Genomic DNA, 116724 nt, shown 5'->3' on the forward strand with positions numbered 1-116724 from the left:
CAGTGGCAGTGCGACTGCAGCATGGCCATCAAGCGCCATCCAATCGCCATCGTCATCCAATAAATTGCTGCCCCCGGAGTGTGTCCGATGGCAACCAACTCAAGTTGAAATTGGTCAAAAGTTTAACATATTTGCGTGTGTGTGTCCGAGTGGCGTATTGGCTGCCGCGGGTCGGGACCGGAGTTGGTCTTTCCGGTCGTTTTTGGCGCATTTTCGGGGAATAAACGACCCCACTCAGCTTTTGCGTTCGTCGAGTGCCACCCTCCACAATTTTCGGTTTTAAGTATGCAACCGTGGAGCTCAACCGTTTAATCGTTTAATAAAAGTAAACAAAAATGTAACGCTTGCTTAAAACAAATTAAAAACTTCATTGGGTTTGTAAATTATAAAAATAATCAACTTCACTAAACGTAATTCAAACAGTAACTCTTACGAAAACTAAATAAGAATTAAATAATAAAGCTAACAATAAATTTTAAATGTATTTCAACAATTAATAAAGCTCTCCCGCCAGATTCATATGGTATATTTACTGCTAGTTTAGATTACACATTCAAAGTAATTCATATTTCGATTTCAATTTAATATTTGACTAATCTTTAACTAACAGCTTTAGTTTAACTACAGACTAAGCTTGTGCTTCATAGTAGAGGTACAGAATTGTTGCTCGAGTATGTATTCAATAATCTCATAAGGAACGTATTACGACTAAGGCCTCGAGGCAAAAGGCAGCGGCTATGAACTACCGCAGCATTGCAGGGTAAGTCACGGTTAAATCGTTATTTCGGTATCCGAAAGCGCACTAGATAACAATCTAATCGGGGTACTACCAAGACGTCACACAACCGTAGGAAAGCTTTGACTAGCACTTGAGATTCGAGTAAATGACTAAACAGATTCCACTGTGGGTGGCCAATAGGAAGCCTTCTAATCCTAGCTTTGGTTAGCATCTCAGTAGTTTACTGTAGCACACATACGGCCGAAGCCCCGGTATATTGGTTATTCAAACGCCGACGCATTCCCTCCAGGTAAATGTCGCGGCTAAAGAGGCCAGCAGCCAGGGGAATTCTGAAAAATAATTATGTTTAATACAAATTCAATAAAGGCAAAGCTTCGCAATCACTTACGCATCGGTTCCTGCTCGGATGAGTGTTCGAAAGAGCGCCCACACAGGCTTGTGGTCCGAGGTGGTTATCGACGGCACCGAGTCGTAGAGCAGGCACTGAACGTAGGGCTGCGTGGGCGTGGACACGCCAGGCACAAGAGTCTGCCGACGGATGACCAGGCCCTGCATTTGGCGGTACTTGTAGAGGATCCGATCAGTATAAGCGGGCGCCCGCTGCTTCGACGAGGTGTCAAAGTTCTGGCTTCCCGGATCGTACTTGTACGTGGGTGGAAATGTGATGTTTGCCTCCATAAATCCTCGAAAAGCGGCACCATCCGCCAGAACGGAAGTCAACTGGTCCGTGTGCATATATCCGTGTGGTAAGTGCGATGGCAGTGGGAACTTGGTGTTCTGAATCCACTCCAGCAACTTCTCGCGTGGCTCGCCCAGCCGAAAGTTCAGATCGCCGCACCAGAACACATTGTCAAAGTTCTGCGTTACATCCTTGTTCTTATGCCTTAGATTTGGCAAATTCCGGGGCAAATCCAGGGCATTGATAATCCGCTTCACGTCCGACACCCGCTCTTTTACCTTTTGCTGGTGCGCCGTTAAATGCGAGGTCACGAACAGCATGGAAGTGCCAAACAGGCAAAAGGATATGGCCACGGCTCCCTTGGTGCGAAAGGCAGATCCTGTGCGTACTGACATGGAGGCATCCTCGGGAACTGAGCAGTACCAGATCAGATCCCGTCGCATGTAAACCGCCAGGTGGAGAGTGCCCAGTGTCGTGGCGTGGAAGAGCACGTGGGAAGGTCCTAGAGTCTCCTGTATGGTGACTTCCCACTCAAAGCGGTCGGGTGTGGACTCCTGAGTGCCCATTACCACAATATCGGGAACGTGCTCTACATTGGCCGGCAGCACAAAGTCGTTTAGTTGTCTGCAATTTAAAAAGATTATAATTTTAAATTCATATTTTGGAATTTATTTACAAGATCTTATCACAAAGTCTTTTGAAATTGTTCCTATTCTTATGTATATGATTACTTACTTAGGTGGACTGTGGCCATTCATGTTCCATGTGCCCACGAAAATGGTGACCTCCTTTTGCGGCAGCACGCGGCCAAGCTCACTAGGTCCCAACAGCGAAGACGATCCCAATCTGCCATCTAGATAGCTTCGTTCCCTCGCCTTGTCCGCCGGGATGAGGTTTAATGCATGTGCCGCCATCAGAGTCTGGCGGGCCAGATTGGAGCCCGAACCTTGTCGTTGGAGGGTCATGTTTTCGTGAGACATAAACCTCACGCCGGGCTGCTCTTGCAAAGGTTCTATTTCATCTGGCTGGGTGGCAATATTGGGCGAGGACATGTGCTGTGGCGTAGTGGCTCTTTTAATGTCCCCGGGCTCTTCGGCGGACTGCAGAGGCGGCAACTCCTGTCCAGGTGGATATAGCTTCAAGCGTAGTCGGGAACGACAGGCAGATACTGCGATGGGTCTGATGGGCGATCGATTCTGTAGACTCTCGCTTCTGACCACCGAAGCTTGGGCCGCCGCCGGACTGCATTGGGCAAAGAACGTTTTACTGGCTACCGGGGACTCTGGAGCACTGGCACACTCGCTGGACGGACGCGGTCGGTGCGAGGATCCTTCACTAGAGTGCAGCGACACCGAGTTGTTGTCTACCATGCTCCAGCTGAGCGAGAGGTTGTCGCGCCGCAGCACATTGTTGCTATCTGGTATGGAGTTATATCGCACGGTGACAGGTGGTGTCAGTGGTTTCTTCTCCGCCTTGCAGCACAGACTGAACTGGTGGCTAAATCGGTTGTGATTTGGAGATCGGTGTTTGGGCGACTTGCGCCGCATCACCACATCGGCTCCTCCATCACTCTGGGATCCTGCATCCGTGCTGTGGCGGTGCAAGTGATTCTTGCTCTTTGAAGGCTTGGCGCGCCTGTGGAAGCTGATCAGCCCGCTGTGCGACTTCTCCAGCGGCAGGGTTTGGCTCTTGTGGTTGCTGCCATTGTTGTTCACATGGTTTCCTGCGGTATCAGCACTGCACTTGGCGAAACTCACATCGTACTGTCCACAGGCGGACAGCGGTCTTTGTTGGACTCTTGGGGATTCGGGGGTCACAGGATGTGGTTCTACTTTACTGGGTCGCTTGCTCAGCAAACCAAATAGAGAGCCAGCGGTCTTGTGGCCGGATCTCGGGCTGCTGGTGGAACTGGTAATCCGCTCCTCGCTTCCCGCGCTGCTGTGCTGCATGGTGGCTCCTCTGGTCCGAACGAAATAAATCTATCATCTAGGGTGCTAAGTGGTCATCACGCCCGTGCCTTTTGTCAAGTTAATTAGCACAATCTGGCAGATCTCTCGAACCCAACTCATTGTGCTATGGCCTCTGGCTTGCTGACCATATAAATAGTAAGGCCAGACGTCATCGAGCACAATGCAAATGCGACTTTGGTCCGGCGTTTTTCGCTGGCTGGCGGCGCAATGCAAATTATTTTGGGCACGGCGATGACGTACACTAAATCAGGCTAATTGGGTTGACTGGTGGGGATTGCGTGTGTGACGGGTTGGGCCTGTAAGATTTTAATGGTTAGTTTGTAATGCCAGGGGTATAAAACACTTACTCACCTGCAGGTAAATATGGGATTCGGTGCCAGAGAGCTGAAAGGATTCAGAAAATCAATATGCTGGGTAATAACTGTGGCGACACCACCGCGAAATAAAACGAAAGTGGAGGATTGTGGGTGAACTAAGGGGGTGGTTGGTCGAAAAAGGGGGGTGGTCTCTGCTGCTGTTGTCGACGACGACGTAACAACATTGGCATGCTGCGGCGCCCACACATCTATGAGCACTGTGAACATCTGAACACGAGCACAATGCCCGTGATTCTCGATTCTCTGGGATCGAGAGATTTATAATTAGCAGACCATTGTTGCCGCCAGCAGCCTTGTTTTTGTTGTTGTTTGCTTGGCCTACGTCTAGCATAAAAGCAGCAACAACACACGCGACATTCAAGTTCAGGTTCAGGTGCGCAAGGAATCCGTTTCTGGTATGTTTTATTATGGCGCGCACTGTACCTTCTTTTCCCTTATGCCGCACTCATCAATGTGATTTATGTAATTTTTCCTGATTTGCCGCTTTTTTTAAAGTTGTTTACGAAAACTAGGAGCAAGGCCCGTACCGTGGGAACTGCGATTTAGGGGTGGCCAAAGTGGATAGCCAACTACCGATATGTGGTATTAGTCGATAATAAGCGATATTAAAAATACAGATACTACCGATTTTACTTATATTTTCAAATAATTGTTTTTATTTCTAATTCGGTGCGTCTACGCTGTAATTTTGAAATGAAAATCCGCAAAGTGCGCATTAAGGGTGCCAGTGGAAGAATATTTTTAATTTATTTATTTTGTAATTTATATATTTTAACAAATTAGAAAAATTTTTTTCATTAAACATTTTTATTATATCCATGATTAAATTGCATATTGCGTGGGGTAAATAGTACGTTGTAACTGGAGTTTAAACTAACAGAGTGCGCGCAGAAAATGGAGTAGAAAATAACAGAATCGTTAACAGTGCACAAGAACTGTAAAGAGATTTTCGATTCTCGTCAGAGAACATCGATTGTGCCCGGCCAAACATCGATATGGCCGATATTTTGAAAACATCGATGTCACCGTTGCGGGCATTGATGTTTGCTCACCTCAAAAGTCGGTACGCGGTTCTACTCTACGGTTTTGTTTGACGGCAATATTCGACACCATGGCGGCGCAGACTATATTGTTTGATTTTACGCTCGACAAGGACAAAACCGCCGACGAGGAGTCGCGAGTGAAGGTGGCGAAGATCCTGCGGAACGAGCTGGAGCAGGTCTTCCCCCAACTGGAGCTGGCCTACTCGATGGAGTCTCCGGAGAACGGATACTTTGCGGTCCTGCACGAGAACAAGGACACGGTGATCACCTGCCGGATCTTCCAGCACGGCCTGCTGACCCTCAACGTGGAGTACTTTCTGCCCGACGGCAAGGAGCCGAGCATATCCTTCGAAGTACGTAGGAAGTCCTAAGTGTAGATATCTTGATTCAACCTGAAAATTCAACTAAACACCCAAATAACAAAAACACCACCCACATTTTCGCCCCCAAAAACCGCCCGTTTCCCGTCTTGCGTCTGATTAGATTGGGAAAGGGTTTTCCACCCACCAAGCAAAATTGATTTTCCGCGCACTTGCACTCGAGTATTGCTGGTATAGTAAATTATATGTGTGCGTGGGTGTGTATAAAAACGGGCGCTGTTGTGTGTGCTCTTGACCATTTTCCGTGCTCAAAACCCCGGCACTTGGTCAGGGTCAGTCGGCCCGTCCTTGGCCTCAAGTGGCCCTCCGGCCATCCCATCCCCAGTTCTATTATCTAACACCTCTGTAGCACATCGCATTTTCAGCTGGGCTTTGCTAGGTTAACTCGCAGCCCCAGTCCCGTTTTTCTTTCTCTTTTGGGGCCGTGCACGTGGGTCCGATTGGAGATCTATTGATTGGCGTGTCTAGGGGCATGGTTCTTATACAACAACTACGATAAAATGCCGCCCATATAGGCCTTTAAATTATTGTTATTTTACTCTCCCTTTTTAGTGGAAAATAATATCTTAATATGCCTCACCTATTTTTTCACAAGACCCAGTCTATTTTACATCTTCTATGCCTATAATCTCATACACAATCATTTTAAAGTGCGATAAAAAACTCATTCGAGAACAAATGTAAAACCATTTACTCTTTTAGTAAACAAAAAGAGAAGTTTATTTCAAAATTTCTAATTTCGTTTGTCACTTATTTAAGAACATTTAAAATAGGCAAAAAAGACTATGCCAGACACTTAAGGGTATTCAATTAGCTTTAATCAATCCAAATTTAAATTCTTGCGAAAATAATAACTTTTTACTGTGTTTCACTGTCAATATTTTATTCAGTTTTTTTTAGAGACTAAAAATTTAAAAATAATAAATTCTTTCTATAAAGTTCTAAAAAAAAATATTTCACCAAACTTTATAAAAATATTATTTGTTTTGCAAACCAAAATAACAAAGTCAAATTTGATTGAATTTATAAATGGCAAATGAAAGTTTGTTTCCGACCAGATATATTATTTTTCAATCTGCAACCATTCCTATATTTCACAATAGATGAAAACAAACGTTTTATTGGCATATAGAATAAAAACTATATAAATTCCTACAAGAAAATAACATATTGAAGACCCATTAATTTCACCCGAAATAGCTTAAAATACCAATAGCAATATTTTGTTGGGCGCAACTGTTGTGGAACTTTCCTAATCTAGCCGGCATCGTGTTCTGTTTACGACAGCTTGCTGTTAGTTCTCGGATTTCGCAATCCGCGTGTGGGCAAAGCCTTCTATTGTAATATTTGCAATTTTGCAATATGCCTGCACAAGCAATCACCACATGCATATTTGCATGGCTCGCTATATATTCCCTTTTTCGTTCTGTTCACTTTCCTTTTTCATAAGTATCAAGTATTTGGACTAAAAATAGTTTTTGTTGGGCCGGGCTGCCTGTGTCGTCTGGTGTGAGTGGTGGTGGGCCGTTCGAAGAGTTCCTCGCTCGGCGGTTGAAGGTCACCTTCCATTATTTTAATTTAGTCATCGTGACCCCCCAGCTGCCCATTCACATCCGCCTTTGAAGGACTTAAATAAAGGAAATTACCATTGCAGACCATGCGCACAGTGGAACTGATTTTGCGCCAGAAATTTGATTCCGATCGGTCCAAGTACTTGCCCCCGATTAAGCGCGGTGGATATATCGACATATACATGACTAGCTCAGGTTGGTCGAACTCAATGCAATTTACAATCAATCAACCAAATCCAGTTTAGTTCCTGCTAGTTCCATTTGCAATAAATATTTACTCGAACTCACTTTACATACAACCTACAATATATGCCGAAATTCTCTTTCAAAATTCCACTGCAGAATCTAGAACACCCGTGCAGTTTTTCCACTAGTATTTCCGATTGCCGCCACCGCAAACAAAAAAAAGAAATTAAAAAACCCTCATGACTATCACCTGAATTGAACACTTGCCTGGGTCACCAAATCTCAGCCGTTGTAAATTCACGAAGTCATCATTTCCCCCAATGAAAATTCGAACCGCCTCGTAATCTTTGCACATTTCCACACCCACAGATCATGTTAGCATAGTGTTACCTCCTAGAGGGGTTGACTTCTCTAGGCAGTTCCTGCATGCTAGTTTGTCCTATTTTCAGTCGGTCCTTGAATCTTTTATCACAGTGATGCCAATCTACCCTTATTAAGGGTCTAATTTTTGGATTTATGTTTTACTACATTTGTGTTTTGAATGAATTTTGAACTAGTCGTTAAATCATAAATTAATTAGTTACCCAAATTAATTATATTTGGAATAAATACACATAATATACATAGTTTAATCTATTTAATTACAACCTAATTTGCAATGAGAAAACAAATAGTTAAACTTGTGTTTTAAATCCCATGAATAATAAAATATACAGTTTTCAGAAAAAAGGATCTTTGGAGAATACAAACAGAGATTTTCTTAAAAAAGAAAAGGTTTCGTTTTTTCTTCAGTTATACCATTTAACTATTAATAGCCATTGGCATCACTGTTGTTTAGCTAACCCATTTTTTGAGATTATTTTTAATTTGAATTACTTTCTATTTTCATATGTATTATCGACACTCGACCGATCATTGATCATCATGAATCATGATCATCATCTCTTGGACCAAAAATTACACCAAAATTGCCTCGAACTGTGAATAAATGTGTAAAATATTGAACTATACTTACGCCCCAACGCACATGTGTCACCTGCCCCGCCTCGATATCGATATCGTACTCGTACCGCTCCTCGACGTACGCTCGCTCATATATTGGTTCCTGAACTATCAACTACCAACTATCAACAACACCAAAACCACCACAACAACATCACGCTCTATAAAAAATATAAATAAAACAAACACCGACGAACATGCGCAGAGCGCTAAGAGCCTGGAGAAAGTCCTGGCGGTCAAATTGAAGGCCATCAAGGCCCAGAAGCTGCCGACGCTGAAGCGCGGCGATGTCTCCAGGTATTTCCCGTCATCAGGTAAGGCAACCCCAATCCGTTTGGTTACCCATATTGCAAATATAGAGCAACCACTACTCGTACTACCGCTACTGTATGTCATCCGAAATGTGTGAACGTATGACCGTTGAACGTATGCAGCACCACCGAGCTGAAGTTACCAGAGTTCTTCTAGTGGCACCCAGCATGATAGATCATTTCAGCCATTTTACGTTCAGTCTTCTGATTTTTCGCATTTTTTTGTTTTTCCGTAAGAGTGCATTTGTTTGTCGAACTCCTCGTTTCTCTGCATGCGCTGCTAAACAATTGAGCCGAAATCAGTACTAGTAATCAATAACTAATTTAATTTGGCCACTGAGGCATCACTAATCTGATGCACTCTTTCGCAGATGAGCGCATCATCGAGTACGACATCGACAAGGTGGTTTATGAGGCGCGTTCGCCCTTCCAGAAGATTCAAATCATGCACTCGAAGACGCTGGGAAACATGCTGCTGCTGGACGAGCTGCAAAGTAAGTCAAGACTCAAGAATAGTTTAAGTACCATACATTTTCGGTGTCAGGGTCACCAATCGATTGGCGGAGGTACCACTGTAAAGGTCACAAAACAAGACCAAGTTCACAGGACGCAAATATAAAGAAAATCATTATCTATATATAAGTATATAAATATATATTATCAAATTGGTAGGCACTGCTAATGTTACTGCTATAAGCTATACAAATTTTCTTATGTTTACTTAATATTGCAAAATTTCATGTTTCTTAAAGGGACGAATAAGACTTTTGGTTCACCAAGATTTCATATTAATTTCAATGATTTTATTGGTTCTTCAAATTTAATCATAAAACTCCTACTAAGTGACAAATGTTTCGGAAATCATCAGTAAACCATTGTAAACAAGTAATAAATAATCAATACCAAGGTCGGATGTCTCTTAGCAAATGCAAACAAAATATTCAATATCACGGCCGGTTCGTAGTAAATGCAAGCAAGCAACCGAACGTGATACTGAATATGCATTAAAAATATTTATGCTTGAAAGTGCTTTTCAAGCGAATATATTTAATTTTTATTGTAAAAAAGTTGAGTTGCTGTAAAAATTAAATCAAATATTAAATTCTCATTATTTTTAAGCTAATAAATTTAATGGTATTGAATGATTATTCCTCTGCAGACATTGCCGAATCCGATTTGATCTACACGGAGACCCTTATGTGTCGTGGCGTGGAGAACTACGAGGGCAAGGAGATCTGCATCCTGGGCGGCGGCGATGGCGCTTTGCTGTACGAGTTGCTCAAGGAGAACCCAAAGCACGTGGTGATGCTGGAGATCGATGAGCTTGTGATGCAGACATGCAACAAGTACCTCAATGTGATCTGTGGCGATGTGTTGGAGAAACGCAAGACCGACCAGTATGAGATAATCGTGGGCGATTGTGTGGAGTACTTGAAGAAGTTCGTTGCCGAGGGGCGCAAGTTCGACTACGTGTTTGGGGATCTCACAGATATTCCCATAACCGATGCTCCGGAGGGCGAGACGTGGGACTTTATCCGTACGATCTTCGAACACTCGTTCAATGTGCTCAAGGCCGATGGCAAGTATTTGACTCACGGCAATGGTACCACCTGCAAGGTGCAGATCCGCCTGTTCGAGGAGGAATTGGGTCTGCTGCGTCCCAAGGTGAAGTTTACCACCTCCAAGGCGTTTGTGCCGTCGTTCATGGAAGAGTGGCTCTTCTACCAAGTGTCCTTCGCCTGACAAGCTCAGGGGGATCCCTCAGCAGCAGCAGCAATAGCTACCTTTAGCGCACCAACAACCGCCAATCACACACCAGCATCACACAGAATAAGTAAGGAGTCACGAACCGTCGGGGCGATGCTCCAGTTGCACTCCTACACAGTCACTCTCCATGGAGCAGCAGCAGGAGTTCGGGAGCAGGAGGAGGATAAGAGAAATGTGGGGCAATTGAAACCGCGACCAAGGCGCCGAAAGAAGCGGGTGCACTAGTCAGCACATGTCAAATCGAAAGCACAAGCTGATCGAAAGCATCACCATCGAAATCATCGCAACAAGAAGACCCAAACAAATGAAAACACGCACTTCCAATGGCTGTTACTTACAATTGAAAACCAAACCAAATACTGAACCCAATTCGTTTACGCTTAAGTTAGGCTTTAGTTTCGTTTCTCGACCACTGATTTCAATGTTAAAATTAAGTCAAAAGTACAACCTTTAAGCATGTGCAGGCTAAATAACTTATGTAATCGTGTTTATTTGAATTACGCCTAAGCATAGCATGTTGGACAACTATTTGTAGTATTTCGTATAACGTGTAAATCTATAATTGTAGAGCATATGTTTAGTTATCCATTAACGGGCAAATTGTAGCGGGGAAGAATGCCCGATCGAGAATGTGTGCATGTGGGTGTGAGAAAGCGTAGCAGAAAACACCAACTTTTATTGCTGTAATAACTATTAATACCAAACATTTTAAACGATACAAATTACAAAGTAAATAAATAAACATATGCGGAAAATGAAAACTTAGTTTTTTTGGCTGGTATTTTAATTAAACAACCTTAATTAAAAATTGTGTCAGATTTGAATAACAAGAAAAAATATAAAAAGGATTACAAAAAAAAGAAGGACTTCGTGTCCTAAAAAGTTACAAAATATCTTTTAACGAGAATTCCTCTAATTGAAATGGTTTCTATAAATAAAACATAATTTAAAATCAGATTTTAAATATTACTTATACGCAATGTTGTCATCTTATTACTATGTAAGCTGAGCATAGTTTATTATGTCAAACATTTCGTATACGTTATATTATTATGATTTAGTTAAATGTACTTTTTGTTTACTAAATGTTTGTTTAATAACAAAATAAAATCAATTATTATATAGTATACAGAGTATATAGAGAATCACCCTACCATCCTCACATAAAAGTGTTGTAAAATAGTGCGATACAGGAGGTACTAAATATGACCTTGCGGCGAGCACTTGAACGTTAGGTTTCACTTGTGTTACGTTGGTTTCACTTTTCACCTGGAACAAACCGGACACCATGGAGCGGAAACTGCACAGTGGGATGCACCACGCCACCCTGCGCCTGCTGCAGGAATCGGGATGCGAGATAGCGCCGCACAATCTGATGTATCCGGTGTTCATCGTGGGCAACGACGACGATGTTCAGCCGATTGCCAGCATGCCGGGAATCTCGAGGTTCGGCCTTAATCGCCTGCGGGAGCACCTGCAGCCCCTGGTGGCCAAGGGGTTGTCCTCGGTGCTGCTCTTTGGCGTCGTGGAACCGGAACTGAAGGACGAACAGGCCTCCAATGCGGATTCCTCCAAGAATCCAGTGGTTTTGGCTCTACCAAAGCTCCGGGAATGGTTCCCGGATCTCCTCATCGCCTGTGATGTGTGCATCTGCCCGTACTCCTCGCACGGCCACTGTGGCCTCCTGGGCGAAACGGGTCTGGAGAACGGTCCCAGCATCAAGAGGATAGCTGAGATTGCCGTGGCCTATGCCAAAGCTGGTGCTCACATTGTGGCTCCCTCGGACATGATGGACAACCGGGTGAAGGCCATCAAACAGGCCCTAATCGATGCCGAAATGAACAGTGTCTCGCTGCTGGCCTACTCCGCCAAGTTCACGTCCAATTTCTACGGACCCTTCCGGGAAGCAGCTCAATCCGCACCGAAATTCGGTGACCGCAGGTGCTATCAGCTGCCCAGTGGTTCCAGGAGCTTGGCCATGAGGGCCATCCAGAGGGACGTCGCCGAGGGGGCAGACATGCTGATGGTCAAGCCGGGCATGCCCTATCTTGACATCCTGCGATCCACCAAGGATTCCTACCCATACCACACGCTGTACGTCTACCAGGTGTCCGGGGAGTACGCCATGCTGTATCATGCGGCCAAGGCGGGAGCCTTCGATCTCCAGGAGGCCTTGCTGGAGGCCATGAAGGGATTCCGACGAGCTGGAGCCGATTGCATCATCACCTACTTCACGCCCTTCCTGCTGGACATTATCGGAAAGGTCAAATAAGTTGACAGTTAAAATGCATAACCTTCGATGTCTCAACACCATTTTCAAGTAGATTAGAGTGGACTTCTTTAAGCTATAGTTTCACTTTTTTTACAGATAGTGCAATATTTTAAATGTAATTTATAGTAGATTTTAATTATTTAAAGTAGTACAAAAAAGCTCTTCTATTTGCATTTAGGGACCAACACATTTAAAGGCTATTACTTACATATGAGCATTAAACCATTTAGTTGTCTTTTAGTCTTTAATTTAATATTACCTCCAGTTTTACACGCTACAGAGGTCCACTCTAATCTTCAATCACCATTACTTGTGCTTTTAGTAACAGTGCCTCGCTCCATTCTGCGAAAATACACACACAAACTAGAATGTATATTTTAATGGTCTTATCAATCGTCCGGATTTGGAATTCTAATGGGCCAGGGTACACTCCGAATTTCAATTGCATTGCGAAATTCGAGCAGTCGAACCGGTCGATCCAGTACCACAGAGTCGAAAGTCTTAATCGAAAGCTGTTCGTTTTGTGATGGCAATTAACACTTTAATGTGGACTCTTCGATTGCATTTACAAATGGGGGCTACTGTGAGCACTGAACACTGCCTGGAGCTTACTTGCTAAATTGGTACGAGTTCAAGTCTTACAAAAGGATAAAAATCACAAAATCAAATGCATTAAGTACATAAAACCATTATGTCTGTTTTTGTTTCAGTTTAAAATTCGGCGGAAAAGAATTTGCGAATATTAGCTATTAATAAGACATTATCTAAAGAAGGAAATGTGATAGTTATTCCTCTTAATTTGATAGTAATTTTCCGATCTGCAATTCCCATCTTTTGAGAACATTTCACTCTAAGGAAATCTTACTTTTAAATATTTTCAATTAGCGCAACTAAATACTTTAGTTTTCATCGTAAACATAAACTTAGCCAACTTGGATTCTTCGAAAATTGATAGGAATGGTAAAGAAAACCAAGCCGTGTAGGATTTCTTCAACTCAAGTTCCGCCAAAAAGGAATTAAAATTTAAAATAGAAATCAAAACTAACTAAGGTTAAAACGTAAATTAAAAACAAATTAAGGAAACTATAGCTACACATAATGGAGAGAAAATACTGAGTGCATTAAGGATAAATAGATTGGAATAAAGTGGACCGCCAGCTTTAGGGGCTCTCGCTGCTGTGGATGCGGCTGTGCTCCAGGATGTCGGTGTTCTGCATGGGCTCCAGATCCGTTTCTGAGATGATCTCCGCCAGCCACTGTTCGATCTGGACGGGATGGAATGAATCCTCATCGCCGCTGTTCGCCTCCAGGATGATCTTCAGGTTCTCGAAGTTCTTGAGGATTAGCCGCTTGCCCGGTTGCAGTTGTGGTCCCGATTCGCTTTGTGTAAGCGATGTGGTGGTGGTTGAAACTGGTTCCTTTGTGGGAGCCGACTGCCTGGGATTGGAATTGGCATCGCAGCTGGAATCGGCGGCAGCAGCTTGAACCGGCTCCGTCATTTGGTGGTAAGTCCTGCGCGGCTTCTCCACCATGCTCTTCTTGATCTCGTTGAGCAGGCGATTGTAGAAATCGCAGGTGACATCGTGGATCTCGGTCTCCTCGTAGCGTTGGCCTTGTGCCGGTGTGGGCGTGGATTCAGAGCTGGGTTCCCGATCAATCCTCTCCTGCTTTTTGGTAGCCTTTTGCTTTTTGGACTGCGAACGGGAGCTGGCATTACTGGAGTAATTCGAACTGGAGGCGGTGGTTGTGGGAGTGGAATTCGAAGGTTCGGTGGTGCTGGAATCAGCGGATTTGGCCAGGGGAATCTCTGCACTGACCGCCTCCTCGCTGGCGCAATTGATGGTCAAGCTGGCAATGTTGCGCAGGTTGATGGTGCCATTGCAATTGTTGATGGTGATCTTTGGCTTGAATCGCTGCTTGCGGCTCTTGGTTTTCGGTGGTTCTTGAACGCTGCTCTTGGATTTGGCCGAGGTTTCGCGACCCAAACTGGAGACAGCTTCGGCTATCGAAGATTCCAGCTCATCATCCAGTTCTTCCAAGTTCAAGGGTGGCACATAGGTTTCCCTTTTGATCTTGGCTTTCTTGATCAGATCTTTTGCTTCCTGCAGAGTGATGTTGATGATCGATCGCTTGGCATTGTCTTCCACCAGAGATCTGTTGCGTGAGAAGTCCACCACAATGGCCTCCGGTGGGGCACCATCCTCGTCCAGGTCGAGATACGAGACGTTCCCGTCCTGCAGGCACTTGTACATGGTCTCGTGGTCGTCCAGCGGTTCTATGTAGTCCTCGTTCCTCAGGCCCGTGGTGCGATAGTCCTGCAGCGCCAGCTGCATGTCACTGTTGTCCAGCAGGAAGTGACCATAGCTCCGGATGACGGTCAGCAGCTTCTCCTCCGCATCTTCGCCTTCGCCTGGTACAAATCGCACCCCGCTTTGTTCCTTCTTGGAATCGGAGTCATCCACTTCGGCGGTGGACTTCTTCAGCAACTGCTGCTGCTGCCGCGTATTCGCTATGACCTCCAGTTGCCGCAGGAGCAACTTCTCGCGCATATGCAAAGCCGCACGGATTTCATTGAACTTCTTTTGCACGGTGCCTTTGACCTGAAAAAAAAACAAGGCGTGTATCATGAAAGGCACAGAGTAATCCCATAACTGGGTCATCAAAGGGATTAAGTCTTAATCACGTCGGCTAATCACCTCATCCAGATTCTTGTCCATTTCGTGCGAGCTAATAAACACTTTCTCTTTCTAAGTTTATAGCATTTTTTCCTTAATTCCTGTGTATCAAGTTTTTTGTTTGATCGATCAGCTGGAATTGAAGAGTACCCGCCGCTTTTATCTTTAAAATACCTAACCGCTTTTTAAAGTGCGCACCTTGGAATGGTCATACTTCAAATTTGGCGGGAAAGTATTTTGGCATTTTAAAAATAAGTTGTCTATAATGTTAAAACTAAATTTATTGATTTCTTACCGAAAAATGCTCGAAATGACTTTTAACCTAAGGGTTTTAGAACAAATTAAAATAATAAAGATTTTTTTAGTAATTATGCATTGTTTTGGTTCAAAAAGTTCCAAGCAATTTTACCTTACTTTGACTCTTGTTTTTATAAAAATATTTTGACTTAAGTTGTTGACTGTCGAAAGTTTTTTTCTTTTTTATATTTTTTATTATCAAAAGTTGTTTTTTAACCGTTACGCGACTAACAGAGACTATTGCATTATTTTTGCTTAGCTAAGTTACCCACCACTCCAAGCTGCCACCTTTTTTAACCGGTTAACAGTGAGCAAAGATCGTATTTAGCGGGTATAAGAGAGTGTGCCCGTACGTAAGTCTATATGTTACAGAGCTGTAATAGACGGTTACGCGAATATGACAAAACATTAAAGTTCTCATTTATTTGGTTTATTTATTTCAGACTTTAAGTCAATATAAACTAATCCTAAAGAAGATTAAATTTCATTTGCTGATTTTAAACAGATTTATTTATTCACTTCGTTCAGTTCACCCGATGCTAGGATTACAATTTATAAAATTAATTTATTTAGATTGTGGAACTAAATCAATTTCAATTCATGTGTGTACAGCAGTTATTGACCAGTTATTAATCATTTTTCCACAATAAGATAGGCAATATAAAATGTTACTTTGTGTAATAGTCCGTTTGGTATCATAGCAGCATAATCGTTTACCCTTAACAGAGCTATGTTAAGACGCTTAGAAATGACGATTACGATATTCGTTTTCGAGGTATTTTCACACATTCAGCATTTGGTCTCACCATCGCCAGTTTGTTTTCGTTTCAATTTTGCGTCGGCGGTTCATTTCATTTTTTGCATCGGAGGCGCGCATTTCAATTAAAATCGGAAGAGCGCTATTGCGCACGCTATTCCGTTTTCCGTTCAAAAATATAAAGACGAAAAACATTGGTAAATTCTACTCGGTTTTCATTACAAAAAATCCAAAGAAATGTGACAAAAAAAAATCGGTAAATCCGATATATCGCCGGGAAAAATAAGACTAGATATTGATATTTAGTTTGTGTAAAAACAACTATTGATATTAATGTATTTCAAATATATTTGAGTGTTCCTATTTCTGATAAAATAAGGATTCTAAAAACAATAAATAAAAGTGAACTGTGTAAAACCAAAAGCAAAAACAAAACAAATCGAAAATCACCGCTTCCACGTACTCATCAGCTGTCTTTGTCTTTTATGCCGTCTCCTTTCCACGCGTCGCGGCGCCCTCAAGTGTTTTGGTTTTGTAATTGCCTTTACTTCGCGAAACTGTGCTGATTTAAATGTTTTAAATGTTTTTGTTAAAGCTTATTCTTTAAACTGCATTCGAAACATAACAATTGTCGCGTGGCTTTTGGAAGGAAAAGAAAAAAGCAGCCAGTGTTTAAATAACAATAGTCATCGCTTATTGTTGTTGCCTCAACTAATTTGAGTGTGGGCTTGTGTGTGTGTGTGTGTATGTGTGTGAGGCGTTTGTGTTTCCCTTTATTGTTGTTGTTCTTTGCTCTCACAGACAATAAAAAAAGAAATATTCAGAGAATTTTGAGTTTGTTTCCCATTCGTAAAAGAGAGACACGGAAAAAAGAAGCAACAAACAACACACACAAAAAAATGAAATAAAAAAGGGAAACACACATGCAAAGCAACAAAAGAAAAGGCAAATAAAAGAGAGCGAGAGAGCGCGAACTGTGTCAGTGACGCCAAAAAAATTTTAAAATATCAATAATTGCCTACTAGTGTTTTATTTTCGGTTTGCCGACGCTATAAATTTAATTTGTGCAACTATATTTAATTGGTTCTGCAGCATTGATTGTATTTTATTTGCCTTTCCTGCTTTGCGTTTGCGATTGCGAGACTGTCTTTGCAAATTGTCTTTGCGTCGGCGGGTCGTGACTGGATTCCATTGAATATTTTACAAACATATGTTTGTACGTTTGTAAATCCCATGTGCTTGGGTTGATTTCTTTAAATATGCTTTATTAGAATGCAGTTATACGTTGCTTTTCGCTTTCTTGACTAGCTTTTTGTTTTTACTTCTAGCTTTCCGGTTTTTCTCTCTTTTCTTTCCTCCTATTTTTTGGTTCCATCTTGTTATCATCCGAAAACCAGTTTTGTTTTGTTATTATACCCTTGCAGAGGGTATTATAATTTTGGTCAAAAGTGTGCAACGCAGTGAAGGAGACGTCTCCGACCCTATAAAGTATATATATTCTTGATCAGGATCACCTCCTGAGTTGATATAGCCATGTCCGTCTGTCCGTCTGTCCGTCTGTCCGTCTGTCCGTCTGTCCGTCTGTCTGTCCGTCTGTCCGTCTGTCTGTTTCTACGCAAACTAGTCTCTCAGTTTTAAAGCTATCGAATTGAAACTTTGCACACACCCTTCTTTCCTTTGCACGCAGTATATAAGTCGGAACGGCCGGGATCGGCCGACTATATCCTATAGCTGCCATATAACTGATTGATCGGAAATGCCATAACTTTCGTGTTTGTAAAGTTAGGAAGTTGAGATTTTCTATGGGTTTTATATTTGGCCAATCAATCCGACTCACCAAATTTCATAAGGATCGGCCGACTATATCCTATAGCTGCCATATAACTGATTGATCGGAAATGCCATAACTTTCGTGTTTGTAAAGTTAGGAAGTTGAGATTTTCTATGGGTTTTATATTTGGCCAATCAATCCGACCTACCGAATTTCAAAAGGATCGGCCGACTATATCCTATAGCTGCCATATAACTGATTGATCGGAAATGCCATAACTTTCGTGTTTGTAAAGTTAGGAAGTTGGGATTTTTTATGAGTATTAAGAATGCATTATATGAATAATTTTGGAGAATATAATTTACAGAGTATTCTGCAAGGGTATATCAACTTCGGCTCCGCCCGAAGTTAGCTTTCCTTTCTTTTTTTTTTTTACCTGAGCTCTGACTTTTAAATTCGGAATTACCTCATTTTACACCTCAAGCTCTCAGTGCTTTTCATTTAGTCGCTGCGTCTAAACCATTCAATTAAATCAGTTTTATTCCGCCTGTATTTGTAGGTCGTTGAAAGGCTATTACACTTCGGGGAGTTCACACGTTTCGGTTGTTACCCCAAAAATATATTAAGTTCGGAATTCAGATCGAGAAGAATCGCTCGTAAATATTTATCGAAAAGGGAAAAATAAGGCAAATATCCGGATAGCTTAAACACCTTTGAAATAAACACATACAACATGTAAAAAAATATTAAGAATTACAGTGGTAAACATTTCATTGCTGCACCTATAAAAGATTCTTAAAAAACATGTAAAACCAAACCACTCAAACTGGGAATTACTTTATAAAAATTTAAAATCGGTTATCCAAACATTTGTATCTGCCTACAACTACAAAATGAAACACGCTAAAATAAACTACAAGAGTTTCTCTAGTATTTAATCAAATTTCAATTTACATTTTTCGTACTCCTCTGAAAAAGACTTTATTGAACTTTACAATTTAATCAAACATTTTATTTTAAACCAATTTAAACAGCACAGTTGAAATCGTACTATAGCTATTAAATAAACACCACCATCAAGTGAAAGCAAACCAATGTTCAATGAAATGCTATTTTAAAAACTATGTAAATCTATCGTTCTTTTAATCGAAAATCTATTAAACTATATTTTCCGTGAAATTAACGCGTGTAATCGAAAAACGTACGAGTATTTAATCAACATCGAAGGCGAATGTCGAAAAGTGTTCCGAGGCCAATGTTTCTGCTGCTGGCAACTCATCGTTTAAATTAAATACACAATCTGCAGCGAGGTGAGTTTTATTCGGTTATATTTGCTATTGTCGTGTAACATTCCCCTGACCCTGGCCCCACTATTTGGAGTATGTATTTCAAAGTGCCACCCACTTGTATTTGCCCCATTGAGAGTTTTTCGTAGGCAAGTTATTAACTCCCTATCTCTTTCTGGCACTGAATCGTGTGAATTTATTTACCCGCGATATTGTCGATAATGTGTGATGAGTAATTTCAGTCCAAGTAGGCTAAGTACATAAATATTAACTTGAATGGAGGTGCTAAACATTTTTCAGACATCAATCAGTCTATAGCAAATACATTATATTTGATTACAATATATTATATAATAACAATTATTATATAACTTACATCTAAGTCTTTATACCTAGATTCAACCTACAATTTCTTAATTATATTGCGTAAAGTTGGATATCATGATTCCCACAAAATATGCAACTTGTCATTGCTGAGTTGATAAATGTTCTGATTACTAATCGTTCGAATCATGTTATTGCAAGTATATTCGACCTTTATTTCACCATTTTGTTGGGCAATTTAAATTTATGCTTTACTTCTTATCAAATCAACTTTCAAATGTGAGATAGCTGGTATATAGTAAAAATCAAATTTTATTGACTCGAACTCAGCAAACTTCTCTTAACCTCAAAATTATTTTTATCAGCAAGGAAAAATGCAAAAAAAGCGTTTTTATAATAAATATTTTTTATTTTATTTTTATACTTAAGCCAATAATAAATTCGATTTCACAATCACAATTCCATTTCGGAATCTTTATATCCCAATTGTGCTACAAATAATTGTAATTTCAACTGATTTACGCTTATTTTGTGTCATTGTTGCTTTCAGTTAATTAATGCACATTAACTGCACTTAACACGACGTGGAAGAGAGTATAGGTAATCCTTTTGTTCGGTGATTTTAATAAGTTAATTTATATTGAGTTCCCATCGATGACGCCTTGTCGAGCACTGACAATTGCTGAATTGAATTGAGTGGCAATTATTAAATTTACTGTAATTGCAAATTACAATGCAATTAATCAAAGCCTCGAATCGGGTGAAATCGAAACCGCTTTAACAACTGGAAATGCGATTGTCTGTCTATCTATCTATCTGTGAGCTTGGATGCTGCTGGATCGGAGGAAGAGCGTCAAACCAATCCAAACCAAACCGCATTCAACAATTGCAGAGTTCTCCGTTCGTTGGGTATAAATTCATTACTCGGCTTTAATTAGTTTCAATTTGCACACGCCATCGAGATATCGACGGGGTCAGAGTAGTAGAATTTCGACCAATTGTTTGCCGTTTCAGTTTTCTATGTTTTTGCGAAATTATTTTTCAGTTTTGTGCAATCAAAACGAATGAACAATGTGCAATATTTTGATTCACACGATTTTAGCAATTCTGGATGGCAGGCAAAAATAAATTAGAAATATGCATGGCCAGTTTAATTGTAAATAACTACTACGACACAAGTAAAACAGAACTAAAATGCTCGTATTTATATGCATTTAATTGAAAGCTAGATGTTGTGTGCGTAGAAATATTTTGCAATAACTTTGGTCATTGTGCACTCTGATATTTAATCCGTATTGCAAAGTGGCTTTCGAAATGTTTGCCAATTGCAGACTTTTGACTTGTGAATTTTTATTACTGCCCGTCGACCCCTTGACACTCCAATTTTCCCCAGAGAGTTGAAATTTGCATAACAAAGCCGCTTAGCCCCGAACCTCTGCTGGCGGCATATTTTTGTATTCATGATTGATGGCTGCGGCTTCCCATATATGTATAGATACGTTTAAATAGGGCATTTCAATCCCGGAAAGGCCACAAGTGCAGTACTTTTTATCTCACTTGCAATTAAACTTAATCACTTGTTCACAATTAACATGGCAGCTGCGATAATTTCGTGTTCGTGTTCGTGTGTTTATGGCCATTAGCCGGACATAAAAATCCTGTTACCCCCGAAATGATACGGCCGGAATGGAGCCCATTTCAATGCCGGCTGCCCGCAAGCACCAGAACATAAAAATCAAATCAAATTACATTACTAATGCGCCGCGTTGTCCGCGACTAGGCCACATTCATGCTTAACCCACAGGCATTTGCATTTATTTTGCCAATTTATTCTAGCGGCTGCAACCCCCGAAAGCCCAGATTCATACATATATCTCTCGATTCGGACCCGGCCTAAGCTGGTTTTACTTTTTATTTTTTGTATTTTCTGCTGGCTTTCTAGCGCTACCTTCGCGTGCGTGTGTGAAGCGCTTGCTCCCCCCAAAAAGCAAGCTGGTGACTCATGGAAATGTTCGCCGCGTTGTCCTTTTCCCGAGGACGACGGCTGTCCTGGTCGTTTTGGGTTTTTACGGCTTGAATCATGCATTTTTTACCATTCCTGGCTTTTTATTGGCTACCATTTTTTTCGAAGCGAATGCGTTTGGCTCGGCGTGGATTTGCTTTTATTAGCGGGTCTCGAGTGGGCGGTTTGTAAACAGCTTGAGCACAGATCATAATGTCATTCAAACGGTTTTACTGCACCAAGGGGACACTTATTTGCCACGCATATTATTTGCAAGGTTCAGTAGTCAGTTTATTTGCTTTTAGCGTAATTGTTTAATTGAGGTCCTTGATTTTTTACTTTCAAGCATCTTTTTAAGGTCTAAATATATGAACATTCCTTAAAAATCCACAAAATGGCAAGCAACTTTTATTGAACCCTAATAACTTTAATGTAAGGGTCTTTTTAATGTTGTATCGCATGTATTATTTTAAATTCATAGTAAATCAAGTTGAGTATGATGGATTGGTTGTTGACTTGCTTAAATTGTAATAATAAAGTTGGCAATTTATTCATTTGTCGCAATTTTGTTTTTTAAACGTTCGGAAGAGACATGATGGATGTGCTCTACAGCCTTATTTATTTCCTTTTCTTGCTATTTTGGTTGGGAAATGGGATGTTTAATTTGATTCTAATTCATCTGCGACCATCATTCGTAATCCGTATCGGGTTTCGCAATATGTGACCCAACAAAAGCCCGAATCGACTGGCTACTCGATTGATGCTTGCCAATTTACCGAAATATCCCTGCTAAAAAAAATAGGGGGAAGTGCATTTTTTGTGCAGCCAATACTAATGCGCCATGATTTATTAAAAAATCGGCCACTCTACCGCACACATGACCGAATACCCAAGCGGACTGATTGGGAGGATGGACACGAGAACCAGACCCACTCGATGGCAGGAGCACTCGACTATTCATCTAGAGCAGACGGTCCGACAAGTAATCTCCTTAAAATGCAATTTGTTTTGTTGCAATCAACGATTTTTGATGATGACGACGCCGACGAGGACTGGTCAGGAGCAAAGGAGGAGCAGGAGCAGCGGGTCAGGACCTGGCGATGACGATGATGATGGTGATCGAATGCGAGTTGGGTAACAATTTGCAGCGTGGCCAAATAAATTGGTTGTTACTCGGCCCGAACTCAGCTATCCCGCTCTTCCGACCTTCCGCCCTTCTGCCCCTCCTAAAAAAAAATGATGGAGATGAAAACAAAATTCGTAGGATGCTTCTGGTTTTTTACGAGCCCCACACTTGGCCCAAAACGCTTGGCTGCCATCCTGATGCATGGCCCTGGCAATGCGGTCCGAGCGTTGCGACAGCCCCAAACTGCCCCACTGACGGATGGATGGATGGTTGGAGTACCTGAATGACCGGCCAATGAAATGAATGAATCACAAGCAAGAGTCCAGTCCCTCAACCCCCCGCCCCTTTGCAAAAATGCAACGCACACAGGCGGGCTCAAAAAATACGAAAGCAAACAGTCTACTCGTTTTTGTTCACCTATCACATTGGCATAGAAGCTTATTTGGCGTGAGTGGTCATTAATTTTTAATCTTAACACGTCATAGAAGTGGCGATTATAAAATATACATTATTTTGAGGGGCTTATTACTAAAGGTTTCCACGTGATAACACAAATTGGAAAGACGTCATATTTATTTTTTAATTGGTAAGTTTCCAGTCAGTTGGTTTAGACTCTTTACTATAGATGCTTCTTTACACGTCGTTACAATATAATAAAGGCTTATTAGTAAATACTTCCTATTTCCACATCAAACATTCTTCTAATATTTATTTTATTTAAAAAGTTACTTTTCCCAAAGTAAAAGCAGGTGTCCCTAATGTTTTTAAATATTGTGTATTTTGTTTGCATTTTATTGTTCACAAAAGTAATTTAAAAAGTGCTTAAGAACGTAGTAAAATGTGAAATGTTCTAATAAAGTCAGTGTTTTTATTACGAGAAATACGAATTTCACAACCTTTATATACAAATCGGAATGAAGTTAAAACTAACTTTATGATGAATGACGTTTGCAGCGTTTAAAGCAAAGATTTCCGAAAGCAGATTGTGTTTATCAAATTAATTAAGATAGCAGTAGAATCAAAGTAAAAATATCTTTAAAGTATCAATGTGCGAATTTAATTGAAATGTTTACAGAGTCGAGCAACGATTGCACACCTTTGTTTGTCAGTCAGTCTTTTGAGCAGCGTTACACCAGAGTTACGCGTTTACGAGGGTCACTCGACCAGTTGTTGGCCTACCTTTGCTTTCCCCTTTTCGGCCCTCGGTTGCATAGTTTATTGCGTGTTTTCCAGTAACAGATTTGTTTGCGTTCCCTTTGTTTGTTTGCCCAATCCCCGTATTCTCTGCAGTTTTTTTTCCTGAGCTCCCCTGTCCGACGTGAACTATTTTATTTGCCTGCACGTATCAGAAGCGTGTTTCAATTTGCACAAAAATTCACATGTCGATTGCTGCTCCATCCATCCGTCTATCTGAGATTGATTTCTAGCACGGGTATTTGTCTGTTCTCTGCCTCTCGGTCTATCTTTCTATCTAACCATCGGTGTGTGCCTCCTGACTGTTTTTCCATCTGCTTGGTTGAGCTGGCAACAACGCGTATACGCAATGTGAACTTCCCTCCTGCATATTTCTGCATACGCCATGTGTGCATTACATTTTATACAGTCCAACTTCTGTAACTCGAATTTCCCTTTGTCACTTAAAATATTACCCTTAGTTCCTCTGTTGTTTTATGAAATAAATAAAATAAATATTATAATACCTGTAGGTAAATCCATTTTAATTCCACAAAATATATCGTGGCACGATCAAATCTTTTAGACAAGATACTTTATTTATTTTATTCACATAACTTATTTCTTCTAATATGTTGTGAACACTTCCAAAGCACATGCAAATACATTTTTTGCCAGAACCTAAAGTTTTATAGCAGCTTAAGAGGAATTTCGGTTATAGATTTCAAGTACAAAAGTTGAAGTTATGTAAAAGCCATTTGATAAAGTTGGCCGTTAAGAGCAATTGAATTGTTTGGATAGTTTCATGTAGAGAAGTTCGCCTGTAGTTCGAATTTGTAAGCATTGCTGAGCAAACATTTTGTTGCCAGCTGTCTCCTGGGTAAAGTGACTCCTGTCGCCCAATGGGATGTGCATTTATTTGAAGTCCTCGACAAATGGCAATTGATTAACTCGTTTTCCGCTCTCGACACGGGGCCATCGTCATCTGTCAACCGATGGCCACCGCGCCCAGGTACGTGCTCCATTCACCGTCAGATGGTCTGATGTTGCGAGTGTATCAACACGCTTATCGGCAGTGCTTATAATCACACCCACGACCCGCGATATATTCCGTGCCCGCCGAGGAACCGTAGACCGTATCAGACATTGCCTGAGATGACCCTCCGCCTCGTCGCCACCCAGTATACCACCGGTATACCGTTCTCTGTAATCGGCGACTGTGTTTTTTTTCGCTGTTATTTCAACAATTTGCTGATTAGATTTTCATTTTGTGCGCCCCTCTTTCCATTCAGAGAAAGTTGATTTTGTGCGCCGAGAGTTTCTTAATTGAAATAATTTAGTGCAATTTCCAGAGCTATTTTTTTTCTTCTCTTTCTTCTTTTTTTCGCTTAAAGCTTGCCTATTTTACCTACGGCCTTTGTCTGTTTTTGTTTTTTTTTTGCTTTTCCACCACATTCTTTGGTCGTTTATCTTGTTTACCTTACCGCACCCACAAAGGAAAAGAAACTGGGCGAAAAATACACGCTGTGACGTAGATGTAAGGAAAGCTGCCGCAGTCATCGGTAACTAATCAGTGCCAGAATTAAGTTGACAAAATGCCATGACCAGGCACAAAGCAGAGCTACGATAAACCGCTTTTATGTGCCAGTTAGTCAGTAACCCCCGTCGACTGAGGATGTCATTTCCAAGACCTATTTGCAATATTCAACACTCGGAAAATGTGTATCGATTTGCTGGCAGCAAGAATATTTTGATAAATGAGATTGTATTTAAAAATTCCCGAGGAAATGCATTGGTTAATAAAGTTAATGGCTTTCAAATTTATTATATTCTTAATTTTTTTAAATGACATTCAAATTTGTTTAATTTACTGAATATATGTACACAATTTAATTAGTGTGCCTGTTTATTTACGCTAATTTGTTCAAGATTACACACAGAGTGTTCATAAATAATTCACTCACTTTTTAATTGACCACAGATAATAAAATGCCAATTTGTACTGGCTTATGCAAATGGTCTGCAAATACTGACGGAAATTAATAAATTACAAATATTTTCATAAATCTAAATAGATAATTGTTCAGGCAAATGCGTTCAGCTTGTGAGTATTTCACAGCTTATCATGTGAGGACTATGCTAATGTCCAGGGACATTGCATCCTTGTGCTCCGATAAATCTAATCTAATCTCGGACCACTCACTTGACGCACAGCACTCACGTCGTGGCATATGATTAAATATCTATTAGCTGCCATAAATGGAACGTATGTTTTGTGCAAATTATGCAGCAATTGCCAGACAAGCTGATCCTGAGCTTCAGCATTAAGCCAATGAAATTGGCCGGCTCCTCTCCTGGAATCTAATCATTCATGTGCCAAACGACATGAGCGATTACGTCGACACATGGGCGGGAGAATGGGTTTTGAGCGGAGCTGGTACCATGATAAGCAAGACAAATGTGCTGGTTGAAATCTATAAAAGCTATGTATTCCATAAAGCTGTGTGTTTTGGTTCACCAGTCTCGACATGCACATCATAAAGCATACGTTCCGAACGAGATATGCTGCTAAGTCAGCACACCACACAGCCTGTCCTGCGTATACGCAATATTTTGCCGGCTTATGGATGGAGTCTGCATGCAGCATGCCAAGATATTCCATATTGGGCACACAAGGAAAAATGATAGCAGTGGGATTTCTCAAAGATGGTCATTTGATTTCCATTGTATTTAAGCAAAAATATCCTGCACATTATCTTCATAATTACCTTAGTCACAATGCGCCTTATAAACTAAGCAACTCTTGGAAATATAATCAGATAGATTTCGTATAAATCTTTAACTTGAGTTCTTTAAGTTGTTGATTTGCATAATAGCTTTGACTTTTCGAAATTGGTAAGAATAATAATAATTATTGATGACAAATATCGATGATATTTTTCCCTGTGCAATAGAAAAAGCAAAGCTGAAACTCACGCTGAAACTGAGAGCCGAAGCCAAAGATTGGCTGTCGCTGCCATGGTTTATTAAATTTATGTTATGACATTTTCTAATGCATATTTTGCCGGCGCTGTGTGCGTGCTTGAAATATTTTGTGCCCCGTATCGAGCGGGATTTCCCCTGGCTCCGAGCATTCCCCATTCCGCTTCCATAATGTCCTGACATACTTGTGTCAGAGCCGGGCAAAAGTTGGGGGCAAGGAAAGGAAAGGAAAGGAAAGGACGAGGCCGGAACATCACCTGAACTCTGATGTTACTTGAAAGTTGGCCCAACTATTTTTCTAGTGTTGTGATTTTCCCTTGTCACAGCAAGAGAAGGTGCCACTAGCTGAGCAACTTTTGCGCTATGCCAACCATTTGCAGTGTTTTTTCCCCTTCCTCCTATTTTTTTCTTTACTTTTTTTTTTTAAGCTCTACAACTACAACTTGGCCTGACAAACATTTTCATTCCAGGCGAGAGCAGCTGGAATGCATTTGGCCTGCAGCCCTCGTCGTTGGCCTCTGGTGTACTGCCATCATTTTATTTCGATGCCACCTTTAAGTTCGCCTTCAAGGCTCGGCAAATATTTGCGCCCTGCGATTGAGTCATCGAAAGTCAAACATCTAGCTCTGGCTTCGTTTAGCTGCGATTCAGTTCGATTCGTTTCGATTTCAATTTGCCAGGGCGCAAATTGTCCATGGCCAGTTGACAGTTGAGTGAGGCGTTCGTCAATCTCCACGCCTTCTCACTTCCCATTTTCCCTCCGCAGATTTTCCCTGCCTTTCGGAAAACGCACATTCATAACCACACGCACACTGGCGTGGCATTGTGTGTCCGCTGGCCATTATGTGTGCATTTTCACTAGTCCGCCTTTGTTTGCCTGATCCGTCTTTATGCTTTTATACCCCATATTACTATGGAATTAGGGGCATGTTAGACAATCACAACTATTAGCTTATTTTAGAGGATTCTTAAATATTTAAATGATTTTTTTGAACCGGAATATCAACAAAGTTATAACAAACAGCTAGACGTTGTAGTCAATATCAATATCAAGAAGAAAGATAAATTTATACACTTTTTTATTAAATATATTTCACTTTCAACTGGAAATTGATTTTGATTGAATGACTTTCAATTAAAGTTGCTATCTAGTAAATGGTTTTGCCATTTGCGTGTTGTATCAATTTATTTGTGAAATATAAAGTCGAATAAGAATGATTCTCTAGCTTAAATTATTTGTCTCTTTCTTAAATAAATATTTGAAAGCAACTTAAAACTTATGTAATTGTTTTCTATGTCTTTATAATAAAAATTAAAAGTAGTTTATATATTTCTAGATTACTTATTCTAAAAGTTAAGGCATGTTAAAGTCGTTACTCCATTCTCTGTGTTACCTCTTCTCATTTCCTATTGTTCGCCATCGTTGACCACATTTAGTCGTTGTGTGCCTGTGGCTGAGGATCACATCCTGCCGCCGCTGCTGAGAGTTCATAAGGTACTAGCCCCTGGCCCTCATCCCCCATCCCCCATCACCCGTCCCCCGTCCCCCGTCCTCCGGCCCTTCAACCTCTGTGGCCCCCGCCCACCAATCTTTTTTCCGTCGCCAGTTCCTTCTTCATCTCATCCGCAGGCTGCGGGCCATTGTTCACTAATTTTGTCACGTTTGCAGCTTTTGTTAGCAGTACTTTGCCATCTTTCACTTACTTTTCTATACGTCTTTCCGCCTGCCATTGGCTTGATGAAGAGGAGAAAGGGGAGCAGTTGACCTTCCCCCACCGCCTTACCCCACCCCATTCCTCCCACTCCTTCCACCGAAAACTATGCCTTTGGGCTTGTTTGTTTGATTGAATCTTTCTGGGCGATTTCCTTTTGCTGCACTTGCTCTAGGCTGTTTTTCTGCTTTGGCCAGTTTTATTTGATTTTTTTCTCCACTACAGAGAAAAAAAAAATTTAGCGAGACTTTGAAACCCCAAAATGTAACATTTTTTCAGTGCTGTTAACCACAAAAATAAAATATTTAATAACATTTTGACCTGAATAACGTATGCATTTTGATAACTTGAATATGAATCCTTTCATTTGGTTTACAAAATATGCATTTTGCTGCTTAATTGTAAACCAAAATCTGTTTACTGTTTGGAAGTAAATGAAAAACTCCTGTTGACTGATTTGCTTTTCCTTTGGTCCATCAACTGTAATTTGCTTGCCTTAACTGCGGTGAACGTTGCTGGAAAGTCCTGCCCACAAATGATATGCAAACATCCTGGTGAGCCACATGCCACCTGGTTGCTTTTGTGCAAAAAAAGTTTATCCTTTCGAGGAGGTCAGCACGTGACTCGCCTGCCCCGCTAAGCATGCTGCACATTTTTGTCGGAGGCCTTCTCTTCAGGTTTTCTATTCCTTTTTTTTTTCCAGAATTTCCTCATTTTTTTTTTGCTGATGCCATGTGCTGGAAAATACATACTTTTAAGCGCATGTTTTGAATATCCGTGGCATATTTTGCTAGAGGTCGGGGGATTCCAGTTCCTGGGTAAATCTACGCAGCTTATCTACATGCTCCCCAACGGTGGCCTGCCATCATCATAGCTATAAGTATTTTTGCACAATTTTCCGCTGCCACACCGCCACTTTCCTCCTTTTTTTTCTCAGCTTTTTGGCGCTGTCGCGGGGACTTTACATCTTTTTAATGTTGAAAAGCTTTGCTCACTTCCGTTGCCAGCGGAGCCAGGAAACGGAAGTTTAACTTTTGTTAAAATTTTTAGTGATTCGTGGGGTGCAGACATTTGCCAAGCGACTGGCGACTGCCATCGGTTTTGCCTTTTTATTATTATTATTCACTGTCATCACTCTTATCTGTGGCAAGTTTGAGAAAAGTAGTCCCAAGTAGTTAAGTTTAAGTGTGCCGCGTGGTTCGATGAGAAATGTGCCAAATAATCAGCATCTTTCATCGAATCTAAACTTGTTTTTTAAATTTATAGCCTGACTGGATTTCTCGGTTTTTTAATATACTAAAGTTCATTGTTACTCAGCAAAGGCCTTTGTTTTTTGGTTGTTTAAAAAAATTGTTAAGCCATTTTTTCTGGAATAATTGAGTTTAAGTGATGATTTATTTAAAAATATTGTTAGGGCAATAAAGTCATTTTATCTTTATATACTTTTATTTGTAACTGTTTAAATATGTTTAACAAATGCTTTTGAATGCCTGTCAGTAAACAAAATAAAGATTATGAATAAAATCTATTGTATTGGAAATTTATGTAAAAACGTTATAGTGTATGTTAATAGTTGAAAAACATTATTATTTGCATGTCTTATTTGTTAAGGACCTAAAATAACTTTGATTTAAATACCTCTTTGCTTTTAATAAATATGATGTGTCGTCCTTTGTAAGAGTTTTATCACAACTTGGACAGTAAAACAATATAGTTTCTGTGTTAAAAGCTCTTTATCAAACTTTATTTAACAGGGAATCCATAAAGTATGTATGTTATTGTGTGGCGAGTTCGAGCTGCTGGTAGATGTTTCCTGCCCCGTTTCCTCTGTTTGACCCGCCCATCTAAAGCCATTCTCTGTTTGCCCCCGTCCCGTAGTTTTTAAGCCCCGGACTTAAGTAGTTTTCAGCACATTTTGAAATCATCTCTCCTTTGCTAGCTGCCACTGATTTGGCCGGCACTGACCTGCTTATAACTTTGCAACGTGGCAACGAGGCAACGCCCGATTCCCCATTGCATTTTCACACGGCAAACGGCAAACGGCGAACGGCAAAGTTCCTGTTCCCGGCAAAAGTTGCAAAAGTCGGCAAACAGCCAAACTAACAAACCGGCGAAGGCAGAGGGCTCGTTATTATTATTATATCTGCCTTGTTCGATGCGTGTGCAATCCTCTTCCGAACCGCTGACCCCTTCGGAAAACGTGGTAACGGCGGAACCTTTTAACTCTTAAACAAAAGTAGCTGCAGATTTGGCGTGAACTCCTGATGATTGCGTGCAGCACGGTCATGGCTTTTAGCGTTGCATGTTGCAGCAGGAGTCACGCCCTCACACAGATACAGACATGTCCGCCCCCTCACACACACACACACCCACACATACACACACATGGCTATCGGAAATGCATTTTCAGTGGCCGTCAAGAAAGCAAGAGAAAGCCATTTCACTTTATTTTACGAGCTTTTATTGCGCGCCCACGACGTTACCGTTTTATTCCCTCTAGCCGTTTCAATTTTCGCGGAGTTAAGTGTAATCACAGCGGATGTGGGTTTGCAGGCTCTACCAGGGATAGTTCTGTTCCAGCCGAATTTCCACCAATCTTAAATCTCCCTGCCAAGGAAATCTCCTTCGGCCTGTTGGAAGTCAATGGATTTTGTAATGGGATTTGAATTTATGTCTGTATTATTAGACATTTCAATCTAATCGAATTCTATCGGCAAAATGATATTTAAGTCTTTTTAATTCACTTGATTGGCTAATAAAAATACAAAATTGTTTATTTGAAGTCATGCCTAAAGTAGCGTTTGTGGAAGGATAATAAAATATTTATTTAGATTTGATTTTTCCTAATTAGGGCCTATTTCTCAATGTCGTGTTAAGAATTAAGTTTATAAAGTTTTCTCTGACAGTTAACAGCAACTTGAACGACAAATTCTTACACGGTCTATTGTCACGAATCGTTAAAAAATTCGGACTGCCAAGCCTGAAAAAGAGACGAAGGCGAACTTTTCTTCCCCAATTTTCCTTTTTGCCGACCGACAAACTTGAACTGAAATTTGTTGCTGGTTAAGAGTTTTCAGTAAGATAAACTCTAACCAAAACAGCAAATTAACTCCATTTCAGAACTTACATGACATCGAGTTATCGACCATTTGAACTTTAAACTGTAGCACTTGGCCTTAATTGTTTATTAAGTTTTATAAAATTCTTTAGAAAAAATTGTAAAATTATCATAAGAATTGAACAAAATAAAACTTTAATTTAAAATGTTTCAACTCAATGACTTCCAAAATCATCAATGCCTCAAGTGTTTGAATTCCTTTATCATTCACATAGCATAATTCCGCCTATTAATATTAATGTTTTTGGCTGACCTACAGCCACTTAAAATCACTTGACTTTATGCTCACTTTCGAATGTTTTTTGAGCAAAAAGCAACGAAACAGCTTTAGCCATCGCAATCTTATGCCCCTGGCGATGACATCACGACATCGCTACGCAGTAAAAGCATTATGGCAAATTGTTTTAAGCTGTGCGAAAATGCCATCAAAATCAGTTGACTATGCAAAGCAGAAGGGAGGGGATGTAGGGCGGAAAAAGGAGCGAGGGTGGGGGGCAGGAAATCAAGGGAAGGAGCAGGACATTTGTTGCCATGGCTGAGGCCATTGCATTTTATGGCATGTGCTGCATGTCAGCCATTGTTGTGGTCGTTCGGAAAAGGCAAGCGATTTCTTCTGCTTCAGCTCTTCCTTTGGCTGTAACTTAGCCGAGTCTCGAAGGAGCCACAGCCAGTGGTCAGCATGGTGGTCCTCCGATTTGGTCTCTGGTCACCCACAAAAGCAACAGCTTAGGGACGCCAGATGCTGCCACCTATTTCCCTTGTCCGTCTCACTGAATGCTCACTGTTTGGCTCCCTGGGATTTGTAAACATATGCGGGGGTGCCCAAGGAAGCCGTTTGGATGTGCAACAAAACTAATTTGATTGTCATGCAGCTGGACATAAAAGGAAAGGATAAGGCATAACTGGGCAGTGCTGAGCATGACAAATGGCGCATTTTTATGCTTTATGTACTCTGGACGGGGTGTTATAACTCAGACAATGTGTGCTCGCAGAGGGATTAATCAATAAATTGAATTTATTTCCTAATAATAAACAAATACACAAATGGTTAGACCCGATTGCCAAATCGTATTTGGAAATAATTCATTTTTGATTGTTTTGTTGCAAAATCCTAAGAGTCTTTTTAATGTCAACAGAGCGAACATATTTTAAACTTTAATTTATAGTACTAGTTAGTATAGTAGTATAAAACATTAAAATCTAATTTCATAATCTTGCCAAGATTATACATTTTTAAAATAATTTTATGCTGAGTAGAGCGGGTACGTTTCAAATATTTATTCAGTTTCGTGAGCCATCTCTGTCACTGCGCGCTGTACAGCAAAAGCGGAAATTATAACCTCATTTGTTATTAAAATTTCGCTTTCCTCAAATGCCTTATATCTAATTTCCGTTATCAGCCCGCTCGACCCGTCTCTTTTACTCCTTCACTCACCTGTCGTCATGAATAAGTGAGGCTGGCTGAGTTTCAATTTAAATTGCACAAATTCTGCGCCTCAACTCGAGAGCCGTTGGCTGAGGCCCCTCGAGATCCCGCCTTTGGGGATTGTGGACCCGCACTTGTTCACGCGATCTGCTTTTTATTTTCGTATTGTTTGTGGGCCTCGCTGCCACCACCCCTCCCCCATTGAATTTCCCACGCCTCACCACCGCCCACCATCCTGCGTGTGAAATCGCGCGGCTGCTGACACTTTTCTTTTCCCTTTGCACCCTTTACCTTCGTTTACCTTCGCCGTATGCATAATTTAATGCAAATAATGCACTTGTTTCGTTTCGTTTCATTTCACTTCACATGTTGCCTTAAACGCTCTCTCTCTGGAGATGAAGATGTGGAAAAAAGAAGGCGTGGCAGGGGGGGATATATATAATATATACATATATATTCCACTGACGGACTGACAACGAGAGCCAAGTGCACAACTTCATTTTACATTAATGCAGTCGCTTTAAATGAATTTGTTGAAATCGCAGAGACAGCCTGTCTGTAAATTTATGCAAAAGAAAACATTTTGAACTGTGGAACCAAACCAGCAAATAAACAAATATTGCACGGGCAAACACCTTAAACAAATAGCAGATTTTACCCTAAAGGCGATTTAATACATGTTTTTATGCTTCCTTTTTCTTGCCACATTTTTGATTTAATTGAAGCACAAGCTTTCACCAATATTTGCTATTTAATTGAAGTGGAATTAAATGAAGACAATTTTTGAATTTTATTGAGCATGCAGTCATTCCTCGATGTTTGTTAATTAGTTATGTATCAACAACAATTGATAATTGATACAAATATTTCTAGCTATTATTTCTTAGTTCTTGGGTGGAAATTGTTTTTGTGTTCTTTTATCAAAGTCATAAATTCCTCGACAACCTTTTATTGAATGCGAACAGAATTTACTAAAAATGTTACTCATAATTTAAGTAATTTATCACAATAGAAATAAACATATTTAAAAATGGTAAACTTTGCCTATCGAGATAAATAACTTTTGCTAAAAATAAAGAAAATTTGAATTACTTTATGACTAACCGGATCTTTTTTCATGTTAATCATAAGTCTAAGACTATAAACCAGCTTAATATTCTTTATGAACCCTACTCGTAAAAGCCAATCCTTTTTACTTTTTTTTTTTTTTAGAACCAAGTGAAATTACAACCGGGGAACTTAAAGTTTGGCTCACTGCGAATATGGTTTGGGGACTCCGGTTGCTGTTTTCATATAATTTTATGCATGCACTTGCGTTTATTTAGCATATTTCTCGGTGGCCTTGCATTTCAGTTGGGTGGTGAAGGAAAGGCGACGCCGTAAACTTAATTTCCGCCTGCCGTCGCCATTTGGCTGCTCCGTTTTTAATTCCTCTCGGTTGCCTCGGCGCTTTTCCGCTTTTCCCGGTGTTGCTGTTCGGTTTTGTTGTACTGTTTGCTGCTTTTGCTGTTGCTGTTGCCACTGCCATAGTCTTAACAACTTGTAGCATTTTCCGCACGCGGCAACGCGTCTCATTTCAATTTAATTTCCCTCTCGAAACGCGCTCACGTAGCTGGCGTCTCTGGCATTTGCTGCCATTTGTGGTTACACTTTCAACTGCGGCGCCGCCCAGCGTAGCAATTTTCATCATCATCTGTCGCTCCTGTTGTTGTATTGCGCTTTTTGACTGTAAGTGGTGGTTGGGGTGGCCTTAAATGAGGGAAATTACTTTTCCTAGCCGGGCTAATTGTTAGAATTCAACTCTTCAAGGCTCTCGCTCGCTCTCCTGTGCCGGAAATTAGGTTGCGAATTTCCCAAGTGCCCCTCATTCAAATACGGACTGAGTGTCTTGTTGTTGTTTACTCCTGGCTTGAGTATTTTGTTGTGCATAATTATTAATGGGCGGCGTCCATTGTCTGGCTGGCACACGCGGCGTATGCGTAATGTGCACAGTTTATCAGAGCATTCTTATAATTGACTTTGGCATTCAGCGCCACCATCAACATCAACATCATCATCATCATCATCACTCATACGCCAGGTGGGCCGGCAATTAAAATCGTTTGAACAAAGTGAATCAGGCCGCAGTGGTTCAGGTAAAAGGACAAAGACGAGTTAATTAAACCGCAATATTTGCATATTTCTTTCATTACTCCTCCGGCAAGGCATGAACGCAGCTGGCGATGAGTAGCTCCCCCGAAAAACCAACCACCCACAGTTACACCCAAATAGCAAACAGTCACGCTTGTTTAACTCACATGTGGGTGAGAGAGTGCGCGCAAAGTTTATTGCTCAATTTCCCAAAAACTTTTGCCAACCTGCTTTTCGGTTTGCTTTTCGGAAGGAGGCTGCAGCAGCGGAAGGCATTACCACTAACCCACGCACATCGAGTTAACATGCAAATTTCAGATACTTTCGCCAACTTGATTTTGCCAGCCTAGAATGGCGCTGCGAATCCGGCGGAGATAGCCCAAGGCGCTGTAAACGCAGATAAGCCGCGACAATGTTTGAACAGTTGCGTTGTGTCAATGACTTTTACGTGCTAGCCAGATTTTTATTAGAGCAACTTTGTTCCCCATAAGCAAGTTACTTAGACTTTGGGGGTCTGTCAATAACTGCAGGGAAAGAATTTACTTTAAAATTGTTTAGCAAGTATGTAATTTTCATAACCAAAAGGTTGCTATTCTGAAAAATATATGATTTTATTTCCTTTTAACTATTTAAATATTTTATAAATACCAAAAATATACAAATTCAACGGTATGATCATTCACTTTTTTATTTAAAAGTGTTTTTATATATTTTAATTTTTTAATTCGTACATATTTAATGTTTGTTAATATTTTATTAGCTGAATGTTATTAATAATTGAATATGGGTCTCTTTGTTGTTTCTATATGATCGAATTTAGTTAAACTTGCACTGAGAAAATTCAATTACAACAGAGAGATAGTAAACTGATATTATTATTATTATTATTTATCTAACCTCTAAGAAGTCAAGCAGGCATGGCGATAATAATTTATATCTTTAACCTTGGCCAGGAAATTGATGTTGCAGCTTTTCGAGTTTCCTTTGGCCACCTTACGGACCCTCGCCAATTTCTGGCGCTGCAGTGTCCACTGTGATTTACAGCCATGCCTGCCTGCAATGACCTGCCCGCCTCATTGTGGCCACGCCCCTTTGCCAGTCGCCCCTGTTCGTCCTTTGCCCATAAACTTCCGGGGCAAACGTGCGCAAAAAGTTTCCGATTCTGACCGCCGACCGCAACAAGGACATTTATGTTTTGCTGCAGGCCAATGTTATTCTTCCTGTTCGTGTTTTTGTTTTCGTTTGGGGCTAGCAGCCTACAATTACACAAGCACATAATGCGCCGCTCTGTTCCAAGAATTCTATTCACCTTGAGCGAAATAAGCCGATGTGGTCGAAGGACCTCTGGGATGTGGAGGGTCCTGCGTTGTTGCCTGTTCGCAAATATTTCATTATTTAATTTTGTGTGGGTAATCCCATGTTTCAGGCGTAGACATTGTCGAAAATGTTGCAGCCCCAGTCGGGATTTCCTTAGTCGATGCTAAGAATGTGTTGACGATGTACTATCCCATATTGTAGGGGATTAATTAAGTTAAAGAATGTTTGGGAGATACATTTTATTACATGAGCATTGAAAAAATGTTGGAAGGTTAATTAACTTTCTACAGATTTTATATGGCAGGAAAAAATGCTTTAATTAAAATCTTCTTTTAATTTTATGCAGCAATATATTTTTTTCATCACCAAAAAAAATTAAAGGATACATTTTAAAGGTATAACAGTCACATATTCGTACAATAAAGATTTCTATTAATCAATTTAATATATAAGATATGCTTGAAATACCTGCTTAGGATTTTATCGGAACATTTTATTTCCCAGCAGATAAAAGGCCATTGAATTTTAAGGCAAATAAAACATTTTCTAATATATCCTCAAGGGAAGCTTCCAATTTAGACTATCGAATTGGGGTTCGATGCCATTGCCATTTTTATTTATGGACACCTTATTTATGGACCTGGGCCATTCGCAGCGACCTGTTCCGGGCCAAAAGGTTTGTGCGTGCCAGAAGCTGTTAATGAGCCAAGTGCTCAGCCAACACACTTGGCCTTAATCCACTCAATGCCAGACATCCTTCGCCATCGATTCCCATCGCCTGTCGAGGATTGGGTATTGAGTTTCCACAGCCATTTGATTAGCCATCGACGAGTAATTCCAATTTCAATAGTTGGCTTGTGGGGTGAAGCGGGGAGACATTTCCCCATCCTGAACCAATTTGCTGGGCGTCTGGCAAATATATATACAGACCATTGAAAGTAACCACAAAATGCTTGCCAGTTTGTTCATTTGTGGTCCCAAATTCTGCTTCCAATTTCAAGTTCCAAGTTTCGGTTTATTTGTATTTGCAGCTGTAGGAATTTATAGAACAAAATTAAACACTGCACGATCTGCTCGTCGCCCTCTTGTTTATATTTTTATTTGCTTGGGTTTATACTCTGAACTTGCACTCGGCATCCTTTGCTCCAGTTGCAGTTTAATTTGTACATCGATAAATTTTTTAAGCTGTCAGGATGGCCACACACACGACTGCACAGTGTGTTTGAGTTGGCCAAATAACCATAAATCGCCAGCTTGCCGTGCGATTGTCGCTTTGAAATATCGTTTAACTTGGCCTGTGCACTGAGTTCTGGCCTGGTCGTAAACTCGGCTCTGAATCGTAGGATTTATCCCGGGCCACTAAATGTGCAGGCATTTCGCTAATTAGCCGGCCATTAAAAAATATGTAAGCAGAGCTCGGTTTCTGCTCCTGCTGCTGGTGCTGTTTCCATTCATAATTTGCGCAGTGGCCCGGACATTAATCAACTTGGCCAGTCCGGAAAGTCTGTCAATAGCAGGCCCATCCTTCAATCTGGCCCTTTATAAATATATATAGATATATATACCCTCTATTATGCGCTAAGCGAACAAAGAAAAGTTTTGAATCAATTCAAGTTGTCCAAAGTTAAATCCGCGCACTGCATCGCCAGCTTTGCACTCAATTAAGTGACTTGTGCCGGGGAGTTGCAAGTGCGTGATGAAGGCAGAAGCTTCAGCAGCTTCAGCATAGCTATAGCTATGGCAGCAACAGCTAAGGAAAACAATTTTCTCGCTGAGCAAAAATGGGCAAAAAGGGAAAATCGAGAAGCGAAAATATAAAGCAAGCAAATCCACTTCAATGGCAAACAAGAAAAGCAGCAACAACGGGCGCAACTTGAGTGCCAACAATTGAGGCAGCTGGCCCGTCAAAAGTTGCCACTTTCTTGGCACTGTCCTTGCTCCCAGGACTCCTTCTTCTTCTTCTTCTCCTTCTCCTTATCCTTTTCCATCACCCGCACACGTGAGCTGGCAAAGTTTTAGTGGCATTTTCCCCCCGACTTCCGCCTGATTGACTTGCATCGAGTTGACTTAGCACAGCTTCTTCTTCACGGCATTTTCTTTATTGGCCGGGTAGATCCTCCAGCTCTTGGCATTGGTTGCGTAAACTAATTTTCCATGTCGTCACTCGATTGTTTTAAAAGCCAACTTTACTTTGTTGACACACACACACACACACCCAGCCACCCGCACATATGTGGCCATAGTAAAACATTTAAGCCCTTCAATTGGCCGTGCTGAGATGCAATTTGTCAATGCGAATGCCGTCGACCCTTAGGCCATTGCATCCAACTGTTTGATGCCTAATGCAGTTTTTGTGTAACGGGTAAACTCCTGGGCAGAAGATGCTTTCCGCTTCTCTGAGCACTAACTTCATCCAATGGTAGGTACATTGGCATGCAATTCGATATTTCAATTGACCATTTGGATCTACTAAGCTCTATAAATAATACAATATTCATTGAAATTTCCATTAGCTGAAAACGTATTCGATCCAACAATTTTTGTAAAAACTAAAAAAATCGCCAAAATAATGCAAATGATTTATTTAGTTGGAAATAAAAAGCTTCAACAAATTAAAGAAAATTAAAAGCAGAGAGTTTTTAGTAATTGCAAATGATTTAAAACTCTTTATTTTTAATGCTGACCCAAAATTGGCCTTCTAGAGTCCATAACTTTACCAAATTTAATCCGATTCCAAAGTGGCATACCTTGAAAGACTCGTGATTCAATTCTCTAAAAAAATGCATTCAAAATTTTTAATTTAAATTTGATCAAAATTTTGACCCATTTTCATGTTAGTTAATTCCAATTTTCCGATGTCTTGGAAAAGAGTGACTTCCAATTGGACTTCGAGAGTCCATAACTTTACCAAATTTAATCCGATTCCAAAGTGGCATACCTCTAAAGACTCGTGATTCAATTCTCTAAAAAACTGCATTCAAAATTTTCAATTTAAAGTTGATAAAATTTTTGACCCATTTTCATGTTAGTTAATTCCAATTTTCCGATGTCTTGGAAAAGAGTGACTTCCAATTGGACTTCGAGAGTGCATAACTTTACCAAATTTAATCCGATTCCAAAGTGGCATACCTCTAAAGACTCGTTATTCAATTCTCTAAAAAACTGCATTCAAAATTTTCAATTTAAAGTTGATCAAATTTTTGACCCATTTTCATGTTAGCTATTTCCAATTTTCCGATGTCTTGTAATACAGTGACTCAAAATTGGTCTTCTAGAGTCCATAACTTTGCCAAATTTAATCCGATTCCAAAGTGGCATACCTCTAAAGACCCGTGATTCAATTCTCTAAAAAACTGCATTCAAAATTTTCAATTTAAAGTTGATCAAATTTTTGACCCATTTTCATGTTAGTTAATTCCAATTTTCCGATGTCTGTTTAATGTTGACCCAAAATTGGCCTTCTAGAGTCCATAACTTTACCAAATTTAATCCGATTCCAAAGTGGCATACCTCTAAAGACTCGTGATTCAATTCTCTAAAAAACTGCATTCAAAATTTTCAATTTAAAGTTGATCAAATTTTTGACCCATTTTCATGTTAGCTATTTCCAATTTTCCGATGTCTTGTTTAATGTTGACCCAAAATTGGCCTTCTAGAGTCCATAACTTTACCAAATTTAATCCGATTCCAAAGTGGCATACCTCTAAAGACTCGTGATTCAATTCTCTAAAAAACTGCATTCAAAATTTTCAATTTAAAGTTGATCAAATTTTTGACCCATTTTCATGTTAGTTAATTCCAATTTTCCGATGTCTTGGAAAAGAGTGACTTCCAATTGGACTTCGAGAGTGCATAACTTTACCAAATTTAATCCGATTCCAAAGTGGCATACCTCTAAAGACTCGTTATTCAATTCTCTAAAAAACTGCATTCAAAATTTTCAATTTAAAGTTGATCAAATTTTTGACCCATTTTCATGTTAGCTATTTCCAATTTTCCGATGTCTTGTTTAATGTTGACCCAAAATTGGCCTTCTAGAGTCCATAACTTTACCAAATTTAATCCGATTCCAAAGTGGCATACCTCTAAAGACTCGTGATTCAATTCTCTAAAAAACTGCATTCAAAATTTTCAATTTAAAGTTGATCAAATTTTTGACCCATTTTCATGTTAGTTAATTCCAATTTTCCGATGTCTTGGAAAAGAGTGACTTCCAATTGGACTTCGAGAGTGCATAACTTTACCAAATTTAATCCGATTCCAAAACGGCATACCTCTAAAGACTCGTCATTCAATTCTCTAAAAAACTGCATTCAAAATTTTCAATTTAAAGTTGATCAAATTTTTGACCCATTTTCATGTTAGTTAATTCCAATTTTTTTTGTCTGTTTAATGTTGACCCAAAATTGGCCTTCTAGAGTCCATAACTTTACCAAATTTAATCCGATTCCAAAGTGGCATACCTCTAAAGACTCGTGATTCAATTCTCTAAAAAACTGCATTCAAAATTTTCAATTTAAAGTTGATAAAATTTTTGACCCATTTTCATGTTAGTTAATTCCAATTTTCCGATGTCTTGGAAAAGAGTGACTTCCAATTGGACTTCGAGAGTGCATAACTTTACCAAATTTAATCCGATTCCAAAGTGGCATACCTCTAAAGACTCGTTATTCAATTCTCTAAAAAACTGCATTCAAAATTTTCAATTTAAAGTTGATCAAATTTTTGACCCATTTTCATGTTAGCTATTTCCAATTTTCCGATGTCTTGTAATACAGTGACTCAAAATTGGTCTTCTAGAGTCCATAACTTTGCCAAATTTAATCCGATTCCAAAGTGGCATACCTCTAAAGACCCGTGATTCCATTCTCTAAAAAACTGCATTCAAAATTTTCAATTTAAAGTTGATCAAATTTTTGACCCATTTTCATGTTAGTTAATTCCAATTTTCCGATGTCTGTTTAATGTTGACCCAAAATTGGCCTTATAGAGTCCATAACTTTACCAAATTTAATCCGATTCCAAAGTGGCATACCTCTAAAGACTCGTGATTCAATTCTCTAAAAAACTGCATTCAAAATTTTCAATTTAAAGTTGATCAAATTTTTGACCCATTTTCATGTTAGCTATTTCCAATTTTCCGATGTCTTGTTTAATGTTGACCCAAAATTGGCCTTCTAGAGTCCATAACTTTACCAAATTTAATCCGATTCCAAAGTGGCATACCTCTAAAGACTCGTGATTCAATTCTCTAAAAAACTGCATTCAAAATTTTCAATTTAAAGTTGATCAAATTTTTGACCCATTTTCATGTTAGTTAATTCCAATTTTCCGATGTCTTGGAAAAGAGTGACTTCCAATTGGACTTCGAGAGTGCATAACTTTACCAAATTTAATCCGATTCCAAAGTGGCATACCTCTAAAGACTCGTCATTCAATTCTCTAAAAAACTGCATTCAAAATTTTCAATTTAAAGTTGATCAAATTTTTGACCCATTTTCATGTTAGCTATTTCCAATTTTCCGATGTCTTGTTTAATGTTGACCCAAAATTGGCCTTCTAGAGTCCATAACTTTACCAAATTTAATCCGATTCCAAAGTGGCATACCTCTAAAGACTCGTGATTCAATTCTCTAAAAAACTGCATTCAAAATTTTCAATTTAAAGTTGATCAAATTTTTGACCCATTTTCATGTTAGTTAATTCCAATTTTCCGATGTCTGTTTAATGTTGACCCAAAATTGGCCTTCTAGAGTCCATAACTTTACCAAATTTAATCCGATTCCAAAGTGGCATACCTCTAAAGACTCGTGATTCAATTCTCTAAAAAACTGCATTCAAAATTTTCAATTTAAAGTTGATAAAATTTTTGACCCATTTTCATGTTAGTTAATTCCAATTTTCCGATGTCTTGGAAAAGAGTGACTTCCAATTGGACTTCGAGAGTGCATAACTTTACCAAATTTAATCCGATTCCAAAGTGGCATACCTCTAAAGACTCGTTATTCAATTCTCTAAAAAACTGCATTCAAAATTTTCAATTTAAAGTTGATCAAATTTTTGACCCATTTTCATGTTAGCTATTTCCAATTTTCCGATGTCTTGTTTAATGTTGACCCAAAATTGGTCTTCTAGAGTCCATAACTTTACCAAATTTAATCCGATTCCAAAGTGGCATACCTCTAAGGACTCGTGATTCAAATCTCTAAAAAACTGCATTCAAAATTTTCAATTTAAAGTTGATCAAATTGTTGACCCCTTTTCATGTTAGTTAATTCCAATTTTCCGATGTCTTGGAAAAGAGTGACTTCCAATTGGTCTTCTAGAGTCCATAACTTTACCAAATTTAATCCGATTCCAAAGTGGCATACCTCTAAAGACTCGTGATTCAATTCTCTAAAAAACTGCATTCAAAATTTTCAATTTAAAGTTGATCAAATTTTTGACCCATTTTCATGTTAGTTAATTCCAATTTTCCGATGTCTTGGAAAAGAGTGACTTCCAATTGGACTTCGAGAGTCCATAACTTTACCAAATTTAATCCGATTCCAAAGTGGCATACCTCTAAAGACTCGTGATTTAATTCTCTAAAAAACTGCATTCAACATTTTCAATTTAAAGTTGATAAAATTTTTGACCCATTTTCATGTTAGTTAATTCCAATTTTCCGATGTCTTGGAAAAGAGTGACTTCCAATTGGACTTCGAGAGTGCATAACTTTACCAAATTTAATCCGATTCCAAAGTGGCATACCTCTAAAGACTCGTGATTCAATTCTCTAAAAAACTGCATTCAAAATTTTCAATTTAAAGTTGATCAAATTTTTGACCCATTTTCATGTTAGTTAATTCCAATTTTCCGATGTCTTGGAAAAGAGTGACTTTCAATTGGATTTCGAGAGTCCATAACTTTAACTTTAACTTTAGGATACCTAAGACTTCTAAGACTTGTGATTTGATTTTCTGATAATTTGCATTCAAATTTGTCAATTAAACATGTTAATAAAAAGCTTAAAATTTCAAATATATGCCAATTAGACCTATTGATATCAATAGCTTCTGTAATGTTGAAAAGTGTTCTTATTTTATATGATACAAATACGCAATATTAACCCAACTCAAAGGAAAAGCTTTAATACAAATATTCTCAACTGGATTCCCGTTAACCAAGGATATTTGATCGCCTTTCCTTTGCGCCAGACCACACATTGTTGTGTGTGACTTGAGGCTGACTTGTTGTGGAGTGTGGGTGGCACAGACATTTCCGCTATGTATTTCGACTTGAGGCATTTGCAAGATGATGGATAATGGCATTCAATTTGCGAAATTGCTTGGCTCGAGTTCGATTCCTTGTGCGTCCTTGTCGAGTGTCTGGCTTAAATAGTTACGTTAATTAATTTACAACGCATTGTCAGTCCGTTGTCGTGTGCATTATAAATGATTTGTATGCCTTGGCTGTCGTTTGCCCTCCCCTTGCGTGTTCATTAGCCCTCAGAAGGCCGGGGGGCACGCGTTTATGGGTCAACTGCTGTGACCTCGTTTGTGGGTTAGCCCTAAACCTTACCCGCCTGCATTTCGATTTCGTATTGGGGGAGAGTGGAACGACGGGCGACGGCTCTTCAAACTATTTGCAGTGCTTTGCTAATTTTCATTGCCCCACTTGAGTGAATGGCATGCCCACAAAAGCCCTTTAAATATTCATGGGCCAGAGTTGAAGTCGAGTTAAATGACACAAACCCACTCGCAGCGCTCGCAGGCAACGCTCTCTTATCAATTATCAATTAACCTAAATTTTAGCCTCTGCGATTTTGGCACGGCCAATGACAGTCGGTCCCCAACTCATTCCCTCCCAGAATCCCAGGATGCCAGGATGTCATCCAAAGTCGTCGTGTGTGCCAGCTGAGGCTGGAGCGAAATCAGATGCGCAACGAAGATGGAACGTTTTCCAAACGGATGTCGACAGCCGCCTTCGCAGGTGACTGGGTGGATAACTTTCTGATTAGTGTGAGAGCACTTTCCAGCTGTTGAGGTGGCTTTGGCCAAAAGTTGGGGAGGTTGCCAAAAGGGATTGAATAAGATCATGTCAATGCCACGGAAATCCCTTGTGATTTTAAATCACTGAAAATATTAAATTATTTCATTAATTTCATTGGTTGGATTTGATTCCCTATTTAAAATAATTCATGTTATTAGAAGAAGAAAATCAATTATGATTTAACTTAAAATACTGGCTGACTTTTGATAATTATGTTCTTATATTTTTTACATAATAGCTAAGAGAACCTTTTTTCTTTTTAATTTAATTAAAAAACTTAGGAATTCCTTTTTTTGTTGCTTTTAAAATTTAATTACTTACCAAATACAAATTTATTTTGTTTTAATATTTATTTAAAGTAATTCCTATGAAATTTCGAAAACTAAAAACTGTTCGTTATAACTAATTAATTTGTAAGCTGATAAAATTTTGAAGAGCAACCTACTAGATTTTCTAGTTTTAACGATAGTTTGTTGTTTGTTGCCACATTTTCACTTTAAAAGTTTTTCCCATAACATTGCTTCGTGTTAGTGCTCAAATGGAAAACGAAAACAACCTTCTGCTCGGTGCAGCACTATTATTTTGACCGCATTTATATGCGGGCGGGGGAAAATTTCCAGAACTCTTGGCTCTGACGACCCTTGACAATAATCATTTTCATTACTGTAAAATGTCAACAGTGTCAGCAAGTCCCCTCGAGCATCCTTCGCTCCGCTCTTCACTCCACTCGGGGCAGGACATGTAGTTGAAATTTGATGATGCAGCAGCGCTCGAGCAGCAGGAGCAGAAAAACAGCAGCTGTGACGAGCAAAAGGATCCATTCTCCATCGCAGCCAAATCTAAAACAAACAGCCAAACTGAGCTGCGTTCAGATGAGTCGAGTCGAGTCGAGTCGAGTTGAGCCGAGTTGAACTGAGCTCTTTCAAGGCGAAACATTGACAACATCCCACTAGGTGGGATTTTGCCCCGGGGCGACATTTTGCAGCTACTTTTGCTCCCGCATCCTTTCTATGCCCGCTGCCATATCCTTTGGCTATGGCCAAAAAAACAAGCAAAGGACTAGCTACGTCTAGAAGACGTGCATTTGCTCAAGTGGAAATGAATTGAACTCGGGCAGCAGCAAAAGCAAAAGAAAAAGCAGCAGAATGCAATCTCATTCTCTTGTCAACTTAACCTCGACTGCCAGAATGGCATCGAGTCGTCGATGACGCCCGGCTGTGCCATTTGTTGTTCATGCCATTGTCGTCAGAGGAGGCAGCCATTTGGAGACGGAAAAGCACAGTGGGTCTCAAATAAATGCGATAGAGAAAGGAAATTACCTCTATTATTGCTCAGAGGTAATCTTATAACGTATAACTCTGGAAAAGACTCGGTTAAAAGCTTTTAATGGCTCTTTGTTCTTGGGGCAATCATCAAAACATGGTCATAACAATATCAATTTTCAGCAGAGAAAAACAAGAAAACGTACATTTTTAATTGTCTTTAAATATCTATCTATATATTTATAACTGACTAGAGGATTGCAATATTAGGACTTATAGATTATATTGTTTTAAAACGCTGTTTATTATCTTTGTCTAAGTAGTGAATATTTCAATTAAAACTGAGCTGAAATTAGTAACCAAATGATAACACTTTTAAGAAAATAGAACACACTTTCACTCTATTGTTCTTTATCTTTCAAAATTTTTCCCTACACTTATTTTAAATAAATTGTGCTTGACCACATTTGGCGTATTTTTTTTCTCTGTGCAAAGAATTGAATTGTTCTGAAAGATGGTCATAAGATTTCTCAGCTCAATGGAATTTTATCTGCTTTGATATATCTCTGTGCGAGTCCACTGTGTGGACTATTGTTTGTGCGTTTGTCTTGCCTTTACTGCTGCTCGATTTTTTCTTTAAACAATGGCCCGAGCATTTTTGATTGTCAAATGTTTGCAGAGATAACATTTACTATAGCGGATTTGCAGTGGAGCGTAGGAGATGGCATTCCGACGACAGCACGGCAAAATGGAGCGAGTGCTGTAAGCGTTGCTAAGTTGCCCCTCTTTCTCACATCTATACATATAAATATATATATATACGCTTATGCCGGGGTGATAGCATCAATTTGTAATGATCTTATAAGTGCTTGTATTGTGCCCTTGTCTGCTGCCATTCTTCCTTCCTTTCTTCCTGTGTGCGGTTTATAAACAAATGTCTCGGAAAAGTTTCCGCCAGTCAATTAAACGGCAATTAGAGAGACTCCATTGTGTCAGCATCCAAGTTTTGGGATTTCGGGAGTTAGGGAGCTCAGGAGTCGGGGGTGTGTCAAGTTCACACTGCTCCGCATTTCAATTAAAATCCAATTTCCCAGCGGAAGTGCTTAATTATCGGGTATTAGCCAAGAGCTTCACTCAGTCAAGGACTCTTGACACCCGATTCTGAAGGCTGACAAACAATTTCCTGAAAGTTGATCAATAGCTGCTGGCGGCATTAATTGAATGCTCTTTGGATTTGGATATTGGGTAATTTCTGATATAGAGGGTTGGCATATTGTCTGTCGTATACTTTTATCCAGTCTCTGGTTACACGTGCACGTGTCGGTAATACTGCTCTGAATTTTACGCTAATTGAAATTGCAATCGAATTACGATGCGACTGAGTCTGCGGTAGAAGGCATAACGTCCAATGAAAATATAATCACATTTATGCAGTTTTTATGCCAGCAATGTAAATATTTTCGTTGTAAACATGTGAATGGTGAATGGACGAGTGCTCATGCCGGGAATTACGAGTATGACTGGCCGTCAACGACAGCCGCCGGTCATGGCTGAATAACCATAACGTCATATACAGAAGGATACAGATACAGATACAGATCGAGATACAGATACAGATACGGATACAACTGGACCGAGTGTCTGCGTCAGTCTGCTGTGGTCCTGGCGCAAAGTCCTTTTGCTGGCCAGCCTGCATTCGCTTCCATTTCGAGTTCATTGAATTTGCGCTGATTTCTTCTTTTTTTTTTTTTTTCTTTCTGGACCGTTTTCATGCCCCTGTGGATAGTGCATTAATGAGAGCAATAAGAGCAAATTGTAGCGTGAAATTTATGAAATCAAAATCCCACTTACATACACGACAGGATGTGCATAAATGTATTTTTGATATAATTGCATTTGCTGCTCCAGTGCCTCGCTGTCCGTTGATTGCGTAATTTAATAGTTTTACCGTGGCTGAATAATTGGTTTTAGGTAATATTGACATGTGGACTTCAGCTGTTGCATTATTAATGCGAATTGAAGAGCCAGCGTTTCCGCTTTTCGGCGGAAACCCGCTTGAAATTCCCGTCACATATACTACTTCTATGATAAATGATATGGCCCAGCAGATGTGAGCCTGTGCTTTGTGCGTTGATGTCACGTCCTGATCATTAATTATATGAACTTGTTTTTGCTCTTGTCTCTATTTGCAGTTCACCGAGCAGGCGGATAAAGGTAAACAAACACAAAAACCCTTCGTATTTACGACCCAGGCGTGTCGAATTTGACAAGCGTAGCGTATCGGCGGCCCAGACAACCATAATCTCACCCAGGCTTGGGTCATGATTAGTCCAGGAGGAGAAGGGACCACCTGACCATCTGATCCCTGACCTGCTGCCCTGCAGACCGCACGTAAGCCAGTGGCAAAGTAAAACTTTTAACGAAAACTGACAACCGCAATGACCAAAGTGTCATAAATCCATAAATCCATAACCGAGCGTCAACAACATCAACAAACAGTTTGTTGTACGACCTACGACATGTGACGGCGCTCAGGATTTCACACAGAGAAAAGTCAGCAGCGATATCAGGTTGATTTATCTTATCAGTTTGGCTTTTACCTTAAAATACTTGTAATCTTATCAGTCTGATCAATATCAAGAGTTAATATAAATAACAATTATTTCTTTGTTCTGCCAAAATCGCTGGAGATTAAATTATTAGGCAAGTGGAGTATTTGCATATGGGAATATGCTATAAATATTGATAATTGTATAATGTGTGTAAGTGGCGGATAGATTTTCAATACCTGTTATATAAAATGCATCAGTAAAGTCATGGAATTACAGAAGATTGAAAGTGCTGTCTAGTTGAAAAGTATGCAATAAAAACATTTATGTTTAAAGCATCATTTAGAGGGATTTTAATAATTTTGTATGTTGCTTTTGGTTTGTGGGCGTAAATGTGTGCATAAAAATAAATTTATTTGAAAAAAAATACTATTGTTTAGGAGTTATAACATATGGGAGACACGATATTTTCCCTGTTTCCATGTTTTAGGACTCTTTAGAGATAATGACTAAAATGACTGCATTTATGAACATTTTGGATGATATTTTTCACTGTGCAGACTCCAGGCCCTCGGGGGAGTGTCAGCTTGGCGGCCAATGAACTAAATAACCCTCAATCCTTCAATCGGGGAGCGGATGAGGGAGGTCGCTAGACAGGCGGTACACGACATGGTAGCGGGCCAAAAAGCTCTCATGTCAACCGCAGTCGGCGGACTGGCAGACAAACATATTGGCGGCGATGGATTCGATGGTTCCCTGCCACTCGAATCTCGTCCCGCGTCTGCCAGATAAAATGAAGTATCACTAGCTAGTAGTCGATGTGTTTGTGTGTGCTTGGATGTTTGAAGCGGGGTCATGTGTGTGGAAAAACAAAACACTTTTCAGCAGGACCACAACAACAGCAACAACAACTTACATGGGGGCGGAACAATATTGTTTGTGTCGAAGTTTATCGATAAGTTGTCGTCGTCGTAGCTCCCTGAAAATCGCATCAGCAAAAAAAAAAAAAATAAAACACGCACGGTGGCGCATAAATTAAATTTCCCGTCGCCGTCGACGCGTGGCCATAAAAAATCATAAAAATATATTAAATTTATACGTAGTGCTTACACATAAGATCGCTATGAATTCATAAATTCTCGCCGAGCAGCCGCCGCCATTCGCATCCCCATCCTCGTCCGCATTCGCATCCGCATTCCCAGCCACAAGCAAAACCGTGGCCACAACCACAGCATAACAACGGCATTGACAGTTAAATGAATGACTATGGGGGCAATGCCGTAGTCGAAGCCGATTCTATAGCCGGAACTGAGGAGAGTCCTCCTTGAGCTCTTCAGTTCTTGCTGCGGTGTCTGTGCACTCAAAAAAAAAAAAAAAATAAATAAATAAACAAATGTTGGATTTAAATTATTTGGTACACAAATTACTACATTTTAAGAAGGAGGAATCCGTAGCTTTAATTTTAAATAAATAAAATAGCTTTAAACTTGTGTTAAAACGAACAATCACCTAATCGTACATATTCAAAGTAAACAGATTTCCGCTTATTACACCACAAAAAATTTAATTTTCCCTTATTTTTTTAATTAACTAAGAAACCAAAATTACTACTAATAAGAACAGTTTTTTTTTATTTAATAGGACTTTGTATTTAATCCTGTATCACAAATTCGTCATTAAATTTATTCTTTACTTACTTCTATTTACTAAAAAAGCAACGTTGATACGTCGAGTTTAACAAACATTGATAAGACATTTTTAACTATTAAGCTTGTTTTTTGTCTGTCCAAAAAGTGTTAATTGATATTTAAACGGTGTATAATGGTTTAGACTTTGTGGCTTCAGTTGCTAGTTCTAGACACAAGAAAAAAGTCATGTTTTTTTTCAGAGTGCGGCTGTGGATGTTGGTCCGCCTGTGGCTCGTGCTTCTCCATCTTGTTTTGCTACGTTTTGTTTGCTTGGGTATAATTTATGCAAATCTGTTAAAGTTTTGCCGTCATCGGGAAAGTTGCCGCTGTCAGTGGCGCTGCTGCATAGTTTTATGCTCCTCCACAATTGTAGGGGGACCAAAGTGTATATTCAATTTGCGTTTGCCTCGTACGAGAGACTCTGGGAATTGAATTGAACACATCAAATCTGGTATTCTGATTTCGGTTTCTTGTTGTTTTGCCATGTGGTTCAGAGCAGAGAAATGGAAAACTAACCAGAGTTCGTTCAACATAAAATGTTAAAGTTTATCATTTGCATTTCATATACTATTATTTGCATGAAATGAAATGCGTTTTGGTTTCTAGCTTTGGGATTAGTTTTCAAACTTATCTCAAAATAAATTTGAATAATAATTATAGCTTTATTTTATGGTTGAAATTAATAAAGATTAGTTTATAATTAACAAAAAAACAATGGGTATCAGAGGAGTCCTGTTAGTAACTTTTTGAGCCTCCTTTTCAGGACTTTTTGTTGCCGTCATTAATGTAATAAATAAAATGGGATTCCAGGGTCCGCGAACCCATGCATATATAAGTGCGTACAATAGTTTTACCGTTATATCCCTGTTGTTGTTGTTGTTGTTGTTGTTGTTGTTGACGTTGACATCGGAGCAGTTCCGTCGACTTCGAGAAGGGTCCACGAAGGTCCAAGGGCAGTTTTTAATGTTCTTATGCTGCTGGCAGTTGCTTGAGCTTTGCCGCAGTCTCGCAGAATAGCTTCATATTTATGCAAAGTTATGCGGCTTAACAGATAAGTCGGCAAAGTTTTTGCCCCAGCGACGAAGGGCCTAGATAAGGCGCGGTCAGGATATTAGAGCGGAAAGCAATCGAAGGCAAGTCCGAAAGAGAAACTTGGGCTTGATTTGCATGAAGAACAGATTGTGGTGTCCATGATCCATGCTATATCCAACTATATATCCAACTGGATGGATGGGCCTGGGCCTCGCCTTGCCTAGTTATTTATGTGCGGCCCAGGGTCCTTCCTTCACTGCACTTTTAATTTCACATGACAAACTGTTCCATCCTCTGCCATTCTTCTGACAAAATGTGGGACAAACTTTGGCTCTACTCGCTCTCTGGTCTCTGGCAAACTTGTTCCACGTTGCGTATACGCAACAAAGGAGAAGCTGCCGCAGGCCCGCAGAACTCCCTGAATACTAAGTAAAAGGGCTCTTCTCTCGCCCGCCCAACAAGACCATCTGCCACTCTAGCTAATTCCAAATTATATTAAAAACTTTCGGCTGTGTGTTTCCTTTGCCTTGCTTTTTCATTATCTAGCGGCCAACAAAGAAGAGCCTGGCAGAAAGGATGAATATGAAAAATGGCTAACAAACTACGAGTACCAGGAATAAACTCTATTCCGAAAACGCGACCCCGTTAAAGTCCAACGCTGTTTGCATTGTCCGCTTGTTGCTCCCCCCGAAAAGTGGGAGATGAGCTGAATTACCCTTTAGCCTGGTCCCCATTTTGGGGTCAAAGGCGTTTTGTAATTCGACACTGGGCCACCAGTAATCTTCGGCATTAGTTGCACTGAACTTCATTTGCCCACTGGCAAGTAAGTTGCTAAGGGAAACTGCCACGTCCAAGCGACGCTCATTTATACTGACCACAGTCTTCAAACAAGGTTAAGGAATGGTTACATTGAGAAAAATATTAACAATATTGAATGAAATACAATAAAAATAATATGTGCATGGCATGGAAAAATATAGTGATTAAATATGAAAATAGGCATGCTTAATCAATGGTTTCTTTGTTCTTTTAAAATAATAATTTCATTTTTGGGACATCAAGTCAAAAAATATTTTAAGCACATTGAAAACATTTGTATAAGACCAAAATTACCGTGACATTTATATGATTTCAATAAGTTTTTTAGTACAAAAATATCTAAATTTCTATAAGGACTTTATGTCTGTTTTTCTCTGTGCATGTAAACAACGACAAGCAAAACCCAGGACTACGTGCCTTTCTCACATTGATTTTCCACCCATTTTCCTCGCCGCTCTTGTGATTTTCCTACCTGTCCTCCTCGCTCCGCTCTTCCTCCGGCTGGCAGCACTTGACTGACCTCTTAAATTCGTTTAATGTTTAGTTAGGTCGAGCTTAGGCCCGTGCCCCGGCTGACAGGTCACGCTGACCTGGCGGCTCCCAAATTAATGGCCGGGCTGAAGTGCTCTAAATTTTCCATTTTTTTTACCTGGCGCACATTTTCCTTAATGAGTTTTGGCCCTGCAGTTTTGTATTAAGTGTTCTCGAAATGTAATTATGCGATTTCTGGGGGCCCTACTCGACTGTATGGCAGTCATCTTTATAGACATTTATTTAATAAACTCGCATCCGTGCAATGCCCCTCTCGCTGGTGCCATGAAAAATGCAATTAAATACTTTCGGCTATTAAAATAAAAACTTTCCCCCGGCCCAAAAGTAAGGGTTGTTTCGGGTGGTATAAGGGTGTGGGGGTGGATGTGCATTCCGCTCTGTTGCTGCAGTGGTCGGCCTGGTGTGACCTAATAAAAAAATTATGCCAAACGAAAGTGAACGCCCAATGGCAGCAGCGAGTGCAAGGGAATGGGCGCGGGTTGACCCTGTGAAAATTTTACAACCGCCAGGGGGACAGGAGTCGGGGAAAAGGGAATGTACGTACTGTGGAATGGTGGCAGCCATTGGCCGATATGCACACTCAGCACTTATGAGATATTAAGTTGAAAACTTTGCCCGATCTCATCCCATAACATGGCCACTGTGTCTTTGCCGATGCCGATGCCTTTGCCACTGCCACTGCCTCTGCCTTTTATGCCGGCTGACTCAAGTTAAATTGAGCAAAATAATGCGGTCAATTTATAACGAGCAGGCTGCCGCACCACCAGGCAATTGTGGGTGTTGCAGAAAGCAAGAAAGATAGTTGCACGGGGCGAAAAAGTTAGGCATAAAATATAAGACAATTCGTATTATAATTAATACAATTAAAGTTGCATTTTAAATATAATCGAATGTGCCTTGAGACATTTTTATGAGTGGTATGTCACTATGTATTTTTTTGGAATATACATTGCTCTGAAAAGTATGCTATAAAATTTAGTATTTGTAAAGAAACCTTCTAATAAACCTAAATCTAAGTCTAAATCGGTAATATATTTAAAAAGTAATGCCTTAATTAAATTTCTCAAAGGGTTTTTCTATTTTTCTCTGTGTCTACGATGTGCATGCCGCCATTATTCCATGCTCAGGAGCAGTGTCAGGGAGCTTAAACAAAAGGAAGTGCCCTGGCTGCTACTTTGTCAGTTTAACTTGTTGTTGGTCTAGCAGGAGATTCGTGTGGCAGGAGGCGGGGGCGGAGGCGGGGCGGTACGGGCCAGGACATCAGTGTTCCGACTGACTGCGGATGTACGGACGTCGTCCGCCTGCTGGTGTCATTTGGCTGTCTCTTCGGTGGCACGCAAGTTTGCAAAATTATGGCATCGAGCTGCCTGGCAGCCCAGTCCGCAAAGTCCGCTCAGTCCGCCCTCCAATTTATAAGGTTAAAGCAAAATTATGGGCAAATGGGCTGGCGTGGAACGTGACTGCAGGCGACCTGCTATTGAAAGTGCAAGTGACTTTCTACTGCTATTGGCAAATGACCCAATTTATGGACCGCATTCCGGTCAACGGAGAGAATCGTTTCGGCTTTTTGGGGGTGGCAGCGCACACACACACACAAACACACACCCTCGCTCTAAGGACATGGATTAATTTCGGGTTTCACTTTTTAATGAGTTGCCGAACGATAAAAGGGAGTGCAGAAAATTCCGTAACTAGCAAATTGATGGCAAATTAGAGGAAATTCGATTGGCAATTGGCAATTACACAGGGGTGCTTGTGTGTGTGTGTGTGTGTGGGTGGAACGGGTTGAAGTCGGCAAAGTGGGTCATGGAGCGAAATCGAAATCGTTTTGCTTACGAAAACCTTTGCTTGACTTCCCTCCTTTGCGGCTTCAGTGAACCCAATTTGGCTTAATCGGATCCATAAGCTGGGATTTGCCCGCGGGTGCTTTCAAAAAAACAGGCTTTGTCCGACGAAACCACAGAGCAAAGCACTTGGATGTACGAAACTTTCCAACACGTTGTGCAGCTCAAATTAATTACGCATAAAATTGCAATTAATTGGTTTAAGAAGTTGGCAAGTTTATCTTAAAGTTTTTCCCCCACAGCAAAGAGTTTAAGTGCTCAAGATAAACAAAAAGCACCAAAGTCCTGCAAGGTGTGTGTGGATAAAAGGGGGCAAAAGCAGCAGCAGCAGCAGCAGAGCAGATAGCCAGGAACTGAAACTGGCTGAAAGAGCAGAGAATCTTGTGAAAGTAAAAACATCAACAAAAAGCGAAAACAAAGAAGAAAAGAGAGGGAATGAGGCGGTGCGAAAGAGACGGCCGGAACAATGGTGCAGGCAGCGCGGCAATAAAAATGGCGCACAAGTTCAGAACTCGAAGCACGTGAGTCGTCCGAGGACCTGAAATGTTTATTTGGGTCTGCCACTGTGCCGTACGTATGTACGTGTGTATGTCTGTATGTTGGTATGTGTAGGCCATTCTGCAGCAGTATGGAATAACAACAACAACACTAATAACAATAACAACAACAGGAGGCTGAGGCAACAGCAGCTCGACAACGACACTGTCACAGTAACCTAGATAGCTCCACAAAATTTCACCCAAAATGTGCCACTTTCGCTTTGACCCAGAGCCGTGGCAACGAAGGGCGGCCATCCATGCAGCCAGTCAGCCTTTCAGCCTCTGCCTCAGCCTCGCTGCCTCACAGCCCCTCTGTCCCCTCTGCCTCTCAGTTGCTGATGCAGCTGCAGCTGCAACGCCTCCCAGCGTTTGAGGGTCAATGTGGAGCACACCGAGGAAAAATATTAATAAATGTGTAATCTTTCACTTATCTATGGAAAATAATACATGTTATCAGAAACACCACACAAATCTCTATCGAAATAAAGAGTATAATGATTTGCAATCTAAACAATCTCGATTTGACATCTCTTTGGATTAAAATCACTTGGTAGTGGGATTTTGATTAGGTGCATCTGATCAAAAGTTATTGGTTAAACACTTAATGAAATGCTTCTAGAAACCTTAAAAATTTTAAAATAATAAAAGATAGACTGTTAATGAATGTTGCTAATCAATGTAATTTGGTTTAATTATGATTTAAATTATGAAAAGCAATTAATGTAATATTCTCTACTACTCAGAAGTGTTCCTAAAAAATCTCTTGCGTTTTAAAAGCTCTTCTTTGGTATTAAACAAATTTGTTCTCTGTAAATTCGTAGAAAAGCAGGAGTTTGTGGGTGGTAGGAGGATGACAGGACCAATGGGTCACCGTAAGCTGTATAAGAAATCATGCCTGAAATATTGCACTCGTATGTTGCGGTTAAAGTGCAGCAGCCTAGCCGAGAGGCCATGCAACCAAATTGCATCCATGCGTCACACACACACTGGTGACAATCCCCCTGGGTGACAGTGTGTGTGTGTGTGTGTGCGAGTGTGATAGTGTGGGTAAATGTGTAAAACATGCAACGCTGTCTTGTCTGGAACTTGCTGCCTTTACTGCCTTCTGCCCCTGACAAAAGGTTTGATTTTAAGCTTAAGTCAACACACATGAACCCAGCACAGCAGTGATGCCGACGACTTATTTTAAAAACCCGAAAAATCTGCAGAAATTTGTCATATTACCAAAAGGATGAACCGCTTAAGGCAAACAAAATATATAAATAATTTAAAAACAATAATTCGTACAAAAAGCCTTTTCATTAAACTTACATTTTATTTAGAAAACATGTTTAAAACGACTCAACTTCTTTTAAAGGTCAAATCCCTTTTCTTTAAAAATATTTATATTGTAATTATTTATATACTATTTGTTAACCGGCTGTAAAATGTATAGTTATTAACATTTTAAAAAATCAGACGAATATTTGTAAATTAATTCTTGAAGGAAAAGTATTTGAATACAAGAATATTATACGTAAATTGAAAATTCTTAAAACAAAGTCGTTCCGTAAGAGGTCAAATTGGCATTTCTGCGACCCAACTTAACCCTATCCCACTCGAATGGTCACGCAACGTTTTAAACATGCCACCTTGGGGAAATTTTCAAAATGACAGCAATTTATTTAGACGTCGAGTGTGTGTGAGAGGACGCGAGTGTGCCTGTGGTCAGAAAGGATTGCAGCGGTTGGCCCGATGGCAAATATTTAACTTTGGCCGAATTCGCAATGTTGACATTTGCCGCTAACAAATTTCTATGTCAAAGGCGCGTGTTTACGCATAAATAGCTTTGCATAGCCGCTTTGAACTCTTTCCAGAGCGATGTGGCTTCAATTTTGGGTTCGTTTTGGTTTTTGCTCCTTTTCCGTTTTTGGCGCTAATGCTGGCGCTCAGAGGATCCCCGAATTAATTATGCAAAATGTGACCTAATCCAACAAAGGCAACGAAACTCCCCTCATATTCATGGCTCTCGCTGACTTAACCTTTTCTGATGGCCTTATAAACGTGCTAAAAATAAACAATTTTAGCCACCATTGGGTTCGGTTCCATCGCATGTTTTTCAAACATTTCGCCTTAGCCCCGTGGCACTTGACGTGTAAATATTTTATACCATTTTGGCGACCCCAAAGGGCTTGCTCCGACTCTTGATTTGGGTTTGGCAATTAGCGAAGGCTTTTCGGCCTTTGGTCCGTCCCTTTTACGGCCATCCCATTTTGTTGAAATGTATTAATCTAATGACTGAATGGCTTTCGATGGAAGTGCTGTACAACCATTTAATTGGCTTAAGCCATTTTGCTTGCTGTGAAACAAAGCAGCTTAGTGTTCTTAATTTTGCGTGATGGTGGTTTTAAATCCGCTATTTTTTGTTAATACCTAATCAGTTTATTGTTCTTGGGTTTAATTTCTATTAAATGTTTACTAATTACTTAACTGTAATTAAACTCTACTGTTCAAATTTGTTGTCAGTGATTTTATTTGTTTTGGGAATACTTAAAATACTCATAAAATTGATTTTTATCTGTCTAATTATCAATATACCATACAAATTAACTGGGTTTGATTTTTTTTCGTTTTGTTTCTTATTTGACCAGTGACACACAAATTTATTGGCATAAGCTTTATATAATTGCAAGTAAGTTCAAAGTCGCTTGCACCCAATCTCCTTGACACTGAACCAACTCAAGTCAGCAAAGGCCAAAGATCAACTTTGCATGTGCCTCTCCATTGACTTTCAATCCGCTGTCAATCGTCAATCGGCCAGTGGCCAAGATGTCATGTGTAACACCACAAAATTACCAAAAAGGTCCATTTACTCCTAGCCCCGAAATGCCCTTCGCCCGTACTGACAGCACTCAGTGCCTAAGACCACACTGCGTATGAGTGTTTTCCCTTAGTGGCCGAAGAGCTCAAAGAGCTAGGGGAATCGTAGCTCTCTTTGCACTTCGCCCACATCACTTTTGGTCACTCCCACAATCCACATCCCACATCATTCTTGCCGTCCAACAGTCCGCACACAAATGAGTCAACAGTTTGTGGCCACCGTGGGAAACTGTCGAGCGGACGACTGAAACACCATCGGTTGCTCCATAGATTTTCCACACAGTAGTGGCCCGCGAATTTCCTCGATTGGCCCGAGTCGCCTTGACGCCTGGAAGTATGCATCGCATCCCATCGCAACGCAATGCAACGCGTTTGGCCCCAGTCCAATGTATAAAAAAAAGGGGGGTGAGTGGGTGGTTTTCCCAGAGATTTCACCCCGTCCGCCAATGCAGTCGTGCTGAATTTATTGTGTTTGTTGTGCGAAATTAAATAAAAATTGAATTATGTTTATATCCGCCAGTTGCTGTTATTGTTGGCACTATAATAACGCGCTTTGTTTGCCTTCCTCGAGTGTGTTCGTCTGTCCTGTCCGTCCGCCTGTCTATAGCAATGTCTCCATGATCTCTGTCGCTATGACTCCGCACTCCCCTCGCCGTCTGTTTTTCATTTTGCATAATAAATTGCATTTTCCATGCCAGTGAGTCGCCTCTCCAAGCGGCGCTCACTGTTTGTTTGGCTGAGTGTCGTCGCCGCCCAGCTTCTGCTTTTGTCCCATCCCCTCCCCCCAGCAAACTCCTCCTGATTTTTCACCACCTCCTCCTCATTTCCCAGCACCAGGGAAAGCATGCAGCGGAATGCTTTGGAGTCGTATTTGCTGTGTGCTCCTGCCTCCGCTTTTTACTCTGCCCTGCTCTTTTTTACATCGTCTGTGGACGCGGTTTTGCATTAATCTCATTTCATTGCCCTGACTTGTTCTACAAGCGGCTTCACCTTCCCCGCACTTTGTTTTTGCACATAAAAAAACCTGCAGAGAAAAAAATCGTGATTCACATTATCATAATTTAAGCTGCAAGTAAAGCTTTATTAAATCCAGATTGCTAACTAAGCTTATAAAGCAAATTAAGTTAACTATTTAAGCAAAGAGCATTATAAACTTTCAATGAAAATACTGTCAGATTTAACAGGTGAAAATGTTAATCTTTCAATATGATTGCTTAGATAATTTTATTCATTTCAGTATTTCTTGCTTGCAAAACTATAATTGTATTTATAAATAACTTATTTATTCTGGAACAATAAATACTACCCGAATGATCTGGTAAAAATGTCGGGTAAATCAAAATAGAAGCGTAAAAATTGCTTAAAAATATACCACAAAATATAATGACTTGGCAATTTGAATGCTACTTTTTTAGCGTGCCTCGTCAGTGGTTCTCCCCCAACTCCAGTCTCCTATTTTTTTGCGGGTTCTTGTAAATCTACGAACGAGGTGCTCCAACCAGCATAGCCCAACTGATTCATCCGGGGCACAGCTGCTTCCGCTTGTACGCGCTAAATCAATTTGCTGTTTAAGCTCTGCCAGCTGTCGGCGGTTGGAGCACCTTTTTGGCTTTTGCATCAGCGTCAGTCAAAGGGAAAATGGGCGCTAAGATGCTCCGTCTCTTGTATTCCTCGATTTTCCCGGTTTTTACGCGCATGCTGCCGTTGAGTGATTTTCATGAGTTTAACGAAGTGGTTTCTCCCGACCCACCGCTTCGCTCCTTTAAAACCAGCCCGCACAAATGAAAAGAAGCCCACAATAACAACAATAACCAAACAACAAGGAGACGAGGGCGACGTTTTCCTTTTTTTTTTATTTTCCCGGCTTGCGCCTTTGACTCATCGTGCGAAAAAAAACACAGCATGATGAAAATTCGTTTTTCCCTTCACATCCTAACGTACACCCTTTTTTTGTGCTGGGTAAGCTCAACATGTTTGCAAAATGTAATTACGCATACACTTATGTTGATAAATTCATGGAAACAAATAAACGTGACACATGCAAGGGGAAAGTTGTAAATACCCTTTTGAAAAGCTGCTTTTTGTGATGGTAATTTCATGCGCGCTTATCAGCTAATTATGATATATTAAGTATACGACATGTGGTTTAGAGAAGTGTAAGTTTATTTTTTCATTTCTTTACTAAAACGAAATGAAACAATATTATTTATTTAATTACAATAAATCCATTAAATGTATTTCCTTCTCCTGAAGTAAAGCAACATTTTGTTATTAATTGAATAAGAATATATTGCGTATACGTTATGTGGTCAAATAACTCTTAAGCTGAATATAATAAATATTAATTTTAAAGTTTGCTCCTAGTATTCAGTAAAGGAAACTGATTGATTATGAGTATATTAATGTAATTTAAATTATTTTGTCTATTTTATATTTTTTATATCTTGTCCTTAATTGGAATAACACAATTCACGCGCAGCATATAGAAAATTAATCTAAAATGTTCTGAAATTTAATATTTTTTACACCCGAGAGAGTGTACCCTAGTCGAAATCCCCAAAAAAGTAGCAAAACAATAGATTTTTGAGTGTTGCCACTTTGTTCTACAATTTTATTGCGCAAATTTCGAGCAAAAAACCCGGCAACAACAATAAAAGCCGCGCCAGCAACAGTGGCATCATAACAAATGGAGCTCCCTTCAAAGAGTTGCCCTTTTTGTCTGTTCACGTCACACAGCGCCACGCCCCCTTCCGCCCCCTAAGCGTATGTGTGTGTGTATGGTGTGCGAATTGTTTGATGCGCACATTTGAGCAATTTTAGCGTGCTGCTGCTGTTTGTTTATGCTGCTGCAAATGTGTGTCTGTGTTTTTGGGAGCAAACGAGTGTGAGTGAGTGCGGCGCGTGTCAAAATTGGTTAAACGTGAGTGGCTTTCACTTTTCCACTGCTGCTGTTGCCAAAAAAACAAAAGCCCGAAACGCGAATCCCGCAGCTTGGGTGGATTTTCCGGGGCACAACCTGGGGCCAAAGGTTAGCCCAGTGTCCGTTTAGGCAAATTAGCTGCGTACGCCATTGGCTCCTGGCCTGCCCTCTGCCTTCCAAAACCCTGACTCGCCGGCTGACGGACTGGGTCATAAATCATGGCAAGACAGAAAATGGCAGTGGAAAGTGGCTGGGATCAGGCAGGATCTAGCCAGCGCTCTCCAGCTCACGGGCTTAATCAAGCAAATGGCTAGCACAAATCGGGAGCTCGTTTATTTTAAGCTGCCTCATAAGCAAGTCTAATTTTCTGCCATTCCAGTGAGTTATCGTTTTGTGGGGAGTCAAGCTGACTGGCAGAGCACTTAAATACACCTGTGAAGATTGTTAAACAAAACGGTAAAGAAAATTTTAAAAAATATTTGGTGTACAGATTTATAAAATTACTTATAAAATGAAAATAAGTAATCAATTTAATTAAATTTAAATTATAAAATTTATATGTCTATTTCGCCTTTTCAAAATTACCGATATTTTCTTTAATCTTTATTGGTTTACGTAAAATTTACTAATACTTATCCGATATTTTAAAGTAACATCTGTTTAGTTTGAAGAGGTACAATCTAAACCTATTCCGAAATTTACTTTTTTAAAATTCTGAGACTACTTTTGGCCCGTGAGAAACTCAGTTTTAAACAAAGAGCCTTAGTGTCATTGAAACAAACAAAGAGAAAATCTGTTCTTCAAATACACATACAATGAAAGAATATTCTAATTTTCCAGCTTGCCGTATAATCTGGGTTTTATCGTATTAACTCCATTGGCCTCCCTAAACGTTGACAAGATGCTCTTTTTTAAATGTATGCCATGACTTTCGGCATTCCACTTGCAAATGCAGATGTTGCTGATGTTGAAGCGGCAAAACAAAAGCTGTCAACAACAAGTTGCCGGACAAAAGACACCGCTGTCCGCTGCACATGCTCCGCAATGGCAGGGCTTTGTGTGTGGACCCGGCTGGCCAGTGGCAATCCGGCAATACGACAATCCGGCAATACGGCAATCCGACAATCCGGCAATCCAACAATCCGGCAGTGGCCAACTAGCAAACTAGCAGCCAGGCGAACAATCGCCCCGACTGTATGTATGGGAACTCTTGACAAATAGCGCCTGGTTGGTCACAGCTGGTGGCGCATTCCGTCGGACAGATGTTCCTGTCACTCCGTGTCCGTGTCTCCGAGTCCTTAGTCCATAGTCCTTAGACTGAGCAGCGTGTGCCTGTGTGAGTGAGTGCATCCGTGGCGCTCATAAAACTAAATTTCTAAACAATCTGCGTTTGGCAATCTTATGGCGCGCTGTCGACGTTGCCGCTGCGCAACTTTATTGAAATGTTTGGCAGTTTTTCGTGTCCTACTCAATTTGTGTCACACAAAGACAGAGATAGAGGGTTGCAAAGTGAAAGAGATAGAGGTTGGCGGATGGCGGTGTGAAAGAGAGGCAAACACAGGCGGGTTGTCTATGTTGCAATTTTGATTTTTGCAATTTTCCGTAGCATACTTTTTCGGGCCATGTGTTGTGTGCATGTAAAAGCAAAGTTCTCGATTATACAGCGAATTTGTGCCATGAACAATAATAACGAGTCGCCCATCATTATTTGCCCAATGTGTGCATGTCTGCGACATTGGCAATTCATTGAATTTGTAAATTGAATTTCAATTGGATCGTAATTCAAATCAGTCACAAAAAAGTAGCCCACGGGATTTGGCCACTTTATTCCACCAGGAGCAGTCGAGCATGAGCGAGGCAATAACCAGAACTTTTCACATCGATGCGATGCGAAATCGAAGATAAATAAATGCTTCGAATAAGCAATAATAATCCCCCTAAAAGGAAAATACTGTGAATCGTGCGCGATGGGCGTGGAATAGATAAAGATAACGCAGGGAAAGGGCCATATCAAAGTAAACATTTGTACATAATATAAATCGTTTGGGGGTCCGTTTTCTTATCGGGCAACTGTTTCTCATTTATACATCATAAGCAGTTTCAGTGGGGCGTTTACGGCGGATTGAATGCGGGTGGCAAATATGTTTTCTTCCTTGTGTCCGTCTTGTTTTCCCTATTGTTGGTGTAGTCATAAAGAATCTGTTATCTCTAATCGCGCCCCTCCCATTATTCTCACATGAACAGAGTATTATTTATTTGTTGGGATCAATATTTTCTAGGGATTACAAACAACAAATTGGAAACTTTTTGTTTGGAAAAGAATTCATAAATAAATTATGACACTTTAAAATGACTTATGAATTGTATCGTAAAAATATGATATATATTAAAGAAGTCAAATCTGGAGCACTTAAAAAATGTCAGGCAAACAAAGGAAAGCTGATAAATTATTAGAACAGCACTTTTAATATTTTCCCCTGCTTCTATCATTTTTGCCAACACTTTTAAGTGATTGTCATAATAATTGTCATACTGTGGTAGGTTGTGCTTTAGTTCAAACTGTGCAAATTATTATCGTCCACAGAATGCTGCATCTGTGCAAACATGGCAAATGGCAAAGCAAACGACAATTAATTCTACCCGCTACAGTGGACGATGGTCGTCGCAACTAAGTCGACTTTCCACAAACAAAAAAACAAATGCTGAGTCAGTTCATCAGCAGCGAACAGTTGAACAGTTTCTGCACACACCAACCAAACGAAAACAAACCAAAACCGAGCTCAACCTGAATCAAAAATAAAAATAGAAATGAAAATAGAAACAGAAACAGAAATAGAAACTGAAACAAAATCTGAGAGGGAAACCAAACAACGAAACGAAAGCATACAAAATACACAAAAGCACCAGCGGATGGCAAATAGAAAAACAAAAGTTGGCATCTGCCAAATGGACAGGAATTTATAAATTAAACCAAAACAATGAGCAAAGATTAACAACAGTTACCGACACAAGCAACGTATAAAACTCACATTTCGACGACAATGGTTGACGATAGTTTGTTCTGTTCGAATGTTTGTTTCTCTGGCTGCACTAAACGAAAATATTGGATTGGACTCAAATTTCGATCAATTTTCAACCAAAAAGATTTATATGAGACCCTCGATCGACTTTAATTTAGAAAGCATTTGAAAAATATTATTATTTAGAATGATAGGATGACATTTTTATTTTAGAAATTTGTATAAAATATTTCTTAGAAGAACCTCAAATTTTCTTGATTTATTATTTACAAAAAATGTAAGTTAATTTTTTTTAAACATACGTCAACTATAGAAAATTAGCTAAAATTTTAAATTAATTTCTTCAAATTTGTTTAGGCAGAATTGAAATAGCTTTTTGGAATAGTTTTTAAAAGTCATGTTTACGGAAGGATTTATATGGAAAACTTAAAATATTTTTATTAATTTCGTAGACTTTCTTTGTATCTAACTACTAAAGGATTTTATAAAACATATATATCTTATGATTTTTTCTCTTAGTGATTGCAATAAAATGTAGGAGAATCGAGGAGCAATCGTTGATGGCGACTTTTGGTTTGACTGTCACAGCGACGCGACTTGACGGCCTCGGCGGCGTCGGCGACTGTAAATGTGACGGCAACAATTACACCGACGGGGGCAAAGGGAAACGCTAAGGCAAACACACAACACAGACACACACACACACTCACATGTGTGTCCCGCTTTGTTGCCATAACGGAAATGGACGCCATGTCGGATGTTTGAGGAAATGTTCGTGTAGCTGTAACGGCAGCGCCGAGAATGTGTTTGTGTTTCCCCCATTGCTCTACAGAGCCATATATGCGGTCTATTAGTTGGGCGACTGTTTTAAAACATTAAATTATATTGACTTTTGAAAGAGTGGAGAAAGGTGGAATGCTCTAGTCGAGTATTCCGATTGTTATTAGTTTGCTGGCCGCTCTTTGGAAATCGAAACTAATTGGAATATGACCCGGAAATCATGGTTGTGACATTATATTTAATTATAAGTTTTCGGGTCAATGAAGGCTTAAACAAACATCTAGCTCATTGGTTTTTAAAGTTGACTGTTAATTGATGATTTAAGTGATAAGTAATGAATAAAATACACCGAATAGGAACAGGTATTCTTTCAAGAAATTATTAATTTTTATTTTTAAAAATTAACCCAAAATGGTAATCATTTTATTAAATGTCTTGCCTTTCATGTTACTAAAAGTCAGAAATCCAATTGTAAAATTCGTTATTTTTGTAGATATCTGAGTTTGGATTATAATAGGCAGGGAATAACCTTTCATTGAATATTAAACTCTAAGTTCCAATAGAACACCATATTTCATACGATAATATTTCGCACACAAGGACTTTCATCACTGCAATCTGGACACATCGGCATCCTCTGAAGTAAGCCAAAGTAACCAAACCATCGACAAATATATACGAGATCTCCCCACACACTTGCTCACTATTCATATGCAGTTCGGCACTCAAACTGTGAGAGTGTGACTGCTGGTTTGTTTGTTTGTTTGTTTGCTGAACGAGTGGGCGAGTGCGAATGCAAGCGAGGCGTATGCGTAAATGAATGATCCCAGTCGAGTTGAACCGAACCGAGCCGACTTCCATGGCTTGAGCCTACACCGAAAGAAAAATAAGATCGTAGGTCAAATAGAGTTTATTAGAGATCAATCATGGTAATCTTTTGATAGGAAATCTTGAAACAAAAGGATATTAATTCTGCCGAAATGATTAAACATTTTTTTCAAATTTAAGAGAAGTTTATTATTTTTAAAACTATGATTACTATTTCATTTTACAATTGCCTTGTGTCCTTAAAAAAAAATGTCTCTCTTTTTTATAAAAAATGTCTTATAGTTTGTCCAAAAATAATATTTTTTTCCAAAACAATGAATTACATAATTAAAACAAATTTTAATTTGAAAAAGAATTCATTAACTTTGCCCTTTTATATTAAAGATAAGTTTAATATTGCACAATAAAAATGAGTTATACTCATTCAGTTAAATGTCAAAAGAGTAATTGGAGGTTACAATTTAGTTTCCGTGTGGCAACGACATGCACGCATGGCTGCCGGAGCACTTTCCACGCCCCCTCCGCCCCTTTTGAATGCTAAGTGTGCTCGCCATGCATGCGTATGAGTAACGATAGTGAGAAGTGGGTGGTCGCTGTGGGTGGCGTGGGCGTGAGAGTGGCAGTTGTGGCTACGGCTGAGGATTACGAAGAGGGGCAGCGTCAAGAGCACTGGTGTTCAAGTGTTTGATGTATTACAAAATACGTATACGCAACCGCAGCCGACAATTACAATGCCAAGTGTCGGTTAGGTATTTCTTGTTCACTCTCTCGCTCACTCATTCATCTCTGCTAAGTAAGTGTTGGTACGGTCGTGTTTACACGATTCCTATTTTCAGAAGGATTATATGAAATGTTGGAAACAATTTACTTGATAAGGACCTTCTTTTAATTTGTAAATACAGACGTTGTTTTTTAGGTAAACAACTTTTAAGAAATATTAAGGTATTGTAAAACTTTCCAAACTAGTTGATTACAAATTAATTTTTAATATATCAACATTTTCCAATTATTTCTTAATTTCTTAAACGACTTATCTCAAAAATCAATTAAACATTTTTTTTTTTATTAATTGATTTTATACCTGAATTTAAGATTTTATCCTGCCTGCATAAACAAATTGTGTTTTGACAAGTGTAGAATTCATGAAATCAACAGCATAAACTGGGAATGTGATAGCAGAAATGTGATTATAGTGATAGAATCTACGTTAGGAGGTGAATAGACCAACACATGCTTTGCTTTGTTTTGCTTCCAGCACATTGATAAATATATACTATAATTGCCAAAGACTGTGCCGCATTCCTTCACTTTCACTCTTTCACCGCCCCACACCCTCTATTGAATTGCCGTAAGTGACCATTTATTTACATATTTGCGCTGAGTGGCACACTTCAAACTTGGCTCTTCTGTTGTTTTTGCCCTCGCTACTTTATTGTTATTGTTTTGCCAGAGAGACGGCCCTGCCACTAGCGATGTCATTGTTGCTGGCATTTTGCGTCATTTCGGGCAATTTATGAGTTTATTGAACAGCTCGCAGCACGGCGAAACGGTTGTGTGTGTGTGTGCCTTTAATTGGCACTTCTTGGCGCATGTCATCAGCTGTTGTTAATGTTAATTGGAGCCCGCCCGTTCCAAGCGAAATGCATGCATATAATCGCAGCCAGTGTATATTAGAGCAGTCGTTGGCGCTATAATTGCAACACAATTTGCATAAACATTTTCACCGCCTGAGAAAGCCGACTCCGTAACATCTGCGAGGGTCCCTTTAAATGGGTGGCGTGTGCCCAATTAACGCAAATTGCGAATGCAAACGCCGCTCACTGGTTTTTGGGGGTCTCTCAGTTTGTCTGTGTTTGTGCTGGTTTATTGCCATCCAACGCGCCTGTTTGCCTTAGATAACGGCCTCTGTTCGGGAACCATGTTGCAACGCAGTCAGCATGCAGCGCCGGAGGAGAGGAGTAACAACTTCCTGTCGACGGGGCGGCATACAGTGCGTATGCTTAACTTGATTAGCGCCAATTAGTCGACAGTCGTCTCCCATAAAGCCGCGAATTAGCGCATTCCAGCTGTAAATAATCTATGCCTTCTTAATCCTTTAGTCGGTTTATGGCAAGGCATAAATTATTAACGATTTGCATATATGGTGGTTGTAAATTTGAAATTAACTGAGCTTTCCGTAAAAAACAAACCGCATGTAGAAGCTTAGTCCAAATTATATTTGGGAAATTAGAGCAAGTATTCAAAATTTGCTGAAAATGAGGGTTAGATCTTAAAGTACATTTATGAATTAAAACAAAAACCAATCAAATTTGTAGTTATAAACCTTTGAAAAGTTAATAAAGTAAAATTTACTTCTCCTTTCAATTTGCCTTGTACAATTATTATGAATGAAAATTTATCAGCAATCGTTAACCACTCGATTGTGTTTACATAAAAACGCGATAAAATTTATCTTATGAATTGGCCCATTGCGGACGCTTTCGCTCTTGGCCAACTGACAATTCTCGGGCAATGCGATTAAAATTCGATAATAAAGACGGCATAAATGAATCCCTGGGAAGAGAACTCTTCTCCTTTCAGCTTGTCGGCGCCCGCACAAAAGTTCTTAATCAAAATAACTTAATGATTATATTTGCTTGCAATTCCACAGTTGCTCACTCCTTTCACAAATTTCCTTCTTTCTTCTCTTCCTTTTCAGGACGGCCCACTCAAACTCAACTCGACGCGACTAAACCGGACTGGAAACCGAACCCAAACCCAAACTCAAACCCAGAAGCCAGCCAAACCAATTCGACGCCAACGCCAATTTTAACTACTGTTGGTGGCGCCAGCAGCGAATAGCGAATAATTGAATCATAAAGGACACGGACGGGCCACCGAAAGGATCCCGAATTCAGGATCAACAAAGCCGAGCAAATAATTGCTGTATAGTGTGCACGGAACGTGGTCCAAGTTCTCCCAATTCCCCTTCCATTCCCACCCATTCAGACCGCCCAATTCCGGCGGAGAAGGGGGCGTGGCACATTGCAAAGAAGGCGGCTGCAGGGAAATGACAGGCGTCCTGCTTTAATTAAAGCCGGGGCGTGGGCGTGGGCGTGAGGCCCGAAAGTGTGCGCTGCAATAAAACGGAGGAAATTGAAACGCAATGTGGCTGATGCCGCGGACCGTGGACAACGCAACAAAGTGGACGAAATTGCTTTTGGAACAGCACGGGAACATAGTAGTAGTAGTTGTAGAAGCAGCAGGAGAAGCAGCATTAGCTGGACAGGACATTAATTTTGATTAAATTCACCTGAACATTCGCATTCAAACAACAAAACCAACCAACTAGCCAACCAACAACCGACCGAGTGAAATATTAGCCCTAAAAACACAGCACATTTTAAGCGAATATTTCAAGCAGCCCAGCCGCCTGGTGTGCATGAGATTCCTTGGAGTTGGCAAACAGGAGCAGCAGCAGGAGGCATCTTGTGGAAGTCGTCGGTTTTGCGTGCCGCAGGCATTGCAACAGCCACACATGAACACGTCCCTGTGACAGGAGGAGGTGCGAAGGTGGAGAAGGGAGGCGAAGTCGGGACCCCAGCAAAACAGCATAATTTCGTCAACTGCAGACGGGCGAACTGTCGGCGGCAGAGCATAACCCACCATATTCCCTAGGATCCAACCCAACCCAAAACCCACATCATCATCATCATCAGCGGCAGCAGCAGCAGAAAAGGCAACGGCAACGGCAAAGGCGTCGCTGTCACAGTCAGCAACTGTTGTCAGCAAGGAAAAGTATCAAAATCAAAATCAGGCACGGGAACTGAAACAGGAACAGGAATCGCAATCCCAATCCCACTTAAAACCCATTTCCCAGGACCGCCCCGATGAATCTGCTGTGCTGCTGTTGTTGCAGTAACATGGCACCAAACCAGCGCGTCACACGCAAATGGGAACTGTTTGCCGGACGCAATAAATTCTACTGCGATGGATTGCTAATGTCCGCACCGCACACAGGCGTCTTCTACTTGACGTGCATCCTGATTACCGGCACCAGTGCGCTCTTCTTTGCCTTCGAGTGAGTATACGCCCCGTGCTCATTTCAACCATTTGTGTGTGCACAGAAAAAAAAACGTTAGAAAACATTTACGAAAATTCATACAATATATAAATTCAATTTTGCTTTAAGTAAATAATACTTAACATATTGTCCCAATTGCTAAAATAAATTATAAGTCATTATTATATAAATTATAAGCAAAATTGAATTTGTATTTATAGTGCTCTTCAGATTATAAATAAAATTCTACCTTAAGCTAGATTTATCATCCTAAAACCAGTACTCAAGCTAAAATTAATAATTTAAATGTATAACAAGTACTCAGAACAAGAGTCACTTATCATAGATATTTTAGATATTAATAATAAAACAGTGAAGAATGTAGGTACTCAAATTGGATTGATTTGCTATTGAAGCTTATATTTAGTAGGTAGATAGTAAATAATCGTGTCTTGAATAATTGTATGCTTCAATAATTAAATCTTTGAGATAAGTACACATACTAAGTTAATTTGTATTCGAGTTTAGAAGGCCATTTTTCTTTCCGTGTTTCTGGTTGAGGCTGGCCTCCCTTTAGTTGCATTGTGTGCAAAATGTATACGTTGCTAATTAAGCATTGCCCAGTAACCCTTCCGGGGCACCGGATCCCCGATTCACCGACCCCCGACTTCCCCCCCGGATCATGCTTGATTTCCAATTACGCCCACATTAATGGTCTCTGACTTTGGACTCTTGCTCTGGTTTCATCGGTTTCAACGGGTCCCTCATCCGGTCTCTGTTCCCGACTGTCGTCTGCCGTCCGTCTCCGTATCCAATGGCATGTAATTATTGCTGTGCAACGTGGCGTATGCGTTATGCTTGGCCTGGCAAAGGACATCGGGATCCAAGCTGCTACTGCTACTGCTGCTGCTGCTACTTTTTCAGCTTGATGTCTCTGTCCCTGGTGAATCCGTTGAATTACGGGTAACCGTGAGGATTGCGAAGGGGGTGGACAAATAGTTTCAGCTTTTGATTTGTCAATCCGTCGTCCGATGGTTGTGCGGCATTCAAATATGTTCAGGCTACTTTAACCCACTGGCATACCACAGAAAAGTGTCCCCACCCTCGGTTTTAGTTTTTAAACAAAATTACCATTCCAAACTCGTTCATCCGGGACACATTTCTATTTCCTGTTGCTAAACTTTTCCGCTATTAAGCTTTGACGGTGGTGTTTAATGGTGGAAAATTAAAGTTTTTAAATTATTAATGTACTTTTTAAATATCGGTTAGTCCGACCTCTGCATACTCTTTTATTGAAGCTTATTTTTCCGTTTCCTCCTAGGCTAGTATTGCCCCAAAGTATATGCTACGTTTAAACAATTCACTTAGTAAGAATGTTCACTTCAACAAAGGGTTCCTCCTTTGTAATGATAAGTAGTCAAACGATTTTGCATATTTCTGAAAGAAGATTATAGTAGCAAACGAAAAGTGCAGCTCTTTCAATTGGAAACACTGTCTGAAATAAAAGAAAAAAATACAAGAAAAGGGATTGCTTATTTGGGACAGCACAAAGTAAACGGAAAATAAGGAATTTCCCTGAACAGTATTGCAGTATTGGTCGTTACTATCACGTTTCTCCAATAATAATACCGCCGTCCAATAGATTGCTTTTGGCCGGTATTGAAACTAAATAAATATCCAAGGGGCGTGCACATATGGAAAAGCCACAGCCCACAAACGTTTAACTATATTCAATTTAGTTGCACGTGGGCGTTTCCGTCCTCCTTTTCCGGAGACTGGCCAAAATAACGCATACGTCACGTAGTGCAAATACAAATGAAACACAACGTTAAAGCTGCATCCCATTCACCACTGACAGCGCGATTAGACAAAATTATGCTCAACATTTTCTGCACGAAATCATTTGAGCACCACAAAAAAGGAATTGCATGTGCGGAGGTGGTGTTTCCACAAAGAAATTGAAATTCCCATGCCTAGAAACCATGTGAACCACCTACATCTGGCTCCTCTTGCGCGATCCAAATTTATTCGCTGCTGAAAAGCGGCTACAGCGCGATTTTATTTTCATTGCTTGCTTTACATTAGCGCACAGTCGAGTGGAAGGCGCCCCAGTATGGATGGGCATTACAATATCCGCAATGCCTTTGAGTGCTCGCATAGTTATTCCTGCAGATATTCGCACACATCCTCCGTATGCACACAAAAAAATGTAGAACTAAAAGTATTCTATTTTCTACGCTGTGTTACTAACTAACTAATTTTGTTTAAATAGATTTTACTTAAGGATTGGTGTTTGGGTCTTATACTAAATGCCTAAGGATTATTACTATATCTGAATTACATTTTCAGCATTTAATTTAATGACCCTACGGAAAGTATCACAACTTCACATAGAATTACATTTTTATGTTAGCAAAGATAAAAAGTTTGAATTTTAATTTTAATTTTATAAACCAAACTTCTCTGCATCAGAATTAAAATTACTTAAAGCATAATAGTACTCGAAAAACAATTGAATTGATTTTATATACGGGAAGAAAAAGAGTTTGAAATGCTTTCAAATCAAAGTGGCAACATGCAAATTCGTTTTTAATAAAATGAAACGATGAAACTACAAAGTAAATGTATCGAAATTTGATTAAAATCATTGGTAGATTGAACAATAAAATATATTTTTTTGTATGTAGGCAGCCTGGGGATGTGTGGGCAAACCCAAATTGTGTTTCGTTCGACGCTCTCCGGCAATGCAAATCGCTAAAAGGTAGCACACAATGCAGAAGGGGCTCTCCTTCGTATTCCCCATTTTCTATTTTCTATGGCATTGTCAGCGATTTGCCAGCTGAATGCGAGAAAAGCATTTTTTGAATGCATTCCCCCTATTTAAGCTTTACTACTGCAGGGCAGGGGGAGGGAATCGGCGTTGTCATGACAAATGTATTTAACAATTTTCGGTTGGTTCTGCTGACTGTCCTGTCCCCGAAATGAAGCCTACACCCTGATACATCTGGGACTTGTCACACATAATTGTCACTGAGCACTTGGGTCCTTTGTGAGTTGATAGCGAGTGAAAGTTGCTGCTGGTGGATGCGGCGACTTTTGCTATTCACAAATCGTTGGCACGCATCGGGCATTAAGTAACAATGCCGGGCAGAGCATTGTAGTCCTATCCCCCCAGCTCCTGATCCGCATCCATCTATCCCCGATGGGTTTGAGTCCACGTTCATGACGCCCCAGTCCCCCATTTCGGGGGCATATTTGTTCGGATTCCCACATTTGGGGCATTGCCAAATTACCGGGGACATTTGCATTCATTTTTGAGCAGGGCAGGACACACTCGTCGCCCACCGAAAGCTGCAGTAGTGAATCCATTGGCAACCGCTGCCTGCATTTGGACGTTTCGATGCAGTGCATGCAGGATGCATGGCAAGCCGGAGATTTAAGGAATCAAATTTCAATGGGTGCTTTTCCAAAAAGGACATAATCGTAGATTACATAGAATCCAATGTTCAGTAGTCTTTGAATGACGTTCCCTTCACTTCCTCGTCCAATCAAAGCGGATTAATCAACATTGAAAGAGTTAAATAAGTTCGTTGCTTACTGGTACAGGTTTAGGTAATTGCTCTTTAGATAGATAGAAAAAAATGTATACAGTTTCAAAACATTTTAAGAGGTATCATAGCTCTTTTCTTAGTTGTAAGGTAAATAATTTCATAATATTTAATAACTTCTGTCTAGTTTATTAACATAATTACTGAAAACCTACAATTTATCATATTTTATTGACGTGCCTCTAGTTTATTTCTCCATTAACTGAAACAATCAAAACAAAATCAAGATGTTGCCATAAACAAAATGACAGAAACACCATTAGATTAATGATATATATTTCTCGTTTTCTTTTTCCAGCTGTCCCTTTCTGGCGGACAGCATCAATCCGGCCATTCCGATTGTGGGAGCGGTCCTTTACTTCTTCACGATGAGCTCCTTGCTGCGCACAACCTTCACGGATCCGGGCGTCATACCGCGAGCCTCCAACGATGAGGCCGCCTATATTGAAAAGCAAATTGGTACGTTACTCATCCGCACCGTTGTCGCACTAGCAATCGCAATCGCCGTCGCAATCGCAAATCGCTGGCACAGTCGAAGTCCTTGCGTCCATCCAAAAGGAAACGTGGCCAAGGTCGTTGGCTGCCTGTTGCCTGAATATCCTTCTCCTTCGGCTCCTGCCATGCCACGCCCCTTGCCAAACACTCGCCCACTCAAACACATACAGAGACACTTGCGTATATATTTGTTTTCACTTCATTAAGTTTGTATGTGTGTGTGTGTGGGGAGCAGGAAAGGGGAAGCACGTAACGTAAAAAGTAATGAGCGTAGCATGACATAGAATGAAAAAATAAAACGCGCTTGGCAAAAAATGGGAAAAAAAATATATTCCGTATAAAAAATCATCATCAAAGGCGAAAGCTGCGTTGCCTTTGCACTAATGAGTTGCTGTTGTTGTTGCCTTTGTATAAAATATTTAAAATGAGAAAACTTTTGCTCTTTCCCCTTCCATGTCAACAATGTTCTCCTGTCGATGCTGCTGATGCCACTGCTGTTACTGCATTTCCTGTGCCGCCTCTCTGGATAAATCCTGGTGCTGTTGTGTTTGGATAACCCAAATCCAACCGCCTACAAACAAAACAGAGGTGCCAAACTCGCTGAACAGCCCCACATATCGACCGCCGCCGAGGACCAAGGAGGTCCTGGTCAAGGGCCAGACGGTCAAGCTGAAATACTGCTTCACCTGCAAGATCTTCCGGCCGCCGAGGGCATCGCATTGCAGCCTGTGCGACAACTGCGTGGACCGCTTCGATCACCACTGTCCCTGGGTGAGTAGTGGTAGTGGTAGTAGTTAGTCACCGAGTGGGTCCTTGACAAGGACACCCGGCACCTCGTTAGCGGTGGCGCAATTTTAATCACTCCTGTCCCAAAAGAACCACCCACCGCCTGACATTGAGCCAAGCGCCGCATTAGAGGCGCTGGCGAAAAGTGGGCCACAAAACCAACAGCCTCTCGTCGTCTCTGACTTTAACCCAATTCCAGCGGCAACCGCTGAGGTTGCTAATTTTTTAGTAAAAATAATTTCAGCAGAGCGCACGTCACGTTTTCAAGCTGGAACCGTACATATAAAAAGCGCACTCGGACTCCCTCCAATCCTTTGCCGGATTTTTTTTTTTTTTTTTCATATCCCCGCCAGCGACGCGCTGATGCAACAAGATGTGGCTGTGTGTGTGTTTGGACACAGGACCAAGCAAACAAACCGCACTGGCACAAACCCATCCGCACACACACTAACTTAAGTAGCCGCACTCATATTTGTAATCTTTTTCGGGGGTGTAGTTTACATTTGAATACGGAGGAAGGCATTTGTTTAAGGTCCAATATCCTCTTGGGACTGAAATCATCGAACATACCCTCACGGATTAAAAACAATTAACGCTTTCAAAGCTCTCTTCAAATAAACCTCTGTTTCTTAATTATTCATATTAACTAATTGACTGTTTTGTCTACTATCAATGGAATTCTCCTTCATTTCGTTAAAGAAAACTCTTTAACTATTTATACGTTTTTCCTCTAATTGATTGCTTTGTCTTTTTGTTTCATATCCCACGGCAATATTGATTTCCACTGTCTTTTAAATGGAAAATTGTTTTCACCTTGATTTTAGCTTGCACAATTCACAATCAATTTAAATTGACCTGCAAACCATTTAACTTGAGGAAGGTCAGTTAAGCCATCAAATATTTACACTATGATGAGCTTTCAATTCCACTCTATCTAAGGAATGTCATCCTTACAAATAGGTTGGAGAGCTTGAATCATAGACATATTTAAATATTAATTAATCCGACTTTAACATAATCCTTTTAGGTCGTGAAAATTATAGTTACTTATTTGTTATTTTATCTTAAAATCCTAAACTATTTGGGCTATGTAGTTATTTTGATTGTGTATCAGATTAAATGTACTTAGAAAGAAAGTGTATACAATCCTCTGCCTTTTAAAAATCAAATCTCCTCCAGTTTGTGTTGCTGTCATGCCTTTGCCATCGCCCCTTTTCATTTACTTGGGCTCGGGCGTAATTTAAACCCCGAAGGAGAGAAAGTACCGACACAATCGCATCTGACGGCTTGAAGGTCGACTCGAGCCTTTTGGGGGTTTTGCTTCGCGGTTTCAAAGGGATCTTTGGGTGGGTGGGATGTTGTTGGCTGAAATTAAGGCATTTCTTGGTCGTAATTTTGGTAATGCCACACATCTCGTGAAAATGCAATTAACCTTATTATGTTAGGGGTTCAACAAAGATTTGTTACCGACTTTATTTTCGCCTGTTGTGTCTTTATAACCCTGTTAACGTTCTCTTTACAGGTGGGAAACTGCGTGGGCAAGCGGAATTATCGGTTCTTTTATTTGTTTCTAGTCTCATTGGCATTTTTAGCTGTATTTATATTCTCGTGCTCTGTGACGCATTTAGTTTTATGTGAGTACATAAGAATGCTATACACCATAAAGTAGATGAATTATATGCGTTTTTATACCACCTGCAGTGATGAAAACCGAGCTGGAGGTCTTCAAAGTAATCAAGAGGGCGCCCTTCACTGTGATTGTTGTGTTCATTTGCTTCTTCTCGATATGGTCGGTGATCGGCCTGGCCGGCTTCCATACCTATCTGACGACGAGCGATCAGACAACCAACGAGGATGTGAGTATAGAAAATTATTAAATAAGTAAATGTTTTCAAAAATATTATGGAAATTGTGACATTAGGAGAGAATAAAAAATAAATTTAAAGGGATTAAGGCCTTGAATATTTTCAATAATAAAACTCATACATTTTATTTCCATCTTTTCTCATTAAGATACTAAAATAAAATAAAATTAAATTAAATAAAAAAATGCATTTTTTAAAAGCGCTGTATTGGTTGTTTCTAAATGTTTAATTTTTTTACACTTGGTTATTTTTGAATTTGTGGTTTCGTATTGTTTATTTATAACTAGATTTATGACAAACAATTTTGCTTCATATTTATAAATATGTGAATAAAATTAAAAACTCAACCACAGAGTAAGCATCATCTTGGAGGAATTTAAAGAAATTTAAAAGTGATTTATTAACACATGAAATGCTTAAATTAAATGCATCACATTTAAAACTGGTATCGTCCACAGCTCAAGGGATCCTTCTCCTCCAAAGGCGGTCCGCGCACCCAAAATCCCTATTCGCGGGGGAACATCTGCCTGAATTGTTGCCACATCCTATGCGGACCCATGACGCCCTCGCTGATCGATAGGTAAGTACCACGGCAGAGTGGCTCAAACTGTATTAAATGGATTAATTGGCAGACGCGGCATCGCCACCGACGAGTTCATCCAGCAGATGCAGCACCAATCGAGTCCGCGGCACGCACTCAGCGATGTGCTGAGTGCCTCGCACATGGTCACCACCTCGCAGCCCATGATGGGCGGCGGGGGTAGTGGGATCGGTGGTGCCGGCGGCGGGATCAGCATCGGTGGGGCGGAGCTGAAGCCCCGCTTCTATGACGAGGTAAGCGGCCAACCCACCGGCCACATTGAGCCCACCCAAGCGCACCCTTTCACCACCCAAAATCTCTAAAAATATCTAAATGTCTGGGCACTCTGCTTGCTTGATCCTTTATATATCAAATCAAAACTCTCGTACGATGAACTTTTGTGCACATCATTTTGACAATCTGTAATTCAACTTCAACTTCTTCTTTTTGTGTTCTATGCAATGTTCTTTTTTGGTAACTACTACTTCTACTCGATTCATACACCACAATCGACACAATCACACGACCAACCAACCAACCAACCAACCAATCAACAAACCAGTCCAATCCCTCCTCCTCGACACTGGAGGGCAACGGAGGTGCCATCAATGGCCACGGGAATGGCCATGGGAACGGCTTCGACCATCCGCCGCCCAGCTACGACCTGGTCCAAAACGGTAAGTCCCGCAAGCAGCACCAGCAGCGCTGCTCCCTGCAAACCCTGCTGCCCGCCAGTGCCCAGCAGCAATTCAAGGCCAGCAAGCATAAGCACAAGCAGCTGAAGCAGCATCTGGTGGCCGCCGAGTTGCAGCAACACGAGGGTGTGGGTGTGAGTTCGGGTGCGGGTCCCAACTCCCCCTCGCTCCTGCGCTCGCCGGCCACGTCCTCCTCCTACCGGTTGAACCTCAAGCGATCGCTGCACCTGCCGCTGACACCGTCGTACGACGATGTCCGCCACTCGCCGCTCCCGCTGCTGCATCACCACGTCCACGCCCAGCAGACCACCGCCATTGGCAGCGTGGCAGCAGCGGCGGCGGCGGTGGCCTCCGGCGCCAGCGGAGGAACTGGTACTGGCACTGGTACCGGAACGGGTACGGGTACGGGTGGTTCCTCCTCCTCTGCCACCACCACCGCACCCACTTCGGTGTCCGTGTCCCTGGCCACGGCTCCACCGCCGCTGGCGCCACGACGACCGTCGACGCTGCAGCTGCAGGCCAGCGCAGGAATCTCCGCCAGCAACAGCACCCTGACCACCATACACACCACGGCGCCACAGCCGCCGGCGCCCACGGACTACAAGTACTACTCGCCACAACGTAGCACCGACTCCAATCTGATGAGGAACTATCCATTTCCGAAGGCGGCGCGTGGGATGCGTCGGCAATCGACGATGTCGGTGGACTCGCAGAAGGTTAACATCGCCGGCTATCAGCCGCTGCCCATGAGGAAGCCGTACAAGCACCAGGAGGTGATGTTCGAACTGAAGTCGCCCACGAACCGGCTGACCATCCGCGAATGTGACTTTGGCGGTGGCGGTGAACCCTGCGACGACGATCAGTCGATCAAGGACAGCCAGATCTTTCGTGTTAGTAAACGAAATCTTTATATGAATCACCGGTCGCCGTGGAAGGAGCGCGACCGCTACTCCAATCTCTACGAGTACTCGTTCAACATCGATCTCAACTCGATCATCGAGGATGCGGCGGGCAGTGACTCGTCATAGTACGCAGCAGCAGTCCGCTGCTCCGACGCCCACTTGTTGTCCCGATCCGTTGTCCGGCTCAGTGGGCCGTTCTGCCCCCTAGTCATCCTCCTCGATCGGTTGTTGGGCGCTGTACATACGGCCGGGCCCTGGCCAGCCCGATTCCTAATGCTTCCACGCTTTTGCTAAGGTGGCCAATTCGGGTCCAGTTTTCGGAATTCGCCCGACTTTTCCCTAACATTTTGGACTCGTGGCAGCTATCCGATTTTGGTTTAATTAAAACTTCATTTAGGATCTAATGTAAGGGCTTATCTAGGCTTTAAACACTTTTTTTGAGTAGTTTGCATTGTACATATTTAAATCAAGGCTGCAAACTATATTTTAACCGAGCAGCTTCGGAAGGGTTCGGCTTTTTGTATATTTTGACTGTAATCATTTAAAAATACAACATCTAAATTAGTAACATTAATACCATTCGAAAAATTTGGTTCAGAAAATAGGAGATTTTTTCTACACAAAAATTTAAACACTTTTATTGAAAAAGTACAACTAGCAGCATCATTATTATGAATTGCATTCAAAACCAATGACTTTTAAATTTGTATTTTGTTAAAACTGAACTACTTACCCTTTTTGTATGGATAATTTATCAGAGCAAATTGCTCTAGCTTGCATATGCAAAGTAAATATTTTCCTCAACTGAATGTTCGAACCAACGGACCGAATAAATTTAAAAGTTTGCAGCCTTGATTTTAACTTTGAGGGAATCTATCACAGTCTGATTGTGGCACATTTTGTGAGACTCACTTGGCTTCCATGGTGCGCTTAGATGTTGCAGCAACTGTAACTGCTACCCTTTTGCAGCCTGAATTCCGAATTTGTGTTTGCACCCTTTGTAGAAGTCGAACTTGTATGATTTTTGTTTAATGTATGTGAAAACCCCTGCCAACCGCTGTAGACTCCCTGTTTGCCCACCACCCCCCGCCCCGAAAAAACTTGGTTCATAGAAACTTTTGCGTTTATTTAGCACCTGCTTCCCAGGCTAGGTGCGTCGGATCTCTTCTGATGCAAATGCGATTGCAATAGAGGAGCTTCGGCGCCAGGGGCCACAATGCCACCCGTGTATATGTATCCACCTTGGTCTACGTCCCAGCGCCGCCACCTCCAATAGTGAAGACACCAACTAACCAACCAAAGCAACCAAGCAACCTACTAACCAAAAAACCAGTAAACCAACATCCCAAACCAAGCATGTTTGACTTTGTTCGCCTAGTAAAATGCTTAAGTTTTGATTTTTGTTGGGAACCTCGTGAGATTCCCACGGCTGAATAGCCTATCAATGATCGCAGTCACTTGGGCCTTAAGTTGAATTTTTTGAATAATTTGGAAGGTTTCAATCAAACATAGAAGCGAATGAAAACTTTAACTTGCAATTAGAAAATGGGAAATTAGCAAAACACTTAATGAGCCAAAATAACTGCCATTTATCGAAGCAACATTTTGTTAGGACTTTTTTCATTTTTACAATGAAAATTAAAATTAAATGTAAACGTAAACGTAAACTAAAAATGGAATTCAATAAGAATTTGATAAACTATGTATCAGTGTTAAGAAAGAGTCATTTTTAAACTACTAGTCGAATACAAAAAAGAAATTGTTGCAAACACGGATTGAATATCAAATATCGAATATGTCTTAATCTTGAATATTGGAACATTGCCAAGTGACTGCTGCAAATAATTAGCAATAAACAGAATACCGAACAATGCGTTGAAATTGAAATGAAAATTGATATTGAAATTGAAATTGAAAATATTTATACCTAGTTGTAATAGTTACAAAACATTTCTCGGGCAGGAAATTGCTGGACTTTTGGGGAGGTGAAAATCGTGAAGCGTATTAGGTATATAAGCCAGCTTAAAGAATTAATTGTGGCTCACACGCCGCCTCCAAGGCTTTAAATCTTGAGCATAAACAATATTATGGGTTCCTTTTATAATTAATTGCAAGTGTAATACGCATTAGCGAGGTAATTGAAGTTGTAGGAAGTTATATATATTATATATATATATATATATGTGTGTTCATGCTGAGTCACAGCGTGAAAGCGAGTGTTAACTGATGAAAAAGTAAATTTATATACTTATATATACACAATATGTATGGTTAAATGTTGGGCAATAAAGTGTATCTAGCGTATGTTTAAAATTGATCCGAATGAAATGTTAGCGGATCGTCAGCAGATCTATAACTACATATAAGTACTAATCCCGGTGTTGAAGCGTATCGCAAACTTTCAGGAAGGGCGTGAGACCTACTTACGATCCTGATCGATTATTGGAACCGTATATAGATATCCCCCGAATCACCCACACACATAGACACGAACTGGAGGCTTGGGCTTGAAGCTTCCGATTTTTAGTTTCCGTTCGGATCTCTCTCCTCTCCGCTCCCCTCCATTTTCCATTATCTTTAGGTTACCTGATTTTGGTTTTGACTGGCTAAGCGCGCACACATCCACCAAAAGCTATAACCTTCTTCTTGATTTATCGCACACTAATGTCAAACTCTTTCTGTATCTTTCAACTTGACTCTGGGAAAAAAAACAATACTTACAAATTTGTATCTGTAACTATTTTGTGAAACTAACCAAACCGTAATAACCAAAACAAAAACTGCAATTGAGCGAAAGTTGTCGAGGGCCGCTTAAGACTAGAGTAAAAATGCATTTAAAAGCCTTAATTGGGTGAGTTCTCTCCTGATGCAAAAACATTTAATTGTTGTATGTACCAAAATAACCGAAAACTGAAAATTTAACCAAAGCTTTAGAGTTTCGTTTGAAATTAGCTACACCACCGCATACATATACCATATATACATATTTTTGAGTTGATTTTCCTGTTGCTTAACCTGCCAGTGCGAAATAGCTGCTCTATACTATTCGTTTGGCGTTCTATTAAGTTGCTCATGCCGATTCGTATCCATCAAATAGACCTAAAGGAATCACCACCACCCCCAAATAAAAACACACACCCAAGAACATCCCAAACACAATCCAAAAATCAAAGTTTAATATGGTATTTAGCGATAATTTATTGGCAAGCTCCAGTTGTATACACCCACTAATTGTACTCACAACATTTTGAAAGCATGCTTTAAATTGTTCAATTGGCACCGACTTACCTACTGATTATCCATTATCCATTAATTAGCGCCTAGTTTCGCTTTTTATTTGCGCATACTCTCGGTCGTTTTTCGTTTCATTTTCAGTTATCTTTGTTTGTTGGTTTAAGAGCTTATCAACTGATGAGTTTTGAATTATGTTGATTTCACCCAGTCCCAGTTCTCGGCCAGTTTCTCCGGATGGAGACGGTCGATGGACCAGCCCAGTTGGCAATTTCCCGATTCAATTACACGTGTATTTGTTCGCTTTAACAGACAAACCCTATTTAATTAAATTACGATTTTAATTTGCCGCCCTTTTCAGCATTTATGATTATTTGCATATTCAAATTGTTTTATTTTCCCACAGCTAAACCAAACCGAATCAAAACAAACCATCAACGACCACTAGCAAAAGAGCAATAAAACCACTAGATAAAAATGCTCCAAATTGAAATTCGAATTTTAAATTAGTTGGCAAATTTGTTGTAATGAGTATTTGAATATTTTACATGCATTAATTAAACATACAAGAGAGACAAATTAAATACCACTCACTAATCACGGTCTTCCTTTACGCCCTCTCCCCTTTCTCTGTATCGTTTGCAGGTAATTCCAATAGTCTAGCTCAGTTGGTGGACAATGAGATTCCGCTGGCCCAGATGGACATTCCGGCGTACACCCATCAGACGGCCACACAGTCGCGTCAGTACCGCCATCGGCATCACAAACAGCGCCAGATTTCCAATGGCGGCACAATCAGCTACGAGAATCACTTGGCCAGCAGCGAGGATGAGTTGGATGATCCGGATGTGCTGGTGGTGGGCAGTCCGGAAGTGGTGGCCGCCGTGGCGGCTATTGCCTCCAATAAGGCGCGGGAAATGCGCAATCGCAGCGGTAGCTATAGCAATCTATTCGATGCGGACTTCGAGACGGCCCTGGTTAACTCATCGCTGGCGGACAACCATGTGAGAGCAGAAGGAGCCGCTACGAGTTCGGGGAAACCCTCCGCTGGGGCAGCTCTATTAGCTGCTGCCATCACGGGCAAAACGGAGAACATGTACAGCAATGTGCCCCAAGTGGCGCCAAGTGCACCGGCAGATGCCAACCTGCATGTGTACTCCAACATCATCGATGAACGCAAGCAGCAACAGCAGAGGGAGCAGCAGGCCAATAACGTACTATCCTCCACCCTGCTCTGCGATGATCTCGACCTGGATGATCCGGTTAGTGCCTCGTGTCATGCCCAGCGGAAGTCGGTGGGAGATGGAGCAGAGCAGGTGAAGTCGGCGGAGAGGCTGAGGATGCTGCACGACACCACGATGATAGACACGGCGCTGGATCTGGACAGCCTGGATGGATCCAGCATGGGCAACAATTCGCAGTCGTGCCTGGTGAAGTCGGGCAAACCGAGTGCCACCTCCTCCTCGAACGTGGCCATAGTCTGAGCGGTCCTTTTTGTCCTGTACATAAGTGTAGATATTCATGTCAAAGTCTGGGAAGAGTATTATTAATTTGTCCGTGCTTTTACCTGTAGGGCCTTTTAATTTTGACTAACTATGTGTGATGCGGTGGTTCCGGGGGAGAAATAGAGAAACGACCTATCAGCAGGCAGATAAAATATTACCTTAACGCGTTACGCATTCAAAACAGATATAAATATATATCTATGCATATATGTAGATGATAATAACTAAAGCATTTACGGATATATGTATGCATATGTATAATACAAATGTGGTGAACAATGTTAACAATTCGAAGGCATTAACGAGGACAAAATAAAGATGAAACCAGTACTATGGAGAAACTGTTTATACAATACACGACGCATACATATAAATCAATTATAAGTACATATACATAATGATACACATATACAATGTACGGTTAGTTATAGTGTATAATTTTTGTATTTAAGTTTTTACAACAGCCGAAACAGCAGGTGTCGTTTCGCAGTTCAGAGTTTAAAACCTTTTGCGGTGTAGTAAGAAACCGAAGAAACAAAGAAAGCCAACTAGAAATATCCTGCAAAATATATGTACGTGAAAGTTGAAATTGTCGAGGGAATGAGATATGTTAACAGCGTAAGAGTTAAAAGCAACAATGTGGTGTATTAAATGTTCATAAATCTACCATTAAGTGTATTTTCAAGGTGTAAAATGTTATATGACATCAATTAAAACGAGTTCGAGATTTCGACAAGCTCCATTGCATGAAAGAGCAAAAATGTTAAGCGTATGTTATGCGAAACTAACAAAACTACAATTATACAAAGAATAAAGATTTATAAATAGAGAAGTCCGGCTTATATTTTATTTATAAGGAATGGATTCCTATCTTGGATCTTTCGATGAATTGAATTTTCGCTGTATTTATGTTTACCAAATTCTTTTACAAATTTGGTATAAAGTAAGTAAGTGCTGAAATGTTGGTCAAGTACAATTTCAAACACGATAACAAACCGCAAAAAGGTCATCGATGCATCGATAACTATTCAAGTTCTTGCATGACCAAACTTGATGGTATGTTTTAACGGTACAGTTTCGGTCACACTGACATGGAAATGAAAACATTGGACACGGAATTTGTGGAGATTCATCCAAGAAACTCATATTTAAGGTAATTCCTGAATTAAATTTGACTGACAAAGCTAATAATCAAGTAACAACAGTCCTAAGGAGCTAATTGCTCATCGCCACAAGGAGTTTGAAGTTCCAAGTGGAGGTCTAAAACGTACTCAAAATGAAGGCACTGCATCGGAACTTGAGGAGCTTAAACGAGCGCAAGGTTAGAATTGGGTTTATATAAATTAAAAAAGTTATATATATATGTTCTTTAAATGATAGATCATTTGCGAGCTCAGCTGTCAGTGCCGCGGATAGAAAGACTTGGAGGAAGAGCTCTTGCCACTTGGAATGAAGAGCAACAAGTGGCTGAAGTCCTACGCAAAGATGGTAAATTCGAAAATTTTGGACACAGTGAGCAGGGAAAGCTATACCTGGAATATTATGAGGCTTTGTTCTTGCTAGAACTGGTACGATACTTTTTCAATTTTAAAGATTGCTTTTATTTAAAGAAATTACCAATTCCAGGGTCGCTTACAATTGGAATATTATGGTTTAGTGGTTTCAATAGAGCAAGCTTATGTGCTCCTACTTGGCGAGTTGGAAAGCGAAAAGTACACAAACTACCTTGTTTACTCCGCTTTATCCCGTGCTGGCTATATAGTCGTCAGACATAAACCCCCTGAAGCAACTCCCGAATCAGTAACCAAGGCAGATTGTATCTGGGCTCTGCTAAAAAAGATAGTGGGAAATCATTTAGTTCCAGATCGCATTAAAGCTTCGCCATTTTACGCTGTCGTAGATAAACAGATGGAAGATAACAAGGAACTCATTATATCTCAAAAGATAAAAGAGCCTGAAGACACAGAAGAATCCATAAATTTACAATTTGACTCAAAAAAGCGTAAAGCAAATGATGAACCAATCGAAGAACCTGAAAGTAAAAAAGAAAAGCTTTCCACATCCGGTCGAAGTCTCGTTGATCACCTAAAAACTGAATTTTCATATACCAAATTCGAAGAGGTCTTTGAAAAGTTCGATATTGTACAACTTGAAAGACAAGATTATGCAACAAATGAATTCACGGTTTCTTCTTTAAAGATAACATTCGATCTGCATCTTCACAACGAGGGTTATAAAAAGAGTTCACCAAATCCACCCAACTTTAATGTTATCATTCTAACATCTCAAGAGGCTTTTCCTACTCACGATGATATTTCCAAGATTCAAAATCAATATCTTCACACCGCACCACTGCTCGTCGTATCCGTTAGCGAATCCAAACAGATACAGGCCTTTCTGTACTTTATAAGTTGATGAATACCAATACTGCGGATATGCTAGCTCAATAAATTGTACGTGAGAATATTTTCAAAGCTCCAAACATGTATTTTGTTTACAAGGCCATACTTAATTGAGAGTGCCGAAAAAAAATACTGAGTGAGCTAGCTAAATTTGTCAAAAATTTTAGAAATTATTTAAAAAAAAAATATTTTTTTAATTTTAACTTTAGAACTTTTTTCTAACTAAATTTGTGACCAACAATGGTAAGCTGACTTTCCAAATTTGTTTATAATAGTAACCCGAATCCAATGCTAATATATTCAGGACGTACCAAAAATTTGGATAATGGGCGGACCGGGCAGCGGTAAAGGAACACAGTCCCAGAAAATAGTAGAAAAATACGGCTTCAAGCATATTGATCCCGTCGCATTGGTTGAAGAAGAGGTAAGATAACTTGGTATTTTTGATAAGCATGTAAAGGAATATAAGTTTGTATTATCTATTCTCTACACAGATCAATGCCAAGACACCGATTGGGAAAAAATTTCAAAAATCCGAGGCGGACGGGAATCCAATACGCTTACCGGAAATTGTGCCTCTGATCGAACAACAATTGATGAGCCATCGTGGCCCACTCAAGGGATTCGTCATTGATGGGTAAGAAAACGAATCGTTGATATATGAATTAACTAAAATATATATTTCCTCCCAGATACCCTGCCGATATGGTGGAGGCTCAAGTATTGGAAAATGGGTTTGGATCGCCCAGTATGATCATTGCGTTAGAATTGGAAAAAAGCAGTGGACGGACTTCCATTTCAACTGGCCCTACAGCACGCCCAAGTCTAAACATATATATTGATGGCTCGAAAGCTGTGATGGAGCATTATGCCCAAATAACTCTGAAAATTAATGCCGAACAAGAACCAGAAAATATTTTTACGGAAATTCAAAAGAATATGGATACGGTGGTAAAACGTAATGACCAGATAGAAATAGCTCGTTAGACAGACGATTTCTTTGCCTGTGATGTGTTCCATAAAAACACTCTTAAATTCCGAGAAATTATATGGATTGGTTTGATAAAGAAATCAGTGAAAAGTCAGACAATTTTGAACTGCACCCCGGAAATAGCAATTTCACTATGAAAAAGTTGCAGTTTATATGATTAAAAATCTTTCAAGTCACGACAGAATAATATGCTACCAGTTGAAATCCAATGTCGCAGATATAAACCTATTAAAATAATGATTAATAGATGTTGTTGGTCAACCAATGTGCAAATTGGAACAAATTCAGTTAAAATGTCTTAAGAACTTTGAAGAAATTATAGGAAAGTCTACTCCTGAGATAATTTATCGCTGATAAAAAGACTGCAGCTTAAACACACAGGTCGAAAATTGAAATTAAAACTGAATTGTAATGGCTGAATTTCTTATCTTCAAAGACGGTAATATACCTCAGATATAATACTCAAAATTTGAATTGAAAAAGTTCGGTTTATAGTATATGTAGGTGGACCGGCTAAATCCAAAGCACTGGGAATCGGAGAGCTTTGCAGGAAAGCTCGCACGACCGAATGTCTACGCGCAGTGAAACCGTTAGCCGAATCGCCTTTCCATTCCATTTAGTCACTCTCAACACACGCAGCACCGAGGGTGGTGGAAAATCATCGGGCGGAGAAATCGAATCTTGGCGAGCAGCGACCACAACAACTGGCAAAAGGAGGAAGGCTAGCAAGGCATAGGTTCTCAAACCACCGAAAATCTCGCGATTTCTTCAACCAAAGGCCCGCAGCAACGTCGTGTATATATATTATACATCATCATGGTGAGTGTTTTGTGTGCGGGTGCCGCTGTGATTTGTGTTTTTTTTTTGTATTCTTTTCGTTCCTGCTTAATGCCCAATTTATTTTTATTTGTTTGTAACCTACACGAAATGTTTCACTTTGACTTAAAACCCTTCTGGCACTTTAACGGCCAACGAGAGGTTTTTGAAATTAGAGATTTAGAACAAGCCACTCGACCTTGCACATGCACTTGACCTTGCCCAGCGATGCAATCAAGAAACTTTGGGGGCACCAGCTCACGCCAACCAGCTCAGCTTTTCAAGCCGAGAGTTCCCCAAGTCAGCTGCTCGTTGTTTACCCAGCTCGAGTATAAATAGAGCCTCTCCTAATATCCCACTCATTACGAATCTGTGAAATTCCCCCAAAAAACACACAAACAACCAAACAAATTAGCAACTCTTTGAGCCACACATAAACAAAATCGAATTTCACATTCCAAGCCTCGGCGAATTTTGACGTCAAAATCCCGATTTGCATAAATTTATGACCAGTTGCCGCCAGCTACACAGGAATTTCTGGCGGGGCTTGATTCATTAGCAAGTCCCCAGCCTCGTCGCCAAAAAGCAGTTAAAATGTGTTTATTGGCGCTACTCGAACTAGACAGTCATGCCGGTTTTAGCCTTAGTCGCGTCGCATTTTTAAATTGCCAAAACAAAGAAACAAAAAATCTTATAAAAGAAATAAGAAAGAGCAAATAAAAAGAGCTGGCTTCCATAAAAATTCCTTTTAAGTTAGCTGGATAGTTTTTCAGTTCCGTTTGAACAGAACGCTTGTGCTATAGTTCTATAATTAAAATTAACTACCTGGGAACTTAAACAACTGTTAGATTAGTGAGCTGAATTATTAAAAACTTCCAATCCTTGGAAATGACATTGAAAAGTCACTGAACTACTTTATATATATTTACATATATATCAAACAAATTACGTAAATGAGCATCAAAATCATAAATTCTCACACGCAACGATTTGAATGCGTACAAAAATGTGCTAAGAGAAAAGCCAGAAAAAACAAAACGTCAGAGAAAATAAAAAAAGCATTGAATTTATGCTCTGGGGAAAAAGCTAAGGTGATAGCGAACAACCTGGGCAATATCAAGCTGCCAGAATTCATTCATTTTCTATGTTTTATTTTTTTGCACCCAATATTTTCGATGGGTGCGACAATGCGGAACAGGCGAAAATCGGCGGGGGCCTCGAATATGTACTATATCAAAAGCTGATCTGTCTATAGTCACGGGCCGTCGACGGCAACGATTCAATTGTTTACAGTAATTGGGATTTTTTTTGATGAAATCAAACCATTAACAGAGCCATTTGTGCGAATGGAAAAGAGGTGCCAATTGCTCTAAATTACCTATCCCCCCAATTGCGATGATGTGTTACGCAGTGGTTTCTGTTCAAGATCAATGTCATGATCCAATGTAATATCTATATCGTATATACAAAGTTCTTTTGTAAGGCTGTGTAGCGTGTGAACTTAATTGTCGGCAAACATTCGAGGTACATGTGTGGCTGGCACGGTGCCCAAAACAAAATACTAATAACCACATATTAACCCAAGCCAAATACATCTCAGATATATAGTTCAATAGCACTATAACTGTGAGATATCTAACCAACCCCACCAACTGTCTCGATTGTGTAGTTATTTATGTGTCACCAAATGGCAATGAAGAAGGAGGCCGTGGCGAAACTCAAAGCCGAGGAGCTCCGCAGGGCACAATCCGCTGTAAGTAGCCCATCCGGATGCCAAGTCGATGGGCACTAAATATCCACTACTAGGATTACTTGATGTATATGGCATGTTCTGCCTGGCCACCGCTTCACCAACAACTATGATTTTATACCTGACAATATTGAAAAGACTCCCCAAAACCCCGCCCCTAACCGAACTAAGCTTGCGTACAAGTCAAACACTAACCAAGCTAATTGTAGATGTTTCTTTGCATCGGTATTGTGAGCCTACTAACCTAGATTCATGTCTTTGCAGTCTGAAATCCCCATCATCTGGATCTTGGGTGGACCCGGCTGCGGCAAGGGCACTCAGTGCGCCAAAATTGTGGAAAAATACGGATTCACCCATCTGAGCAGTGGAGATTTGCTTCGCAATGAGGTAATTTGGCCAGAAATACTGGAATAGATTTCCTATCTGTTGTTTGCAGATGGCAAGGGAATATTGTTTTTGCTATAGAAAACAAATTTTAGATCGGTATACACAGATAATTAGATCTATCCATATCCGTTTGTTGTTATTGAGTATATCGCGAATATATTGAGTATTAAAGACCTATTTGTATCGCCATCTAAAATCAGTCAAGACTGCAGAAAGTTATTGAGCTAAGATTTAAAAACTTAAATTACTTTACATTTAATATTTTCATTTATATTTGCTTTGATATTAGTATTTTAGTTAACTTTCCTTGTTATAAAGTGTTTCGCGCTTTGAATTTAAATTTCATTGTTATAGAAGTCTTTCCTTGAAAATATTTAGTTTATATTCAGAAAGAAAATACAAACAAAAATATTGGAGACCGATGTTCAAAATGTTCTAAATGAGTGTTAGGGCACATTAAACCCTTTTGCTTTTGATATCATTATTCAGATAAAGTTAAACTAGGGAAACTCTCAACTGTTTTAGTTTGGACCCAATATTAATGTTCACCTGTTTTATAGGTGGCCTCTGGATCCGACAAGGGTCGTAAACTGCAGGAGATAATGTCCACCGGTGGCTTAGTGTCCAACGACGAGGTGCTGTCGCTGCTCAACGACGCCATCACCCGGTCCAAGGGCGTCTCGAAGGGATTCCTCATCGACGGATATCCTCGGGAGAAGAACCAGGGCGTGGAGTTCGAGATCCGTGTGGCTCCCGCCGATCTGGCACTGTACTTCGAGTGCTCTGAGGACACGATGGTGCAGCGCATCATGGCGCGTGCCGCAGCGTCGGCTGTGAAACGCGAGGATGACAACGAGAAGACGATTAGGGCTCGCCTCCAGACCTTCAGGCAAAACACCAACGCCATCCTGGAGCTCTACGATGCCAAGACCCTGACGGCAAGTTTAATATTAATATCCACAAAAAAAAATCCCCATTTAATTAAACGCTTTACGTAAACCGCAGATCAATGCCGAACGTGACGTGGACGATATCTTTTTGGAAGTCATCCAGGCCATTGACTGTGTGCTGAAGAAGAAGCAGCAGAAAGCCGCCGCCCAGTGCTAGTAATTCGCGAATCATCAACCATTAGGAAACCGGTACCAAAGTTAGCTACGCAACCCACATTTTTAATGCACTTTTTAGCGCGAATCTCACAATCTCAAAGCTGAGCACAAATGAAAGCGAAACACCAAATAAATTAGTCTAAATCTATATTATGTTACCATATTTAATGGCATTATCCTTCAATCGATTGCAAGCAATAATTGATCTAGTGCTTTAAATAAATTTACACATAGATGAAATGGAATACACTCTTTGTAAGGTTTGGATGTATTAGAATTATTATATCGTTAACTTTTGTACCCTTCGATTATAATGCCTGAGAACTTATAAACATTGATAATTAATTGAATAATGACCGCAGTTTAATAGCTTGCATTTTCTCAAATGCTAATCTCGACTAGGCACGATTTAGGGATTTTATTTAGCAAGTCTCTGGCCAATTATTCATAAACTAATTGAAAGCTCCAAGGGCACGTGTGCTGGAAAGGAAAACATTCGAAAACATTTGCCTTGAATGGCGGCTGTGAGAGCCACGTGATTTATTATCGAAAACTACAAGCTCATTTGGATCACTGAACCAGTTTGCTATCAGCATTTAAATGTTGTGGGAGTGAAGTAGAACAAATTTAACCTCTTGTCAAAATACCTCTCCAAATATCTCAATTAAACGCGTTTTTCGCACTACATTAATATAAATAATGCCTTTTTAAGACTGGTCGTTTTACATAATTGCTGCCAAACTTGAACTCTATGGGAATTTTAATGAGGAACTTTCCAAAATCTTTGAATATATCTCTAAGACACATTAACAAGTTGCACCCGATAAACTGATCCAGTCATAATAAATTATATGGCTTTGCTAGCGAATTTAAATTAGAGCGAGTCATCGAGTTAATTGATCGACTGCCTCGAGAGCTGTTCAAATGGCTTCAAATCCAATCCGTTGGGGAATTGTTTCTGAGCCCAGTTAAATCAGAAGTATTTCGGGCCATTAGATGATATCAATTTTTGATAAATTTGCTATCGAAAGAATCTTCCAACAAACGAGTGCGTCATGACGATCGGTTTGAAAGCAAAATAGATCTGACACAATTCGAACAACAAAAGGCCAAAAGAAAATCTTCGACTCCTCTCCAAACTCGAAAACTGGTAGAAATAAAATCGTCCATCCATCACGGAACTAAATTCCAAGTGGGACAGACGAGCGTCATCACTGGAGCTCCCCTTTGAACTGGAGTGGGTTTGAGTTCTTGGAGATCGCGGCTCGAGGGTAAAGTCAACACACACAAATATTATGTAAAATAAGGGGTTTTCGAAAGATGCCTAATAATTGTGCGTTTCGTAAGTTATGTAAAACGCAGAGGGAAAAAAAAACAATGAAGATAGAAAACGAAACAGTTAACCGATCAGAAAATTATCACTTGGCGACGACGTAAAAGTTTTTATCGGGCGATTATCGCCGGTCGAGATCAGATCCCCAAATGCGGGAATTCCAATTCCACAAAAATCAGCATGACTAAACAGACAGAAAAGCCGAAGCAGGTTTCATGCTATTATTGTTATTTTTGTTTCATCTTTTATTTTTGTCATATACAATTTCTTTATATTTTTGCATCATTTGTTGCTTTCTTTTTGTTTTGCGGCTTGATTTTTATCTCGTTTTTTTGATTTTCTCAGTGGCCGTTGTCACTCTTACAACTAAAATAAATATAGATGTTTAAATAGTTAAAGCTAAAAACAATGTACAGATTTCAATGAGAGATATATCACAAGATTGGAGAATTTCTTTTAAACATAAAGCTATAAAGATTCAGTCGGATGGCGGACGAGCTGCAAGGAGACCCATCTCAAATGAGATTGTTATCACTGTACTGATGGTGGAGTTGTGGATGTTGCGGATGCTGGGGTCGCAGGTACTGCTGATGTGGAGGTGCTGCACTGTGACCACCAATCCTGCTCTCGATCCAGTCCAGATAGTGCGTTACCCGGGTGAATCCGCCGGGAATATTGGTCTCACACCCGTCGGCGGGTCCGAAACTGGTAATGCCCACCACCACCTGGGTGTCCTTGAGCACCAGCGGTCCTCCAGAGTCGCCGGTGCACACGGTCTCGTCCCGCAGTCCCTTGGCACAGATCACACCGGCGGTGACCACGTCGTACTCCTGGGCGCACTCCGCGTTCGAGATCACCTTCAGTTCGGTGTACTGCATCAAATCCGAGTTGGTCATCTCCACCATGGCGCCCCATCCGCTGGCCACCACGCTCATCCCCGCGAACTGATCATGCCGGAATCTGTTGGGCAACGAAGCGGGTTGGATCCTCGAGGTGAATCCAATATCCTGCGGCAGCTTCACCAGGGCAATATCATTGGCCGCCGTCTCGGGACTGAATCGCTCATGGACGATGAACTTGTTCGATCGCAGGACCAATCCTCCCGACTGCTGGGTATCCTCCACGCTCTTGGTGCCCAGATACACATCGAAGTGGGTCACTCCCATGGTGCAATGTCCGGCGGTGAGGACCCAACGGCGATCGAGCAGGGTTCCGCCGCACAGGATGCGTTTGCGCCACAGCTGCTTGCCGATGAGCATCACCTGGTAGGGGAACTTCTCGATCCGTCCGAACTTCGAGTGACCCAACGCATAGCTGTGCGTGGGAGTGGGCTCCCAAACGAGCAGCAAGATCATTATTCCCCAACCCAGCAGGTGAGCCATTCTGTTGGTAATCATTTTCGTGTTCTGTAGATTGCACTTGTCACCGATCTTTCTCGTTCTACCGATATTTAAATTTAGTCTTTGTTTTATTATATTTTTTGCGTTTCTGAGTTCTGCGCGCTTTGAACGTTCGCTTCAATCTAAATCCATTCTGATGGAGCCGTGATATTTTATACCTCGTCGCTCGCGCTCAGCTAAATAATTCGCCGGCTATCATCTGGCTCTCATGTGGAGGCTTCTCCGCTCAACTTGGCTTGGAAGATCGACTCCTCTCCGGTAGCCTGTTGTTATGACAGCAAACAAGTCGTAAAATCTCGTTTAAAACGCTGGAGTCTCGCTCAGATAGTCGGCCGATCCGTCTGATTTTCATTTAGCGCGCGCCTAGGCAAAGTTCAAACTTTTAAATGGGAAACGGAAGTTAAATTAGGTTATTGTGATTGCGTCTATTCCCGAAATATCATATTTCGCATATTATTTAGGGCTCGATGATTTCAACACGCTGAGCGGAGAATTCCACGAATTTTATTCGCTCAAATTTCATAATTTGGCAAGAGAAAATCGAGATAGAAGTGGACGACGGATAGACAATGGAACAGGTATTCCAGATGGAGTTGGACAGAAGAATCAAAAACCACCGCCCCTTTTCGGTGGGTAGGATTTTTAAGTGACAAATACGATTTTAATTATGTATAAACTAAAGTGGAATTCTAATTAGAAAACTCGTTTTCTTTTGGCCCACCAATATTCGGACAGTTGGAAATGTTTCATTCAACTGCGAAAAGATGGAATTTTTTGAAAGTTGCTTTTGCGCATCTTCAATGGCATTTTCGTGATCCGTAAACAAACGGGGACTCCGAATTTTTTCTGATTCAGTGGCGCCATAAGAATTCGGTCTCGATTAAGTTATTCATTTACGCCTCAAAGTCCAAATATGTTGCTAATTTCAAGCAAAACTTTCGTCCGAATTTCGGGGGAACGGCGATGAATCAAGTTTGTTGTCTGTTTATTATAAACAAATATTAATATGTAGATTACGCGCCAGATCAAAATCACAACAATGCTGACTCAATATTTTTTAATCAATATGTTTTTTGTTCTACTGTTTTCTTTCGATTTTCCTGTTTTCTTTCCATCTGCGCAAAAATTCCTAAAACTAAATGAAAACAAACATTTAAAAATGGGAGTTAATTGGATTGGCGCCAGTCGTTTGAGTTGTTAATAAAAACCAATGGAGATTAGCATTCGCTTTAATATTTATTTACTTAATTAGCAGCCGAATTGTAAAAACACCCATCGAATGGGTTTGTTTTTCAGTGAATCCAGTACGTCAACGAAATCTAAATGTTAATCTTCAGGCAGGGAAAAAGGAGTAATGCTAAGTGATCCCGGCAATTACACGTGCCTTTCAATCCGATAGAGCATCCCGGATTCGGGTACTAATGCACTGCGACGATCGTAATGTTTGCATTACTCATTGGCGGGTTCAAGTTTATAAATATACAAACACTAATAAAATTAATTGGACATGAAGGTGCGAAAGACTTGCTACGTGAGCGATGAGCTCCCTGGATTTCTGGATTCCTGTATTCCTGGGTTGGAAGTCCTAAATCCTCATAAACACTAAAGGCAGCACGTGTGCGACCCATAAACTATAACTTCCCGTTTTGGGAGGTGTCTTTTATTGATGGACAGGCTAATCTTCCAATTAGTTTTCAGCACATCGTCAAACTTTATAGAACAGGTTGGGGACCAAATAAAACTTTACTTTCTTGCTTTTTTTGGGGCTAATTTTGAGTTTTAGTGCCACAAACTGAATGCATATTTCATTTTTCGCCGATTGCTTTGAATAAATTACCCCGAGAAGCGGCGAGATTTATTCGACAATTAATATTTAAATTACGCGATCGGGAATCCGAGATGTAAATTGATGCAAATGAGGGACCGGGACTACCCAAAAAAAGCGTTGTTTTTGACCACAAAGTTCAGCGGCTCTCGTCTCTGGCGCCATACAAATGTTGCTTACCTTGCCCGAGAAAGTAGCTGACCTTGACGGAATTCGGAATTGGAGATCCGAAGCGGAGAAATATCAGTTAGAAAGCTGGACTATGTCGATCTGTCGATTCAATTAGGCGCATGCAGGGTGCATTGACCAAGATCCCCGAGTCGGCGTATCGGCGTATCGAAATGGGCCCCACATCAAATCGACCGTTGACGTCAGCTAACACCATTTGTTTCGAACGGTGCGGGCCTCAAAAAATAAATTAATGTGCCGGCGAATGAGCTTTTAATATGCAACGGCGTAGAACCAGTAGTCGCCATACCACTTTTCGCCAGGCAGTAAAAGTTCCACTCCTCCCGAGGGCTCGATCTTTAAACGTTTGTCGGCCAGCGTTTTTGGGCAAACTAGATCCGGTTGGACCTCATTTCGCGATGAAGACCAGAAGATGAGAGAATCCGGCGAAAACAGCCAAACAAAAAAGAAAGAAGAAAGAGCCGCTTAGAAGAAATTTATAGCGCTTGGGGATTTCCCAAAAATAACAAAATACTGGGCCACAAAAACAAACTCCCATGACGACGCTGTGTAGCAAACAAAATTTAGCTGAAATTCATCAAAAGCATTTATCATTAGGCGAGAAAGAAAGATGATCGCTTCATAGCCGTTGGCCAAAAAGCAAAGAAACTTTTTTGGCGCCAGTTATCCAGACGGTATCTTCATTGAAAACTAGTTCCCCCAGGCTGCAGTTCCGACAACTGTGGAATTCCCGAAAAACACGTGCAAAATGCCCATCCAAATGGTTCAATAAAAACCTAAGAAAGTCGTCAAAAACAAATCGGCTTGGAATCTCGATTCGAATTCGCATAATACGTCAAGTTGTCAAATTAAATTTGCATGCCATTAATATGCGGCCAAATGAAGCGCAGCTGAAGCCGCTTATAAAACTTGATATGTTTTGCCCACAGATAAGGAATTCATTTGGCTGGGAAACCGCCTTTCAAACTCGTAAAGATCACGCCCAAAAAGAGAAGTTCTTGGCTTTAATGGGAATCGGGGGAATTTTCGATGTTCGGAATTTATATGTTAGGTCGGCTATGTGAATTATGCTGAGACAGATAGAACAACTTGGTGGCGCCGAAATAATTAATTATAAATCGACCGTCTCGACATTAATAAGCCATATGAATTTGCATATAAATTAGAACGATTAGAACGGTCGAGAACAACAGCCTGAAAAATGTGGATCAACAACGCACAATCGAGTTAGTTTTAAATTAATACGTGACTTCTGTATTGTCCTAACTATTAATTAATTTTGAAATTTAATAGAATAGAGTATTTAATTGAAGGTGCTCCACGCTATTTTATATTTTTTAAGGAATTTTTGTTTTTTAAGCTCTGAGCTTAAGAACACAGGTGTCTAAAAGTTAAACTCTTATAAGTATGAAATATAATATTCAATTATATTTGAATTTCCAATACTGAAAGATAGGAAATAAAAACATTAATTTATCTTTCTTTATCTTCAACATAGAATTTTGATAAACCCATCAGCCCATCGTAGAATTTATTTGGTAAATAAAAGCTCAGGCAATTATGCCATGTTTGATTGGTAAACAACAGAAACCAGATGTTTATAGCAATTTATTATGAAGCCGTCTATTATTGTTTTCTGATCATAAGTGGGCAATCTCCTTTTGTTTAGCAGTCAACATGAATATGAGCACGCTCTTCAAATCTAAAGAGCACTCCAAACTTGTCGTCATTCGAAGACTTTTCCACGATCTGATGAATCACTCTTGACTTCGACGCGAATCCAAATAACCAAGTTGGTATTATGAAACGTCATGGCTGGTTTACAAATTCATATTTTTAGGAGATTAGTCAACTAATATTTCGACTGTCTGAAAGGTTTCAGACTTTCTTAAAGGCCTTCTCTCACTGTGACAGTGCAAATAAAAATCGGCTTAGCGGGATGCCATCGAACTTATTGTCTGATTAAAGGCAAAATTCCGATTTAGAGCGCTAAGGAATTCCAGCTTACAATTAATGAGATTAATCGTAAATAAACATTCAGGGTAAGTACACTTACTTCAGAATGCATCTGTCAGTCGATAATTCAAGGCACACATGGCGAATATCATTATTTATAAGGAATGCAAATTGAGATCACCGGCAAACGATTTTGTTCGAATAATTACAATTACAATTTGGTGTATTTCCTCAAAATCAAACAAATTTTGGGATGATTAAAAACAGGTTCTTCAATAAATTCAAAATAATCATTAGGTTGGCTAACGGTATAACGTAAGGAAGCACGTAGTGAGTGTATTACGAAAATGGACAGCTTGCTACCAATATTTACTGCTTTCTTGGAAAATATGAAAAACTGCGCACTGCTTATTTGAAAATAAATTTATACTTAGCGGGGACTTGAACCACACTTAGCTAAAGTTCCCACCATTGTATTGCTTTGTATAGGTGGAAAGACATCGATATTACCATCTTGATATTTTCCACCTCTAACGCCGGTATAAACAAACTAAAATTGATAAATTAGTGAAATTTACTAAAAAAAAGATGAAGGAAAAAGATCTGAAACGTGCTTATAACAATGTCTTGGCACAGGCTATATCCACCTCTAAGCAGTACCTATTTGCGGGTAATCTTTTTGGGGATATTTTTGTGCTCAGGTGAGAATCCTCGACATGGTTAATTATCCTTATATGAAGTCATTTCTGTTTAAAGGATTAACGAACTGGAAAAGGGTTCCGAGGAGCCTCCTGGCAAACTGAAGATATTCCCGCAGGGCAGCGGTGTGGACATCAATTACCTAGCCTTCCATCGTGACTTTCTGATAGTGGGTGCAGTGGGTCTTATTTACGGATTGGCATGGAACGAGGAGGAGGAATCCCTCGCCACCAAACGTTCCTGGGAGGTGAAGATACCCATGCAGGTGGATGCCGTCGAAGTGCCCGATGTAAACTCCATGTGGCTGAACAAGGTGGACAACACATTGTTTGCCGGCTGCGGCGATGGTGTCATCTACCAAGTGAGTCTGGAGGACGGACGCATTCAGCGGGAGTACCGTGGTCACACGGACTATGTGCATAGCGTTGTGGGCAATGCCAACGGCCAGATTTTCTCCGGCGCAGAAGATGGTACCGTGCGAGTTTGGAGCACCAAGCAGCAGGAACAGACCGCCTTGCTGGAGCCCCACAAGAATCCCAACCTATTGCGACCGGATTGGGGCAAGTGGATAGGAGCAGTGGCGGTCAACGACGATTGGCTTCTTTGCGGCGGTGGACCCAAGGCATCCATTTACCACCTGCGCTCCCTGGAGTGCACCCGGGTCTTTGACTTTCCTGGTCGCGTGCATTTGTGCGACTTTGTGGACGACTGTGTTTTAATTGGCGGAGAGCACAACCATGTACAGTCCTACACTCTAAATGGAGTTCTCCAAGCCAATATTCCCGTGGAGCACACGGCCTGCTACTCCGCTGTCTGGCAAACATCACCAATTAAGCTAATGTCCATTGCCGGATTTAGCAACAAGCTGCATATCCTCAAGGACTTTCGCTTCCTGGACAGCAAGATTGATCTTTACGGAAATGTGCAGGGTGAAGATGAAAATCAGGATGATGACGATGAGTTGATCGAGGAACCGCTGATAGTTGAAGCAGCTTGATAAAGGTTAAATAAATCTATTTTTGCTTATATATACTTTATAACCATCAATATTTATTTAAATTTCTCAGAGAAACTGATCATATTGCTCATTCTGACAACCGTTTCGTGTTATTCGGAGCACTTGATACTCTTTGCTGTTTACATTATTTTGGAAAATGCATTCGCCAAATGTCAGAGTGCCTGTTTCGCTAAGTGCAAAGTCCTTTATCATCCTTATTAAGTTTTTTGAAATAACTTCTTCATCAGGTCGATTAGACTTCTTTAGTACAGGAACGGTGAACATCAAGAAAAAATCATCTCCGTGAACAGAACCTTAAACAAGTTTAATATAAGCGTGTATTAATATTTAAACAGAAGTTAACAAATACCAAAAAATACATCAGTGCGATTGGAAAGCACCTGACCCACTCCAGAATTAGGTGGATTGTCGTAGGCAATCGAATAGACAGGACTGTGGCCATACCTCCGGTGAAGATCTACTGCATTTGGCACGCTGTTCTTGAAGAGAATGTCAGTAAACATGCGCTGTAAGTCCCAATAGCTTTCCTCGCTAAATCGCCGATCTCCCAGGTACTCCTGCCTCAGTTTCGTAGAGAACTCATCCATGTCCTTAACGGTGTCCTTTGAGTCCCGGTAGAAAAGCAAGTAGGGAGCCCAGTCAAACCATCGATCGTTAAGTTTTTCTATCCTGGTCTCACCGGTAGTTTCATTCTTTTGCAACATTATGGCTGCATTATAGCCTCCTTCCTCAGTGGTGTATGAAACGGCCCATGGGACTTGCGCAAACTTTCCGCTTTTGATCAGATCTTTAGGATCTTGGGTGAGAAAGGCTTGTGGAGCATCTGCCGGCTCAACAACAGGTCCAAAAGGAGAAAAGGGAACGTTGGAAAACAGAAAGAAGCTACGAACGGCGGAAACTATTTCCGTGGACGGTTTGGACTTCAAACAATTCTTAAGTTCTGCAGAGTCTGTTGTATGTCCACAGCCAACAATGCGACCCAGTTCAAAAGCTCTTCCTCGTCCTCCCTTCTGGACAACCCAAGGATCCAGAGCATTGCCGCTGAAGGAGATCGCTGCCTTGGCCAACTTGCCGAAGTCCTCTTTCAAGAGCTGCAAATGAGTTGAAGCACCGCCTGCAGAATGACCAATGAGCACAATATTCTCCGGCATTCCCCCGAAGTTCGCTATGTTTTGTTTTATCCATCGCAGAGCCAGGCGCTGATCTTTAAGTCCGTAGTTTCCCGGCAAATCCTTATCACCGCTGCTTGCGAAACCCAAAGGACCCAAGCGATAGCTTATTTTCACCAAAAGCATCTTTCCCTTGCGCATAAAGTAGTCATGCCCGTTTGAAACTACTCCACCGAACATAAAGGCCCCACCATGAAGAAGGACCACGACAGGAAAGCTGCTTCCAATCTGCTGATTTGGTTTAAAGATGCTGACGGTCAAGCAATCCTCCTCCCCCTGAAGATTTTGTCTGAACTGGTTCCATTGTAGGCAGTCTGCTGCTGGTTTCGTTGCATCGAAAACATCCGTCCACTGATGACTATATGGTTGAGGAGCTTCGAATCGAAGGTCACCAGTTGGGGGCTTAGCATAGGGAATCGATTCGTAGCTGTGGTAGTGGCCGTTATCTTTTCCCCGGAGTTTTCCATTGGGGATCTCAACAATCAAAGGATCTGGTGAGAGGTCGGCTTTAGTACATTTTAACTTTGCCCAGAGCAAAATCAAGCACATAAACCACTTGAATAAGTACATGTTCCGAAATCATACGGATTACAAACGCGACTACGAAAAACAAAGGTTAGCTTATTGCTTTATAGCCGCAAAAAACGAATCTTCCTCAAAAAAAAAAAATTAATTAAGCGCGTTTTGAGAATTATTTTATGGGTAACGATTTATAAAAAAGTCAGTCGCGAATTAGCGAATGAGGAAATATTTAAATTTGGCACAGATCAAAGTTTATTAAAGATACAATTAACAAGAGAGAACGCTATAGTCGGGTGACCCGACTATCAGATACCCGTTACTCAGGTTTAGGGAGTGCGAGGGAGATGGAGATAGAAACTTTGATCACGGATAACTTTTTAACGAATGGTCCGATTTGAAAAATTTCTTCTACATTTCGATAGGTATTGATAAACACAATAAAACTGCATTTTTACTTTTCCGAAATATTTAAATTTTTAAAATCGTATATAAGCGATTGTAGGCGTTAAAGGGGGCGTGGCACCTTTTTGAAATAAACTTGCGCTGCGTAGGAACTCCTAGAATCTGGATGCAAAATGCCAATCTTCTAGCTTTTATAGTTTCCGAGATCTCAGCGTTCATACGGACGGACAGACAGACGGACAGACAGACGGACAGACAGACGGACAGACAGACGGACAGACGGACATGGCTATATCGACTCGGCTAGTGACCCTGATCAAGAATATATATACTTTATAGGGTCGGAAACGCTTCCTTCTAGCTGTTACATACTTTTGCACGAATACAATATACCCTTTTACTCTACGAGTAACGGGTATAAAAAGGGGGTGAGGAATATATTAGACCTATTGCCTACAGTCGAAAACCCATAACTTGAATTGGGCATGTGGTTTCACTATTTGTTTTTGTTCGGCCGCCAAAACGATTCCAAATGACGACACGGGTTGAGGTTATGTCGAGACGAATAAGTTTTTCAAGTTTGTTTAACTTCACTTGTGTATTTGTTTTACTGTTTGACGAATTACATTATTATTCACTGTAGATATATGAAGATGTGATGTAAGACTGTCCCATTGCCCTGGACAGTTCAAAAACTCGTGTTGAACTAAAGCCCAGAGTTCGACTTATCTCTTAGTTTTGAATCTATATAGAGGTGGAAAAACATAATTGAATCGATGTTTTTAAAATTTTTGAAACAGTCAATGTTCTATGGCGACTATCGATGTTTTTGCCATATAAAAAAAGTAACGGAAACGTGGAATATATATGGGAAAAAAGGATATAAGAGTGGTGATGGAGGAAAGGTATTTGAATTTTTACAAATGGAGGAAGCTTCCAAATACATGTGAAGCGACTTTCAGTGAGGATGAACGCTGCACCAAACCCAGATGTGAAGGATAAACTTATTTTTATCAATAGAAATCAAGCAACGTCCACATTTATTTTATGGTTTTAAGCTCAAGTTTTATCATTTTTTATTCATAAAGTTTTGGTTTTTAAAATTTGACCATTATTTTAATGGGATTTGATTTAAAAAAACCGAAACTCAAGTCGATTTTTTCGACACTAATATTTATTAGAAAAACTGATAATATTGCTCATTCTTACAACCATTTCCCGTTATTCGGAGCACTTGATATTCTTTGCTATTGACATTGTTTTGGAAAATGCATTCTCCAAATGTAAGTACACCCTTTTCGCTTAGTGAAAAATCCTCTAGCATTCTTAAAAACTTTTTTGAAATAACTTCTTCATCAGGACGAATGACTGGTCGTAATGAGCCAAGATCGAAAATCAAAAAAAAATCATCTCCGTGGACAGTACCTTTTAAAATAAAATATTAATGACTGTAAGTATTTAAAAAAAACTTTATACATACCAAAAAATACATCAGATCGATTGGAAAGCAATTGACCCACTCCAGATTCAGCTGGGTTGTCGTAAACAAAAGAATAAACAGGACTGTGGCCATATTTCCGATGAAGATCTATTGCATTTGGTACGCTGTTCTTGAAAAGAATGTCCGTAAACATTCGCTGCAAGTCCCAATAGCTTTCCTCGCTAAAACGTCGATCTCCTAGGTACTGCTGCCTCAGATTCCTGGAGAACTCATCCATCTCCTTAACGGTGTCCTTTGAGTCCCGGTAGAAAAGCAAGTAGGGAGCCCAGTCAAACCATCGATCGTTGAGTTTTTCCATCCAGGTCTCACCAGTGTTTTTATTCTTTTCCAACAGTAGAGCAGCATTATAGCCTCCATCCTCAGTGGTGTATGTCACCGCCCAAGGAACTTGTGCAAACTTTCCGCTTTTGATCAGATCTCTAGGATCTTGGGTGAGAAAGGCATCTGGAGCATCTGCCGGCTCCACAACAGGTCCGAAAGGAGTAAAGGGCACGTATGAAAAGACTAGGAAGCTATTAACGGCCGACACTATTTCCCTGGCCGGTTTGGACTTCAAACAATTCTTAAGTTCTGCAGAGTCTGTTGTGTGTCCACATCCAACAATGCGTCCCAATTCAAAAGCTCTTCCACTTCCTCCCTTCTGGACAACCCAAGGATCTAGAGCATTGCCACTCACGGAGATCGCTGCCCTTGCCAACTGGCCGAAGTCCTCTTGGAGGAGCTGCAAATGAACTGAAGCACCGCCTGCAGAGTGACCAATGAGCACAATATTCTCCGCCAAACCGCCAAAGTTCGCAATGTTTTGCTTGATCCATCGCAGAGCCAGGCGCTGATCTTTCAGTCCGTTGTTTCCCGGTAAATCCTTATCACCGGTGCTTGCGAATCCCAAAGGTCCAACTCGATAGCTTATTTTGACCAAAAGCATTCTTCCCTCGCGCATTATGTATTCGTGCCCATTGGAAGTTTGGCCACCGAACATGAAGCCACCACCATGAAGGAGGACCACGACAGGGTAGCTCCTAATTTGGTTCTTAGGCTTAAATATGCTCATGGTTAGGCAATCCTCCTCTCCCTGCAGCTTTTCGGCTCTGAACTGGTTCCATTGTAGGCAGTCTGCTGCTGGTTTCGTTGCATCGAAAACATCCGTCCACTGATTACTATACGGTTGAGGAGCTTCAAATCGAAGGTCACCAGTTGGGGGTTTAGCATAGGGAATCGATTCATAGCTATAGTAGTGGCCGTTATCCCTTCCCCGGAGTTTTCCATTCGGGATCTCAACAATCAAAGGATCTGGTGAGAGGACTGCTTCAGTACATTTTAACTTTGCCCAGAGCAAAATCAAGCACATCAACCACTTGAATAAAAACATGTTCCTAAGTCACACAAATTTTAAACGCGACTACGAACAAACAGAGACTGCATATTGCTTTATAGCTGCAAAAAACGAGTCTTCCCCAAAAGAACAATCTAAATTAAACGCGTTTTAAGATTTTTTATGGGGTGACGAGATTAAGAGAAGTTAGTCGTGAATTAGCAAACGAGGAATTCATGAAATACTACACAGAACAAATTTTCATCAAAGATAAAAAGATGACTGTTTCTTTTAAAATATAAAATATATATACAAGTTTTAGTTCTAATAAAATAAATTTGGTTAGGTGTATTCATTGAATTAATACACATAATAATTAAAAATATTCCATTTAGGCCAATCTGAAAATTAATGGCATTCCTCGCATTCAATCGAATTCCAATTTTATATATATTTTAAAAGTTCTTTTTATTCAATTACAGTTTTATTTCGTCCAAGAACCCTAGGGAAATTCAGCATACTGTTTATTTTCGCATCCATTCCTATCTATGGCTAACAAATTAAATTTCTCACTGCCCACATTATCCTGGAAAACGCATTCGCCAAAGGTCAGAGTGCCTTTGTCACTAAGGGCAAAGTCCGCTAGCATATTGATGAAATTTCTCGAAATCCTTTCCTCATCCGGACGCAACTGCGCATCTCGTACAACGTTTTCGAATATCAAAAAGTAGTCGTCTCCGTGCACAGTCCCTAAAAAATAACAATTAATGAGTTAAAAGTTGATTTAATAACTTCGATTCACATACCGAAATTAATATCCCTTCGCTTGGTCAGGAATTGGGCGATTCCTCTGTCGGCTGGATTGTCATAAACAAACGCATAGGCAGGACTACTTCCATATGTGCGATGAAGATCTAAGGCATCCTGTGTGCTGTTCTTAAAAAGGATATCCGTGAACAGCTGCTGCAATTCCCAGTAGTTTTGTGTGCTAAATGGTAGATCACCCACATACTCCTGTCTAATTTTCCGGGAGTAATCGTCCATTTCCTTGATAGTCTTCTTCGAGTCCCGGTAGAATAGTAAATACGGGGCCCAGTCAAACCAGCGATCGTTGAGTTCCTCGAGCAATGTCTTTCCCGATTTGTTCGCATCTTCCAGGAGCAAGGCGGCATTGTAGCCACCATCTTCAGTGACATAGGTCACGGCCCACGGGACTTGTCCAAACTTTCCGCTCTTGATAACATCCCGGGGATCTTGGGTGAGGAAGGGTTCGGGAGCATCCAGCGGTTCCACCACGGGTCCAAATGGGGCAAAGGGCACGTAGGAAAATATGAGGAAACTTCGCACGGCGGTGACTATTTCACTGGCCGTCTTAGATTTGAGACACTTTTTGAGGGCTGCCGAGTCCGCAGCCAGTCCACATCCCACGATTCGTCCCAGCTCAAAGGCACGTCCTCGTCCACCCTGCAGGACAACCCAAGGATCGAGGGCATTGCCGCTGAAGGAGATCGCCGCCTTGGCCAACTGGCTGAAATCTTCGCGTAGCATCTGCAGATGAACCGATGCTCCTCCAGCGGAGTGACCCACGAGCAGGATGTTCTCCGGTTCGCCACCAAAACATGCTATGTGCTGCTTGATCCATTGCAGAGCCAAACGTTGGTCTTTCAGTCCGTAGTTTCCGGGCAAATCGGCATCCCCAGTGCTCGCAAAACCCAATGGACCCAGGCGATAGCTTATCTTCACCAGTATGAACTTGCCCTCACGCATCACATTCTCGTGTCCATTTTGCGCGGCTGCTCCGAACATGAAGGCACCGCCGTGGATGTGGGCCACCACGGGAAAGCTCTTCCGGCTGCTGTTCTTGGGCCTGTAGATGCTGACGGTCAGGCAGTCCTCCTCGCCGGCCAACTTGTTATCCCCCTGGGTGAACTGATCCCACTGCAGGCACACCACTGGCGGCTGAGTAGCATCGAAGGTATCCGTCCACTTTTGAGCGTACGCCTGCGGTGCCTCAAATCGCAGGTCACCGATGGGGGGTTCGGCATAGGGAATCGATTCGTAGCTGTAGTAGTTTCCATTATCGCGGCCACGAAGCTTGCCCTGGGGCAGCTCCACTAAGAGGGGATCATCCGGATCAGCCGCCGACGAACTGAGCCACAGGCAGCTCAGCACAAAGCACAATCGCACGCAGTTCATGTTGCTCACTCCGTTGAACTCAGACCGCAACTATCTTGAGAAGTGGAAACTGTGGCCGCTTTTATTGGATCGGTAAGCTTATCGCCATCGAGCCTCCCGGCCACCTGAACAACCAGTCTCAGTCTCAATTGAGCTGTGTGCACGCATAACTCTTGGTTGGACATCTGTACGATAGCCGTATACAAATTAGGATTGTTACATTTTAACCTAACTTAATTTATTTTTAGACATGCATCTCAATCGAAATTGCCAATCCCACTTGGGGTGATATATTTATTATACAACCCCACTCAAGTCAACTTGATTAATTACTTTAATTGCTTATGGTATTTTTGTAAATATATTTGTACAGATGGCACTGATAAAGCACTATTAAACGAAAACATTTTAAAATCGCTTAGGCTGTCTAATACAGTTGGAGATTACATACCATATATAGAAGAATTTATACAGGGTTTCTTAATCGAGGAACAATTATCTTTGTTTCAAAACAACGTTGTCACACATATTGGTCATTATAGTCTTACATTTTTGATGAGATGAAAAGCAAATATTCCTACAAATTATGATAAAATGGTAATTAATAATAGTTTAAATTCCGAAGTTATGTTTTTATCTCAAGACCCCTTTATTTGTGTTCATTGTATTTAAGCAGAGCTTTAAAATTCTAATTTGCTACCTTCCAAGCTAGATTAACAAGTACTGATAAGAAAGCTTCAAATAAATGAAGAGCAAAAACATTGTCTCAAGAGAATGACTTGGTTAATGCAACAAATTAATTTTGTCTTAATATGCCCTATTCAGGGATTAGATCATATAGAATGTTGAATGAATATAGCTCAGGTCTCTGGCTATTAATCAATAATTAATCCTATTTCTGCAAAGTTTTACGTATTTCTTTGGGAATCGATCTTGATTGCTGATCGCGAAGCTTTAGCTACTTAATTAATGTTTCAGAAATTGCGCCGCCGAAAAGTATGTAAATTTTTAGTCGAATAGAATGTCGAGTACGTTTTATAAGTTTTTTCTGCTCTTCGACATTATAAATAATTAATACGGCATCTCTAATAGCAATTTAAATTTCAATTGAAGTAACCAACTGTTCTTAAAATTAAAATATTCAATAAATTAAAACCAGTGTTTTTTTTACTTGTTTAATATTTTATTATCTGCTATACAAGGAGTACACATATTACAAGTATATATATATATCTAAGAGATAGGATAAAATCGTATGGAAAACTAACGATTATTGGTAGAATAAGGTTTATAAAATAAAAGCATTCGCTTAGAACTCCAGCTCTCCGGGCAAATATTTGTCGATCAAGGTCTGGTAATACGGCCACAAAGCCTCGATATCCGGAACCACCTCGCTCTTGGTGTACAAATCGTAGCGACTGTGGGGAAAGATAATTATTAAACTGAAGTAAAAACCAACTAAAATATAAACTTACTTGAAGATCAGCACCCACTTCTTGGTCTCCGCGTCCTCGGGTGCCTCCAAGTGCTTATAATCGCCACCGTTGTGCCACGGATAGAACGAGTGGAAGCGAATGATGTTGCATGCCACATGGGGCAACTTAGTCTTGTTGTGCTTCAGCACTGAATACATGTATTCATCGTGTCCCCAGGACATCAGCAGGTTGTCCACGCCACAGTTGGGCTTGTAAATGCCCAATTCGGTGTTATAAGCTGGATTATCACCATCGGGATTTCCCTCGAAGCTCTCCTCCCGGTAAACGATGCTGTCGCCCCAACGGCAACCCACCGCAAAGGTGTCCCCCACCACCGCCCACTGTGGCTCATCGTAGAAGGCCATGATCTTGCCCAGATCGTGGATGAGGGCCGTCAGATGCAGCCAATCGTGCTCCGGGAACTCGGCACGTGCCCGTTCGGCCGCCTGGAAGGCGTGAATTATGTTGGGCAGATCCAGGTCGGGATCGGACTCGTCCACCAGATCGTTCAGCTTCTCCAGAGCCTCACGCACAGTCATCTTAATCGTGTCGAACTTCAGCCAGCGATTTCTGCGACCTAAAAAGGATAAAGAAATTGTTAATATTAAATATTAAATTGTAAGAAAATAATTTTTCAATAATCTTTTTTAATGGCAGTCCAGCCTTGGATCTATAAAATATAGTTTTATTCATATATATATGGAATATAATATTCACAGCATACAACCAAGTTTTACTAACTAGAAAGCCTCCACGGAGAATTGGATTTTTTAAAACGGTTTTTTTTTTTAAATTTTTTTTTAAATTTACAGCACGTATTTAAATTCAACGGAATGAATTTAAAAGAAAAGATTTTAAGTTATATTTCTTCCATCCACAATGATCAATATTTTTTTGGTTGTTATATACAAAGTCCATTAATTTAAAAATGTATTGATCCCTACGCCTGATATTCCTTTTAAATTACGCCTGATATTGTAACTTACTTTTGACGAAGTCCACGGTCTGGTTCAAGTGCATCTGTCGATAGGTCTGGCGCACACGTTCCTTCAAGGGATCGGTGGTGTCCACACTGTAGTCCCGGAATTTGGAGGGATTCTTGTCAGCAAACGTGGGCTCCGGGCGCATCAGCTCCGAAGGATCCAGAAGGTGGACATGGTTCTATCAATAGAATTCACAATCGAATAAGATACTTAAAATCACTTTGAGAACTAAAATCTTTACCTCTGCAAGGATTCGCATTTTGAAGAATATTTAAAGTTAAGTAGTATAGAAAAACTTGAATTAAATTTTTGGGTAGAACCGCGCACTTGAGCAAGCAAAACAGTTTTGAATCGCTGGGCGCTCAGATCGCACACTTTTATAGTCTGCCGACCATTGGAAATTAAACGAAATTCACAATCACATTCCATTTAGTATAGTACACTCTCTTCTATTCCGAGTGTACTCGAAAATGATTTATAGTATGTTTGTTATTTTTCAAAACACGAGAGTCGCCTGCGCCGCTTCCCGTCCGGCCTCTCCCCAATCACTATCAATATTACGCCTAAGGCCCGGCCCAAACATTTCTATTACCATGTATTTATAAGGAGAATCGCAGGGCCTTTCTATCACATTACATTTGGTTTTATAATGCCTTATCAAGAGTCCGGGGCGCCTACACAAAGTTGGCTCGACTTATCTGTAGCTGCATTACTTTTTTTTGCTCCACTAAGTCATAAAACTGGAAGTTGCACTTGACTGATAACATCGGAATACAGGCCATAAAAATACATAATGACTGCGTTCCACATATACATATCTGGATCAAGTGCAAGGCCATGGCATTGGATTACGATTCAATGTATGGGGTTGTAAGAACACGCCTGATAAGAGTTCACTCTATTTAATGGGAATATATCAATGGCTTTTTCAATCATTAGTTTTTAAATTAGACACCCAACTTACAACAAAATCATGATCTTCATTATACCAGAAGTAATTTAATATGACTTCTATATAATTGGGCTTTGATTCCTAAGCCCAGGATATATAAATTCCAAAAAAAAAAGTAATGGGATTTCTGTTTGTTAAAATGCCAATAGGAACCAATTCAAATGTATTACAATATTGAAATCAAATAAAATGTGACGAAGTCACATGACCATTGTTTTTGGTAGAAATGCAATGAAAACCAAAACAATTGTATAATAATAAGGAAATTACAACAAATTTGTTAAATTCAAAGTAATATTGTCAGTCCAAGAAAACTTATCGGAATATTAATAGAGTATAGATCCTAATAACATAGACTTTTTGTGACTCTCTAACCAGAATGGTATTTAATATTTTAATGGCTGCTTGAATATCGGGTTAGTACCATGACTTCGCCGGATGTCCCGCCTTCGGGATCAGGCAAACAATTTTTCCCTGGATCAAATGTCACGCCTTAAGCCCCCAAAAAATTCCAACAATAGATCTCGGGCCAACCTTGAACAACCGCCAGAGGAGCAGCGGCTTCATAGCCAGAAGCCAACGCTCCAAATTTCAGATCCAGCGATCATCCGAACGTCTAAAAGTAGCAACAACGGCCCGCAATCTGGGTACACAGTCATCAAGCTGAAGCTTAATGTGCCATCAAGGGGGGGATTGCCTAAAGAAAAGTTATCAGTCGTCTACAAACATGACGTCGATCCGATTCTGATTCCGATTCCGATCCCAATCCCGACTCACACCCGTCGCAAGTGCGAACTACAAGTTGAGATTTCACACTGCCCACGAAGGGGCGGACTGATCGCTATACTTAGCGATACTTAGAATTGGATGGCGATCTATATAGATCTGGGCCGGAGGGGCTTGTTCCAAGTTTCCCGAGTCGCAATATCGCCGATCGTCACCATCCAGAGGTCAGCTTGTAACGATCGTTGTCAATAAACCTTATCACCTATTAGGGAATCGTTTCGCACAGAGTACGGGTATTGGGGAAGCTGGGCGGCAATGGAAAAGTTTCATAATATTTTTATTTCACACCCATGCCGATGTCGATGTCGATGCTGGTGTCATCAATTAAATAATAAACGTGCCGGCGAATGCAATTGCGGACGGAGAGAGTTGAAAGTCAATAAACGCAAACGGAAACGGGTGAGACTCTTAAATGTTTTTATTTATAGTATTGCTATTTTCACTGCCTATCTAGATAGCATTTTGATTTCCCACTTCGGAGCATGGCACCCAAGTTCTAGGTCGAAGTCGCCATGTTTTACAGTCTATATCAGCCAGATCGATCACATTAATAAACAACCATGATAAGCTAATTAAAATGCTATAAATGGTTCTATAATTAGGCTGGGGTTCATACGTAAAGTTCGAGAGGTCAGAAGGACAAGGCTATTAGACGCAGAATGGAGCCAAATGACAAACAACAATGATCAATCCGTTTTCAAAAATACAGAGTCCTCTGGCTACAGCATCCTGCGTTTCTCTATTATACCATATATGTGATTGCAGTCTGCTGTAGGAAGGCTCTACCGTTTTACTACGGCCTCAAGTAATTATCAATAAATCATGTTGGTGAGCTCGACTTTCGCCAGACGAACTCTTCGACTTTATTTCAAAAGTTGATATTCCGCTGATAGATTTGTGCACATGCTTGCAATAATTCATTTGGCTTCAGCTGACAGCCGGGGTCATCGGGTCATCAAAAAAGTACTCTCCCCTGCCAGCACAATACTCTCGTCCTGATAAGATTACGTTATCATCCGTCAAATAAATCAAAAATACAAGCAATCTAGAAAAAGGCAGGATATGTTATACGTGGGAAAATATGTATTTATCCAAAAAAAAAGGAACTAGCACTTTAATGGTAATACACAATTTGATGTTCGCCGAAAAGTATACATTACTTTATGACTGAATCAAGTTGTTCATTTTGAATGTAAAGTTAAAGCAAAAATATTAAAAGTCATTAATAAAAAGGTTTTACCAGACCAATTAAAAAAAAAGTTTAACTCATAGATAACTGATATTATACTTCATATTATTAGCTGACCTTTAAAGCTTAATGCTAGTATACAAAAAGTTTATTAAAAAAGTATGAATATGAATTTATAAAAAACAAATAAACACATTAACTAATGAATTCTGTAGTTCTATTAAAAAAATGACTCCTGTTAAGTCCTCTATAATAAGCTGTTTGCTATTCCATAACACAAGCAAATATAATTTAACAAAAAATACATTTTATTACGGTTTTATGTTTACAAAACTTAAACCTAAAGTACACGAATAAAAAGCTTTGCTTGTGCCAAGCATTAAAAATCACAATGTGCAATTCCAAGTGGGTTTCCTTCGCACTGACAGGCTTCCTTGGACGATGGACGGATACGGATACGAATACGAATACGAATACGGATGCGATACTGTTGAATGTGACAGTCTCTGTGCGAGGTGCTGCATAATTGATAAGTAAGGGTATCGTGCCAGCTGAAGCTCCGCCCGTTTGGGCTTAATAATTTCTCTGTGCCACCGCCTGATTGTTTGTCCGTAGATATATATATATGGTTGTCCTGCCGGCAGGAACCCGTGCCGAGGAAATTACCGGCACTCGTGTTTGAACAACAAACAGCGACGGCGAACAAGAGCGGAAAATGTAAATTACAGCGCTTAATTGGACGCCTAAGCGCATGCTAGGCATTTAACGATTTAACCTTCGATTCCCCGCCGCAGAATTCTAATTAAAAACCACTGAAAACGGAGGTCCTTAACAGAGCCACGAGGACGAAACTGGGTAGCAGGACAGCCAGGGAAAGGGGCCTCCACCTGCAATTGCCAGCCGCATTCTCGGCATTCACAAACGGAACCGAGCCCATGTTGTGTATCGGTGTATCAATATAGTTCTTGTACAAGGTGCGATCGTTCAGTGGCTGGATGGGCCGGAAATTGTTCTTCAGGTGATCATCGTTGGCGGTCAGAAGGCGGAAGGCGCTCAACTAGGGGGAAAATAAATTTAAAATTAATAACGAAAAATAAATTTCATATTTTAAAGCTTAGATAAGAATTTTTGGAAATATATTTTTTTAATATAATTGTTATTTATTTATTCTAGCTTTGACTCAATTAACTTCTTCATATTATGCTTAGTTCGATTAATGTTACAGGCATAGCTAATCAAGCATTATACTATGATATTTAAAATCATAATGCCTTCTTGTGCTTTATTTTATTAGGGAAATACTAAAATATAAAAAGTTTTTAGGCTTTTAAATTAGTTCCACCGATAATGGTTTTAAAATTAAATTGACGCTGCTCAAGAGGCAACATTTTCTTGGGACCAGTCATTCTTTCAACATAACATTTACATAACATGTCTCCCAACGTTACTTCTTCTTCTTTAACAACTGAATAAATTTAGCTATTTTCTTTTGGCCCTAAAGTTACGTCATTCTGGCAAATTAATTACCTGCTTCTCCGTAATGTCGATGGGAACTGTGAAATCGATCCAGGTAACTTCCTCGCTGCAAGGCGGAGTTGTCAGAGAACCAGTGTAGCTGTAGTAGCTTTCCAAAGATTTCGAGATGTACTGACCCAGCGGAAGTGGATTGGTCATGTTCACGGTTTTGCCTTTTCGGTCAATCTGGGAGAGCAAGTTGGTGAAGCCCTCATAGCCACCAGTGGAATTGTTGCTAATCTAAAAAATAAAGATACCCAATTAAAGCTGACAATTCTCCAAAGATAAAGTTAAGCTCTCACCTGAAAGAAGAAGGCCATAACGGCGATGCCATGATCCTTGTCCAGAGCACTAACAAAATCAGGATATTCCAGGTTTCGCAGGACCACATGGAGCTCGGCGGGATACGCACGGTTATCGATTAGATCCTCGCTGCCGATCGTATCGTTCTCGCCCCAATGAAAGTGGAACTGCTCGAACTGGTAGCCCAAAGGAGTTTTCTCAGCCAAAGGACCTCCTCGCACAGTTGGCATTGTGTCCTCGTCGAAAGACATCTTCACCAGCACCGTGTGACCATTATTCGACATTTGAAATGCCTTGGGCACCACGTTGAAATTATAAAAGTCCAGCTTGGGAAACCTCTTCTCCACGGCATTAACCTTGTCGAGATTTATGGGACTCTGGTGCTTTCCACTACACCGGGCATAATCCTCACCCCAGTGCTCGGGTCCATATCTGCCCTCATATCCAAAATCCTGGGCCAAGACAACCGAAGCTAATCGTGTAGAAAACATATTTAAACATATTAATAAATTGAAATACGATATTCAAACAGCTTAGCCTAATAAGTAAACGAACAAAATGACATGGATAACTTAAATATCAATATTATTGATCTTTGCGACATTAAGTCTAACATGATATGAGTTTATTATACCCGTTACTCGTAGAGTAAAAGGGTATATTGTATTCGTGCAAAAGTATGTAACAGCTAGAAGGAAGCGTTTCCGACCCTATAAAGTATATATATTCTTGATCAGGGTCACTAGCCGAGTCGATATAGCCATGTCCGTCTGTCCGTCTGTCCGTCTGTCCGTCTGTCCGTCTGTCCGTCTGTCTGTCCGTCTGTCTGTCTGTCTGTCCGTATGAACGCTGAGATCTCGGAAACTATAAAAGCTAGAAGATTGGCATTTTGCATGCAGATTCTAGGAGTTCCTACGCAGCGCAAGTTTGTTTCAAAAAGGTGCCACGCCCCCTTTAACGCCCACAATCGCTTATATACGATTTTAAAAATTTAAATATTTCGGAAAAGTAAAAATGCAGTTTTGTTGTGTTTATCAATACCTATCGAAATGTAGAAGAAATTTTTCAAATCGGACCATTCGTTAAAAAGTTATGCGTGATCAAAGTTTCTATCTCCATCTCCCTCGCACTCCCTTTACCTGAGTAACGGGTATCTGATAGTCGGGGCACCCGACTATAGCGTTCTCTCTTGTTTTTTGAGAGAAAACAAACAGAGACAGTTAATCGAGCTCCTCCAGGTGCTAATTGAAAGATAATAATCGGTGACATTTCGTGACATCGAGTGGGTGTGTAATCAGTAATACCTGTTTAACCAAGCTATCAACTATTTTTGGTCGCAGCGAAAGCTATAAATATGCGATATATGTGTACTATTAATTTTGCACATTCTATTAATGCGGTGCCTGTCGTCATTGGAAATCAGTTCGGGCAGTTCGACAATCAAGACACCCGTAATTGCCCACTCAATTAGCATTAATCGAGCAGCATTAACCGTGTAAAGTTTATTTCAGTTAGCGTGGAATTTTCGTACACTATTTTCCCACAAAAAAGTGCAGTTGTCAGTTGTAAATATGATGTGAAATGGTTTTGAATTTGTATACGCAAAGGAAAAAATTAGTGGGCCACAAAAAATTCTAACGAAATTAGCCAAGCCCCTCAGTCAAATTATCTCTCATTAACAAGTTGCCTTATTTATGACAAATTTGTGTAAATTATCGACTAATTTCTATTAGCCGCATGTTTAGTATTCTGCTTCCCAAATTGGCTCACATCGTTATTAAAAAAAAGTTTATTAAGATAATTAAAAAAAATACAGTAAAAAACAATCTCGTAATAAAAAAATTCTCTTTCAACCCATTGGGATTTTTTTATGACAAGTATCATGTGGTTTGGTCATGTCTCATATTGATGATCATGGTGGACAATCGTGATGACGTATAATCAAGAAACCCGAATGGCAGGTAGAAGGTCGAAGATCAATCAGGTGACCGATTCGTAAGGGGCTATAAATAATAAAAAGATCTATCGCAAAAGTGTTCTAGACTAGACCTCTAATGACATGATCATAAAAAATTCACACTGTGATTTCTTTCAGCTGTTAGTTGATTTAAAACCAAGATAATCGCTCAGTTATAAAACGATAATGATTTATTTACTTTTCCCTTTTTAGTTAAACAACTTTTAATCGACAATCTACATAAAAATAATAATAATAAGGAATGACACATTAATCTTTAAGAATACAAGGCAATTTTTTTCTCAAACCCAATTCCAAATTGTAGTACAGCTTAAGCAAAACATTTAACCGAAAAACATAGAAATATATAAAAACTAAAATGATTAATTTTTTCTGCGTGTGGCAAGGGCTATTACAGTCCTGACAATTGTTTAAATATTTGCAGCTTTAGTTACGAAAACACTGTGTAGCATATACAGCTTAATTGCAGGCCTCGTATCTTAGTTAACGCACTTCTGCCAACAATGTCCCATTATCAAATTACACCTTTGTTTTGCTACTATATAGCTCACCACAAATCAAGATCGGGGCAATGACAATTGCAAGCGGGGTGTTGCGACACCTCCTCATGATTTCACTTCGCCCTGGTATCACTTTCCCGGAACACTTGCCTTATCAGGCTATCGAGGCACTGTCACCAGTCGCGACTAATTTACGAACTGTATTTATTTGAGGCAATGCACAAATCTAGTGGCTTTTTTGTAGTCCCACTGTCTTATTTTCCGTGCTCGCCCGCCGAACGCGGTCACACAACTGCGGTGAGGGCCTCGACGAACCCGCAACTTATATCGGCTCGTCGGAGGTTTCTGTTTTGTGTCCGCCGCCGATTGCCTCAGCTGTTTGCTGGCCAATCGAGTTGGGTTGGATGGCCCAGGGGTCGGAAACTTTCCCATGTGCCCACTCGAGTGCTGAAGAAGCGACCAATTCACGGCCCAAGCCCATGCCCAAGACTCCAAATGCCAGGAAATTTAAGAGGTTAACCATTCCAATGACTTTATGTTGCCCTAACCTTGCCATTGAATAAGCTATTTTACTCAAATTGATTCTATAAACGGTAAAGTTTTGGCGTTTCTTTATTACACGAAGCTATTAAAACATGGTAACGACCTTAAAATATCCCCTAAACACAAGTGTTTATTACGCAAATCTCATAATAAACAGTTTGTTACTTAAATGTTTAATTAACATTGGTATTGGTCTCCTAAAAAAGCTTTGAATTGCTTCACTTAAACTATAAAATTATATTTTTTACCACGTAAACAATTTTTACGGCCTTAGACACATTTAAAAAACAGCTGTTGCTAATTTAAAAAAAATCAAAAATACAACAATGTTTTTAATAGCTAAAAATATTTGAAATAACTGAAACATATTGAAACCCATAAATGCAATACGAACTAGAAGTTTTGTTCTAATTTTGAAAAAGCGTTCCTAATGTGACAGTCATGGGTATATCTTTACACTATCACCCAAAGCTTTTGAAGTTTTCCGTTAGTTTAGTTCTACCCTATATCACTGTGTCTCTTTGATAGCTTCAATATGCCGAGGAGTCCAAGGTAGCAAAGGGTATGAACGATTCGAGGGGCCAAAACCCCGATTAATTCATAGCCGAATGACTAATTGCGTGCGTGCTGGACTAAGCCGTCGATGAGTAACTGCCGAATTGGATGACTACGATGAAGATAATAACCCAAGCCGGGGAAAGACCGGAAGAGCAGACTGA

The 116724-nt window shown here is 40.4% G+C and overlaps 14 protein-coding genes across 28 annotated transcripts; 6 read left to right on the forward strand and 8 right to left on the reverse strand.

Moving 5' to 3' along the window:
- Nucleotides 1–344: 344 nt before the first annotated feature.
- LOC108052275 (inositol polyphosphate 5-phosphatase E) lies at nt 345–4312 on the reverse strand. Its single transcript, XM_017134643.2, has 5 exons — nt 4189–4312; nt 3740–3772; nt 2154–3684; nt 1128–2042; nt 345–1068 (listed from the first exon to the last, which is right to left on the reverse strand). Exons 3-5 carry the CDS (start codon nt 3365–3367, stop codon nt 960–962), a joined length of 2238 nt encoding a protein of 745 aa, XP_016990132.2. The 5' UTR covers nt 3368–3684; nt 3740–3772; nt 4189–4312; the 3' UTR covers nt 345–959.
- A 487-nt stretch (nt 4313–4799) lies between these two features.
- LOC108052270 (spermine synthase) lies at nt 4800–10786 on the forward strand. Of its 3 annotated transcripts, none has more exons than XM_017134634.2 (4): nt 4800–5161; nt 6843–6954; nt 8630–8752; nt 9418–10786. In XM_017134634.2, the coding sequence occupies exons 1-4, from the start codon at nt 4877–4879 to the stop codon at nt 9999–10001; spliced, it is 1104 nt and encodes a 367-aa protein (XP_016990123.1). In that variant the 5' UTR covers nt 4800–4876; the 3' UTR covers nt 10002–10786. The 3 variants fall into 3 exon arrangements, with proteins under 3 accessions (XP_016990123.1, XP_016990122.1, XP_016990124.1); XM_017134633.2 differs by lacking the exon at nt 6843–6954 and adding an exon at nt 8153–8261 and having other exon boundaries at nt 8600–8752; XM_017134635.2 differs by lacking the exon at nt 6843–6954 and adding an exon at nt 8153–8261 and having other exon boundaries at nt 4801–5161.
- A 447-nt stretch (nt 10787–11233) lies between these two features.
- LOC108052274 (delta-aminolevulinic acid dehydratase) lies at nt 11234–12670 on the forward strand. Its single transcript, XM_017134639.2, has one exon. It carries the CDS (start codon nt 11314–11316, stop codon nt 12295–12297), a length of 984 nt encoding a protein of 327 aa, XP_016990128.1. The 5' UTR covers nt 11234–11313; the 3' UTR covers nt 12298–12670.
- Nucleotides 12671–12812: 142 nt separating this feature from the next.
- Nucleotides 12813–15116, reverse strand: LOC108052273. Its single transcript, XM_017134638.2, has 2 exons — nt 14994–15116; nt 12813–14897 (listed from the first exon to the last, which is right to left on the reverse strand). Exons 1-2 carry the CDS (start codon nt 15012–15014, stop codon nt 13458–13460), a joined length of 1461 nt encoding a protein of 486 aa, XP_016990127.2. The 5' UTR covers nt 15015–15116; the 3' UTR covers nt 12813–13457.
- A 973-nt stretch (nt 15117–16089) lies between these two features.
- Nucleotides 16090–83660, forward strand: LOC108047030 (palmitoyltransferase app). 8 transcript variants are annotated; one of them, XM_044458248.1, is made up of 12 exons: nt 16090–16223; nt 18832–19107; nt 47882–47903; nt 67818–69179; nt 73068–73228; nt 73851–74035; nt 75573–75684; nt 75752–75906; nt 76374–76495; nt 76548–76749; nt 77058–77172; nt 81969–83660. In XM_044458248.1, exons 4-12 carry the CDS (start codon nt 68989–68991, stop codon nt 82805–82807), a joined length of 2082 nt encoding a protein of 693 aa, XP_044314183.1. In that variant the 5' UTR covers nt 16090–16223; nt 18832–19107; nt 47882–47903; nt 67818–68988; the 3' UTR covers nt 82808–83660. The 8 variants fall into 8 exon arrangements, with proteins under 8 accessions (XP_044314183.1, XP_044314184.1, XP_044314178.1 ...); XM_044458249.1 differs by lacking the exon at nt 77058–77172 and having other exon boundaries at nt 81969–82095; XM_044458243.1 differs by lacking the exon at nt 81969–83660 and having other exon boundaries at nt 77058–78757.
- A 170-nt stretch (nt 83661–83830) lies between these two features.
- LOC108047032 lies at nt 83831–85578 on the forward strand. Of its 4 annotated transcripts, XR_001769411.1 has the most exons (6): nt 83831–83981; nt 84034–84149; nt 84209–84396; nt 84455–85281; nt 85440–85473; nt 85535–85574. XR_001769411.1 is itself a non-coding variant. In XM_017127066.1 (5 exons), the coding sequence occupies exons 1-4, from the start codon at nt 83920–83922 to the stop codon at nt 85241–85243; spliced, it is 1155 nt and encodes a 384-aa protein (XP_016982555.1). In that variant the 5' UTR covers nt 83831–83919; the 3' UTR covers nt 85244–85281; nt 85506–85578. The 4 variants fall into 4 exon arrangements, 3 of the variants coding, with proteins under 3 accessions (XP_016982555.1, XP_016982556.1, XP_016982554.1); XM_017127066.1 differs by lacking the exon at nt 85440–85473 and having other exon boundaries at nt 85506–85578; XM_017127067.1 differs by lacking the exon at nt 85535–85574 and having other exon boundaries at nt 85440–85489.
- LOC108047034 (adenylate kinase isoenzyme 1) lies at nt 85476–90525 on the forward strand. Of its 3 annotated transcripts, XM_017127068.2 has the most exons (6): nt 86268–86660; nt 86717–87040; nt 88707–88790; nt 89052–89174; nt 89735–90112; nt 90180–90525. In XM_017127068.2, the coding sequence occupies exons 2-6, from the start codon at nt 87038–87040 to the stop codon at nt 90279–90281; spliced, it is 690 nt and encodes a 229-aa protein (XP_016982557.2). In that variant the 5' UTR covers nt 86268–86660; nt 86717–87037; the 3' UTR covers nt 90282–90525. The 3 variants fall into 3 exon arrangements, 2 of the variants coding, with proteins under 2 accessions (XP_016982557.2, XP_016982558.2); XM_017127069.2 differs by lacking the exon at nt 88707–88790 and having other exon boundaries at nt 86279–86660; XR_001769412.1 differs by lacking the exons at nt 88707–88790; nt 89052–89174; nt 89735–90112; nt 90180–90525 and adding exons at nt 85476–85654; nt 85725–85867 and having other exon boundaries at nt 85923–86660; nt 86717–87038.
- Nucleotides 90526–91898: 1373 nt separating this feature from the next.
- LOC108047028 (collagenase) lies at nt 91899–93123 on the reverse strand. Its single transcript, XM_017127058.2, has one exon. It carries the CDS (start codon nt 93008–93010, stop codon nt 92129–92131), a length of 882 nt encoding a protein of 293 aa, XP_016982547.2. The 5' UTR covers nt 93011–93123; the 3' UTR covers nt 91899–92128.
- Nucleotides 93124–97509: 4386 nt separating this feature from the next.
- LOC108047029 (THO complex subunit 6) lies at nt 97510–98722 on the forward strand. The gene is made up of 2 exons (XM_017127059.2): nt 97510–97684; nt 97740–98722. Exons 1-2 carry the CDS (start codon nt 97572–97574, stop codon nt 98677–98679), a joined length of 1053 nt encoding a protein of 350 aa, XP_016982548.2. The 5' UTR covers nt 97510–97571; the 3' UTR covers nt 98680–98722.
- Nucleotides 98723–98745: 23 nt separating this feature from the next.
- LOC108047031 (esterase P-like) lies at nt 98746–100655 on the reverse strand. Its single transcript, XM_017127064.2, has 2 exons — nt 99050–100655; nt 98746–98993 (listed from the first exon to the last, which is right to left on the reverse strand). Exons 1-2 carry the CDS (start codon nt 100437–100439, stop codon nt 98746–98748), a joined length of 1638 nt encoding a protein of 545 aa, XP_016982553.2. The 5' UTR covers nt 100440–100655.
- A 1315-nt stretch (nt 100656–101970) lies between these two features.
- LOC108047026 (esterase P-like) lies at nt 101971–103663 on the reverse strand. The gene is made up of 2 exons (XM_044457735.1): nt 102272–103663; nt 101971–102207 (listed from the first exon to the last, which is right to left on the reverse strand). The coding sequence occupies exons 1-2, from the start codon at nt 103661–103663 to the stop codon at nt 101971–101973; spliced, it is 1629 nt and encodes a 542-aa protein (XP_044313670.1).
- A 374-nt stretch (nt 103664–104037) lies between these two features.
- On the reverse strand, nt 104038–105839 carry LOC108047025 (esterase-5B-like). The gene is made up of 2 exons (XM_017127054.2): nt 104413–105839; nt 104038–104356 (listed from the first exon to the last, which is right to left on the reverse strand). Exons 1-2 carry the CDS (start codon nt 105800–105802, stop codon nt 104109–104111), a joined length of 1638 nt encoding a protein of 545 aa, XP_016982543.2. The 5' UTR covers nt 105803–105839; the 3' UTR covers nt 104038–104108.
- A 1103-nt stretch (nt 105840–106942) lies between these two features.
- Nucleotides 106943–108612, reverse strand: LOC108047027 (inositol oxygenase). Its single transcript, XM_017127056.2, has 4 exons — nt 108481–108612; nt 108243–108417; nt 107257–107833; nt 106943–107199 (listed from the first exon to the last, which is right to left on the reverse strand). The coding sequence occupies exons 1-4, from the start codon at nt 108496–108498 to the stop codon at nt 107091–107093; spliced, it is 879 nt and encodes a 292-aa protein (XP_016982545.2). The 5' UTR covers nt 108499–108612; the 3' UTR covers nt 106943–107090.
- Nucleotides 108613–111451: 2839 nt separating this feature from the next.
- Nucleotides 111452–115775, reverse strand: LOC108053705 (carbonic anhydrase 1). Its single transcript, XM_044458053.1, has 4 exons — nt 115514–115775; nt 112984–113456; nt 112694–112921; nt 111452–112223 (listed from the first exon to the last, which is right to left on the reverse strand). Exons 1-4 carry the CDS (start codon nt 115569–115571, stop codon nt 111969–111971), a joined length of 1014 nt encoding a protein of 337 aa, XP_044313988.1. The 5' UTR covers nt 115572–115775; the 3' UTR covers nt 111452–111968.
- Nucleotides 115776–116724: the final 949 nt, after the last annotated feature.

This window comes from Drosophila rhopaloa, unplaced genomic scaffold, assembly GCF_018152115.1.
Source record: "Drosophila rhopaloa isolate 14029-0021.01 unplaced genomic scaffold, ASM1815211v1 contig_163, whole genome shotgun sequence".
Taxonomy (NCBI): Eukaryota; Metazoa; Arthropoda; class Insecta; order Diptera; family Drosophilidae; genus Drosophila; species Drosophila rhopaloa.

Bases quoted from the DNA above. Each gene is read 5' to 3' on its own strand.
- LOC108052273 (XM_017134638.2), bottom strand. From the start codon at position 15,014: ATGGACAAGAATCTGGATGAG. The intron at 14,898-14,993 runs GTGATTAGCCGA...TTTTTTTTTCAG, and splicing joins TGGACAAGAATCTGGATGAG to GTCAAAGGCACCGTGCAAAA.
- LOC108047025 (XM_017127054.2), bottom strand. From the start codon at position 105,802: ATGAACTGCGTGCGATTGTGCTTTGTGCTGAGCTGCCTGTGGCTCAGT. The intron at 104,357-104,412 runs GTATGTGAATCG...GTTATTTTTTAG, and splicing joins GCGAAGGGATATTAATTTCG to GGACTGTGCACGGAGACGAC.
- LOC108052275 (XM_017134643.2), bottom strand. From the start codon at position 3,367: ATGCAGCACAGCAGCGCGGGAAGCGAGGAGCGGATTACCAGTTCCACC. The intron at 2,043-2,153 runs GTAAGTAATCAT...TTTAAATTGCAG, and splicing joins AATGGCCACAGTCCACCTAA to ACAACTAAACGACTTTGTGC. The intron at 1,069-1,127 runs GTAAGTGATTGC...ATTATTTTTCAG, and splicing joins ATCCGAGCAGGAACCGATGC to AATTCCCCTGGCTGCTGGCC.
- LOC108053705 (XM_044458053.1), bottom strand. From the start codon at position 115,571: ATGAGGAGGTGTCGCAACACCCCGCTTGCAATTGTCATTGCCCCGATC. The intron at 113,457-115,513 runs GTGAGCTATATA...CTACACGATTAG, and splicing joins TGCCCCGATCTTGATTTGTG to CTTCGGTTGTCTTGGCCCAG. The intron at 112,922-112,983 runs GTGAGAGCTTAA...TTTATTTTTTAG, and splicing joins TTATGGCCTTCTTCTTTCAG to ATTAGCAACAATTCCACTGG.
- LOC108047032 (XM_017127066.1), top strand. From the start codon at position 83,920: ATGGAAATGAAAACATTGGACACGGAATTTGTGGAGATTCATCCAAGA. The intron at 83,982-84,033 runs GTAATTCCTGAA...AAGTAACAACAG, and splicing joins CCAAGAAACTCATATTTAAG to TCCTAAGGAGCTAATTGCTC. The intron at 84,397-84,454 runs GTACGATACTTT...TACCAATTCCAG, and splicing joins CTTTGTTCTTGCTAGAACTG to GGTCGCTTACAATTGGAATA.
- LOC108047030 (XM_044458243.1), top strand. From the start codon at position 68,989: ATGAATCTGCTGTGCTGCTGTTGTTGCAGTAACATGGCACCAAACCAG. The intron at 69,180-73,067 runs GTGAGTATACGC...TTCTTTTTCCAG, and splicing joins GCGCTCTTCTTTGCCTTCGA to CTGTCCCTTTCTGGCGGACA. The intron at 73,229-73,850 runs GTACGTTACTCA...CAAACAAAACAG, and splicing joins CTATATTGAAAAGCAAATTG to AGGTGCCAAACTCGCTGAAC.
- LOC108052270 (XM_017134633.2), top strand. From the start codon at position 4,877: ATGGCGGCGCAGACTATATTGTTTGATTTTACGCTCGACAAGGACAAA. The intron at 5,162-8,152 runs GTACGTAGGAAG...GAACATGCGCAG, and splicing joins AGCCGAGCATATCCTTCGAA to AGCGCTAAGAGCCTGGAGAA. The intron at 8,262-8,599 runs GTAAGGCAACCC...TTGGCCACTGAG, and splicing joins CAGGTATTTCCCGTCATCAG to GCATCACTAATCTGATGCAC.
- LOC108047031 (XM_017127064.2), bottom strand. From the start codon at position 100,439: ATGTACTTATTCAAGTGGTTTATGTGCTTGATTTTGCTCTGGGCAAAG. The intron at 98,994-99,049 runs GTATTTGTTAAC...AACTTGTTTAAG, and splicing joins TCGCACTGATGTATTTTTTG to GTTCTGTTCACGGAGATGAT.
- LOC108052274 (XM_017134639.2), top strand. From the start codon at position 11,314: ATGGAGCGGAAACTGCACAGTGGGATGCACCACGCCACCCTGCGCCTG.
- LOC108047026 (XM_044457735.1), bottom strand. From the start codon at position 103,663: ATGTTTTTATTCAAGTGGTTGATGTGCTTGATTTTGCTCTGGGCAAAG. The intron at 102,208-102,271 runs ATGTATAAAGTT...GGTACTGTCCAC, and splicing joins GATCTGATGTATTTTTTGGT to GGAGATGATTTTTTTTTGAT.
- LOC108047027 (XM_017127056.2), bottom strand. The intron at 107,834-108,242 runs GTAAGTTACAAT...TATCCTTTTTAG, and splicing joins GACCGTGGACTTCGTCAAAA to GTCGCAGAAATCGCTGGCTG. The intron at 107,200-107,256 runs GTAAGTTTATAT...CTTTCCCCACAG, and splicing joins AAGTGGGTGCTGATCTTCAA to TCGCTACGATTTGTACACCA.
- LOC108047028 (XM_017127058.2), bottom strand. From the start codon at position 93,010: ATGATTACCAACAGAATGGCTCACCTGCTGGGTTGGGGAATAATGATC.
- LOC108047034 (XM_017127068.2), top strand. The intron at 89,175-89,734 runs GTAATTTGGCCA...CCTGTTTTATAG, and splicing joins GAGATTTGCTTCGCAATGAG to GTGGCCTCTGGATCCGACAA. The intron at 90,113-90,179 runs GCAAGTTTAATA...CGTAAACCGCAG, and splicing joins ACGATGCCAAGACCCTGACG to ATCAATGCCGAACGTGACGT.
- LOC108047029 (XM_017127059.2), top strand. From the start codon at position 97,572: ATGAAGGAAAAAGATCTGAAACGTGCTTATAACAATGTCTTGGCACAG. The intron at 97,685-97,739 runs GTGAGAATCCTC...TTCTGTTTAAAG, and splicing joins GGGGATATTTTTGTGCTCAG to GATTAACGAACTGGAAAAGG.